The sequence below is a fragment of the Salvelinus fontinalis genome, chromosome 21 (assembly GCF_029448725.1).
Source record: "Salvelinus fontinalis isolate EN_2023a chromosome 21, ASM2944872v1, whole genome shotgun sequence".
NCBI classification, from domain to species: Eukaryota; Metazoa; Chordata; class Actinopteri; order Salmoniformes; family Salmonidae; genus Salvelinus; species Salvelinus fontinalis.
In genome coordinates this window covers 20,252,681-20,396,049 of record NC_074685.1, presented here as the reverse complement: position 1 = coordinate 20,396,049, position 143,369 = coordinate 20,252,681, and the positions used below count along the sequence as shown (strand labels likewise).

At 42.9% G+C, this 143,369-nt stretch overlaps 7 protein-coding genes and 1 pseudogene across 12 annotated transcripts; 5 read left to right on the top strand and 3 right to left on the bottom strand.

Annotated features, from left to right (window-relative positions):
- Positions 1 to 19,658: 19,658 nt before the first annotated feature.
- LOC129818394 (neurofilament medium polypeptide-like) lies at positions 19,659 to 25,046 on the top strand. Its single transcript, XM_055874236.1, has 3 exons — positions 19,659 to 20,817; positions 21,806 to 21,930; positions 22,123 to 25,046. The coding sequence occupies exons 1-3, from the start codon at positions 19,774 to 19,776 to the stop codon at positions 24,167 to 24,169; spliced, it is 3,216 nt and encodes a 1,071-aa protein (XP_055730211.1). The 5' UTR covers positions 19,659 to 19,773; the 3' UTR covers positions 24,170 to 25,046.
- A 7,985-nt stretch (positions 25,047 to 33,031) lies between these two features.
- Positions 33,032 to 36,033, bottom strand: LOC129818393 (neurofilament light polypeptide-like). Its single transcript, XM_055874235.1, has 4 exons — positions 34,841 to 36,033; positions 34,337 to 34,461; positions 33,784 to 34,193; positions 33,032 to 33,649 (listed from the first exon to the last, which is right to left on the bottom strand). Exons 1-4 carry the CDS (start codon positions 35,888 to 35,890, stop codon positions 33,330 to 33,332), a joined length of 1,905 nt encoding a protein of 634 aa, XP_055730210.1. The 5' UTR covers positions 35,891 to 36,033; the 3' UTR covers positions 33,032 to 33,329.
- Positions 36,034 to 47,906: 11,873 nt separating this feature from the next.
- On the top strand, positions 47,907 to 51,915 carry LOC129818392 (phosphoglycerate mutase 2-like). The gene is made up of 3 exons (XM_055874234.1): positions 47,907 to 48,406; positions 49,584 to 49,764; positions 51,380 to 51,915. The coding sequence occupies exons 1-3, from the start codon at positions 47,990 to 47,992 to the stop codon at positions 51,547 to 51,549; spliced, it is 768 nt and encodes a 255-aa protein (XP_055730209.1). The 5' UTR covers positions 47,907 to 47,989; the 3' UTR covers positions 51,550 to 51,915.
- A 14,751-nt stretch (positions 51,916 to 66,666) lies between these two features.
- On the top strand, positions 66,667 to 71,233 carry LOC129818390 (T-box-containing protein TBX6L-like). 2 transcript variants are annotated; one of them, XM_055874232.1, is made up of 9 exons: positions 66,667 to 66,940; positions 67,034 to 67,139; positions 67,444 to 67,546; positions 68,224 to 68,388; positions 69,081 to 69,227; positions 69,341 to 69,417; positions 69,503 to 69,582; positions 69,673 to 69,910; positions 70,247 to 71,233. In XM_055874232.1, exons 1-9 carry the CDS (start codon positions 66,925 to 66,927, stop codon positions 70,701 to 70,703), a joined length of 1,389 nt encoding a protein of 462 aa, XP_055730207.1. In that variant the 5' UTR covers positions 66,667 to 66,924; the 3' UTR covers positions 70,704 to 71,233. The 2 variants fall into 2 exon arrangements, with proteins under 2 accessions (XP_055730207.1, XP_055730206.1); XM_055874231.1 differs by having other exon boundaries at positions 66,667 to 67,139.
- Positions 71,234 to 75,831: 4,598 nt separating this feature from the next.
- LOC129818391 (crk-like protein) lies at positions 75,832 to 89,613 on the bottom strand. Its single transcript, XM_055874233.1, has 3 exons — positions 88,445 to 89,613; positions 85,016 to 85,484; positions 75,832 to 77,871 (listed from the first exon to the last, which is right to left on the bottom strand). Exons 1-3 carry the CDS (start codon positions 88,753 to 88,755, stop codon positions 77,737 to 77,739), a joined length of 915 nt encoding a protein of 304 aa, XP_055730208.1. The 5' UTR covers positions 88,756 to 89,613; the 3' UTR covers positions 75,832 to 77,736.
- A 9,389-nt stretch (positions 89,614 to 99,002) lies between these two features.
- On the top strand, positions 99,003 to 100,130 carry LOC129819184 (putative nuclease HARBI1; annotated as a pseudogene).
- Positions 100,131 to 101,813: 1,683 nt separating this feature from the next.
- Positions 101,814 to 125,760, top strand: LOC129818388 (mediator of RNA polymerase II transcription subunit 15-like). 3 transcript variants are annotated; one of them, XM_055874224.1, is made up of 18 exons: positions 101,814 to 101,963; positions 103,807 to 103,894; positions 104,038 to 104,089; positions 104,206 to 104,232; positions 104,352 to 104,498; positions 116,268 to 116,584; positions 116,773 to 117,042; positions 117,268 to 117,381; positions 119,791 to 119,901; positions 121,519 to 121,643; positions 121,780 to 121,907; positions 123,778 to 123,912; positions 123,997 to 124,060; positions 124,160 to 124,226; positions 124,355 to 124,515; positions 124,746 to 124,912; positions 125,184 to 125,282; positions 125,532 to 125,760. In XM_055874224.1, the coding sequence occupies exons 1-18, from the start codon at positions 101,896 to 101,898 to the stop codon at positions 125,666 to 125,668; spliced, it is 2,277 nt and encodes a 758-aa protein (XP_055730199.1). In that variant the 5' UTR covers positions 101,814 to 101,895; the 3' UTR covers positions 125,669 to 125,760. The 3 variants fall into 3 exon arrangements, with proteins under 3 accessions (XP_055730199.1, XP_055730201.1, XP_055730198.1); XM_055874226.1 differs by having other exon boundaries at positions 101,815 to 101,963; positions 116,271 to 116,584; positions 121,777 to 121,907; XM_055874223.1 differs by having other exon boundaries at positions 101,815 to 101,963; positions 121,777 to 121,907.
- A 304-nt stretch (positions 125,761 to 126,064) lies between these two features.
- Positions 126,065 to 132,687, bottom strand: si:ch211-222n4.2 (uncharacterized protein LOC101885505 homolog). Of its 3 annotated transcripts, none has more exons than XM_055874227.1 (7): positions 131,772 to 132,677; positions 130,962 to 131,009; positions 130,612 to 130,741; positions 130,310 to 130,526; positions 128,303 to 128,403; positions 128,147 to 128,197; positions 126,065 to 128,059 (listed from the first exon to the last, which is right to left on the bottom strand). In XM_055874227.1, exons 1-7 carry the CDS (start codon positions 132,055 to 132,057, stop codon positions 127,924 to 127,926), a joined length of 969 nt encoding a protein of 322 aa, XP_055730202.1. In that variant the 5' UTR covers positions 132,058 to 132,677; the 3' UTR covers positions 126,065 to 127,923. The 3 variants fall into 3 exon arrangements, with proteins under 3 accessions (XP_055730202.1, XP_055730203.1, XP_055730204.1); XM_055874228.1 differs by having other exon boundaries at positions 130,612 to 130,729; XM_055874229.1 differs by having other exon boundaries at positions 127,968 to 128,231; positions 131,772 to 132,687.
- Positions 132,688 to 143,369: the final 10,682 nt, after the last annotated feature.

The following is a 143,369-nucleotide window of genomic DNA, read 5'->3' as shown; positions in this document are numbered from 1 at the left end:
ATGAGGGATTGTTTTCTGTGTCTGGGACATTGCTACAGTAGGCGTGTCCCTGCTGAAAAAAAACAGCTTAGACCAGCATAGGCTGGTGACCAGCATTCATTGTATTTTCACTAATAACCAGCCTTCGTTGTGTTTTCACTAGTGACCAACCTTCATTGTGCTTTCGCTGGTGACCAGCTTTCACTGTGTTTTTGCTGGTGACCAGCTTTCACTGTGTTTTTGCTGGTGACCAGCCTTCGATGTGTTTTTGCTGGTGACCAGCCTTCGATGTGTTTTTGCTGGTGGCCAGCCTTCACTGTCTTTTGGACACACCTGCGTACCAGCATATGCTGGTCACCCACAAAACCAGCATCAAGTCACATTATGCTGGCTTGCAAAGTGATGTCTAATTCCTATAAGTGATGTTACGTTTGATACCAGAGCTCTGGAGAATGTGTGGAAATCGCAAATCGGTTTACTTAAAAGCAATGGGTCGATGCCTGTATCACTTTATCAGATGCACGTCCGAAGCTTCGTTTGATCATGTGCTTTTTCTAACCGTGTGTTGCAAAATGCAGTATCCCACTGATTTCGCCATGACCAGTAGCTTAGCAGGTAGAGTAGGGAACATTGGAACAGTGAGGGTATGGGGTTGAATCCTGGTAAAGGCACACTATTTTGACAATTGTTTTATGAGAAACCACACATTATTCGCATTGATGTTCAAATAATTAATTGAATTTAGTATAAGTTTCTGTCTTAATCATCCTAAATAATGCCATACAGTCACAGTTTTTGAAAAAGGGAAAAAAAGGGAAGCATTATGCAAACCTGGTATTCTAACTGATTGTAGGCTAATAACGCCAACAAACTAAATGCTGCACCATGGAGTTTTGAGGAAAACAGTGGGGAAAACATACAGTAACACCATCAAACGTTGATACTTATTGCTGACCGGCAGATGTCACTAATATACATTGTGAACCGATAATGAAGATCAGAGTAATGAACCGTTTTCGGGCACAATTTGGTGAACCCTCCAATGCCTTCAGAAAGCCTTAGTTTCCTATCGGTCTCCAGCCTGAGTGGGTATATCCAGCAATTTGAATTTATATTCACCCATAATGTGCATTCAGAATGACTGACAGGGTCAGAATGTTTTATGAATGAGACTATCTAAATAATTGAAACTGGAACAATCATTTCAGTAACGGGTGCAATAAATTCAACTACCAGATTGGATTAGTTTAGAAAATGTTTGTTATTTATCCTTGTGTAGCTTAAGATAAATTAATTGATTAATGAATCATGCAAGAACATAGATATTGAAACAAACAATTCTAAAAATCTAACCGCAAAAGAGCATGCTAGAAAATATGATAATGATGGGTGTGGTTTTGCAGACCAGCCTGACCAGCTAGCTCAGGGTTAGGCAACCCTGATCCTGGAGAGCCTCAGGCACTTCATGTTTTTGATTTAACCAACCTGGAAGACCAGGTGTGTTGAATTTATGCAATTTACTGAACTGATCAATTAGCTCAGTTGGTCAGGTGGGGTGCCTAGTTGGGGAAAAATACCCACGGCTCTCCAGGAACAGGGTTGCCTACCCCTTTGCTAGACCAGCATACGCTCTTAACAGAAAAAGGTTCTTAAGGGGTTCTTTGTCAGGGTTAGGAAGGGTTCTTTTCTGCTGTGATGGTTGTGAAGAACCATCCTGTTCTTTCCCTTTCCACCATGTTTTCCTTTTATGCCATGAAATGCTACTGTTAAAAAGTAACTGTTACAGTACACAACAGGCTACTGGTTGCAGTGAAAGTATGGTAAACAACAACCAGTTAATGTATTTTTACAGCTGAATTAAGGTGTTATTGCTGTAATGGAAGTTGGGATTTGAATTTACTTTATTGGTTGCTAAAGACCTGAATTTCCTGTTACACCACCAGGTCTGTGCGAATGACAGAGATTGGCTACAGATATAATGGAAAGAATAGTATCAGCAGTTTGCAAAATCTTTCCCAGAATCAAGTCAATAATAATTATTGCCAGATTATCTGACAACACTAACATACAAATAGCAGTGCTCAGGGACATTTTATGTAAAGTGTGCATAAATGCTTTGGTGATTTGAACTTAAACGTTTTTGGGTGGAAGTGCATTAATGTTTCAGGAGTGCCACTAGTTACATCTTTATTACCAAAAATATATATCCACACACTCTCAAAATTAGGGTACAAAAACGTTAAAGGTACACAAGGAACCTTCAGAGGTACAGCGAGATAGTCACATGATACTGGCCTGTTCCTTTTAGGATACCCAACAAACAGGTGTGATCATTCTACAGTGGTCCCTGCAGCGTACGCTCAAACCGGTGTGATTAGAACGCTTATTTAGTTTTGATTGATGCAACAGTCAGCATTTAAGATAGCCACACTGTTTCTTTCACAGAAACATTTTGCACAAACACAGTCCTTACAAAGTTATGTCCTGAATGTCCTAGCGCTAACTGATAAAAGATTGACATAACACAAGCTGTCATATTTAGAGAACTCTCAGCGGACAGAAACCACAATATGAATTAGCTAATAGCAGTTACTATTTATAAATCATCACATCACGGTTGAGCTCAACATTGATCGAAATAATTTAGTAAAACACTTTCTAGAAATCAAAAGTAATCCGATGATGATGAGTTTGTGCGTGCCGCCATATTTGTTTTTTCGGGTCTACCATAGATAATAAGAAAAGACAAGATAAGTTTGGTCTGTTCGCAGTATGCATGTTGAAGGGGGGGTGTCGTCTACGCAGTGGTGGGCCGTCAGGGCCTGCAAGGCCTTCTCTGCTGGCCTAAACATCATCAGAATATAATTATTTTTTAAATATATTTTCCCACAAATATGTATTAAATTATTCCCCAGAGTAAGAGTTATACTCTTCATTTCATAGCTTTCCTCTTGGTTGCACTGCTTCCAGCCCCAGGTTGAGATTTTGAGGGCTGGTCTTTATGTTAGATCTTTTATCCAATCATATTCAGCCATCATGTGTTGCCAGGGGTCTAAAATCTGCCCTCAGGCCTTCAGAATCAACAGTGCGGGCGCTTGTAGCTTATAGTGAATGGAAATGAAAATTTAGTGTCAACAAATCAGCTTTAGAGTTGGCTATTGTACGCCTTCTGGCTGGCTCCAGTGTTACACAGGAGCCAGCTAGCAGGCGTAGTGCGTGTACGTCTTTTGATTGGATTACCAATATTGAGAGGCAGGTCCTATGGAGATCTAGGAAACTGAATTTGATAAGCAAATTAATTCGCGTACTACTAAGCTGTTTTTTCAACCCACAATGGCGGAAGGAGGAGAAGATATCGATTTGGTCGAGGATATAATTATAACGCCATTCTCAAGACGAACTTTTCAAGAAAAGTTAGACATTGTAAGGAGAGGTCGCCCGACGCCACAAAGCCTGTCACAGGTGGGAAAGTGCTTCGTTCGCTCGCCACTTTCAAAGTTTCAACTACGAGCGCTGTCAATGGCTCACAGGCTCCGAGAAGCACTGCAAACTGTACTGCTGGGAATGCCTATTATTTGCAAGTGATCGATTTGGTGTTTGGAGCCACACTGGCTTTGCAAACTTGAGTTGTCTAACCAAGGCAGCAACGAGACACCAAAGTACGTCTGGGCACTAAAAAGCAATGGTGCTATTGAAAACTTTTGGGGACACCGGAGTGGATCTACAGCTCAAAGAACAAACGCGCAGGGCAACAGAGCTGCACAATGAAAAGGTGAAGGGAAATATTGAAAAGACTCATTGATTGTGTCATGTTTTTGGGTAAACACTGTTTACACAAAAATGTCAATTTGTCAATTTCAAGGTGACGCAACACCTGGTTATACTGCGTTTCTGTCTAAATGTATAGTTTCTAGAGCCATGGCATCATAATGAGGTGGATTAATTCGGGTGGGATTGTGTAGTACCTCACTGAAGGCCCAGGCCCCAGGCCCACGGCACGCCACTGCGTCTACGATCATTCACATCCCTTCATTCACTTCTGGAAGTTTACTCGAAAGATAAGTGAACCATTCCTTCACCTCATTATAACATCTTTGGTCTGACAGAAATTTACGTGACACCCAGAATGCATTGTATAATGTCAACAAACATGGCACCACACATAGCTGGCAAATAACTTAGCATTAGCTCATTGTAATCAATACAACAAAATACCCCAAAAGTATTTTACACACATCATAAGTGTCCATTACAATCTATGCAATAATCTGAATGCATTGCTTCTATAATCATAACAACCGTTTTCAGCTGTGCTAACATAATTGCGAAATGGTTTTCTAATGATCAATTAGACTTTTAAAATGATAAACTTGGGTTAGCTAACACAGCGTACCATTGGAACACAAGAGTGGTGGATGCTGATAATGGGCATCTGTACGCCTGTAGATATTCCACCAAAAAATCTGCCATTTCCAGCTACCATAGTCAATTACAACATTAACAATGTCTCCACTGTATTTCTGATCAATTTTATGTTATTTTAATGGACAAAGAAATTGCTTTTTTTTTCAAAAACAAGGACATTTCTAAGTGACCCCAAACTTTTGAACTGTAGTGTACATACATACATTCAGTGCCAGTCAGAAGTTTGGACACACCACTCATTCCAGGGTTTTCCGAATATTTTTACTATTTTCTACATTGTAGAATAATAGTGAAGACATCAAAACTATAAAATAACACAAATGGAAACATGTAGTAACCAAATAAGTGTTTAACAAATCAAAATAGATTTTATATTCTACAAAGTAGCCACCCTATGCCTTGATGACAGCTTTGCACACTCTTGGCATTCTTTCTCTTTGCTTATTTGCTCTTTGCTCTTCTGTATACCACCCTACCTTGTCACAACACAACTGATTGGCTCAAATGCATTAAGAAGGAAAGAAATTCCACAAATTAACTTTTAACAAGGCACACGTGTTAATTGAAATGCATTCCAGGTGACTACATTTGCATACCACACCAATAGATCCACAGACAATGCAATCGCCATCACACTGCACACTGCCCTATCCCATCTGGACAAGAGGAATACCTATGTAAGAATGCTGTTCATTGACTATAGCTCAACCTTCAACACCATAGTACCCTCCAAGCTTATTATTAAGCTCGGTGCCCTGGGTCTGAACCCCGCCCTCTGCAACTGGGTACTGGACTCCCTGACGGGCAGCCCCCAGGTGGTGAAGGCAGGAAACAACACCTCCACTACACTGATCCTCATTTTGGGGAGTTTCTCTCATTCTTCTCTGTAGATCCTTTCAAGCTCTTGTCAGGTTGGATAGGGAGCGTCGCTGCACATCTATTTTCAGGTCTCTCCAGAGATGTTAGATTGGGTTCAAGTTCGGGCTCTGGCTGGGCCACTCAAGGACATTCAGAGATTTGTCCAGAAGCCACTCCTGCATTGGCTTGGCTGTGTGCTTAGGGTCGTTGTCCTGTTAGAAGGTGAACCTTCACCCCAGTCTGAGGTCATGAGTGCTCTGGAGCAGGTTTTCATCAAGGATCTCTCTGTACTTAGCTCCGTTCATCTTTCCCTCGATCCTGACTAGTTTCCCAGTCCCTGCCGCTAAAAACATCCCCGCAGCATGATGCTGCCACCACCATGCTTCACCGTGGGGATGCTATTGGCCAGGTGATGAGCGGTGTCAGGTTTCCTCCAGACGTAACATTTGGCATTCAGTCCATAGGGTTCAATCTTGGTTTCATCAGACCAGAGAATCTTTTCTCATGGTCTGAGAGTCTTTTAGGTGCCTTTTGGCAAACTCCAAGCGGGCTGTCCTTTGCCTTTTACTAAGGAGTGGCTTCCATCTGGCCACTCTACTGTGTTGTTGGGGACCTTCAATGCTGCAGATATGTGTTGTTACTCTTCCCAGATCTGTGCCTCGCCACAACCCTGTCTCGGAGCTCTACGGACAATTCCTTTGACCTCATGGTGTGTTTTTTTCTCTGACCTGCACTGTCAACTGTGGGACCTTACATAGACAGGTGTGCTCCTTTCCAAATTGTGTCCAATCAGTTGAATTTACCACAGATGGACACCAATCAATTTGTAGAAACATATCAAGGATGTTCAATGGAAACAGGAATCACCTGAGCTCAATTTTAAGTCTCATAGCAAAGTGTCTGAATACTTATGTAAGTAAGGTATTTCTCTTTTTATTTTTTATAAATTAGCAAAAGTTTAAAAAAAACTGTTTTCGTTTTGTCATTGAGGGGTATTGTGTGTAGATTGAGGGTTGTTTTTTATTTAATCCATTTTAGAATAAGGCTGTAACGTAACAAAATGTGGAAAAAGTGAAGGGGTCTCAATACTTTCTAAATGCACTGTATAACATTCTATTGGTTGCAAGAATTCTGTATAATAAATTAAATTGAAAAACACTAAGTTTTGAATACAGCGTCGTTTTGTGTATCAGTTCATAAACCATGTGCCATGGAAACGGTAAATCGAAAATCTCTTCACAACTATTTTGCGATCTATATGGCACAGCTGTCAATTTTTTGGTACTCAAATGAAACTGGTATACTTTCTTATTTATCACAATTTTCCTTAACCAATTTAGTCTTTAATGTAGTGCCTACAGACAAGTTCTTTACTTTCTCCCCCTTCCACTTGCCTCTTCCATTTTTGCGGTAATACTGAAATTAGTTGGTTTTAATTTTGAAGAGGAGACATTTCCATATTGTTTTGTTTGCTGCATGTGTGACTCCACCAGTACTATTTATATAATTTACAAAAACTATACAATTATTATATTTGAGTTTAACTGTAGTATTTGTTCTGTCTTTTCTGGTGATTTAAACTGAAATTACAATGACCTTTCTATGGCTTGTTTTAAAAATAGCGATATTTTGGAGATGATTTCATTTTCAAATAACCGAAAGTGATAGTTGTAATTTGAATAAAGGGAAAAAGGCCATTCTTGAACATGGGGTGAGACATTCTTACTTGTCACGTTCCTGACCTTATTTGCCTTTGTTTTACTTTGTTTAGTTGGTCAGGACGTGAGCTGGGTGGGTAGTCTATGTTAGGTGTTTCTATGTTTAGGTTCATTGGTATTAGCCTTATATGGTTCTCAATCAGGGACAGGTGTTTGACGTTTCCTCTGATTGAGAACCATATAAAGGTAGGCTGTTCACATTGTTTGTTTCTGGGTGATTGTCTTCCGTGTTTGTGTCTGTGCACCACACGGGACTGTTTCGTCTGTTCGTTCGTTTTGTGTAGTCTGTACCTGTTCATGTGTTCTTCGTGTATATTTAAGTTCTCAAGTTCAGGTCTGTCTACGTTCGTTTTGTTGTTTTGTATTTTCTGAGTGTTTTCCGTATTCGTTTTTTTCCTTAATAAATATTCATCATGTCTGCATACAACGCTGCATTTTGGTCCGACCCTTACTCCTTCTCCTCATCCGAGGAGGAGGAATTAGACAGTCGTTACATTACTAATCTGCTAGAGAACCAGTTCGGATTTAAGTATATATTTTGTATGACTGAAGCCTTTAGTGAGAGATCTAATGCTTTAATATTGAATCATTTCTGCCCTCTGAATTCATATTCACTATGATATATTGTTTGTTTTACTGTTATACAGTATCTGTGTTGTTGCATGTACAATGATTGTTTAACACAACTCAGGATAAGACCCAGATGCAGACAGTTCAAATCTACAATGTTTATTACAAAACAGGGGCAGGCAAAAGGCAGGCAGGGGTCGGTGATCGAAACAGGGGGCAGGCAAGAGGCAGGCAGGGGTCGGCGGTGATCGAAACAGCATTAAAAAGGAGCAGAACAGCAGGCAGGCTCAGGGCAGGCTGAATGGTCGGAACCGGGAGGACTAGAACACAGATACTGGAAAATTGGAAAACACGCTGGTAAGACTTGACAAGACGAACTGGCAACAGACCAACAGAAAACAGAGGTATAAGTACACAGGGGATAATGGGGGGGAATGGGAGACACGTGGAGGGGGGTGGAGACAAGCACAAGAAAGGTGAAACAGATCAGGGTGTGACATTGGTTGATTATTTGTATGCTACACATAGATAAATAGCATACACTTTTCTTAACTTCTTAGAGCTAGGGTCTATTTTCCTGAATTTCTGCCTGACTGACGTGCCCAAAGTAAACTGCCTGTTACTCAGGCCCAGAAGCCAGGATATGCTTGTAAATGTTGACATAACAAAATATGCTAGTCAAGGCGGTATCTTTTTGTGTCTGTAAAATTAATAATGCGAGAAATGTTGGTGGACACGTTTTTATGCGCATATATTGATATAATAACCATCAAATCGAAGTAAACATGGAGTCAACTGATGACATGTTGTGTGGTACTCCCTCTACGACTCGTCGGTAAAGCATGCAGTTTATTAGGCTACAGATTAAATCAATTATGATGAACTTCACATGAAAGCCAGTTGCCAAATGAGGATTATACTTTTATATTCGTCGCTACATCCATCGTAACAAATGTAATATTGATGAGCAATTCCCCCTAACCACAACTTCTCACCTGAATAAATGTTTTCAGAATTTGAAGGGGTTGGGCAAAGGCTGAAATTGGGGTTGAGAGTTACGCTTTATATCTCCTTCCCTCTCTTTCATCTCTTGTTAACGAATCCCCTCCCTCCAGAGTTGGGCTTCATGGCTTGCGCGCACACCCACACACACAAAACACACACACACAATAAGGGAAAAAACCACACCCTTAGCTACCTGCAGTCTTACAGTGTCCCAGGCTGGCTCACACACACACACAGGGGCGTGTTACATCTGGAAGAGATCATTACCCACCAAAATATACTCACACTGAGCAATGCCAGCACACATCACACAGCTTTTCCAGCAGAAAATAAAAACACAGACGAAGCACATGCTGACACAGACAGATGCATGTCCACAGAATAGTCACATAAATACAGAAAGAGAGATGCACACACATACAGACAGAAAGACACTCAGATGTAATGAACTCCTAAAGAGCTGTATCTTTGTGTGCTACTATTGACTCATTCAGAGTCTGGTTTAGAGTCAGCACAACTAGAGGAAATATGGACAGATAGAGCATATGGGTTTGTCTCATGCTAGTGTTGACCCAGAGTGTCTGACACCAGACTGTAAGAAGGTTATGACAAAGTCAAATCGCTTTTGATCATCAATTGCTGGGCCTTAAATTAAAGTTGTCTCTGTCCTGTAGATCTAGAATGTAGAGTACAGACACAAACCTGGCAGGAGAGAGGGAGAGGGAAAGAGGTGCAGGGGAGGGGGAATGCAGAGGAGAGTCGGGGGATGGGTGACTCTGCAGAAAAATCTGTGTGTCAGTTTACTGATCTCCAGCAAATTGCCAGAAATAACAGAGCAATATAGATGTAGAGGGAAGAGTGACATGAAGAAGAGGAGAAATGGAGGCGAATGGAGAGGCCGGAAGATGAGGAGTGGAAGATGGATAGAGAGGGAGGGAGAGGAGGAGATACACCCACACAGAGTATGAGTGAGGGAGACAGAGGGTTAGATTAAATGGAAAAAATATGCAAGAGTTGGGGAGATGTAAATGATAATATGTGAATGCATTATAGCCATATTCTATTCTAGTCACACACACTGTAGGGTTAATCTTTTCACTCTGCTGGTGGTTGGGCAGCCATTCACATCCTCCCCTGATGAAAAATACAGCTGACATCAGCACACAATGCTTTTAGCCTCAGCATCAGGGCAAGACCTTGTCAGTTTGAAAGTGTGTGTGTGTGTGTGTGTGCGTGTGCGTGTGCGTGTGTGTGTGTGTGTGTGTGTGTGTGTGTGTGTGTGTGTGTGTGTGTGTGTGTGTGTGTGTGTGTGTGTGTGTGTGTGTGTGTGTGTGTGTGTGTGTGTGTGTGTGTGTGTGTGTGTGTGTGTGTGCGTGTGTGTGTGTTAGAGCAGGTGCGTGCTTGTAGCTCAATATGTTTCTCTGTTTCCTCAGTAACCATGACTTTCAGGTTGATACAGACTCCTTGCAGCATAGGCAGCTAAAAGGATAGCCCCATCAAAGATCCCATAAAGCCCCTTTCGGCACTTCACATGGTGGGCTACGACTACAAACAAGGGGTCTCAATGCCAGGGTTCCATAGATAAATGGGGCGTTACTGTAGTAGTGTACAGACAAATACATCTAAAGTGAGTTGGATAAATAATCTGTAGAATGGCTAGGCGTAATGACCTGGAGTGTCATTCCCATGTCCTTATGGGTGTTGGAGGCTTCCATTGTCAGCGATTGGGTTCAGAGATGTAGCGGAGTCAGGCGCAGGACACAGGTTTGAGCAAAACAACTGAGTTTACTCACAAAAAGGCAACCAATATTCCAATAAGGAAAATACAGACAGAATAACAAAACACACGAACCACTACGACACCAACAATCATGGACAGGACAGAAAGGTATGCCAGAGGGTTAAATAAGGAACATGATATGGGAATTGAAACCAGGTGTGTGTAATACAGACAAAACAAAACGAAAATGAAACATGGATCGGTGGTGACTAGAAAGCCGGTGACGTCGACCGCCGAACACCACCCGACTTCGGCGGAAGTCGTGACATCCATGCCATCTCTGTTCCCAGGACAAAGAACCATACCACAGCTCCTTCAAAGGGGGTCAATGAGGCGGCTTCAATATGGCTTCCATGCTGAGTGTCTCATAAAGATATTATTTAGGGTCATAATAATCTCTGTGGATATGATATGGGTGGTTGGCTGAAGGGCTCCATCTCTATCACATGCAGGGATATGGATGTTGTTGGGATGGAAACGTTCACAATGACACAAGGTTGTCGTCGCTGGATGGATGTGCCTATAAGTGGTTATTGCAGTCTAAATACAACATACTATTTTACTGCTAGCTAAGTGAAGCAACACTTCAAGAGTTTCTCCGTTTTGAAAAGTCCTCCCCTGGGATGGGAACTAGGCAACGGTTTCATTTGTGTGGTTAAATCCTTAGAGGACCATCTAGAGTATAACGTCAACGTGCTGCATCGGCCTTATGCTACTCACACATTCAGAGAGGGAGGGAGAGAGAGCTGCTGATGCATTGCAGATAAACTGCAGATCCTGGATAACCCCTCCCCTCTCATTTCCCATGGACCCTTCCGCCCAAATGCTCGATATGGCATCATCACTGCCTCCCCACCCTCACCCTGCATACAGCTCAGCTCCCCAGAGCTTCTGACTCTCCAACCACCCCCACCCCTCCTCCTCCCCAACACACACACCCCATTCCAGTACAGTATGGTGCTGCCTCACGCCTTATCCCAGGTTACGTCCCCCTCTCCCCATACTAGTAAGCAATAACCAGCCACGCCTATCTATGATATTCACTACGACATTCAGCTCACAGCTCTGCTCAGAGATTTGCTCACAACTCACATCAATTATTTAAGTTGGATATGTTCCTCAGAGATGTACTACATATTTATGTTGATTTATCAAACTAGGACATTTACCTTTACAATGATGCCAATACCTGCATCACAAAACTGGGTGGTTGGGATATTAGAATTGGGATGATATTTGAGGTTTATTTCAGAACATGACCATCCAGTCCTGAAGTGCAACAGGACATACCAACCTACTGGGGTAATATTGATGGAGTTTATATACCAAATCCAATGAAGGAAACCTTTATGGCAACAAAGCTGCTCACTAAGGGTAAGTATGCCCAGGCAAACAGATGGATACACATGTCTGAGTTGACAGACAAGCAACTATGTTATCATTGTGAACAACAGAGGACAAAGGATGGCGACTGAGAGCAAGATAGCTGGTAAGCGTGACAGGGATAGAGGGAGATAAAGGTGGGGTTTGGTGGAGAAGGAGAAAGGGATATAAATTAGAGAGAGCGATGCGGAGATGGAGACAGAGACAGACCGAGAAAGAGACACAGACAGAGCGAGAGAGAGGACAAAGGGGGCGATGCTCCAGCTGGTATTTTTGAACAACCTGTATGGCTGGCTCTGGCTGTGATGGTCTGTCCACCTATCAGACCGTGTCTGTCCTCTAACTCAGTCCACCCCTGCAGCGCACGTACACATACATATAACACACACACACTCAATATAATTTCCAATTACACGTAGTCTCACTTCCCTATTCACCTATGAACATTCCTTACACCGTACCAACACACAAACATTGACTGATTGATCGCTAACTCCCTATTCATAAAACATCTGTCTCTATATGGGAGCACTGACAAAGGAAGTCATTTTTCTCTTTATGCTAATACAGTACCTTTTAATTTATCAAATTGATAGGCTCTTTAAAGAAAAAGTCTGAAATGGATACTCGTAAAAAAAAATAGATTAATTAAAGATATAGACAGCTACATGTACATTAGAAGCCAAGGCAAAATAAACTGCTCTTTTCCACTTTTAAACCCATCAATTGTGTGTACATTCCATACGGGACCAGAGATGGGTGTGATTAGAACTTTTCTCTGTCCTCATATCGGTACCCTGTTGGTATGTTGCTGACTTCATACACACACACAGTCTACTGGGCTTTGAAAAGGTATAGGCTATGCATCACTGCTGTACATCTCTATAAGTATCTCTCTCTCTCTCTCTCCCTCCTCTCTCTCTCTTCCTCCTTCTCTCTCTCTCTCCCTCCCTTCCACTTCGCTCTCTCCCTCCCTTCCGCTCTGTCTCTCATAGGCTACGTTTATACAGGCATCCCAATTTGGATCTCTTTCAACTTATTGGTCTTTTAACAATAATTGGGCTGGCTGTGTAAATGCAGCCTATCTCTCCCTCACCTCTCTGCATGTGCCATAGTCTCTCTGTGTACATGAATAAAACATGAAGTGTAGAGTAACTCCCACCCTGGGAGTTCTGTAGATCTCTGTCCCTCTGCCACGCCCTATTAGCTCTTCAGGGGTTTCTCCGTTTTGAAACGCAGATCAATCACCCCAATACTTCTATTGATTACCTATATATCCAATGCCCTCTCTTCTGCTTACCTTTCCCCTCCTAACCAGAGGGATTCAGATACTCTCATAGTGCTTTTGCTGTGCTATATTTGAATGAATGTAGTCACTCATGCATCAAATATGATAAAGGACTGTGCAGAGACATGCATAATGGAATATGAGGGTGCACTGAGTTTGTGAGATCTTGTTCGGCTACAAGATGCTTCGTAACATACCTTTATTGATAGGAACAGATTAATTCATACGATAAGTGATGATAGCAGATAAGACTTGAATCTAAGTGGATCTATATCAGGTCTCCTCCCTGTCTGAAGCTGAGTCTGCAGGGATGGTGGCCAGCGGAAAGTAGGGGGATGCGAAGAGGAGAGCTCTGCAGGCTGGGCTGGGCAGCTTGCACTCTGTTCACAGCCTGCTTCTGCTGCAGTGCCACTTAAAAGTGCTCCAAGCCTTCTGCAGTGCGTGTGAGCCCCAGACTGAATTTAAACAACAACCCTTTCTCTAGCCCCTCCATGCATCACATCACACCACCCCTAGCTGTGCCAGACAAAAGCACCTTGAAGGTTGAGTGGCTGGCCAATTGTACCTGTGTGGTGATCAGTGGCAACCCATCATTCAGAGCAGATGGGGCAGAGCCTCACCTGTTTTGAGCCCTACATTTTTAGCTAATGGCTTGCCTGTTATGCATGTTATTTTGGCATTAATAAATCAAATCAAATCAAATGAAAGTTTATTTGTCACGTGTGCCGAATACAACAGGTGTAGACCTTACAGTGAAATGCTTAATTACAGGCTCTAACCAATAGTGCAAAAAAGGTATTCGGTGAACAACAGGTAAGTAAAGAAATAAAACGACAGAAAAAGACAGGCGATATACAGTAGCGAGGGTACATACAGACACTGATTAGTCAGGCTGATTGAGGTAGTATGTACATGTAGATATGGTTTAAGTGACTATGCATATATGATGAACGGAGAGTAGCAGTAGCGTAAAAGAGGGGTTGGCGGGGGGCACACAATGCAAATAGTCCGGGTAGCCATTTGATTACCTGTTCAGGAGTCTTATGGCTTGGGGGTAAAAACTGTTGAGAAGCCTTTTTGTCCTAGACTTGGCACTCCGGTACCGCTTTCCATGCGGTAGTAAAGAGAACAGTCTATGACTGAGGTGGCTGGGGTCTTTGACAATTTTTAGGGCCTTCCTCTGACACCGCCTGGTGTAGAGGTCCTGGATGGCAGGAAGCTTAGCCTCAGTGATGTACTGGGCCGTACACATTTCCCTCTGTAGTGCCTTGCGGTCGGAGGCCGAGCAATTGCCGTACCAGACAGTGATGCAACCAGTCAGGATGCTCTCGATGTTGCAGCTGTAGAACATTTTGAGGATCTGTTTCCTGAGGGGGAATAGGCTTTGTCATGCCCTCTTCAAGACTAATACGTGTCACATATCAGTTTGCAAACAATGTAAAAAATATATATACTGTAAATTTGAGTTAATAAAGCCGCATAATGTAGGTATTCACAGTGCTTTCTGTGGTGGTGGGGCAGCCAGAGGAAAATAAGGAAAATAAGGAGCGTACTGTAGGTGTTGGGAATATTCTCTAGTTGCGCTGTGATTGGCTCAGTGTTCTGTCACTCATGAGGACACTACGTCACTGCAGAGTCTAAGGGTAGAACTCAAAAATTCAAGCCCCTTGGTTGCTGCCATAGAGTTACATTAGTGTCCATCCAAGAAGGCTCAAGGTCATTGGCCACAGATAAAATTATGTCAAATCACGTTATATCTACAGTAGCTTTGACTGGACTGATCATACTTTCAAAATCTTAGCTAGCAGTCATCATCATGAATCAAGTCGTCAATCTACTGGCAAATCCTTTTCAATCCTTGTCATATGAAGAGAAATAATGAAGAGAAATTATAGATAAAACATATCGGTGATCATCGGCCATTGGACATAAACATTACACAGCAAGTTGGAGTTGGAGTAGTGGATGCGACCACCCAGGCACTTGGAGTCAAGGAGGGCTTGGATGGAATAAGCCGGTGCACCGTCTACGTCAAACGGGGGGGGGGGGGTGCCGAGGTGCGCCACAGGAAGATGGAGAGGGCTGTACCTCACAGGCTTGAGGAGGGACACATGGGAGGATGAGGAGATCCGGTAATTGCGGGGCAACTGGAGACGGCAGGTGACAGGATTGATGCGGTGTGACCAATGAACTGGGGACTAAACTTTTTGCAGGGGTCACGAAGCCGGATGTCCCGGGTAGAGAGCCATAGACGTTGCCCAGGGTGGAAGAGTGGAGTAGGTCGGTGACACCGGTCAGCGAACCGTTTCTGGCAGATGTATGCCTGATGGAGGTGTCGATGTGCGGTCTCCCAAACCTGCTCGCTCCGTCGAATCCACTCATCGACGGCAGGCACAGTTCGGCTCGGTCTCCCATGGGAATCCGAGAAAACACTGAAAAGAAGTAAGATGGAGTGAGGAATGCACCAGGGAGTTCTGTGCGTATTCAGCCCAGGCTAGATAGCGACTCCACTCGTGTGGTTGGTGAGTGCAGTGTTTCTTCCCTATTTCCTGATTCAGGTGTTCCGTTTGCCCGTTGGTTTGGGGATGGTATCCGGAGGATAGGCTGATGGAGACCCCCGGTCGCAGAAGGCTCGCCACACCCTGGAGACGAACTGGGGTCCCCAATCCGAAACGATGTCTTCTGGGATCCCAAACAGATAAAACACCCGGTGGACCGTGCACTCGGCCATTTCCATGGTATTAGGTAGATGCGGAAAGGGGATGAGTTGGCACATCTTCGAGAACCAGTCCACTACAACTAAATAGTCATGAAGCCCGAAGAGTCTGGCAGATCCGGAAGTAAACCAATGGCGATGTGAGAACATGGTCTGTGTGGTGTAGGTAAAGGCTTGAGCTTACCGACAGGTAGTTGGCGAGGGCTCTTTGCCCATGCACAGATGGGACAGGAGAGAATGTAATCTTGGATGTCTGCTGTTTGGGATGACCACCAGAACTTGCGTGTCAGTAGCTCTGTGGTCCGGGTGATTCCGGGATGGCCAGAACTCAGCGAGGTATGGCACCACTGCATTAGTTTTGGTCTGACGGACGCCGGAACGTAGGTCTTGCCTGCAGGGGTGTTGAGAGGTGCTGGGTCGTGGCGTAGGGCCTCTTGGACGACTGATTGGATTTCCCACTGTATAGTTCCCACGACGCAAGACGGAGGCAGGATGGGCTCGGGAGCTGGATTAGAGGAAGGGGAGTCAAATAGACGGGACAAGGAATCAGCCTCACATTTTTCTTGCCGGGCAGATAGGTGACGGTGAAGTTTAAGCAGGTGAAGAAGAGTGCCCAGAGAGCGTATCTGGGGTTGAGCCTCTTAGCACTTCTTAAGTACTCCAAATTGCGGTGGTCGGTAAGGACAAGTAATGGGTGATGAGCTCCCAGCTTCATGGCGAGAAGCTCTCGGTTCCTGACATCATAGTTCCTCTCAACGGGTGACAGTTTCTTGGGAAAAAAGCCACATAGATGTAATTTGGGAGGTGTCCCGACCCGCTGAGAGAGAACCGCTCCTACGCGGACCTCGGAAGCATCCACCTCCAGAACAAAAGGAAGGATGCCTAAGGATGGGTGCAGAGGTGAAGAGGCGTTTTAAGGTCTCAAATGTAAGGGCGGTGTCGGTCCATTGGAGGGTACGGGTTGGTGAGAGCTGAGAGAGGAGCGGTTGTGCTGCTGCAGTTTCGGATGAACCGGTGGTAGTAGTTGGAGAACCCTAGGAACCATTGTAGTTCCTTTACGGTGGTAAGTTTGGGCCAGTTGAGCCCGGCCGTAACTTTGCCTTCATCCATGTGGCCCCTCCTGGTGTCTGCATGAACCATAGGAAGGTTACTGTAGTAACGTGAAAGGCAATCTTCTCAGCCTTGACATAAAGATGGTGGTCCTGTAGTCATTTGAGGACCTGTTGCACATTCTGTACATGTGCTGCAAGGGATTGAGAGTAGATCAAGATAGTTATACTAGCTCGCTCATGTCTTAATCGAAATTACGGATTGCTTCTTATCCGCTTGTCGTCCCCTTCTGCCGTAGTTTATACATCTAAATTGTCATTAGAAACCATATTTCTTTAAGCAAGTCAGCCATATAAACTATTTTTTTTAAGCAGTAAATGAGGCTGAATGAACTGTTTCGCTGCCAGACAAGGCTCCGTTGATAGCCAGGTGTAGCAGTGGTACGATGTTGGGACTGCTGTTGGGACAGCTTTATATAGGCCCTAACAGTTTGTGGGCACCGTTTGTCACCGTTATAGTGCAATTAATGTATTGTTTAGTGTTGTGTTATGTTTTACCCCACCAAGACTCACATGCTAAAATTGCCACTGGTGGTGATGTACATGTTTAAAAGGCTGAGACCAGCAGGAGAGCAGAGAGAGAAAGAGGCAACAGAGGCCAGGTGTCCTCTAGGTCACAAGGATCAGCCAGGAGAACGTGAGTATAGGGTTGTATACATCGCTTAAGTTAACTCAGCCACAACAACACACATTCACACACATTCAGTTAGGATGAGAGAATCACTTGTATGTAGTGGGGCATGGTAACTATCTCTCCCTCTCTTTCTCTCTCTCTCTCTCTCTCTGAGATAAACACAATCTGAAATTGTCTGAGCTCTCAAACGCGTTAGGGCTCACTCCACAGAGCTAACTGTTGCGATGGGAAAACAATGAGTGAGATAACAGAATACAGATGGGTGATAAGTGACAAGTGTCTAATTAAATCTCAGAGATGGGAATAACTTATTCTTCCCTTTTAACTGTGGTATAAAACAAGGGTTTTTAAAGGCGACTGGAGAATCTGAATCAATTCTGACAAACAATTTAAATCTTATTGTGGGTAATAATGTTCTGGGAGGCAAAAATAGCCTTGCCGTTTGCCAAAAATAGTCTTGCTGGTTTTCATAGGATGAGAAAAAAGAAGAAACCCGCACACTGCTCTTGCTAGTGTCACTGCTCTTTATTAAGTGATACTAGCAAGAGCAGTGTGCAGGTTTCTTATTTTTTCTCATGTTATTCAATTCTTACCATGTGCCTGCAACAAAGATAGCTCAGATGTGCAAGTGCCTTTTGAATTTTTTTTCACTGGTTTTCATAGGCTGAAATACTGTTGGCCAAAACCAGAGGCAGCCATTTTGTTGCATTACCTGCATCAGTTGCAGGGTTTGCAATGACCTCAGTTACCTCTGAAATGGGTAGAGCAGGACTGAATGGGAATCAATAAGACTGACAACAGACTGCAGCCAATCAGATCTGTCAACCAACACTGCAGCTTCACTCCTTAGAGAAGGCATCTCAATGCAGGGAGGAGATAGCAGTCTCTCTATCCCATGTGCTCTCATCCGCAACCCAAAGACTGTAACTTATGCATTGTATTCTGTATCTTTTTGTGAAACCATATTAATCAAAGTGTTTCCCATCATTGTTAGAGTTGGACAGATAGAGTTACAAAGCCATTCTGAGGAATGTAATTATAGAAGAAAACGAAGTTGCCGTTTGGATGCCTCTTCATCACTACAGAAATGCTTAGGTTTGAAATGGCTTAAAATAAAAGGGCAAATTTGTCCATAACATATTATGATATGCATTATGAAGGTGATATATACTATTGAATGGGGTAAATTACTTGCATATAAGCACAGGCTGATCATAACTGTAATCTATACCAATAGCTGTCAATAACTACAACTATGATTAATGTTTCAACATTTCCTGAAAGTAGCAAGTGGTCACATAAATGCATCATATTGATTGAACAAACCCCCTCATGGTAGTCTCACTTTATACTTCATCGGTAGGTCACTGATGGTAATCCCTTTGATCTTGGGAGGTTTCCTGTCAAGAAGTAATCAATCACCTATTATTGAAGACTTAGTACAAGCAAAACATCAATATAGGATATTGGTTCGGCTTTGCACATGTTCATAGGCAAATATACATTATTAATTCAATTAATTTAATGATCAATCATTCTGTTCAATTTGAGAGAAACATTTTCAACACTTTTCAAACACTTGAAAAGGACGGTAATGGTGTTTTGCTGCATTAAGACGCTGTCCATGGCGCTGATATTGGATTCTGGCGAACTGGTGCTGTCCATGGTGCCGATCTTGTTATCGCTCTAAATTGCATCGGTAAAATGATCATTTCTGGTATAACCTTTTTTGCTAACTAATAATAGGGGAAATAATAATTAACATGGGTCATTGAACTGCTCCATAAGTTATATTTCCATGCATAGTAATGCTGCACGTTGGCTGGTTGAATTAGCAAATGCAGAGATGCATGTATAATTTTCTCTCTTATTCTAATGTTCAATATTTGGAGGAACCTCTATATTCCCTCTGTGACAAGAGACAAATGATAAACACATTAACGTCAAGGACACATAGGCTATCCCAAACATCCTAATGATAATCACCCCGTTTCCTTTTTTCTCCCTATGTGTGATCATTCCTCTGCTTTTCAAACGGCCACCCACGAACCCTCACACACTCAAGTAGTTTCACTTACATAGAGTATGAAGGGTTGAGACATGGCCCTCCCCCTTCGTTCGATCAATGGGCCAGTAAAAACAGCCTCTGCCTTGTTAGCGATAAGCTTCTCCTATATAAAGGACAGCCGGTGAGACTAAGAATGTTGTGAGCGCCATCCACCCCGCACCTGCAAACACATACTCGCCATACTCCTCCACCTCGCACACCTTCCCTTCCATCTGCACACGCAACCCCTGGTCTGGCCGGATGAGTTACCACCCGGTGGACACGATAGGGAGTCCATTCAGGAGAAGTATGGATAGTAGGACCACCTACGGCCGCTCCACTGGCACCCCCTCCAGCGGGTTCCGTTCTCAGTCCTGGTCCCGGGCAAGCCCAGGCTCCACGATGACCTCCTCCTACAAGAGGACCGTCAATATGCCGGTAGCCAGAGCGTACAGCTCCACACTCCTCAGCTCCGCCGACAGCGTTGATTTCAATCAAACGAACGGAGACTACAAGCGCTCCAACGAGAAAGAGCAGCTCCAGGGGCTCAACGACCGCTTCGCCGGTTACATCGACAAGGTGCACTACCTGGAGCAGCAGAACAGCCAGATCGAAGAGGAGATCCAGACGCTGCGGCAGAAGCAGGTGTCGCAATCCCAGCTAGGGGATTTATACGACCAGGAACTCCAGGAGCTGCGCTCCATGCTGGAGCAGATTCACCACGATAAAGCGCAGATCCAGCTCGACACGGACCACGTCGAGGATGACATCCAGAGAATTAGGGACCGCTTAGATGAGGAAGCCCGCATCAGGGATGAGACGGAAGGCATCATCCGGGCGTTGAAAAAAGATATGACCGACTCTGATTTGGTGAAGTCAGAGTTGGAGAAGAAAGTTCAGTCACTGCATGACGAGATTGCCTTTATCCGCAACAACCACGAGGAAGAGGTGAGCGACCTGTTCGCCCAGGTGCAGGCGTCGCAGGTGACCATGGAGAGGAAAGACATCCAGAAGACGGACATCACCGAGGCGCTCCGGGAGATCCGCACCCAGCTCGAGGGCCACTCCAACCAGAACCTGCAGCAGGTGGAGAACTGGTTCATGTGCCGCTATTCCAAGCTCACTGATGCTGCGGAACAAAACAAAGATGCAATCAAGTCCGCCCGTGATGAGATAGCAGACTACCGCCGCCAGCTTCAGTCCAAGACCGTGGAGTTAGAGTCCGTCCGTGGAACCAGGGAGTCACTGGAGAGGCAGTTGAATGACATCGAGGACCGACACAACAGCGACTTGTCCAGCCTGCAGGTAATGATGAGACCCGCTCTAGGCATTATTTTCATACAGAAACCCCCAGCCACAGGCTTAATGGTGAAGTATTCTATAAAGTTGTATTCTTTGTGTAAAGAGAAGCAATGTAGTGGAGAGAATAAATTAAATAATAAGATATGTTTTTCGTTGATTTTAAATTGAGAATATTATCACGACACCTTTGAGGTTTTTATTCTTATTTTAAATGTAGGTCTACTTATAAGGAGAGTCCCCTACTTTGATAGAGAGAAAGACACACTCTTGCATTGTGTCCCCACATATTGTATTAGTTTGATTTTGAACGAACTAAATGTTTTATTATGTGGGCCCTAAATGCATGTGTTTTAACTAGGCTATAAACTCTGCACAATGGTGGTGTCTGCGCTTTTGCTTTAGATAGCCTAAATGGCACAATGCTGACATCTTATGGACACAGATTTAACATCTCCAAATGTTGGAGCATTAGGCTACGCATAAGCTGCGACACTTGGTGCACGTCAGGACATTATAGGGTTGGGAAGACATAATGCAGCAGACTGTTTTTGTAAATGATTTTTTCGTTGCTGAGCCAGAGACTCCGGGCCCTTGAAACACAGTGCTGTTCACTGCGTCAGAATACATTATTTAACACAACAACAGTCCAACCTATCCAATTATTTGCACTTTCACTTTTCATAAATGAGACAGGAGGACTTCACAATTTCAATTGTTATTGCAATTATATTTTATTGGAATCTCAAAGTGCTGTTTCAAATGTAGGCCTATACAAGTTTAAATGTGCTTGTGAAGTAATTACCAGGATCACAAAATATGACATTGTATTTTTGATAGTTTTCTTATGATGTTTAGAAAGCAGTGTCCTTATGGAGAAATGTGTCCTCCCTACACCAAAAATAAATAGCCAAGTATTATTTCAGAGTTCCATATAGGCATAAGAAATAATAGCTCTTAACCAGCTTGTGTCTCTCGGTCTTGTTCTCTGCAGGAGACCATCCACCAGCTGGATAATGAGCTCAAGGGCACGAAGTGGGAGATGGCGCGCCATCTGCGTGAGTACCAGGACCTGCTCAATGTCAAGATGGCCCTCGACATTGAGATTGCTGCATACAGGTACACTGCGACGACAGAGCGCTAATTAGGCCTAACATTGGAAAAACTTTTTTTAAAATATATGTTTACTCATTTCAAAACAAAATAGCTAATTCAGCATGTTTAATAAACACATAAAGATCTAATTTATATATAGAAACTACATTTTTATATTAGGCCTAAACTATATCTCATGTTCTACTGTTCTTGCAGGAAACTCCTAGAAGGTGAAGAGACCCACTTTAGCACTTTCCCTTACCGCCACACCGTCACCTCCTCTAAGAAGTCCAAGTATGAGCCTCCCAAACTGAAAGTTCAGCATAAGTTTGTAGAGGAGATCATCGAGGAGACCAGGGTAGAGGATGAGAAGGATGAGATGGACCAGGCCCTGGATAAGATAGCCCAGGAGTTTTCTGCTTCTCTGGAGGCAGAGGCAACAGATGACGGAGAGGATGAGGGAGAAGAGGGAGGAGAAGAAGCAGAGGGAGAAGAGGGAGAAGGGGGAGAGGGTGAATCAGAAGAGGTTGTAGCCTCCACTGAAGCCCAAGTTAGCTCCAGCACACCTGCAGGGGAGGAAGAGGAGGACAAAGAAGGTGGCGATGAAGAGGAAATGGGAGAAAAAGAAGAAGAGGGTGAGAAAGGAGAAGAGGGTGAGGATGAGGGTGAGAAGGGAGATGATACAGAAGGTGGTGATGAGGGAGAAGGAGAGGGGGAATTAGAGGAGACAGTCCTGTGCTCTAAAGCCCCAGAATCAAAGGCCTCTCCTGACAAAGAGAAGGCTGGAGAGAAGGAGGGAAGCGGAGGAGAAGAGGAGACAGGAGAGGGAGAGGGAGAAGTGAAGGGTGATGATCAAGATGAAGATGCAGGTAGTGACAAAGGATCCAAAGATGGAGATGATAAGGATGAGGAAGATGAGAAGAAAGGAAAGGATGAGAAAGAAGACGAAACAGATGAGAAGGCAGCTGTAGCCAAGACAGAGTCTCCCAAAACAGAATCCCCCAAGAGTGAGGCCCCAAAAGTTGAGGTCCAGAAATCTGAGGCCCCAAAGCCCTCCAAGCCAGACTCCCTAAAAGCTGAATCCCCAAAGGCTGGGTCTCCCAAGTCTGAGTCACCAAAAGCTGGATCCCCCAAAAATGAATCCCCCAAAGCTGTAACCCCCAAATCTGAATCTCCAAAACCTGGCTCCCCCAAATCTGAATCGCCAAAACCTGCTGGATCCCCCAAATCTGAATCCCCAAAACCTGCTGGATCCCCTAAATCTGAATCACCAAAACCTTCTGGATCCCCTAAATCTGAATCCCCAAAACCTGCTGGATCCCCTAAATCTGAATCCCCAAAACTTGCTGGATCCCCTAAATCTGAATCCCCAAAACCTGCTGGATCCCCTAAATCTGAATCTCCAAAACCTGCTGGATCCCCTAAATCTGAATCCCCAAAACCTGCTGTATCCCCTACTTCTGAATCCCCAAAACCTGCTGGATCCCCTAAATCTGAATCCCCAAAACCTGCTGGATCCCCTACTTCTGAATCTCCAAAACCTGCTGGATCCCCTAAATCTGAATCCCCAAAACCTGCTGGATCCCCTACTTCTGAATCCCCAAAACCTGCTGGATCCCCTAAATCTGAATCCCCAAAACCTGCTGGCTCCCCCAAATCTGAATCCCCAAAACCTGCTGGCTCCCCCAAATCGGAATCCCCAAAACCTGCTGGCTCCCCCAAATCTGAATCCCCAAAACCTGCTGGCTCCCCCAAATCGGAATCCCCCAAATTAGGATCCCCCAAGGCAGAGTCCCCTAAGGGTGAGGCCCCCAAACCAGAAGCTCCAAAGTCAGAGGCCCCCAAGGCTGCAGAAGAGAAAGTAGACAAAAAGAGTGATTCAGAGGAAGAGAAAAAGATAGAAAAGAAAGACGCAGCCATGAACGGAGATGTGGAGAAGACTGCCCCAGAGGACAAGGACAAGAAGGATGAGGGTGGGAAAGAGGCAGAGGAGAAGGATGTTATCTCAAATGGAGTGGACGAGAGCCCCACTAAAGATGACCCCGACCAGAAAGATGATCCAAAGGACCAGAAGGTGGTCATCACCAAAACAGTGGAGACCATCACCACTGGAGAGGACGGGGCCAAGCATGTCACCAAATCGGTCACTGTCACCGAGACTGTGAAGGAGTCTGAGGATGTGATGCAGGAGAAGACAGTCTCCAGCAAGAAGATGGAGAAACACTCTTCCCAGTCCGTCAAGGTGGTGACTGAAACTGAGTAACTGCGCCCCATCCAACCCACTCAGGAGGAACAAAGACGACACGACAACAAGCAATCAACCCAGAACTAACATAACAAAGAAATCATAGAGCTAGAGCGATGTAATAAAGATAACCACTCTCAAACATACAGAAAAGCAACGAGAGAAGCCATATGATGTGACAAAGCTAAAGTTTAAAAAATGCATGTTGAGAGAAAGCTTTAAATGGGTTTTGCTGCAGATTATATCAGGAAAATGTGGTAGTGGGACAGATTATTAATTGTCTTTATTTTCCCCTGCAGTTCACGGGAGGGCTCACGGGTGGGAGCGTCTGCATGCTAGCTCAGGGAGGGAGTCCCCTCCGCTCTAACCTGTATGTATGGATGGAAGGGTTACAGTTTAGATGCATACTGTATGTGGGTGGGAGAGTGATAGAAATGTATGTTAATTCAAATGTTAATTCAAAAGGGGTGCCTGGGTTGGTGGGTCCACTTTAGAGATACATGTTCAAAAGGACTAGCCTTTTTATGTGAAGATACCAACTGAGCCAAAAATACAATCGTCTACAACACAATATAGTGAAGAATAAGAAAGTCGATGGTGCAATGTACTGATGATCATAAACATACAGTACCCGAAGCAACTAAAGCATAAAGAACCTTGAAGAAACTCTGAGCCTTAAACATGCGTTTTATCAGTATCTATTATGTTTACCTAATGAGTGCAATTCAAAATAAATATGTAAATGCGCACACATACATTCTTGTATGCATAGGATGGACTTGAATTTAAATAGCGAACATAAATGAGGTGCTACAGTTTGCAATCCCATGTCTTTACTCATCATGAACTATTTCCCAGCAGCATTTGCTCAATAAATGTCATACTGAAATACAAATATGGTCTCTTGTTCCTTTATGCAATTGTCCTGTCATGTCCTTTCACTTGTTCATTTACAGTAGCTGTCTCACCCCAACATGCACACTATTCTATTTCTTCACCTGCTTTCATAGGGGTGGGACTGCATGCTTCATGATCTTTTGTAGCCTAGAAATTATACAAAACCACATCACCATCCAGAGGCTGTCCTCTACAGATATTTAAACTTACACTGTAATATGTGCATACCATCAAAGAATGAGCCACCAACCATAATATAAACGATGCACCCATGGCATTTTCATGCAAATAGCATTTTATTATAGCACTTGATTTATCAAATCAAACTTTATTTACATAGCACATTTCTTACCAAAAACAATGCAATTCAAAGTTCAATTCAATTCACTTACATAAATAAAATAATACAAAGATAAAAACAATACATTTCTAGACAAATATAAAATTAAGATAAACAAATATAAAATTAAGATAAACAAATATAAAATTAAGATAGATAAATATCAAATGAAGATAGACAAATGTAAATTTAAGATAGATAAATTAGGATAGTAAAACAATATGGAATAAATTAGGATAGTAAAACAATATGAAATAAATTAGGATAGTAAAATAATATTAAAACAACAGTGAACATGAGAGAGTAATATGAGATACTGTATTTTGATTGAGAAATGTTTATGCAGTGTTTCAGCAAATAGCTACATTATTTGAGAACAACATCAACTACATTGTTAAACATGATTTTAAACTATACACATTTCATTCAAAGTATTTTACATGACAAGTTAAACAATTGAGTGATAGGTCCTTCGGAGATTTAGCAACATTAAAGCAGACAGCAACCCGATTGTAACTTGGAATTCAGCACCACCGGAAAATGGACAGCGACCATCTCAGGAAAATTCCATGAAGAGGTTTCTTTGAAATGTAGCCTATCACTCACTCACAGTGAATGAATCCACATTATAATGCTAGAGGGATAGTTGGTCTGATTCTATCCCACAAAGCACGAAAACACCTGGGGTGTTACATATTATTTTTTGTTCCTAAAACTTTCATAACAAAATATTCTATCTAACATTAAAAAAAGATTATGACATACAGTGCCTTCGGAAAATATTCAGACCCCATTACTTTTTTCACAATTTATTACGTTACAGACTCATTAAAAAAATTGATTAAATAAAAAAAATCCTTAGCAATCTACACACAATACCCCATAATGACAAAGCGAAAACATGTTTTTAGAAATGTTTGCAAATGTATTGAAAATAAAAAACAGAAAACATTATTTACTTAGGTATTCAGACCCTTTGCTATGAGACTCAAAATTGAGCTCAGGTGCATCCTGTTTCCATTGATCATCATTGAGATGTTTCTACAACTTGGAGTCCACCTGTTGTAAATTCAATTGATTGGACATGATGTGGAAAGGCACACAACTGTCTATATAAGGTCCCACAGTTGACAGTGCATGTCATAGCAAAAACCAAGACATGAGGTCGAAGGAATTGTCCGTAGAGCTCTGAGCCAGGATTGTGTCGAGGCACAGATCTGGGGAAGGGTACCAAAACTTTTCTGCAGCATAGAAGGTCCCGAAGAACACAGCGGCCTCCATCATTCTTAAATGTTTATTTTTTTTATGTTTATTTTTTTTTTTACCGTTATTTTACCAGGTAAGTTGACTGAGAACACGTTCTCATTTGCAGCAACGACCTGGGGAATAGTTACAGGGGAGAGGAGGGGGATGAATGAGCCAATTGTAAACTGGGGATTATTAGGTGACCATGATGGTTTGAGGGCCAGATTGGGAATTTAGCCAGGACACCGGGGTTAACACCCCTACTCTTACAATAAGTGCCATGGGATCTTTAATGACCTCAGAGAGTCAGGACACCCGTTTTACGTCCCATCCGAAAGATGGCACCCTACACAGGGCAGTGTCCCCAATCACTGCCCTGGGGCATTGGGGTATTTTTTAGACCAGAGGAAAGAGTGCCTCCTACTGGCCCTCCAACACCACTTCCAGCAGCATCTGGTCTCCCATCCAGGGACTGACTAGGACCAACCCTGCTTAGCTTCAGAAGCAATCCAGCAGTGGTATGCAGGGTGGTATGCTGCTGGCCGCAGCAGCATACCACCCTGGAAGAAGTTTGGAACCACCAAGAGCTGGCCGCCCGAACAAACTGAGCAATCGGTGGAGAATGGTCTTGGTCAGGGAGGTGACCAAGAACCCGATGGTCACTCTGACAGAGCTCCACAGTTCCTCTGTATTTTTTTATTTACCTCGGAACCGGAATCCCCCAATATAAGCTAGCCAGCTCACTAGCTACTAGCTAGTAGTCAGCTAACCTTTAGCTCGGAAAGCTCTCACCAGTTTGTACAACGCGACTCAAACCGGACCTATTTTCTCTCCATACCCTCGGATTCTTACCGCAAGCTCTGAACCTTTCACCTGGAACATCGCAGCTAGCTAGCTGCAATCCGAGTGACTACTCCTGGCTAACGTCTGTCCCAAAGCAAGCCCCAATTAGCCTGGAGCTAGCCCATGCTAGGCCCATTCTCCCGGCTAGCTGAAGAGGCCCATCAGCCACTCCTGGGCTTCAATACCCGGACCCGTTCTACTGCCGGTACGGGGCCCGCTAGCTGTCTAGAGCATATTGGACTGTTAGCTGAATAGATCCATCGGCCAATTTCTTGGGCCACTATACCTATTTTGCCTATTGGACTTGGACCCCTCTGCTACTCGGAACCCTACTAATCCATCATGACTGTTCTATCGACGTCACCGCACGCAGAGGCTAAATCATAATTTCCTCCGTCGAGACGTCCCTCTAAGAACCTTCTGCTATTTTGCTAGCCCCGGCCTGCTAGCTGTCTGAATCACTGTGTCTCCAGCCAGCCCAACCACTCACTGGACCCCTATGATCACTCGGCTACGCATGCCTCTCCCTAATATCAATTTGCCTTTTCCATTACTGTCCTGGTTAGTGATTATTGTCTTATTTCCCTGTGGAGCCTATAGCCCGGCTCAATATGCCTTAACCTACCATTTAGTTCCACCCTCATAGATATCATCCTAACCAACTTGCCCTCCAAATACACCTCTGCTGTTTTCAACCAAGATCTCAGCGATCACTGCCTCATTACCTGCATCCATAATGGGTATGAGGTCAAACGACCACCTCTCATCACTGTCAAACGCTCCCTAAAACACTTCAGCGAGCAGGCCTTTCTAATCGACCTGGCCAGGGTATCCTGGAAGGATATTGACCTCATCCCGTCAGTAGAGGATGCCTGGTTATTCTTTAAAAGTGCCTTCCTCATCATCTTAAATAAGCATGCCCCATTATATATTTTTTTAACCAGGAACAGATATAGCCCTTGGTTCTCTCCAGACCTGACTGTCCTTGACCAGCACAAAAACATCCTGTGGCGTTCTGCATTAGCATCGAATAGCCGACGTGATATGCAACTTTTCAGGGAAGTTAGGAACCAATATACACAGGCAGTTAGGAAAGCTAAGGCTAGCTTTTTCAAGCGGAAATTTCCATCCTGTAGTACAAACTCAAAAAAGTTCTGGGACGCTGTAAAGTCCATGGAGAATAAGAGCACCTCCCCCCAGCTGCCCACTGCACTGAGGCTAGGAATCACTGTCACCACCGATAAATCCACTATAATTGAGAATTTCAATAAGCATTTTCCTACGGCTGGCCATGCTTACCACCTGGCTACCCCTACCCCGCTCAACAGCCCTGCACCCCCCACAGAATCTCGCCCAAGCCTCCCCCATTCTCCTTCACCCAAATCCAGATAGCTGATGTTTTGAAAGAGCTGCAAAATCTGGACACCTACAAATCAGCCAGGCTAGACAATCTGGAACCTCTCTTTCTAAAATGATCTGCTGAAATTGTTGCAAACCCTATTACTAGCCTGTTCAACCTCTCTTTCATATCATCTGAGAAACCCAAAGATTGGAAAGCTGCCGCGGTCATCCTCCTCTTCAAAAGGGGAGACACTCTAGACCCAAACTGCAGCAGACCTATATCTATCCTACCCTGCCTTTCTAAGATCTTCGAAAGCCAAGTTAACAAACAGATTTCCGACCATTTCGAATCCCACCGTACCTTCTCCGCTATGCAATCTGGTTTCAGAGCTAGTCATGGGTGCTCCTCAGCCACGCTCAAGGTCCTAAACGATATCATAACCGCCATCGATAAGAGACATTACTGTGCAGCCGTATTCATCGACCTGGCCAAGGCTTTCGACTCTGTCAATCACCACATTCTTATCGGCAGACTCAACAGCCTTGGTTTCTCAAGTGATTGCCTCGCCTGGTTCACCAACTACTTCTCTGATAGAGCTCTGTGTGTCATATCGGAGGGCCTGTTGTCCGAACCTCTGGCAGTCTCTATGGGGGTGCCACAGGGTTCAATTCCTTGGCCGACTCTCTTCTCTGTATACATCAATGATGTCGCTCTTGCTGTTGGTCCACTTCTACGCAGACGACACCAATCTGTATACCTCTGGCCCTTCTTTGGACACTGTGTTAACTAACCTCCAGACGAGCTTCAATGCCATAAAACTCTCCTTCCATGGCCTCCAACTGCTCTTAAATGCAAGTAAAACTTAATGCATGCTCTTCAACCGATTGCTGCCAGCACCTGCCTGCCCATCCAGCATCACTACTCTGGACGGTTCTGACTTAGATTATGTGGACAACTTCAAATACCTAGGTGTCTGGCTACACTGTAAACTCTCCTTCCAGACTCACATTAAGCATCTCCAATCCAAATGTAATTTAATAAGCATCCTTCATGCATGCTGCCAAACATACCCTCGTAAAACTGACCATCCTACCGATCCTTGACTTCGGCGATGTCATTTACAAAATAGCCTCCAACACTCTACTCAACAAATTGGATGCAGTCTATCATAGTGCCATCCGTTTTGTCACCAAAGCCCCATATACTACCGTTCACTGTGACCTGTACGCTCTCGTTGGCTGGCCCTCGCTTCATACTCGTCGCCAAACCCACTGGCTCCAGGTCATCTACGTCTTTGCTAGGTAAAGCCCCGCCTTATCTCAGCTCACTGGTCACCATAGCGCACCCACCCGTAGCACGTGCTCCAGCAGGTATATCTCACTGGTCACCCCCAAAGCCAATTCCTCCTTTGGCCGCCTTTCCTTCCAGTTCTCTGCTGCCAATGACTGGAACGAACTGCAAAAATCACTGAAGCTGGAGACTCATATCTCCCTCACTAGCTTTAAGCACCAGCTGTCAGAGCAGCTCACAGATAACTGGGCCTGTACATAGCCCATCCAACTACCTCATCCCCATACTGTATTTATTTATTTGTCTTGCTACTTTGCACCCCAGTATCTCTACTTGCATATTCATCTTCTGCACATCTACCATTCCAGTGTTTAATTGCTATATTGTAATTACTTCGCCACCATGGCCTATTTATAGCCTTACCTCCCTTATCCTACCTCATTGGCACACACTGTATATAGACTTTTTCTATTGTATTATTGACTGTATGTTTGTTTATTCCATGTGTAACTATGTGTTGCTGTATGTGTCGAACTGCTTTGCTTTATCTTGGCCAGGTTGCAGTTGTAAATGAGAACTTGTTCTCAACTACCCTACCTGGTTCAATAAATGTGAAATAAAATATTGAAGATTGAACTCTTTGGATTGAACTCTTTGGCCTGAATTTCAAGTGTCACGTCTGGAGGAAACCTGGCACCATCACTACGGTGAAGCATGGTGGTGGCAGCATCATGCTGTGAGGATGTTTTTCAGTGGCAGGGACTGTGAGACTAGTCAGGATTGAGGCAAAGGTGAATGGGGTAAAGTACAGAGAGATCATTAAGGAAAACCTGCTCCAGGGCGCTCAGGACCTCAGACTGGGGCGAGGGTTCACCTTCCAATAGGACAACGACCCTAAGCACACAGCCAAAACAATGCAGGAGCGGCTTCAGGACAAGTCTCTGAATGTCCTTGAGTGTCCCAGCCAGAGACAGAACCTGATCAAACATCTCTGGAGAGACCTGAAAATAGCTGTGCATCAAACTCTCCACATCCAACCTGACAGATCTTAAGAGGATCTGCAGAGAAGAATGGGAGAAACTCCCCAAATACAGATGTGCCAAGCTTGTAACATCATACCCAAGAAGTCTTGAGGTTGTAATTGCTGCCAAAGGTGCTTCAACAAAGTACTTAGTAAAGGGTCTGAATACTTATGGAAATGTGATTTTTCAGTTTATTTGTATTTTTGTGGCAAAAATGTCTAAAAACCTGTTTTTCCTTGTCATTATGGGGTGTTGTGTGTAGATTGATGAGGGGGATTTAAAAAAATACATTTTAGAATAAGGCTGTAACCTAACAAAATCAAGGGGTCTGAATACTTTCCGAAGGCACTCTATATCAAAATAAGAACATCTTAGAAATGTCGGCCTGTAGGCTACGACTGCAAAGGAACTATATGAGCTGCACTTCCATTGCTGGTCCTCACATTGCATGTCCTCACATGACCCAGACTGTACTGCACCTGCGGACTCGCTTGTTGGTGACAATGCTTTGCTACCTCAGAGCAATTTCAACCCCTTTCATCAGTGGACATTGCCAAATAGCATGAATAAAAACAGACTAAAGTAGCCATAGAAGCAGTGGGATATCAAATGTGGCTCTTTCTAATGTCAATGTCACGTACAGCTTCCACCCTAGTAGCTTAGAATTTTTACAACTGATATATCCACACCTCTGCAATGCAGGTGTTGGTTAATACTACCTAGTTTATTCTTTAGTGCTGTCTCTGGATGACTCTACTGATTGCTGTACCTCTTCCACTCAGGATTTTAGCCAGCCCTCACGTAATGTGCTTATGGAAGCAACTAAATTGCCAAGAGTCATAAAATTAGCACCACAGTACTTCAATGTCTTAAAAGCAATAAAAACCTCAGATGTTATCGTTCTCAGCCCCTAATAACAATGCCATCACTGTCTGAAGATCATCCCGTTCCTCAGCATCTGTTTCTCAGACACACTGGACCTGAGCTGCGTAGCTGATGAAGCATCTGATGTAGACCATGCCAGATTAGTGCAACAGCACAAAAAAATGTCAGGCCCCTGCTAGTGCATCGTGATGCGTCGTGACAGAGAGATGAATGGTTGTGTTCATAAGATGGCTTTGCACCAGTGGCATTCAAAGTCTGGGTCGCGACCCCTAGTGGTGTCGTGGGGTAACTGCACTGGGGTCGCCAAAACGTTTCAACAATTTTTTTTGAGGAACAAAATATTAAAACTGCAGATTATTGGATGGGACAATATACAAAACAAATGTGAAAGATAGTTTCAAAGATATAGTTTTAAAAAGTAAATGTATTTATTTATTAGAGATTCAAATGCATTGAATTTAAGCTTATTTGTTGATGTAAAAATCGAAACTTACCGATTTTAAGGTTGTGTCATTAGATTTGGGATGTGGTGGGGTCGCAATGAATTATTGGGGGAAAAATGGGGTCCCCAGAAATTCTGGCTGAAAAAATGGGGCCCCTGCTGAAAAGTTTGAGTACCGCTGCACTCTACACGGTCTAAAGGAGATCTGACAGGCTATTGAGCATAGTAAACCATCATGTTAATGTCTTCTTACAAACAGCTTATATTTAATAGATAGTTTGTTCAACATTTGTAAACAGTTTGTAAATCATGACAACTAACCTGTTAATGGATTGATTGATTAATTAATTAATTGAGGCTGGACCTGCTGTAAGCAGGCCATTACATGCACTCAATTTGTGGTTAACTATGTGATCATGTTTTTAAGCACACCTTCAATTAAAGGTTTATATATTCAATATATTCAACAACTCATCCTTGTTGTTGAGTTGAAGAGATCTGACATAGAAATGATACATATTGTTAATTGAGTTATTATTTAGCATGAAGCACAAAAACAATAAATTACACACTCTTCATTTGAATAGTATTTATTCAGTCATCCGAAACCACACTCTCGCAGACTTGCACACAGGCACAGCACACACATTCTTACACACACACACTCAAGGAATTGTGTGACCAGACTTTAATTGACTTTTTATGATCTTTGCAAGCAGTGATTTTATGCAGTAGTGCACTAAAATATGTATTGTATTGAGCACCTTGTTAACAAGCACACTGAAGTCATTAATGTTGTGTATTTCTGCTGTTTGTCGAGCTGGGTTTTTTATTAGACTGTCTTCTGGCTTGTGGAGTCTTGGGCCACAAACTTACTTTTTAGCCTTTGGTTTTTCAGATTGGTCTTTCTTTTCTTCGGCAGGTTGTTCACTCTTTCCCACGGTCTTGGATATCTCTGGTTCATCTTTCTCTTCTTTGGTGTCTGCTTTGTCATCTTTTTTCTCCTCACTTTTAGCTTCAGCTTGATCCTCTTCCTCTTTATCACCCCCTTCTTTATCATCTCCCCCCTCTTTCTTTCCCACCTCCTCTTCCTCGCCTTCCTTTCCCTCCTGCTCCCCACCCTTGTCCTTATCTTCCTTTTTCTCTCCGTCCTCCTTTGCAGTTTCTTCCTTCTCTTCCACCTCATCCCCAGCTATGACCAAAACATTTTATAATTGTGAATAGTGGAATAATTGTGTCAGTAGACTGCATTGTAAAAATGTTAACATCTAAGCAATGCACGACAACAATAGAAAATATTCTTTGAGGGATAATACTAATACTAACCTTCTTCTCCGTCCTTAGCATCCTCCCCATCTTCCTTCTCCACCTCGCCTCCCTCATCTCCATCTTCCTCCTTCTCCTCTCCCTTTTCCTCCTTCTCCTCTCCACCCTCTTCCTCCTTCTCCTCTTCCTTCTCTTCCTCCTCCTCTTCCTCCTCCTCCTTCTCCTCCTGTGGTAGGCTGGCAGAGTCCTGCTGGGCCAGGCTGGCAGAGATGACGTCATCTCCAGAGGTGAATGAGGAGCTGAGGAAGCGTGAAGTCGTCAGGTAGGGGGCGCCAGAGCTTAGGCTGGCCTGCATGGAGAACATAGAGCGGCCAAAGGAGGGTGTGGCCGACAGGGTGTGGCCGTAGACACTGGACATACCCCCGGACACGCCCACACTGAAACGAGACTCCTCCCCCTCCAGCAGCTTCCTGGAGAAGTAAAGTATCATGGGGCATATATACTTTCTGAGTTAAAGGACAAAAGGTTTTCCTTGACCTGGACTTGCATTAGTATTATTACGTTATATTTATTTAAGTTGAACCTCTGGTCAATGCTCCTCATAGCATCCTACCTGTAGGCAGCGATCTCAATGTCAAGGGCCATCTTAACATTCAGCAGGTCCTGGTAATCCTTCAGGTAGCGAGCCATCTCCTGCTTTGTGGCTCCCAGCTCATTCTCCAGCTGGCCAATAGTATCCTACAGGAAAAGTTTAGAGGTAATGTGGTGGATAATTCTTACATAGTTCTTACAGCAGGTTACAAGTTCAGGTAAACTGCCCAAAATTTTGAGTGTGACTATTAAAATGCACATTTGATGCAATATAATATTTTTTCCCCTTCTACATTACTAAATCAGTTCCACTTTGCACAAATTATTCAAAACATTATTGGTGTCTTGTATTCTGATGAAGTAATTTATCTATTGATAAACAGTTTCTAAACATGCAATTAAGAAACACATTCACTATTAGATTGCATTCCTTCTGAGGTATTTGCTTGAATATAGATATAAATTCGTCCTGCAGTACCACTCCCACAGTACCAGTATAAATCCGTCCTGCAGTACCACTACTGACCTGCATGCCATTGATCTCAGCACTCTGCTTGTCCTCCATGTCATGCAACTGTTTCTCCAGAGACTCATTGAGACCCCTGCAGGCATCGATCTCCAGCAGGCGGGACTGGAGCTGCCGGCGGTACTCCCCAGCCTCGTCCCTGGAGCTCCTCACTGCATCGCTGTGCTGGGCCACGCTCTCCGTCAGGGAGCCCACCTTCCCACGGAACCACTCCTCAGCAGACTGCATGTTCTTGGCTGCCAGCCTCTCGTACTGGGCTCGGATGTCCCTCAGAGCCCCGGACAGGTCCGGCGTGGTTGCCTCCATCTCCACAGCCACCTGGGCCCCCAGCTGGGCCTGGGCCTGGAGCTCCACCACCTCCCCCTCGTGGAGCCTCTTGAGGAAAGCCAGCTCGTCCAGCAGGGTCTCCACCCTCTTCTCCAGCTCGGTCCTGGCCAGGGTGGCCTGGTCGGCACCACGCCGCGCATCCAGCAGCCTTCCCTCCGCGTCCTCGCGGGCCACCACCTCCTCCTCGTAGCGGGCCTGCAGGGCACTCAGGGCTTGCCCCAGACGTTCCCTCTGCCCCAGGGCGGCCTGCTGCTCCCCACGCGCCTCCTCCACGGCAGCCCTCAGAGCCCGCGCCTCCTGCTCATACAGGGCCCTCAGACGGGAAGGCTCCCCATGCCTCTGCCTCAGCAGCATCAGCTCAGCCTCTAGCGCACGGTTCTGCTGCTCTAGCTCCCGCACTCGGTCGATGAAGCCGGCGAAGCGGTCATTGAGCTCCTGCATCTGAGCCCTCTCCTGGGTCCTTACCGTGCGGAACTCAGAGCTCACCTGGGCCGCCTGGCTCAGCTCCAGTTCCACGGAGGAGGAGGAAGCCGGGGATGAATGCAGAGCCCGTCCAGGAGAGGAGTACTGCAAACGGGAGCTCACAGAGGACAGGGGAGAGGTGTGGATTGAGTAGGCCGAGCGTGACCTCCCCCTGGTCACCACCCCTCGGGGGGCTCCCTCCACATACCAGCGGCGGTAGGAGGAGGAGGAGTAGTACGGGTCAAAGCCGAGGGTACTCATGGCTGTGCTGGGAGGACAGGCTGCTTTGTCTGGCTCTGTGTGAATATGTCTGTAGGGCTCCGGTGAAGAACCCAGACTGATGCTGCTGCAGTGGCTCCAGCTTTTATAGCAAAAGGGAGAGCTCTGACGCAAGCAGTTTCCCAAACTCTGACTACGCGGGATCGAAAGACTAACACTGCAACGGAGAGAGAGGGAGAGTGAGAGAAAGAAAAGAAGGAAGGAGAGAGAGGGGGAGGGAAGGAAGGAGATATAGAGATGGCGAGAGATGGAGAGGGAAAGAGAGAGGGGGCAGATGAAAGAGAGATGTTTGTGTTTTTGCGGGTAGAACAGAGGTTAACATGTTTTTAGTTGCTCTACAGTGTTTCTGTCATACACAGTAACCTTGACTACTAATATTCACAAGTTAATCTACAGAAAAGTAGAGTCAGATAGCTAAAGCCTCTGGCTAGTGAAGTACAGTATATTATCTGCACTGTACCTGCACCGATAGAAAAAATGAATAGTCGCATGAGATGACTTGAGTTTGTACTCATTTGAATGTAGGTCCTGCAGTCCTCTCTGCAGGGGAAGAGAATGGGCTGTCCTGATTCTACAGCAGCTTTTGTGTTCCTATTATACACAACTTGTAATCATACAGTGACACAGCACCTCCCCTGCTGGCCAATAGGAGAAATACACCCATGACCTCTGAAAACCTGCAATGACAAACACAGAACACACAGTAGGATTGTATTTGGTCAAATACATGGTCAAATATGCGATGAATCTCAGAGTGCTTATTTACTTATACGTCATAGCTGGTAAGCTACTTTTTGGTGCCTGTGGATACTTCTTCTGTAGGGGAGAGTGGGGTAAGTCATGCTAAAGGGTTAGCTGAGCCACCCTTTGTTTCTAGGAAACCATACACAAAATGAATAATGTGACCAAATATTTAGGAAGAGGTCATAATTTCATGGAGTCTGTGAAGGAAGAAACCACATGTAAGAAGTGGTAAGCAAGTTAGCTACAAAAAACGGATTTTCACAAAGTCAAATAAATGTATTGCGTTATATGTTTCATGATGCTTGTATCTAACCCAAAGTAGATTGTTCTAAGACTGTTTTATACATCAGTTGGGTCTCTATAAGCTTCAATATGAGATCTTGAACCTAGCATGAAAGTGCATTATTGTAGCTGTGTGAGCTAACATAGCAGAAATGTTTGCTTTGGGGTAAGTTGTGCCATTTGGCCAGTGGAAAATTGAGCCAATGGCTCCACATACCCTATACAAATGATGATCACATTTTGTCAGTTTTATGCAAAGCATTTTTGCAATTTGTCATGCACATTTTATTTGTACAGAGCAGACATCATCATGCCCCGTGTATACAAATGTAAAAGAAGCAGGGGTCTAGCCCCCACTTAAAGTTCTTGAAAGAACAGCCAATGAAGTTAGAGCCCTTTCGAGCAGCAGCAAGGGATGAAAAAATTGACCGAATGACACTGAAGAGGTACATTAACAAAAAATAAAACATTTACTTGTGTGGAAGAAAGCCTTTGATAGAGTAGCACAGGCACACAGGGCTTGTTCGACATTGCAGCCGACTGATCTACAAATCACCTTGCATCGTAAATAACTACTCATTATTATTTGTAGATCAGTCATGGATTTGATTATCTCATGGAGTCTGAGCTTGCTAAACTGATTATTTCCAAGGATACACAACATCCTGAAATATACAGTGGGTCTCATAAGTATTCAACCCCATTTTATTGCGTTACAAAGTGGGATTTAAAAATATTTTATTATGAGTTTTTTGTCATTTATCTACATAAAATACTACATAATGTCAAAGTAAAAATACAATTTGACATCTTTACAAATTAATAAAAATATAGTCGTTGGATAAGTATTCACTCCCTTTGTTCAGACAAGCCTACATTTGTTTAGGAGTACATTTTGACTTTACAAATCACATAATAAGTCCTTCTGGTCCTTCTGAACTGAGCTGCAGGAAGAAACTGCTCAGAGATGTCACCATGAGGACATTGGTGATTTTAAAACAGCTACTGAGGATGGAAAACTGAGGATGGATCAACAACATTGTAGTAACTCCGCAATAATGACCTAAATGACAAAGTGAAAAGAATTTTAAAAATACACAGAATAAATGCAAAACTTTATTTGGGGGGCAAATCCAACACAACACATCACTGAATAACTGACTCTTATTTTCAAGCATTGTGGTGGCTGTATCATGGTATGTGTATGCTTGACATCAGCAATGACTGAGTCGTTCTTCTGTATAAAAATTAAAAGAATGGAGCAAAATCCATGAGGAAAACCTGACTTAGTCTGCTTTACACCAGACACTGGGAGAGAAATCCACCTTTCAGCCGGACAATAACCTGAAACACAAGGCCAAATCTACACTGGAATTACTTAACAAGAAGACAGTAAATGTTCCTGAGTGGTCAAGTTACAGTTTTGACTTAAATCTGCTAGAAAATCTATGGTAAGACTTAAAAATTGCTGTCTAGCCATGATCCCCAACACCTTGACAGAGCTTGAAGAATTTTGAAAAGAATAATGGGCAAATATTGAACAATCCAGGTGTGCAAAGCTCTTAGAGACTTACCCAAGAAGACTCCCTGCTGTAATCACTGCCAAAAGTGTTCCTGCCATGTATTGACAGAGCGGTGAATACTTATCTAATCATGGTTTATTAGTGTCTTATTTTAATATTATCTTAAAATAATATTGGAATTTTTCTTCTACTTTGACATTACAGAGTATTTTGTTTAGATTGTTGGAAAAAAATTAAATTGAATCCACTTTGTAACACAATAAAATGTAAAGAAATCCAATAGGACTGAATACTTATGATACGCACTGTATGTAGAAATATTTTGTTAAAAAGAATACTAGATACTAAATGTAAAAAATGGCTCAACATACCCCACTCTCCCCTATCAGGTGCTGTAATGCTAATGTGTTTAAATTATGTCTGTGAAGATGTGTTTCTATTTTTGTAATGATAATGTATTGGTTTGATTATTATACGGAATGGGTTATATTCATTCAAATAGATTTTCATGATCACTTTTGCTGGAAGGGACATAGAGGGCTTTGAAGTTAAACTTCATGTTAATTCCCTAACAAGAAAAACAGTTTCATCTTTCAGCTGAAGCGTGAAGAGGGAACCATGACTGGTCAAAAAAACTGCTGCCTGCATGCCCCCCTGCCTGCTTGACTGCTGACACACACTTCCTCCTATTCCTCCTCCTCTTCCTCCTGAGGTGGAAGGGAGGGGAGGGGGGAGGGGACACCTTTGATACTGTCCAAGACGGTTGACTGACAGACTGGATAGCAGAGTGACCAGTAGTTTACAGTATGCGGATCTGGTCAAAGAGCAGGCTGGTATGAGTCTGTGTTTGGATGCAGTATACTGTGTATTTTGGCTGTACTTATTGAGATGAGTGTATGAATTTGAGTGTGTTTGTATGTATTTTGCTGACAATGCAATGACAATGTTTAGTGTAGGTGTGGGGTACTGCCGCAAGCTGACTCATCAGTACAGTCGTGCTCACCCAGGACCCCCCCATCCCCTCCACACCACCCTCCTCTCCTCTCTCACTCCCCTCTCTTTCAACTGCACAATTATTCTGTCCTACTATATTCACCTACTTTCTCTTTCTTGCTCTTTCTTATTCTCTCTCTCTCTCTCTCTCTTTCACTGCAGCATCCTCAGTCTTTATCTCTCTTTGTGATTTGTCAATCTCTCTGCCCTTTTTTGTGATATATGATACACAGTTTGGCTTCATGCCTAGAGTTCCATTAATTTTGTATGTGGTGATATTGTATTTCTCTCTATTCTCAATGTGGCTCATATTTTCGATTGGTAGCAGCGGGCATTGATTTAGCCCTAAAGTTTGGCCTCAGTCAGTTTAATGCAGAATCAGTATTTTAACCTGAACTGGTCCCAGAGTTAAGAATTTCTCTAGGGTAGGGGGCAGCATTCGGAATTTTGGATGAAATGCATGCCCAAATTAAACTGCCTGCTTCTCGGGTCCAGAAGATATGATATGCATATAACTGGTAGATTTGGATAGAAAACACTCCAAGGTTTCCAAAACTGTTAAAATAGTGTCTGTGAGTATAACAGAACTGATTCGGCAGGCAAAAACCTGAGAAAAATCCATTCAGGAAGTCGTTTTTTGGGGGGTTTTGTAGTTTTCTATTCAATGCCATTACAGTATCCATTGACTTAGGTAAGAGCAGTCTGAATGAGTGGACCCTAAAGTGTCAGAGAGCTTTTTCATGCGCGAGACCGAGAGAGTGCGTTTCTTGTTTACCTTTTAAATTGACAACGTTATTGTCCGGTTGAAATATGATCTATTATTTAGGCTAAAAACAACCTGAGGATTGAATATAAACATCGTTTCTATGAACTTTAAGGATATAATTTGGATTTTTTTGTCTTCCTGTTTTGACTGCGTTTGAGCCTGTGGATTACTGAAGAAAATGCGCAAACAAAACGGAGGTTTTTGGATATAAAGAAACTTTATCGAACAAAAGGAACATTTATTGAGTAAATGAATGTCTGCTGAGTGCAACCATATGAAGATCATCAAAGGTAAGGGATTAATTTTATCTCTATTTCTGACTTGTGTAACTGTTCTACTTGGCTGGTTACTGTTTGTAATGATTTGTCTAGTGGGCTATGTTCTCAAATAATCGTAAGGTATGCTTTCGCCGTAAAGCATTTTTTAAAATCTGACACCGTGGTTGGATTCACAAGAAGTTAATCTTTAAACCTATGTAAAATATGTTTTGTTTTCTGAATTTTTATGAGTATTTCTGTATTTGAATTTGGCGCCCAGCAGTTTCACTGGCTGTTGAAGAGGTGGGACGCTAACGTCTCACGTACCCAAGAGAGGTTAAGTGGATGGTAGGATTGGTTTGAAACCTTGCTGCATTTCTACATGAATTGAATTTCAAACATCCCAAATAAGTATTTTCCAACTGTACTTACTATAACTATGATTCAGGGGTGGCAGGTAGCCTAGTGGAGCATTGGGCCAGTAACTGAAAGGTTGTTGGATCGAATCCCAATGTTGACAATGTAAAAATCTGTCGTTCTGCCCCTGAACAAGGCAGTTAACCCATTGTTCCCCGGTAGGCTGTCATTGTAAATAAGAATTTGTTCTTAACTGACTTGCCTAGATAAATAAAGGTCACATTTAAAAACATATTGTGGAGGACTACAGTTGTCCTGTGAAGATCAAACAGTGGTTGTACTGGGATGACACAACAGTGGTACTGTAGGCCTGATTACCAACAATGATAAGTCAGCCTACAGGGAGATGAGGGCCCTGACGGAGTGGTGCCAGGAAAATAACCTCTCCCTCGACATCAACAAAACAAAGGAGCTGATTGTGGACTTCAGGAGACAGCAGAGGGAGCATGCCCCCATCCCCATCGAGGGGGCTGCAGTGGAGAAGGTGAAAAGCTTCAAGTTCCTCTGCGTACACATCACTGACAATCTGAAATGTCCACAACCCCAGGGCTCTCCAGAGGATTGTGTGGTCTGGCCAACTCATCACTGGGGCCCACCCTGCCTGCTCTTCAGGACATCTACAGCACCCGGTGTCACAGGAAGGCCAGGAAGATCCTCAAGGACCTCAGCCAGCCAAGCCAAGGCCTGTCACCATCCAGAAGGCGAGGTCAGTACAGGTGCATCAAAGCTGGGACCAAGAGACTGGAAAACAGCTTCTATCTCAAGGCCATCAGACTGTTAAATAGTCACCACTAACCGGCCTACACCCAGTACTCTGCACTGAACTTTAGTTACTGTCACTAGCCGGCTACCTGCCCCGATGTGCAGTACATGGTCATGGAACACTGGTCACTTTAATAATGTTAACATACTGTTTTACACACTTCATATGTATGTAATGTATTCTAGTCAAGGCCATCCTATTTAACTAATATACTATTCTTCAGATATACTAAATATTCTACCCATATACTGTCCACATTTTCTATGTATCCCATCACATATATATATATTTATATGGAAATATTAGGATGTCCAGAGTATATATACAGTATATATATACAGTATATATATATATATATATATATACAGTATATATATATATATATATATATATATATATATATATATATATATACTGTATATATATATATATATATATATATATATATATATATATATATATACTGTATATATATATATATATATATATATATATATATATATATATATATATACAGTACCAGTCAAAAGTTTGGACACACCTACTCATTCAAGAGGTTTTCTTTATTTTTTACATTGTTCTACATTGTAGAATAATAGTGAAAACATCAAAACTACGAAAGAACACATATTGAATCATGTACAGTAGTAACCAAAAAAGTGTTCTACAAATCAAAATATATTTTATATTTGAAATTCTTCAAAGTAGTCACCCTTTGCCTTGATGACAGCTTTGCACACTCTTGGCATTCTCTTAACCAGGTTCATGAGGCAGTCACTTGGAATACAGTTCAATTAACAGGTGTGCCTTGTTAAAAGTTAATTTGTGGAATTTCTTTCCTTCTTAATGCGTTTCAGCCAATCAGTTGTGTTGTGACAAGGTAGGGGTGGTATACAGAAGATATACCTATTTGGTAAAAGACCAAGAACCAAGATAGCCCATGTAATGCTTTGTAGGTTAGCAGTAAAACCTTGAAATCAGCCCTTGCCTTAACAGGAAGCCATTGTAGGGTGGCTAGCACTGGAGTAATATGATCAAATTTTGGGGTTCTAGTCAGGATTCTAGCAGCCGTATTTAGCACTAACTGAAGTTTATTTACTACTTTATCCGGGTAGCCGGAAAGTAGAGCATTGCAGTAGTCTAACCTAGAAGTGACAAAAGCATGGATACATTTTTCAGCATAATTTTTGGACAGAAAATTTCAGATTTTTGCAATGTTACGTAGATGGAAAAAAGCTGTCCTTGAAACAGTCTTGATATGTTCGTCAAAAGAGAGATCAGGGTCCAGAGTAACGCCAAGGTCCTTCACAGTTTTATTTGAGACGACTGTACAACCGTCAAGATTAATTGTAAGATTCAACAGAAGATCTCTTTGTTTCTTGGGACCTAGAACAAGCATCTCTGTTTTGTCCGAGTTTAAAAGTAGAAAGTTTGCAGCCATCTACTTCCTTATGTCTGAAACACAGGCCTCCAGTGAGGGCAATTTTGGGGCTTCACCATGTTTGATTGAAATGTACAGCTGTGTGTCATCCGCATAGCAGTGAAAGTTAACATTATGTTTTCGAATTGCATCCCCAAGAGGTAAAATATATAGTGAAAACATTAGTGTTCCTTGAGGAACACCGAAATTTACAGTTGATTTGTCAGAGGACAAACCATCTTTCCGATTTGGTCCTGCCGTACATACCTACACGTACGCACGCTACGGTCACAAGACGCAGGTCCCCTAATTGTCCCTAGAATTTCTAAGCAAACAGCTGGAGGCAGGGCTTTCTCCTATAGAGCTCCATTTTTATGGAATGGTCTGCCTACCCATGTGAGAGACACAGACTCAACCTTTAAGTGTTTATTGAAGACTCGCCTCTTTAGTAGGTCCTATGATTGAATGTAGTCTGGCCCAGGAGTGTGAAGGTGAACGGAAAGGCACTGGAGCAACGAACCACCCTTGCTGTCTCTGCCTGGCCGGTTCCCCGCTCTCCACTGGGATTCTCTGCCTCTAACCCTATTACAGGGGCTGAGTCACTGGCTTACTGGTGCTCTTCCATGCCATCCCTAGGAGGGGTGCGTCACTTGAGTGGGTTGGCGCCCCCCCTTGGGTTGTGCCGTGGCGGAGATCTTTGTGGGCTATACTCGGCCTTGTCTCAGGATGGTAAGTTGGTGGTTGAAGATATTCCTCTAGTGGTGTGGGGGCTGTGCTTTGGCAAAGTGGGTGGGGTTATATCCTGCCTGTTTGGCCCTGTCTGGGGGTATCATCGGATGGGGCCACAGTGACCCGTTCTGTCTCAACCTCCAGTATTTATGCTGCAGTAGTTTATGTGTCGGGTGGCTATGATCAGTCTATTATATCTGGAGTACTTCTCCTGTCTTATCCGGTGTCCTGTGTGGATTTAAGTATGCTCTCTCTAATTCTCTCTTTCTCTCTTTCTTTCTTTCTCTCTCTCGGAGGACCTGAACTCTAGGACCATGCCTCAGGACTACCTGGCATGATGACTCCTTGCTGTCCCCAGTCCACCTGGCCATGCTGCTGCTCCAGTTTCAACTGTTCTGCCTGCGGCTATGGAACCCTGACCTGTTCACCGGATGTGCTACCTGTCCCAGACCTGCTGTTTTCAACTCTCTAGAGACAGCAGGAGAGGTAGAGATACTCTCAATGATCGGCTATGAAAAGCCAACTGACATTTACTCCTGAGGTGCTGACCTGTTGCATCCTCGACAACTATTATGATTATTATTATTTGACCATGCTGGTCATTTATGAACATTTGAAGATCTTGGCCATGTTCTGTTATAATCTCCATGTTCTGTTATAATCTGGCACAGCCAGAAGAGGACTGGCCACCCCTCATAGCCTGGTTCCTCTCTAGGTTTCTTCCTAGGTTCTGGCCTTTCTAGGGAGTTTCTCCTAGCCACCGTGCTTCTACACCTGCATTGCTTGCTGTTTGGGGTTTTAGGCTGGGTTTCTGTACAGCACTTTGAGATATCAGCTGATATAAGAAGGGCTATATAAATACATTTGATCTGATTTGATTTTAAACGACAGTCCGTCAATATTTTAAGATATGAAGGTTAGTCAATCGGGAACATTTCAAGAACTTTGAAAGTTTCTTCAAGTGCAGTCGCAAAAACCATCAAGCGCTATGATGAAACTGGCTCTCATGAGGACCACATCAGGAAAGACAGACCCAGAGTTATTTATTTATTTAAGCTTTATTTAACTAGGCAAGTCAGTTAAGAACAAATTCTTATGAACAATGATGGCTTACCAAAAGGCAAAAGGCCTCCTGCAGGGACGGGGGCTGGGATTAAAAAAAAAAAAAAAATATAGGACAAAACACACATCACGACAAGAGAGTCACCACAACACTACATAAAGAGACCTCTGCTGCAGAGGATAAGTTCATTAGAGTACCCAGCCTCAGAAATTGCAGCCCAAATAAATGTTTCACAGAGTTCAAGTTACAGACACATCTCTACATCAACTGTTCAGAGGAGACTGCGTGAATCAGACCTTCATGATCGAAATTCTGCAAAGAAACCACTACTAAGGGATAAAGGATAACAAGAAGAAGAGACTTGCTTGGGCCAAGAAACACAAGCAATGGACATTAAAAAATTGACATTAAACCGGTGGAAATCTGTCCTTTGGTCTGAAGAATCCAAATGTGAGATTTTTGGTTCCAACCGCCGTGTCTTTGTGAGACGCAGAGCTGGTGAACGGATGATCTCTGCATGTGTGTTTCCCACCGTGACGCATGGAGGGGGAGGTGTGATGGTGTGGGGGTGTGGGGGTGCTTTTCTGGTGACACTGTCATGATTTATTCAAGGCACGCTTAACCCTTATGGCTACCACAGCATTCTGCAAGTGATACGCCATCCCATCTGGTTTGCCCTTAGTGGGACTATCATTTGGTTTTTCAACACGACAATGACACAACAGGGCTATAAGGGTTATTTGACCAAGAAGGAGGGTGATGGAGTGCTGCATCAGATGACCTGGCCTCCACAATCACCCGACCTCAACCCAATTGAAACGGTTGGGATGAGTCAGACCACAGAGTGAAGGAAAGGAAGCCAACAAGAGCTCAGCATATGTGGGAACTCCTTCAAGACTGTTGGAAAAGCATTCCAGGAGAAAATGGTTGAGAGAATGCCAAGAGTGTGCAAAGTTGTCATCAAGGCAAAGCGTAGCTACTTAGAAGAATCTACAATCTCAAATATATTTTCAATTTGTTTAACACGTTTTTGGTTACTACATGATTCCATATGTGCTATTTCATAGTTTTGATGTCTTCACTATTATTCTACAATTAGTCAAAATAACAAAACTCTGGGTAGGTGTGTCCAAACTTTTGACTGGTACTGTATATATATATTTATACTCCGGACATCCTAATATTTCTATATATCTTAATTCCAATATTTTACTTTTTAGATGTGTCTGTATTGTTGTGTATTGTTAGATATTACTGCACTGTTGGAGTTAACAACACAAGCATTTCACTACACCTGCATGTACACTACACTACACCTGCTATGTGTATGTGACCAATAATAAGTACAGTTTTGATTAAGTGTTCTTTGGAGTATGTACAGTTCTGTAGTGTGTGATGTGTCATGCCCTCAGTGGTATTCAAGCCCTATAGCTGCCCCCAATGTCACCCCATGTTTTTTTTAAACTTTATTTAACCTCACTAGGGTAGGGGGCAGCATTCGGGAAATTTGGATTAAAAGTGTGCCCAAAGTAAACTGCCTGCTACTCAGGTCCAGAAGCTAGGATATGCATATAATAGATTTGGATAGAAAACACTCTAAAGTTTCCAAAACTGTTAAAATAATGTCTGTGAGTATAACAGAACTGATATGGCAGGCAAAAACCTGAGGAAAATTCATCCAGGAAGTGCTATTATTTTGAAATGTCTCTTTTCCATTGAAAGCCTATCCACCATACAAATACTTATGACGCAGTTCACGATCTCTATGGCTTCCACAACATGTGGCCAGTCTCATGTGGCCAGCCTTTAGGCATTGTTTCTTTCTTTCGCCTTTCTTGTTTCTCCTTTTCTATTGATGAAGCTTTTGTCCGGTTGAAATATGATCGATTATTAATGACAAAAACAGGATTGATTATAAACATCGTTTGACATGTTTCTATGAACTTTTATGGTACTTTTTAGATTTTTCGTCTGTCTGTCTGTGACCGCGCTTTGTTCCAATGGATTACTGAACAAAACGCACCAACAAAACTGAGGTTTTTGAATATAAAGAGGGACTTTATCGAACAAAATGAACATTTATTGTGTAACATGGAGTCTTCGGAGTGCAACCACATGAAGATCATCAAAGGTAAGTGATACATTTTAACGCTCTTTCTGACTTTTGTTACTCCTCTTCTTGGCTGCGAACTGTTTGTAATGATTTGTCTGCTGGGGGCTGTTCTCAGATAATCGCATGGTTTGCTTTCGCTGTAAAGCCTTTTTGAAATCTGACACCGTGGTTGGATTAACAAGAAGTTATATGTATAACATTTTTATGAGTTTTTCTGTTTTTGAATTTGGCGCTCTGCAATTTCACTGGAGGTTGGCCAGGTGGGACGGTAGCATCCCACACCCCCTAGGGAGGTTAACTAGGCAAGTCAGTTAAGAACAAATTCTTATTTACAATGACGGCCTACCCCGGCCAAACTCAGACAATGCTGGGGCAATTGTACACCGATCTATGGGACTCCCAATCACAGCTGGTTGTGATATAGCCTGGATTTGAACCAGAGTGTCTGTAGTGACACCTCTAGCACTGAGGTGCAGTGCCTTAGACTCCTGCACCACTCGGGAGTCCAGAATGCTTTAGTCTGTTTTTCCCTAGTCACTACTACCTCATTGCATGGTATAGTTGTATCAGTAATGGTTTTGGATAAAGATATAAAGTGCAAGGCCAGAGTTAGATAACTAACTTTCATTGATGTGGCTGTTCCTCTCAGACACTCTACAGACTCTTTACAATGCCTCAGGAGCAGCAGCTTACTCTGATCTTTACACTTTTATTCCACAGAGTTTAAAAGTCATGTTGCTATTTTGGCTCAATCCCTGACCTCTGCCCTTCCCAGCTGGGACATGTCCCTCTAGCCCACGGGAGGCCCTGCCCTATTGGCTGAGCCTGGCTGCCAATCAGAAAGTGATGTGCCCTCATTGGTGGGGAACAGTGGAAAACCGGCAGCTACACAGGGCCACATTCCAGGGTGCTATAAAAGGTGTGGTAAGAGTCGCTTGGGGCTGTTGGTCTCAGAGTCTGTGTACTATAAGGGAGGGCTGTGTTTCCTGTGTTTGGTAAAGGAACTTAAACATGACTACCGCCCATAAGTTGGTGATCGTCCGTCATGGCGAGAGTGAGTGGAACCAGTACAACAAATTCTGTGGATGGTTTGATGCCGACCTTAGCGAGAAGGGCCTGGAGGAGGCCAAGAGTGGTGCTAAGGCCATCAAGGAGGCTGGCATGAAGTTTGACATCTGTCACACCTCTGTGTTGAAGCGCGCCGTCAAGACCCTGTGGACCATCCTGGAAGGCACAGACCAGATGTGGCTGCCCGTGTGCCGCACATGGCGCCTGAACGAGCGCCACTACGGCGGCCTGACAGGTCTTAACAAGGCAGAGACAGCCGAGAAGCATGGAGAGGAGCAGGTCAAGATCTGGCGTCGCTCCTTCGACACCCCCCCTCCCCCAATGGAACACAACCACGCCTACCACAAGATCATCAGTGAGGTAGGAGGACTGGTGGTGGAGTATTGGTGGTGCTAGTACTACACAAAACACACCTGTGATTCAAGTTTTAAGTGTGTGATTGATGATATAGAATAATAACTTTGAAAAGTAAAACGCCCCTAGAATATGCACAAGTTTTACAAGGAAACGGGATAACATCAGGATATCTATGACTTGCTCAGGAGAACCTACAAGACTAAGACCTGCAGGTCTCATTTGAAGTAAAACACCATTGACTGATTGGAACAGCATTGAATTAAATTCTGACTTCTCATGTATAACTACTTGTATGAGCCTAAACATGGACTGTACAACTGCAACATGTAACACTTGAGTTACTAAGTAAGCTCTGCCAGGTTTAATTTGCAGACCTCTAGTATGTTACATCACACTTGTCAGCACCTGCTGTTGTGAAGATACATTTGAGCGGTGTAACCCAACATGATGATACATTTGAGCAGTGTAACCCAACATGATAATACATTTGAGCAGTGTAACCCAACATGATAATACATTTGAGCAGTGTAACTCAACATGATAATACATTTGAGCAGTGTAAACCAACATGATAATACATTTGAGCAGTGTAACCCAACATGATAATACATTTGAGCAGTGTAACCCAACATGATAATACATTTGAGTAGTGTAACCCAACATGATGATACATTTGAGCAGTGTAACCCAACATGATAATACATTTGAGCAGTGTAACCCAACATGATAATACATTTGAGCAGTGTAACCCAACATGATAATACATTTGAGCAGTGTAACCCAACATGATGATACATTTGAGCAGTGTAACCCAACATGATAATACATTTGAGCAGTGTAACTCAACATGATGATACATTTGAGCAGTGTAACCCAACATGATAATACATTTGAGCAGTGTAACTCAACATGATGATACATATGAGCAGTGTAACTCAACATGATAATACATTTGAGCAGTGTGACTCAACATGATAATACATGTGAGCAGTGTAACCCAACATGATAATACATTTGAGCAGTGTAACCCAACATGATAATACATGTGAGCAGTGTACCCCAACATGATGATACATGTGAGCGGTGTAAGCCAACATGATAATACATGTGAGCGGTGTAACCCAACATGATGATACATTTGAGCGGTGTAACCCAACATGCTGTTCTGTCCTCCCACCAGTCAAGGCGCTACAAGGGCTTGAAGCCTGGTGAGCTGCCCACATGTGAGTCCCTGAAGGACACCATTGCCCGCGCCCTGCCCTACTGGAACGATGTCATCGCACCTGAGATCATAGCCGGCAAGAACGTCATCATCGCTGCCCACGGCAACAGCCTCCGCGGAATTGTCAAGCACTTAGAGGGTGAGTATTATGGGCTGCTGTGTTAGCTGGACACAGACAGAGAGCGAGGGTGGGGGGGAGGGGGGAAAGGAGAGGGGAGGACATGGAGAAAGAGTGGTACAACTAACATAGGAGATGAAAAAACACAAGGCAGGAGGGAACATGGAATCGCTTGGAAATGAGAGGCAGTACTTGAGGGGAAAGGTTAGAGATAATGTTTCACAAGGCATGTCCAGTATGGCATGGAGTCAAACATCACTCACAACACAGATCTAACAGATGCATAGCCACTGCACAGATTGAAGCAGGGATCTAGCCTGCCTTGAGGTTCTTGAGAGAGCAGCCAAGGAAGTGAATAAAGAGAAGAAGTCCATTTGAGCAGCAGCAAGAGATTTTAAAAACATTGACTGAATGACACTGAAGAGGTACATTGACAAAAAATGAAAACGAACATGCACCTGTGTAAAAGAGAGGCTATAATAGAGTAGCAGAGGCACACGAGGTCTTATCTGATGACCTGGAGTCTGCCTGAGCTTGCTAAGCATGTCGAGAATCTCGTTGACCAGTTTCATGGGCTTAGTAGCCTCAAATGCAGAGAACTTGCCTATGAATGTGTACATCGAAACAATATTCCTGTCCCAGACAACTGGTCAAGAAATGGAAGGGTAAGTGATATTGAACAGAGATCTACTGTATATGTTAAGACATACAATATACCACACCCCCATTCCATGAATTAAACTTTGACCTACCAGCACCATCACCCACTGTCACAGGACATCATCACCTAGCGTCACAGGACACCTTCACCCATTTACCACAAGGCGGCTCAACTTACCACATACCCTGCACAAGCTGTTTTCAAAACTGTTATGTTTACATGAATTCTGATTCCACACAACATCCTGAAATATATGTAGATATCTTTGTTAGAAATAATATTATGTTTCCCTTGACATAGTGATGCTGAATGTAAAAATGGCTCAATTTACCCCACTCTCCCCTACACTGATGTAGGGGCTGGCTGTACACAGTAAATTCCTAATAGGCTGTTGATTGTTTGTGGGTCACTGAGAATGTAACAGCTGGACCCATAGGCATGGTACATCACAAGCACCCAGTCACATACATAGAGTACACACACACATTCCCAGATTACCAGCAATCTATAAATAACTGTCTCTCTCCCTGGAGCTCAGACCAACACAGTGGAAAAGGCCATGGGTGCGGTCCCGTTACGGGCACGACCTTTCTGCAGAAAGGTTTTGCATTCTCTAGGAGTGGTGGGACCAGGGTAATGCAGACAGGGTTTCAGAGGGAGAGGGAGAGACACGAGGGCAGAGGGAAGGCTCAGGGAAAGGGCAGAGGGAACAAGCTACTTATTTCCCCCTGAAAGAGGAGTGTGGATGACCTCACCTGTTTTATTTTGTAAAGAGAGATGTGTAGTGGGTACTAGCTAAGAAATATACCAGCCTTCAAGGATCTGTACTTAACATCCATAGAAAGGATTTCCCATCCACTGGGAATACACGTCAAATACAGTGCCTAATGTGAATTTCCTTGTACATGAATGATCAGTCTGGATTTCCCACCCTATCCTCTGTTCATTCCTAACACATCTGTCTGTCTGTCTCAGGCATGTCCGACGCTGCCATCATGGAGTTGAACCTGCCAACAGGTATACCCATCGTGTATGAGCTGGACGTGAATCTGAAGCCGGTCAAACCCATGGCTTTCCTGGGAGATGCCGAGACTGTGAAGAAGGCCATGGAGGCTGTGGCTGCCCAGGGCAAGGCTAAGAAGTAAGCTAGCCTGGACACGTCAAGAGGAGGGAGAGAAAGTGACTGTCCCCCCCATCCCTTACTATCATCCACCCCCTCCATCTCCCCATTCACCTGCAGTCCATTCCATCCTGGGATAAATGCTCTCTTTGGTTGTGGAAATATGCCCTGTGTAGCCCCCTGTATCTGAGAGTGAACATCATAAAACCCAAATATGGTGTGATTGTTCCATAGATCAGTGTAGGTGGTACCGGTACTGCACAAGTCTTGTCCACTCACACAAACACATAGACTCTTGTGGAGTGTCACATTCCCACTGTAGGATTGGTGAAGCCGTGTGTTAAGGCACCACAATCTGACACAACAAATAAAGAAACCACCTTTTTGTCTACACCGGTTTCTGCTTTTATCTTTCTTCCCCTGGGTTCTGATGTTTTTCCTCCTATTAAATTTGGGCCTAATCTTTTTCAGTCTCTTCCTCTCTCACTTCCCCTTTTCTCTTCTCTTCTACTCCTCCATTACCTGCTCTTCCTCCTCTCCCTCCATGGGTAATTCAGTGGTATCATGACGGCAGCGGCGGGGCTGTGTAATCTTATCCAGGGGGCAGAGCGGAGTGTGGCAGGGAGGAGAGAGGAGGGTCACTGAGTTTGTTTTGGCAGCATTCCCATGGTGCAGGAGCACTTCATCTGACTCTGTCCCTCTCCTCAGTACAGACAGAGTATGCTGGCTCAGGGCCAGGGCCACTTTTAGCAGGGGGTAGGGGAGAAGGTGTGGGTGAGGTTGGGTGTGGGTGGATGGGTGTGTGAAGGGGTTTAGGGGTGAGCTACTAAGTCAGTGTGTGTGTGTGAAGGGGTTTAGGGGTGAGCTACTAAGTCAGTGTGTGTAAAGGGGTTTAGGGGTGAGCTACTAAGTCAGTGTGTGTGTAGAGGATAGGGGAGAGGGTGTGGGTGAGGTTGGGTGTGGGTGGATGGGTGTGTAAAGGGGTTTAGGGGTAAGCTACTAAGTCAGTGTGTGTGCGAAGGGGTTTAGGGGTGAGCTCCTAAGTCAGTGTGTGTGTAAAGGGGTTTAGGGGTGAGCCACTAAGTCAGTGTGTGTGTTAAGGGGTTTAGGGAGTTTAGGGAGGGGCCACTTTTAGCAGGGGGTAGGGGAGAGGGTGTGGGTGAGGTTGGGTGTGGGTGGATGGGTGTGTAAAGGGATTTAGGGGTGAGCTACTAAGTCAGTGTGTGTGAAGGGGTTTAGGGAGTGAGCTACTAAGTCAGTGTGTGTGTGTTTAAAGGGGTTTAGGGGTGAGCTACTAAGTCAGTGTGTGTAAAGGGGTTTAGAGGTGAGCTACTAAGTCAGTGTGTGTGTAGGGGATAGGGGAGAGGGTGTGGGTGAGGTTGGGTGTGGGTGGATGGGTGTGTAAAGGGGTTTAGGGGTAAGCTACTAAGTCAGTGTGTGTGCGAAGGGGTTTAGGGGTGAGCTCCTAAGTCAGTGTGTGTGTAAAGGGGTTTAGGGGTGAGCTACTAAGTCAGTGTGTGTGTAGAGGATAGGGGAGAGGGTGTGGGTGAGGTTGGGTGTGGGTGGATGGGTGTGTAAAGGGGTTTAGGGGTAAGCTACTAAGTCAGTGTGTGTGCGAAGGGGTTTAGGGGTGAGCTCCTAAGTCAGTGTGTGTGTAAAGGGGTTTAGGGGTGAGCCACTAAGTCAGTGTGTGTGTTAAGGGGTTTAGGGAGTTTAGGGAGGGGCCACTTTTAGCAGGGGGTAGGGGAGAGGGTGTGGGTGAGGTTGGGTGTGGGTGGATGGGTGTGTAAAGGGATTTAGGGGTGAGCTACTAAGTCAGTGTGTGTGAAGGGGTTTAGGGAGTGAGCTACTAAGTCAGTGTGTGTGTGTTTAAAGGGGTTTAGGGGTGAGCTACTAAGTCAGTGTGTGTAAAGGGGTTTAGAGGTGAGCTACTAAGTCAGTGTGTGTGTAGGGGATAGGGGAGAGGGTGTGGGTGAGGTTGGGTGTGTAAAGGGGTTTAGGGGTAAGCTACTAAGTCAGTGTGTGTGCGAAGGGGTTTAGGGGTGAGCTCCTAAGTCAGTGTGTGTGTAAAGGGGTTTAGGGGTGAGCCACTAAGTCAGTGTGTGTGTTAAGGGGTTTATGGAGTTTAGGGAGGGGCCACTTTTAGCAGGGGGTAGGGGAGAGGGTGTGGGTGAGGTTGGGTGTGTAAAGGGATTTAGGGGTGAGCTACTAAGTCAGTGTGTGTGAAGGGGTTTAGGGAGTGAGCTACTAAGTCAGTGTGTGTGTGTTTAAAGGGGTTTAGGGGTGAGCTACTAAGTCAGTGTGTGTGTAAAGGGGTTTAGGGGTGAGCTACTAAGTCAGTGTGTGTGAAGGGGTTTAGATGTGAGCTACTAAGTCAGTGTGTGTGTGTGTGTGTGTGTGTAAAGGGGTTTAGGGGTGAGCTACTAAGTCAGTGGGTGTGAAGGGGTTTAGATGTGAGCTACTAAATCAGTGTGTGTGTAAAGGGGTTTAGGGGTGAGCTACTAAGTCAGTGTGTGTGTGAAGGGGTTTAGGGGTGAGCAACTAAGTCAGTGTGTGTGTAAAGGGGTTTAGGGGTGAGCCACTAAGTCAGTGTGTGTGAAGGGGTTTAGATGTGAGCTACTAAGTCAGTGTGTGTGTGTGTAAAGGGGTTTAGGGGTGAGCTACTAAGTCAGTGGGTGTGAAGGGGTTTAGATGTGAGCTACTAAATCAGTGTGTGTGTAAAGGGGTTTAGGGGTGAGCTACTAAGTCAGTGTGTGTGTGAAGGGGTTTAGGGGTGAGCAACTAAGTCAGTGTGTGTGTAAAGGGGTTTAGGGGTGAGCCACTAAGTCAGTGTGTGTGAAGGGGTTTAGGGAGTGAGCTACTAAGTCAGTGTGTGTGTGTGTTTAAAGGGGTTTAGGGGTGAGCCACTAAGTCAGTGTGTGTGAAGGGGTTTAGATGTGAGCTACTAAGTCAGTGTGTGTGTGTGTAAAGGGGTTTAGGGGTGAGCTACTAAGTCAGTGTGTGTGAAGGGGTTTAGATGTGAGCTACTAAATCAGTGTGTGTGTAAAGGGGTTTAGGGGTGAGCTACTAAGTCAGTGTGTGTGCGAAGGGGTTTAGGGGTGAGCTCCTAAGTCAGTGTGTGTGTAAAGGGGTTTAGGGGTGAGCCACTAAGTCAGTGTGTGTGTTAAGGGGTTTAGGGAGTTTAGGGAGGGGCCACTTTTAGCAGGGGGTAGGGGAGAGGGTGTGGGTGAGGTTGGGTGTGGGTGGATGGGTGTGTAAAGGGATTTAGGGGTGAGCTACTAAGTCAGTGTGTGTGAAGGGGTTTAGGGAGTGAGCTACTAAGTCAGTGTGTGTGTGTTTAAAGGGGTTTAGGGGTGAGCTACTAAGTCAGTGTGTGTAAAGGGGTTTAGAGGTGAGCTACTAAGTCAGTGTGTGTGTAGGGGATAGGGGAGAGGGTGTGGGTGAGGTTGGGTGTGTAAAGGGGTTTAGGGGTAAGCTACTAAGTCAGTGTGTGTGCGAAGGGGTTTAGGGGTGAGCTCCTAAGTCAGTGTGTGTGTAAAGGGGTTTAGGGGTGAGCCACTAAGTCAGTGTGTGTGTTAAGGGGTTTATGGAGTTTAGGGAGGGGCCACTTTTAGCAGGGGGTAGGGGAGAGGGTGTGGGTGAGGTTGGGTGTGTAAAGGGATTTAGGGGTGAGCTACTAAGTCAGTGTGTGTGAAGGGGTTTAGGGAGTGAGCTACTAAGTCAGTGTGTGTGTGTTTAAAGGGGTTTAGGGGTGAGCTACTAAGTCAGTGTGTGTGTAAAGGGGTTTAGGGGTGAGCTACTAAGTCAGTGTGTGTGAAGGGGTTTAGATGTGAGCTACTAAGTCAGTGTGTGTGTGTGTGTGTGTGTGTAAAGGGGTTTAGGGGTGAGCTACTAAGTCAGTGGGTGTGAAGGGGTTTAGATGTGAGCTACTAAGTCAGTGTGTGTGTGTGTAAAGGGGTTTAGGGGTGAGCTACTAAGTCAGTGGGTGTGAAGGGGTTTAGATGTGAGCTACTAAATCAGTGTGTGTGTAAAGGGGTTTAGGGGTGAGCTACTAAGTCAGTGTGTGTGTGAAGGGGTTTAGGGGTGAGCAACTAAGTCAGTGTGTGTGTAAAGGGGTTTAGGGGTGAGCCACTAAGTCAGTGTGTGTGAAGGGGTTTAGGGAGTGAGCTACTAAGTCAGTGTGTGTGTGTGTTTAAAGGGGTTTAGGGGTGAGCCACTAAGTCAGTGTGTGTGAAGGGGTTTAGATGTGAGCTACTAAGTCAGTGTGTGTGTGTGTAAAGGGGTTTAGGGGTGAGCTACTAAGTCAGTGTGTGTGAAGGGGTTTAGATGTGAGCTACTAAATCAGTGTGTGTGTAAAGGGGTTTAGGGGTGAGCTACTAAGTCAGTGTGTGTGTGAAGGGGTTTAGGGGTGAGCAACTAAGTCAGTGTGTGTGTAAAGGGGTTTAGGGGTGAGCCACTAAGTCAGTGTGTGTGAAGGGGTTTAGTGAGTGAGCTACTAAGTCAGTGTGTGTGTGTTTAAAGGGGTTTAGGGGTGAGCCACTAAGTCAGTGTGTGTGAAGGGGTTTAGATGTGAGCTACTAAGTCAGTGTGTGTGTGTGTAAAGGGGTTTAGGGGTGAGCTACTAAGTCAGTGTGTGTGAAGGGGTTTAGATGTGAGCTACTAAATCAGTGTGTGTGTAAAGGGGTTTAGGGGTGAGCTACTAAGTCAGTGTGTGTGTGAAGGGGTTTAGGGGTGAGCTACTAAGTCAGTGTGTGTGTGAAGGGGTTTAGGGGTGAGCTACTAAGTCAGTGTGTGTGAAGGAGTTTAGGGGTGAGCTACTAAATCAGTGTGTGTGAAGGGGTTTAGGGGTGAGCCACTAAGTCAGTGTGTGTGTTAAGGGGTTTAGGGAGTGATCAACTAAGTCAGTGTGTGTGTGTGTGTGTGTGTGTGTGTGTGTGTGTGTGTGTGTGTGTGTGTGTGTGTGTGTGTGTGTGTGTGTGTGTGTGTGTGTGTGTGTGTGTGTGTGTGTGTGTGTGTGTGTGTGTGTTTAAAGGGGTTTAGGGGTGAGCTACTAAGTCAGTGTGTGTGAAGGGGTTTAGGGAGTGAGCTACTAAGTCACAGTGTGTGTTTGTAAAGGGGTTTAGGGGTGAGCTACTAAGTCAGTGTGTGTGAAGGGGTTTAGATGTGAGCTACTAAGTCAGTGTGTGTGTAAAGGGGTTTAGGGGTGAGCTACTAAGTCAGTGTGTGTGTGTGAAGGGGTTTAGGGGTGAGCTACTAAGTCAGTGTGTGTGAAGGAGTTTAGGGGTGAGCTACTAAGTCAGTGTGTGTGTGAAGGGGTTTAGGGAGTGAGCTACTAAGTCAGTGTGTGTGTGTTTAAAGGGGTTTAGGGGTGAGCTACTAAGTCAGTGTGTGTGTGAAGGGGTTTAGGGGTGAGCTACTAAGTCAGTGTGTGTGTAAAGGGGTTTAGGGGTGAGCTACTAAGTCAGTGTGTGAAGGGGTTTAGGGATTAGCTACTAAGTCAGTGTGTGTGTAAAGGGGTTTAGGGGTGAGCTACTAAGTCAGTGTGTGTGAAGGGGTTTAGGGGTGAGCTACTAAGTCAGTGTGTGTAAAGGGGTTTAGGGGTGAGCCACTAAGTCAGTGTGTGTGTGTAAAGGGGTTTAGGGGTGAGCTACTAAGTCAGTGTGTGCGAAGGGGTTTAGGGGTGAGCTACTAAGTCAGTGTGTGTGAAGGGGTTTAGGGGTGAGCTACTAAGTCAGTGTGTGTGAAGGGGTTTAGGGGTGAGCTACTAAGTCAGTGTGTGCGAAGGGGTTTAGGGGTGAGCTACTAAGTCATTGTGGGTGTAAAGGGGTTTAGGGGTGAGCTACTAAGTCAGTGTGTGTGAAGGGGTTTATGAGTGAACTACTAAGTCAGTGTGTGTGAAGGGGTTTAGGGGTGAGCTACTAAGTCAGTGTGTTTGGTACTTTCATTATGCGTTTACAATAGTTCTAATTCTAGGCCATCAATAATTACCAAACCCAGACCTTAATGTAATCAGCAACATTAATGGACAAATCAACTACCACCTGTACTGAGATTTCATTACTGGGTCAGAGAAGGGGGCACTAAAAGGAATTGCCTTTAGGTTAGATTGAACACAAATTCTATCAAACCAAGAGCGGGGAAAGCAGTAAGATAACATTTTACACGAACTAGTCTGGATCCCAAACACAAGGTTGGTCTAAAGTGGCTAAATCAAATTATAATCTTCAATTAGAAAATATTTTATTAAATTCCCAACTACAACTAACTGGTTATAAGACAATGTGTTGTTGTAAGGCATACAGATGTTCTATTTCAATGTCTATAATGTAAGGTATCTACATGTCTAAATGAAGCTTTTCCAATCAATCTTGCTTCAAAAATAGGTATTTATATCTAGTCTAATTGCATTGAATAAAATCCTTAATTTAAAGTGAAAATTATTTAGTCCAATAATCATATATCAAGCCACAGGATGGTCTTTTCTCACATTTTAAAGATTAAACAATGTCATAATGTTGAATGTGTTAGAGTAGGCAAAAGCTAAGTGCTACTAACAGTCAAATACAGAGACTGATATTGAAGTAAATACCACTGACCAGAAGAGGCTGGTAGGGGGAGCTATAGGAGGACAGGCTTATTGTAATGTATGGAATGGAATTCCTGGAACGGAGTGAAATGTGGTTTCCATATGTTTGATGTGTTTGATACCATTCCATAAATGCCATTCCAGTCATTACAATGAGCCTGTCTTCCTATAGCTCCTCCCACCAGCCTCTGTCACAGACATTCTATTTATAATCTATAGGAGAGATGAGGCTACCCTCTAGTGGTAAGAATCAATCTTACATCTCAACAGAAGGAGAGTACACAAGTGTTGCCATTTCATGAAATTTCACAGCAATGTCCCGAAACCAAATCCAGTAGAGATGGCATTTACCAATATACATGTTGCACACTGACCTTTGTCTTGACCTATGTTCAAGCCACCATCTGATCTTTATCTAATTGAATAAGCCAAGATCGGATGGTAAAGGCTTCAGTGAATAAAGGACAGAGTAGCCTATTTTACTGTAACCACTTACTGCACTGTGACTGCAATCTTTATTTCGTATCACAATTTATTTTTATGAGGGACAACCTGCAGACGGCTACGACACAGAGAAACATTTCCAAAAGGCCAGGGGTTGGTTGCACCAGATGAAAGTCAAGTTGCAATTTACCCTTTTCCATGACCATTTCCATGTTGTTTAGGTTTCCACATGTTTTGGTTCAACATGTTCCCATATGATTTATTTTGATTAGAAAATAAACATCATAGTTCCCATATGATTAGAAATGTCTGTGTGGGGACCAAGAGGCAGCAGAGCCCATAGAGATCCTATAAAAGTACTCATTCCTAATTCAATGGCTGAGCCCAACAGGTTGCCATGCAACCAGCATCCACCAGTGGGAGCTATTCCCACAGTGATGCTCACTGCGGCAGAGAAAATGCAGCTGAAGAGACCAGTCTGTTAATGCTCCAATGATCTCAGTGTAGATCTCATCAAATCTAATAGAACCGATTTAAAATGGTCTTCTTATTAAGACAGTGTCAGACAGTGCTGTTACTATTTTGGTTGCAGATACTATTCGTGTGGAAACACTGTAGGTTGTCTAAATTCTTTGACATGAATAAATGCTCCCATCCCTAAAGGTATGCAAATCTAACCATTTTTGCCATGCATACTGTAACATAGTTGCAAAGGTCATAGGGAAAACCTATGGTTCAGACACAGACAGATTCCACCTTCCTGAGGTGGATTTAAGCGGTAGGGATGTGTCTCTACATGCCTGTCTGTAAGGCAGATGGGGCTGACAGAACACTCCAATGCTTCAACTTCTCATAGGCTACTGTACAACAGACATGCACACGCACATGCACACACACACACCTTGGTTTTACCTGAATATTTAGGCCTGCCTGAGTCATCCTAGTTGTCCCATCTGGAACATTCTTAAAGCTGGAGGTGCAAAGTGAAACAGCGATACTAAACCTTCTGCAACAATGAGTTGAACACTGACACACTGGCATGAGTCATGCATTCTTTCTACATCCTCTGTTTTATCCCTATGGGAGGTCCATATAGCACTGTGTGTATTGAATTCTATCCCTCCCTGCACTCACTCTTGAGACAATAGTCACCAAACGTACCACATACAAAGGCCTCAACCCTCTGCCCTTCTGCTATTAAAATGTAGCATACAATGGTGATACACAGACATAGTAACCTATTCAGAATAAAAACAATGTTTATTCAAAGCACTTTCTTACCAACCCGGGCCATTTCATGTGCTCCAAAACAGTGTAGTAATAGTGTATCACAGAATAATGAACACAAACAGAATATACACAACAGAGACTGAAATAACTTCTGGAGTCGTCTACAACATCAATGATAGTGTGTCTAAACGACAGAGAGGATTGTGTGAACATCCCTCTGTCACTGCTCTCTGTGTGTGTTTAGCATGTGTATGGACCTCAGCCGGGGTTCGGGAGGGTGTTCCAGCTCCAGACAGGAGCCGCATGGGATCAGAACAGCTAGGATGGAGGGCCCTGAGGTGGGGGTATCACACATCAGAACCCTGGAGCCTCCATCCCACCATCCCCTCCCTCTGCCCATCACGGCTAACAGTCCGCTAAATGCCAAACCTCATTAGGACCCATAGGGGCCCTCTCCAGGTCTGTGGGGGCCAACGGCCACATAGGATTAGCCAGAGCTGCCTGCCATTGTCAAGGGCAGACATAACTCAACCCCCCCCCCCCCCCCCCCCCCCCCACTCCCCCATTTAATACACAACTACAGTCATCAGGAAGGAAAGGACAAAGGCTGGATTATACCCCTTGAGACCTCTACCTCTAAACAGCATTGGTGAGGGGCGAGAGCATGAGTAAGAAAGTCTATTGTGAGTGGACATTGGACTTGTCCTATAATAAACCACACAATACCAAAAACTTCAAAGTCAAACAGTCAAACGTTTAATAACACCTACTCATTCAAGGGTTTTTCTTTATTTTAACTATTTTCTACAATGTAGAATAATAGTGAAGACATCAAAACTATGAAATAACACATATGGACTATGAAATAACACATGGAATCATGTAGTAACCAAAAAAGTGCTAAACAAATCAAAATATATGTTATATTTGAGATTCTTCAAATAGCCACCCTTTGCCTTGATGACAGCTTTGCACACTCTTGGCATTCTCTCAACCAGCTTCATGAGGTAGTCACCTGGAATGCATTTCAATTAACAGGTGTGCCTTGTTAAAAGTTAAATTGTGGAATTTCTTTCCTTCTTGATGCATTTGAGCCAATCAGTTGTGTTGTGACAGGGTAGGGGTGGTATACAGAAGATAGCCCTATTTGGTAAAAGACCAAGTCCATATTATGACATGAAAAGCTCAAATAAGCAAAGAGAAATGACAGTCCATCATTACTTTAAGACATGTAGGTCAGTCAATACAGACCATTTCAAGAACTTTGAAAGTTTCTTCAAGTGCAGTTGCAAAAACCATCAAGCGCTAAGATGAAACTGGCCCTCATGAGGACCGCCACAGGAATGGAAGACCCAGAGTTACCTCTGCTGCAGAGAATAAGTTCATTAGAGTTACCAGCCTCAGAAATTGCAGCCCAAATAAATGCTTCACAGAGTTCAAGTAACAGATACATTTAAACATCAACTGTTCAGAGGAGACTGTGTCAATCAGGCCTTCATGGTCGAATTGCTGCAAAGAAACCAGTACTAAAGAACACCAATAAGAAGAAGAGTCTTGCTTGGGCCAAGAAACACGAGCAATTGACATTAGACCGGTGGAAATTTGTCCTTTGGTCTGGAGTCCAAATCTGAGATTTTTGGTTCCAACCGCCGTGTCTTTGTGAGACGCCGTTTGGGTAAACGGGTGATCTCCGCATGTGTGGTTCCCACCGGAAAGCAAGGAGGAGGAGGTGTTATGGTGCAGGGGTGCTTTGCTGGTGACACTGTCTGTGATTTATTTAGAATTCAAGGCACACTTAACTAGCACTGCTACCACAGCATTCTGCAGTGATAAGCCATCCCATCTGCTTTGTGCTTAGTGGGTCTATCATTTGTTTTTCAACAGGACAATGACCCAACAAACCAACAGGTTGTGTAATGGCTATGTTACCAAGAAGGAAAGTGATGGAGTGCTGCATCAGATGATCTGGCCTCCAAAATCCCCCGACCAACCAAATTGAGATGGTTTGGACCGCAGAGTCGAACCGCAAAGTGAATGAAAAGAAACCAACAAGTGCTCAGCATGTGTGGGAACTCCTTCAAGACTGTTGGAAAAGCATTCCAGGTGAAGCTGGTTGAGAATGATAAGAATGTGCAAAGATGTCATCAAGGCAAAGGGTGGCTACTTTGAAGAATCTCAAATATAAAATATATTTTGATTTGTTTAGCACTTTTTTGGTTACTACATGATTCCATATGTGTTATTTCATAGTTTTGATGTCTTCACTATTATTATGCAATGTAGAAAATAGTCAAAATAAAGAAAAACCCTTGAATGAATAGGTGTTCTAAAAATGTTGACTGATAGTATATATCAGCTGTACTAGGCTACATACGCTTCCCTCCATATTTATTTGGACAGTGAAGTTAAAATGTCTACATTTATTTATTTTATATTTAACCTATACTGCAGCATTTTGGATTTGAGATTAAATGTTTCATGTGAGGCAACAGAACAGAATGTCACCTTTTATTTGAGGGTATTTTCATATACAATGCCTTCGGAAAGGATTCAGACCCCTTGACTTTTTCCACATTTTGGTAGGTTACAGTCTTATTCTAAAATGTATAAAATAGTTTTTCCCCCTCATCAATCTATACACAATAACCCATAATGACAAAGCAAAAATAAAAGTTTGCTAATTTATTTGAAATAAAACTGAAATATAACATTTACATAAGTATTCAGACCCTTTTCTCTCAGTACTTTGTTGAAGCACCTTTGGCGTGATTACAGCCTCAAGTCTTCTTTGGTATGACGCTACAAGCATGGCACACCTGTATTTGGGGAGTTTGTCCCATTCTTCTCTGCAAATATTCTCAAGCTCTGTCAGGTTGGATGGGGAGTATTGCTGTACAGCTATTTTCAGGTCTCTCCAGGGATGTTCGATCAAGTTCAAGTCCGGGCTCCGGCTGGATCACTCAAGGACATTCAGAGACTTGTCCCAAAGCCACTCCTGCGTTGTCTTGGCCGTGTGCTTAGGGTCGTTGTCCTGTTGGAAGGTGAACATTCTCCCCAGTCTGAGATCCTGAGCGCTCTGGAGCAGGTTTTCATCAAGGATCTCGCCGTACTTTGCTCCGTTCATCTTTCATCTTTCATCTGGAATGAACTGCAAAAATCTCTGAAGCTGGAGACTTATATCTCCCTCTCTAACTTTAAGCATCAGCTGCCAGAGCAGCTTACCGATCACTGTACCTGTACACAGCCAATCTGTAAATACCCCACCCAACTACCTCCTCCCCATATTGTTATTTATCTTCTTGCTCTTTTGCACCCCAGTATTTCTACTTGCACATCATGATCTGCACATCTATCACTCCAGTGTTAATGATAAATTGTAGTTATTTCATCTCTATGGCCTATTTATTGCCTTACCTCCCTAATCTTCTACATTTTCAAACACTAAATAGATTTTTTTATTGTGTTACTGACTGTACATTTGTTTATGTGTAACTCTGTGTTGTTGTTTTTGTCGCACTGCTTTGCTTTATCTTGGCCAGGTCGCAGTTGTAAATGAGAACTTGTTCTCAACTGGCCTACCTGGTTAAAAAAAGGTGAAATAAAATAAAAAAAATAAAAAAATCTTTGCCTCGATCCTGAATAGTCTCCCAGTTTCTGCAGCTGACAAACATCCCCACAGCATGATGCTGTCACATCTGCTCCCCCTCTTCCCCCCTCTGGCGCTTGAGGCTGCCAGGCTGCCCTGCATCACTCACTCCTATCATCTATTACGCACAACTGCCTTCCCTCGTCACGCGCATCAGCGATATTGGACTCACCTGGACTCACTCATCATCTGTTCATTACCTCCCCTATATTTGTAAGTTCCCTGCTCTGTTCCCCGCTGCTGCATTAATTGTCTTTTGTCCGTGTTACCTGTTGACGCTGTTACTGTCTCGTTCCATATTAAATGTTTTACTCCCCGTACCTGCTTCGACTCTCCAGCGTCAACTCATGTGACAGATGCTGCCACCACCATGCTTCACCGTCGGGATGGTGCCAGGTTTCCTCCAGAAGTGATGCTTGGCATTCAGGCCAAAGAGTTGAATCTTGGTTTCATCAGACCAGAAACTCTTGCTTCTCATGGTCTGAGAGTCTTTAGGTGCCTTTTGGCAAACTCCAAGTGGGCTGTCATGTGCCATTTTCTGAGGAGTGGCTTCTGTCTGGCCACTCTACCATAAAGGCCTGATTGGTGGAGTGCTGCAGAGATGGTTGTCCTTCTGGAAGGTTCTCCCATCTCCACAGAGGAACTCTAGAGCTCAGTCAGAGTGACCATCGGTTTCTTGGTCACCTTCCTGACCAAGGCCCTTTTCCAGGACCGCCGAGTGCTGAAGTGCATAGCGTGTAACCATCTGTCCTCGGTTGCAACACTCACTACCGAGTTCCAAACTGCCTCTGGAAGCAACATCAGCACAAGAACTGTTAGTCGGGAGCTTCATGAAATGGGTTTCCACAGCCGAGCAGCCCTAAGATCACCATGCGCATTGCCAAGCGTTGGCTGGAGTGGAGTAAAGCTTACCGCCATAAAGTTTAGTGGAGGAGGAATAATGGTCTGGGGCTGTTGTTCATGGTTCGGGCTTGGCCCCTTAGTTCCAGTGAAGGGAAATTTTAATGCTACAACATACAATTACATTTTAGACGATTCTGTGCTTCCAACTTTGTGGCAACAGTTTGGGGAAGGCCATTTCTTGTTTCAGCATGACAATGCACCCATGCACAAAGCGAGGTCCATACAAAAATGGTTTGTTGAGATCGGTGTGGAAGAACTTGACTGGCCTGCACAGAGCCCTGACCTCAGCCCCATCAAACACCTTTGGAACATAGACTGTGACCCAGGTCTAATCGCCCAACATCACTGCCGACCTCACTAATGTTCTTGTGGCTGAATGGAAGCAAGTCCCCACAGCAGTATTCCAACATCTAGTGGAAAGCCTTCCCAGAAGAGTGGAGGCTGTTAAAGCAGCAAAGGGGGGGACCAGCTCCATATTAATGCACATGATTTTGGAATGAGATGTTCGACCAACATCCAGTACCAGTCAAAAGTTTGGACACACCTACTCATTGAAATGTATGTTTTTATGTGTACTATTTTCTACATTGTAGAATAATAGTGAAGACATCAAAACTATGAAATAACACATATGGAATCATGCAGTAACCAAAAAAGTGTTAAACAAATCAAAATATATTTGAGATTTGAGATTTTTCAAAGTAGCCACCCTTAGCATTGATGACAATTTTGCACACTCTTGGCATTCTCTCAACCAGCTTCATGAGGAATGCTTTTCCAACAGTCTTGAAGGAGTTCCCACATATGCTGAGCACTTGTTGGTTGCTTTTCCTTCACTCTGCTGTCCAACTCATCCCAAACCATCTCAATTGGGTTGTGGTCGGGTGATTGAGGAGGCCAGGTCATCTGACACAGCACTCCATCATTCTCCTTCTTGGTCAAATAGCTCTTACACAGCCTGGATGCGTGTTGGGTCATTGTCCTGTTGAAAAACAAATGATAGTCCCACTAAGCCCAAAACAGATGGGATGGCGTATCACTGCAGAATGCTGTGGTAGCCATGCTGGTTAAGTGCACCTTGAATTCTAAATAAATCACAGACAGTCACCGGCAAAGCACCCCCACACCTCCTCCTCCATGCTTCACAGTGGGAACCACACATGCAGAGATCATCCGTTCATCTACTCCGTGTCTCACAAGACACAGCGGTTGGAACCAAAAATCTCAAATCAGAACAAAGGACAGATTTCCACCGGTCTAATGTCAATTGCTTGTGTTTCTTGGCCCAAGCAAGTTTATTTTTATTGCTGTCCTTCAGTAGTGGTTAATTTGCAGCAATTTGACCATGAAAGCCAGATTCACACAGTCTCCTCTGAACAGTTGATGTTGAGATGTGTCTGTTACTTGAACTCTGTGAAGCATTTATTTGGGCTGCAATCTAAGGTGCAGTTAATTGCCTTCAAGTCTCAGAACAAGCATAGACTGATGAGTTTCAGAAGAAATTCTTTGTTTCTAGCCATTTTGAGCCTGTAATCGAACCCACAAATGCTGATGCTCCAGATACTCAACTAGTCTAAAGAAGGCCAGTTTTATTGCCTCTTTAATCAGCACAACAATTTTCAGCTGTGCTAACATAATTGCAAAAGGGTTTTCGAATGGTCAATTATTATTTTAAAAGTATAAACTTGGATTAGCTAACACAACGTGCCATTGGAACACAGGTGTGATGGTTGCTGATAATGGGCCTCTGCACGCCTATGTAGATATTCCATAAACAAATTCCCGTTTCCAGCTACAATAGTCATTTACCACATTAACGATGTCTATACTGTATTTCTGATCAATTTGATGTTATTTTAATGGACAAAAAATGTGCTTTTCTTTCAAAAACAAGGACATTTCTAAGTGACCCCAAACTTTTGAACAGTAGTGTGTTTTACCATTTAGAAATGAAAGTACTTCATGTATCTAGTCCCCCCATTTGAATAAGTCATAAGTATTTGAACCAATTCACCTATAGTGCAATAAAGTAGTCAAATGTTTAGTATTTTGTCCAATTTCTTAGCATGCAATGACTACATTAAGCTTGTGACTACAAACGTGTTGGCTGCGTTTGCAGTTTAAATAAAAAAAGGAATAGCCCTTTCTCGAAACAAAAGGTCATGTTCGGGCAGCTATCTCTGCACAACACCACAGTATGCCCACCCCCTCCCTGCCCACCCCCTCGCCTGATGGGACACTTCAAAGATTAGAAAACAGGCAAAGGCCCCCCACACCACTCTGTTGTAACCCCACCTACTTTATCCTCACAGGCCCTTCCCCTTCTGGGCTCACTAATGAACTCCAGAGGTCAGTCACACTAACTCCACAAGCTGAGGATACAGATAGGAAAGTTTTGAGATCGATATTACTAAGAAGAAGAGATTGATACTACGCTTTGCATAATCTAAGGGCCATCACTAAATCCACAGCCCCTCTCATAGTATTATCACAGTGATGTTGGTCTGATTCTAGCAAGATCAGCACACAGATTCGGATAAGGAATTTGATCTTGATTTTCACTTTGACCATTGTAGTGGACTCTGCAGGCAATGCAGCATGTATCTGGTAAGCATATATTTTTCAACCTTTACTAGATTAGTGAGTCAGTGGTCTGGCAAGAGAGCAACAGCAACATGATGACCCCGTCCCCCCTTACAGCTGACCCCTACCACCAGGGAAACGTCAGGATGACCCTGGAGAAGTCTAACCTCTGGAAGTCCTTCCACAACCTAGCGACTGAGATGATAATCACCAAACATGGCCGGTAAGATACTGTTGTTGTCAAATCAATCATCATCATCATGGCTGGTGCCATCTCCAAACAAGCCATTGACTGAGCACATCCCATGTCTCCCGTATTCCATTCAATTCGGATATGTAAATCGACAAAACATAATTGAGGTGTGTGCAATGAGGAGTACATTTCTTGCTATTCTGTAGCTTTAGCAATGTAGTGAAACTGTCTCTGCTGCTAGTATGCTTTTTTCCTTGTGTAAGAATGAGAGAGCACAGCGTTGTGGTCAGGAATTGAGAATATAATACCATTTGCGTGGGATTGTGTGTATCAGGAGAATGTTTCCCCACTGCAATGTCAGTCTATCTGGACTCCAACCCTATGCCAACTATGTCCTCATGGTGGATATGGTTCCTGTGGACAACTTCAGATACAGGGTAAGAACATGTCCACCTTCCTTCTATAATGCATCATATATCATGTCTTATATACACATTACAATACATTCCTATTGGGAAAGGTCTATTGATAAGCCAAACGTGTCACAATTTGGAATATAGTCAGGCATTGTTTTAAAAGGAAACAACGAGATTAAGTAGAAGACAAGCTTGCATATCAACCCCAGCAGTCAGTCTGCATACAGTCCAGACGGTGACACACTAACACCCAGCCAATCACCACACACACTGCATATCAAAGACCATTACTACTTCCTGTTTTTCTACCCCCGGCTGGAGGTCCAGCCATTTAGCACCCCACCTCCAATTCTCCCCGGTCTAATCAAAGTGAATGGGGCGCAATCACCCCTCCATGCATCCACTGGTCCTCCCCTCAGCACACTGTTGCTTTTAACCAAATGGCTCCACCGAGAGAGAGTTTTCCTTTGTTATAGCAGTTGAAGTATATATGTTGGTAGATTATATGCAATGATGTACATACCTACATGATACTACTCAAGCATGCAGTGATATGCACCACAGATTCCTTACATATCTCACTGTAGAGACTGAGGGTATGTGAGTTTTTGTGGTGTCTAAATGTCCAGTCTTGTCTTGGAGTTTGTTTCACACCTGGGTAAACCACATCCCCTCCCCCCTGCTCTCTGTCTCTGTAGTGGAATAAGGGCCAGTGGGACATGGCTGGGAAAGCCGAGCCCCAACTCCCATGTCGGACATATGTACATCCGGACTCCCCCGCCCCGGGCTCCTACTGGATGAAGCAATCTGTGTCCTTCCTCAAGCTCAAACTCACCAACAATACTCTGGACCAGCACGGCCATGTAAGTAAACCCATCTCCTTCTCTATTGGATCCCCAGCCCACAACGCCTCATAGTCTGAGAGTATACAGTTGTACTATCGACAAACAATGCTGTTAGTTTTTTAATGTTTTTTATATATATTTTTATGGGACATATAAAGGAAATACAAATTACAAATTGAACAGATACATCATTTTATCCCTCTATACTTATTGAACTACCTCCCTTTAACAACAAAAGCAGCATACAAAAATAAAATACATTTACGATTGGAAATAATAATATTTAAATATGCACACAAGTACACATACACAAAAATAAAAAATATCACAACTCACGATCCCTTCCTTCCCACACCCTATCCTGTTGGCCAAAATTCTTACTCCTGAACAATAGAAGGCAACTGTTTAAAAAAGGAAATGAAAGGCTGCCGTCTCAAGAAAAGGTTATCAGTACATCCTCTCAGAGTGTATTTCATTTTTTCTATGTGTAGAAAAGACATTAGATATTTCAACCAGGATGATGCAGTGGGAGGTTTGAAGGATTCCCAGTTAAGACAGATCTGCCGGCGGGCTATAAGGGAGGCAAACGCTACAATGTCCGCTATCCTTTTAGTGAGACTAGGCAACAAAGATGGAACTCCAAATATAGCTATTAGAGGAAACAATGCTGTTAGTTCACTCAACCTGTGTTGTATCTGTTCTGTCCCCAGATCATCCTGCACTCTATGCATCACTACATCCCACGCTTCTCTGTGGTCCAGGCTGACAGTCTGTACAGTGTACGCTGGGGACACTTCCATTCCTTCTCCTTCCCTGAGACCTCCTTCACTGCAGTCACCGCCTACCAGAACACTAAGGTCCATCTACAAACTCACGTGTTAAGAACATACAAATGGAACACCCACATAATTCACTTTTCGGGAATGAGTGTAACCTAATCTGATGTCTTCATCTCTACTCCTGCTTTCAGATCGCTAAACTGAAGATTGACCACAACCCCTTTGCTAAGGGATTCAAGGGGGAAAACACCCGTACTCATAGCAAGAGGTAGGTATTATTAGAACTATAACACTTGGTGCATGTGAGAATACAAGCGATAGCATATTTATTTACATATAATTTTTCCCCATAGGTGTCGATCCAACAAGAGTCCTGGGAATGCTACAAAGAAAGCCAAAGAAGACAAAGATCCAGGAAACAAAAGTTCTCCAGGTACCAATCAACAATATATGACACTGTTATAATGTAATTGGTTGCCAGCCTATTGGCAGTCTCGTTGATGCAAAACCTTTTCCCCTACAGACCTCCAGAGGCCAAAATTAAACTGTGAGCCAGAAGAACAGAGGATGACCCGAGGAGCCACAGAGAACGGGGTTTCGGGTAAGGAGGATCTCTTGTCCCCCTGGGCCTTGAAACAGGACCCGTCCCAGAACCACAGCCTGCACACTGAAATACTGGAGCTCCACGACCACAGACAGGAATACAGCACTGAGGAGCAGATGGTGCCTGGCCCTGCATCTATGTCCTACCAACCATACAGGTACTGTACAACCACCAGAAACACACACACACACACACACACAGGCACACACTCACACGTTGTAAATTACATCTTGACCTCCATTGTTTTGAAAGAAACCCAAAGCTGACACACCACACTCATTTAGAGAATTACTCTAACAGCCTGCACACCCACATGAGAACTAACATATGCAGAAACAGCACCCGCTATGCCAATAGAACATTCAGTGACTCATGGCTATACTTAACAGGCCATCTACGATGCAGGAAGTGGACACCTCCATACTGTGCATGATGGCAACAACAACTAACAGTTCATATCAGTAACCCACTCCATATTTCTCATTGTCTCCAGATCGGTTGAGAATGGCAGACTTCCCTCTCCCTCCTCTATAGTGGAGGATGGTGAATGCAGGCGCAGCTATGAGTCTCACGTCCCAGATGTAGCCACTGTCCCTGTACACAAGACTACCAGACCTGGCCTTGTCAGGGACATGGGTCACCACCACCACACCTTGGCTCCAGCCATGCCCCAGGACTACAGAGTGTCCCCGGTCCATCTGCCCATGTCCTCCAAAACCTACCCTGGGCATATGGGTTACAGTTACCCCCTCTATGGCCACTACTCCACTGACCAGGGTATGGGTCAGTGGGCTGAGTGTGGTACTGGACCGTACTTTCCTCACCACCTGCCCTTCCTCACCAGTCAAACGCTGACCTCAGACCAGGGCACCCTCCCAACGCAGTTTTTATCATCATGGCAACATAGCGGCAGAGTGGAGCTGGAGCCAGAACTTGAGTTTGGACAATGAGGCTGATCTGACAAACAGATCAGAATAGCTGACTCAGACTCACAAAGCGAAGGAGCGGGCTTTCACATTGTGAAGAAAGATACTTGGGACATTTCAGAAAAGTTTCAGAGGGGAAAAGTTGGTGATATTTGTGCATGAGGTCCAAACAAAGATATCTTAATGTGTGTTCTTTGAACTTGTTCTCTGCTACGTGTGTATGATAACTGAGATCAGAATATAACCAAATCCACTGGGTACAGACGTTAGTTCAATATCTAGTTCAATATCTAGTTTTGATTTGTTTGAGTTGTCAACGAAAGTGAATTCAATGTGAAATAAACACAATATGTCACTGGATTTAGGTTAAAGAAATGCAAAATTCCCTTATGTTGATGACTTTCCCCCAAATCCAACCCGTTTTCCACGTTGATTCAACGTCATCACATTGAATTTTTGGTTGAAATTATGTGGGAACAATGTTGATTCAACCAGTTTTTGCCCAGTGGGAAAGGATGTCATGATATTCCAAAATAAATATAATTCAGAATCAACTCATATTCCCATATAGAAACATTTATCTGTATCATACATGCTGTGAATATTACAACTCTTTTCACACAAGCCATAAGTGATCCAAGGGAAGTCAATGTTTCCCAGGAGACACTGCAGAAAGAAGAGATACAGAGGGACACAGAGGTCAGTCCTTCACTCCCACAGAAGGACAGCGCAGGCACACATGTAAGTCTGTCATTGTCATAGGATGGTTGGCAACGCAGGGTACAGACGGACATAGAAGGGCACCAAGATTAGTCTTCACCTCTGTAAAACCTAGACCTGACGAAAGAGAGCGAGGGGGAGAGAAATGATAATAAGGCTAGCCAGGTTTTTAGGTCTGCCGTAAATATTTAACAGAGAGAGAGAGAGAAACCGTCAGCAACTAGCCGATAGGGCTTCTGGGAGCACGCTCTACACAAGGCCAGGGTCAGTGGGCTTATCACAAAGCTCCACGTCTCCTCGTCCTCCTATATACTGTGGAAATGGTTGCAATTATACCTGAGAGAAGATGAGTAAGATAGTGTTAGTTCATTCAGAAAATCAAAGTGGACATGGAGTTTATGGAAATAGTCCAAAAATGGAAATTGATCCCAACTCTCAAAAAGTGGTCAGATCTATTTTGTAATGTAAAGAGCTGCAATGCAATAAATACAATGTATTTCTATCCAAACACTTAAATTATATATTCATGAACCATTTGGAAGTTATTGTATTATATATTAGCCTAAGCTAAATTGCACAAAAGTCCTGAAAAAATATTCACAGAAGATAAACTGGGTAGAAAAGTATTATTGCCCAATTGAGAGCATCCTGTCGGGCTGTATCACCGCCTGGTACGGAAACTGCACCGCCCACAACTGCAGGGGTCTCCAGAGGGTGGTGCGGTCTGCACAACGCATCACCGGGGGCAAACTACTTGCCCTCCAGGACACCTACAGCGCCCGATGTCACAGGAAGGCCAAAAAGATAATCAAGGACAACAACCACCAGAGCCACTGCCTGTTCACATCGCTACCATCCAGAAGGTGAGGTCAGTACAGGTGCATCAAAGCTGGGACAGAGAGACTGAAAAACAGCTTCTATCTCAAGGCCATCAGACTGTTAAACAGCCACCACTAGCAGAGTGGCTGCTGCCTACATACAGACTTGAAATCATTAGCCACTTTAATAAATGAAACACTAGTCACTTTAAAAATGACACTTTAATAATGTTTACATACAGTATCTTGCATTACTCATCTCATATGTATATACTATATTCTATACTATCTATTGCATCTTAGCCTATGCCGCTCTGACATTGCTCATCCGTAGAATTTCTATATTCTTATTCCTTTACTTAGATTTGTGTGTATTAGGTATTTGTTGTGGAATTGTTAGATATTACTTGTTAGATATTGCTGTACTGTCAGAACTAGAAGCACAAGCATTTCGCTACACTCGCAATAACATCTGCTAACCATGTGTACTGTATGTGACCAATAAAAATTGATATGATTTGATTTATTGGACTGAAGCCCATGCGAAGACTGTGAGTGACAGCTGCCTGATTACAGACAATGATTGTGATTGTCCAGGACCATTTCCAGGTCTCATTGTGTCAATAAAACAATCTGTTTTAGCTGTACCTAGCCTGACAATAGCCTGAGCGGTTCAGCTCTCTGTGCGTAATCAAAACTGGCAAAAAATAGACCCCATCATTCCTTCTGTGCTTTCTGCTGCATTTGATCAAGTCAACCAAGTAGAAAATTGGATTCCCCTCCCTGGACAGGACAAATGGATGGACCAGAGTGGAGATGAGGCGACTGCTGTCCCCACTGGCTTCAAGATGTCCACCATTGTTCCTGTGCCCAAGAAAGAAATGGTAACTGAACTAAATTACTCTTGCCCCATAGCACTCACTTCTGTCATCATGAAGTGCTTTGAGAGGCTAGTTAAGGATCATATCACCTCCATCTTACCTGACACCCTAGACCCACTTACATTTGCATACCGCCCCAATAGATCCACAGACGGTCACTCTGAAAGAGCTCCAGAATTCCTCTGTGGAGATGGGAGACCTTCCAGAAGGACAACAATCTCTTCAGCATTCCACCAATCAGGCCTTTATGGTAAAGTGCCAGACTGAAGCCACTCCTCAGTAAAAGGCACAAGACAGCCCGCTTGAAGTTTGCCAAAAGGCACCTAAAGGACTCTCAGTCCATGAGAAACAAGATTCTCTGGTCTGATGAAACCAAGATTGAACTCTTTGGCCTGAATGCCAAGGGTCACGTCTGGAGGAAACCTGGAACCATCCCTATGGTTAAGTATGGTGGTGGCAGCATCATACTGTGCGGATGTTGTTCAGCGGCAGGGACTGGGAGACTAGTCAGGATTGAGGAAAAGATGAACGGAGCAAAGTACAGAGAGATCATTGAGGAAAACCTGCTCCAGAGCGCTCAGAACCTCAGACTGGGGCGAAGGTTCACCTTCCAACAGGACAAACCCAAGAAGAGTCAAGGCTGTAATCGCTGCCAAAGGTACTTTAACAAAGTATTTAGTAAAGGGTGCGAATACTAATGTTTTTTTTATACGTTTGCGAAAAATTCTAAAAACTTGTTTTTGCTTTGTCAATATGGGGTATTGTGTGTAGATTGATGAGGGGAAAAAATGTCATCCATTTTAGAATAAGGCTGAAACTTAACAAAATGTGGAAAAAGTCCAGGGGTTTGAATACTTTCTGAATACACTGTATCTAGCCTCGTTATTGTTATTTTATTGTGATTTTACAGACTGTAAAATACCCATCACTAGCAGCCCTTCACCCGTACCCTGCCCTGAACTGTCAACATGATATTCGAAACTGAGCATGTGCAGACCGCAAAGAAAACAAACAGTAAACAGGATAAGCTTTTGACATGCCACAATACCCATTCTAAGATCAGCATATCCCAGACATCTTATCCAGGTTTCTCATAACTGGGATGCAAGCTTTTACGTGTTATTGTAAACAGGATATGATGTTTATATGCCTCAATTCAAAAACAGATGACCTGAGTATCCCGAATAATAAGGAGATATTGGTGTGCATGTAGATGTGATCATTGATGCTGAACAGGTCAATGATGCAGGTTGGCGTAGACTGCAGTGGACTGTTTCAGCTTCTTGGTGGCAACGGCGAGAATGTGGAGCAGTCTACATGCACCTGCTTGGCTGGGGAGGGACAGCGGGTAGAGACCCATACAAATAAATGGGGGCCCATTCCTGTAAAAGGAAGGTGCAAAAGGGGAGGATGGGGGAGAGGCACACAGCTGCTTCGAATTTGGCGTAAAACAACACCCTCTTGTGGGTAATCACTTTTCCTGTGGTCCTGAGGTACGTGTATGCAGTTGTTAAATCTAGAACATAGTAGGCTACTGTACCATTTGTTTCAGAAGCATATGGGCCCAGAGACAGTTACGTAATGGCCTTATTTATATTGCCGCCAGTGCAGTGACACTTTGTCCGCGAGACACCCGGCGGCAGTGGTAACCCCAGAGTTGGCCGCAGTCTAGCGCTCATATGCACCTGTTCTTGTGTATCATTGTGAGCATCTGTAGCCCCCCAGTCTGCCAGGCGGCAGTGTCTGGAGTTGTCATACGCCGAGCTCAAAGAGTAGACAATATCGCTTACTACCTAGGCTGCTAGAAGCAGAGGCTCTTCAATGTAGTATGGGTTTCTAGTTCAAGGAGTCAGCCACAGATAGAGAGATACCGGAAGAGTAGACAGATGCAAATGTCACCTGCAGTTGTATAATGTAATCTCCAAAGACCACACAATATGTATTTATTAAGGATCCCCATTACTCTTCCTGCGGTCCAGCAAAATTAAGGCAGTTAAACAATTCGGATGGCATGTGACTTGTTGGACATTCTTCCCAAATAGCCTGGTCGAGGCTGGATGCCATCTGGTTTGCATACCAACAGGTCAGAGAACTCAAGCATTGCCCTCCATCCCATCTCCTTTCCCCTCCTCCAGCACAGACCACACTCTCTTCTTACTCACCAAGAAGACCTCACAAATACCTGTCAAATTAGTTTGGAGACCGTAAAATTAAGCTGGTATTAAATCAACTGAGCATTGCTTTCCCAAAGTGTACCCTATTCAACTGAAACCTTAGATGGTTACATTTTATGTAGTAGACCTGCATGCACGTATTAAATATACGCCTAGTTTCCTGAAACCAGTCACAAGTCAAAAAAAGACTTTATCCCAATAAAACAGAGGGATACCTCATCATATGAGAAGAGATTTAGAATAAACCCTGCCCTTGAAAAGTTTCTCTCTCTCTCTAGGTCAGCTCTGCGTGTGCAAGCTTTCTTTTATTAGCACTTCATTAACATTCATTAATTGCTTCCGTTCTCCTGGGCACAGCCCCAATCAAAACTGGAACTGATAGAAATGAAGCGGAGATGGAGAGCAAATGTACCCTGCTCCAGATACAGTCAGTCCTGCTGCAAAATATCCCATCCACCTGCTCCCCTTTACCAAACACATTTCCCCCTGTCTGTTCTGAGCAGAAGAAGAGACTTATTTGGGGAACTCATTACCCTCATAGTAAAGAGGTCAGAGCAACTTAAGTAGACATACATTTTATTTACTTGTTCTGTACATAAAGGGCCATACCAGGACAGGTGTTAACCATGGGAAATATTAACACGTGTTAATGGTATAAGAAAATAAAAAGGCACAATTTTTTATTTTGAATTAAGACGACAACACGGAGGCACTCTAAAACATGAGGGAAAAAACAGTAATACTGTTAATGGCTTTACAAAGCACGTTGATAAAAATATGTTTACCCAACTAAAACGTAAATTAAAATTGGTGTATTGCTTAATCAGAGGGTTTAATATGGAGGTTGCACAAGGAAAACCAAACTACATTTGAATGGATTGATTCCACAGATGCCATAAAAACAAGTCAATTCATATTTTAATGAGAAAATTTTCAATGAGACAAAGCAGCATTTGACCTGGGAGGCCAAGAGGTCATGCACAGAGGCCACCAGCAGGCATTTTTTTCCCTTTAAAAAAAGTAACCTTCAGTCTAATTGTTTACAAGGTTATTAAAACAAATATTAAATGCTCAACTCAACAGTTGGCTAACAAAAAACACTACAGTCAGGACATGATTGATAGTTGTACAATGGTATTACTCTACCCAATGAAAAAGCTCAGGGGGATTGATGGGCAAGCACTAGGGGAAGGGGAAGTCTTCTTTACAGCAGAGATCTAATGAAGCTCTTTATCAGCACACTCACACCAAGACCAGAGAGCAGGACAGCTCTGGCATCACAATGTCAGTCAGACATAACCAAAGACAACCAAGTTCTCTTCTCATGTCCTGTGCTTGACAGTCAACACTGGCTAGAGATGAGAGTCAGGGGTGTAACCAATCACCACCTTAGGGAACCTGGGGAGGAAACAGGGAAGGATTGCTTGTACTAAAGTTGCATTTTTCAGTGAAAGGCATTGATGGGGTGTCATTGGCTGGCTGCAACCTTTGCCCACCTCCTGTGACCCATATCATTGGATGCATGAGGCATCCGTCTCATAGAAAAGCCCTTACCCCTCAACAGCATTTATAAGTCCTCTTACAACATTGGCTATAGCCTGGTCACAGTCATGCACCTATACTACGACAAACGCCTCGCTCAGCACTCCTGAATTTATGGCACAAATAAAACAAAATATGTCTTCACATTTGGCCATTTCACATGTAGTCTGGGGAAATCATAAATAACGAAACTGTCAACTAGGTCTGTGTCACTGAGGCTATGGGCTATTCCACAAGGCAGAATCCATGTGAGCTTGAACTCCCCTGTCAGCCTCTGCCTTGTCCTCCTGCCCAAGTCAGCTCAGCTTGTGTCAGTCAAGAGACTGATCCACAAAACACACACACAAGTAATGGTCAATCTGTGTGTGTGTGTACGTGGCTAAGGTACCAACAGTGAATGATTGTTTGGAGAGAGACACAGTTAACTGTCTGGTTCTATCCTCAGGCCCCACTTGGAGCCCTTTATGACTTTGCTCTCAGTCAGTCAATGTGATGTTCAGTCACCTCTCTTCTTTTTCACATTAACCTCCTCCCATCCACAACACACAGTCCAAGCAAGCTCTCAAAAAATCCCTAAGTATTCAAATGTAACCAAGATCAAATAAAAAATGACCAGGTAAGACATGGCGTCATGGGAGCCATGGCAACAAACACAACCAACCGATGGTCTGAAAATGAAAAGACATAAAGGCAAAAAACACTGACGAGCCTGTAACCAGGTAGGGGATGGGGGAGTTCAGTTGAGTCTAGAGCTGTAAACAGTCAGAAAGCCGCACAATGGTTGGAGTGACGATAACAGAGAACGCTGTGGCACAGCCCCAAGCAGGCAAGCACATAATCGTGGTGACACTGGCAGGCGGGGTGGAGACAGCCAGCAGGTTTGAGTGTCACTGTGGGGAGGGAGGGTTGGTTGGGGTCCAGGTCATTCACTCTCATCCGGATTCTGGGGGTCCATTATTTTGACATGGGTGAAGGGGAAGAGACCCCTCCGGCCATTCACCTCTCCCTCCCACTGACCGCTGATGTTCATCCTCGTCACTTTGACTATATCACCCACCTGAGGAGAAATGAAGGACGGTTGGAGTTAAGTTTTCCTTAATTCCACAGACAAATGAGGTGGACAATTTAAGATAAGTGCTCAGAGCCTCCATCACACAATAAAGTACTGACTGAGACTCCATGTATTTGACACTGTAATATGGTTGTGACAGGCCGAGCAGAAAGCCATAACTTTGGTGCTTTGCGACACTGTGCGTGACCCCTATCTGCATATGCTATTCACTCAGGATTAAATGTGGGAAATTGCCATTGTTAAGAGGAAGATTAAAACCTGAACGTGGAGGGCAGGCTCTAGATGTAGCAGAATGTATGGATCAGAATGAGGCTTCAAGGACACTGAAGTCATATAGATGTGCCATCCATAATCATAATCCTCACCTCGCATAGTGAAAGAACATTGATGTACTTAACATTTAATAGAACTAATCGGACTACTTCGAAAGGATGACAAAGGTCCTGAAATAACCTCTCGGTAAAATCCAATGTACATTGAGTATAAAAAAAATTAGGAGCACCTGCTCTTTCCATGACAGATTGACCAGGTGAATACAGGTGAAAGCTATGATCTCTTATTGATGTCACTTGCTAAATCCACTTCAATAACAAAGGGGAGGAGAAAGGTTAAAGAAGGATTTTTAAGCCTTGACACAATTGAGACATGGATTGTGTATGTGGCATTCAGAGGGTGAATGGGCAAGACAAAATATTTAAGTATATTTGAACAGGGTATGGTAGTAGGTGCCAGGCCCACCGGTTTGAGTGTGTCAAGACCTGCAAAGCTGCTGGGTTTTTCACACTCAACAGTTTCCCTTGTGTATCAAGAATGGTCCAACACCCAAAGGACATTGAGCCAACTTGACACAACTGTGGGAAGCATTGGAGCCAACAAGGGCCAGCATCCCTGTGGAACACTTGACAACTGGTAGAGTCCATGCCCAGACGAATTGAGACTGTTCTGAGGGCAAAAGGGGGTGCAGGTCAACATTAGGAAGGTGATCGTACACTGTGTGTATAGGCTACTTGCACCTTCTTTATATAAGAAATGATCCTGTTGTGTGGTGACACAATATTCTAAACTGGACATCTTGTGAGAACAGTCCTTGCAAATGTTCATATATTTTCAATAATCAAACATTACGCTGGTAATAACTAGATTTCAGTAGCCGTCTCGGTTATGAAGGGGCTGGGTGGTGCGGTATAGCACAGGGTATATTGGGGGAGGCAGGTAGCCTAGTGGTTAGAGTGTTGAGTCAGTAACCGAAAGGTTGCTGGATCGAATCCCTGAGCTGACAAGGTACAAATCTGTCATTCTGCCCCTGAACGAGGCAGTTAACCCACTGTTCCCCGGTAGCCTGTTGTAAATAATAATTTGTTCTTAACTGATTTGCCTAGTTAAATAAAGGTTAAATAAAAATATAAATAAAAAATATTCTCCTTTCAGATGAAATTATATATAATGACTCAGGTTCCATTCCTGAAACAGATGTTCCCAAAATAGCCTGCAAAATTGTACGTTTTTGCTGTTGGCCATGACCTACTCTGAGTGACAGAGATAATTTTAGAGTGAATCCATTTGAATCACTTTTTGACAGCACCCCTTTTGAATATGAACAAAACCTTCCATACATATTTGCCCATTGTAGAAGTGCTCAGAAAATGACCATTTGGACCTGAATGAGAAAAATAATTAAGGAGATAAATGTGATCAAAGTTGAACCATTTTGCATATCCCACCATACCATGAGACATTCATGTCTTCATTACTGGAAAATATAAAAACGGTTGAGCTAGATGTAATTTAAAAGCTTACAAACAGGCTTGTTAAATTGTATTTAAAAAAAAATTTTTTTACCTTTAACGTCAATGACTTAAAAACGCTTCAACTCAGATTTTTTTCATATTATTGTATGTTGTAGCTTAGACCCTATATTACGTCATCTAAGGTTGTGTTGTGGACGCCATCGGTTGAGATACAGCATACTCTTGTACACAGGGTGTGTGTCATGTTTTGTCTGTGTACTAAAATAGACATTTTAACTCTCAAATAGTACTACAAAGAACGTTGGAGTCCACACATCAGAGAATGTTGACTTGAATGGGAATGTGTTGTTTTAAATTATACTGTCAATCCTCCACAGGGAACCTATTGACAACATAGAAACATAAATAATAGAATAGACATAATCATTTAAGTTGACATTCGAATGTGGGTGGACCGGCGGTCATCTTTGTGGTAGTAATTAGAAGTTAACTTCAATTTAAAATTTCAATGGTGTAGCAGCTAAATTGTAGTGGTATGAAGGGATACGTCCATTCTATTAATTGTATTTCTATGATTGAAATTATACCCACCCTCTATTCAAGAGCATGTCATGTCTCAACCGATGGCAGGCCCAACACAAAAACCTCAGATGCGAAATAGGGTCTAAGCTATAAACACACGCAAATATGAAAACAAATTCTGTTGAGAATTGTTGTTAAACTTAAAACAATTGTTTGACACTGTTCGACACCTTTTTCTCAATTACATTTGCTCACCTCCTGCGTCCCCTCACCTCCACCCTCTCTCACCTACTTTGAAAAAAGGTCAAAGGTAATCGAGGAGAGGTGGCGAGGAAAGGGAACGTGGACGAAAACGTGCTTGTATGAAATGAGACCCTCCTCCACTCACATGTCATCAGGCAAATTACGTTTACAGGGGTGTAACCCAAAATAAATGTAAAGTGATAAAAACAAATTAAGTTAGTTGTGCAAGACATTTTATAGATAAAACAATAAGTAGCGTATTGTATATAGATTGTGTTGGCCTGTCTCACACATGAATCTTCTTTGTGCCAGACTGGGTTCAATTTGAATTTTTCTGTATTTATAAATATTGTTTTGGATAACCTTATTTACTATTTATTATGTATTGATTAAAAAAAGAAGAATTTAATCGATGCACACTGCAGAGAACACCGGAAGAAGAATTATCACTGAATTATTGTAATGTTTGTTCATGTGTCAATTAATCCCATAAGGGATGGGTTGCCAACTGGCGATTTGACACAAAAATGTAATTTCATTCATTCATTCTATTGTTTTTAAACGTGTGCATGGTTTTCTAATGGGGGACTGATTCAAAGGGGGTGTTGCAGATATAAAAACTCTTCCGTGGTAGGATACACTTGTGCTTCCTCACCAGAATTATGCTATCGAGGAGGGGAGGACCGTCTTCGTTCGCCTACTAACGAATCAACACACTCCACCACTTGGTCACTTGTCGGGTTCCAGGTCACAGAGGAGAGAGGACACTAAAGGGCTCCGATTTAAGCAGTGGATCGGCCGCTGAACTCTCTAGTCTTTGTGGGTCAAAAGGTCAAAGTACTTCTGGGACACTACGACAGTTCATATAAATCAGACCTCCAAAGAACAACTTTCGATAGAGTGCCAGCAACTCCATGAAAACGTGTCAGAGATATATTGCTAGTAGTGCTATTAGCCTTGGCTGAAGGCAAGTCTCTGCTAGACTAATAGGTGGCCTACATATCCATGTCTACAAAGCTTTTAAGTGAGTAGGTGAATGACCATGAAGGAGCACATGACTACAGAAGATCTAGAGGGCTAGTTCTTCTCAAAGCTTAGTCAGGCTTGAGGAGTGGGTGTATGAAGAGTGGGAGTAACTTTGCAGCAACAGCATGGGGAAGTCCCTAACATACTTTTACCCACCAGAAGCCTGCTGTAGAAACAGATGCACCATTGACTAGAATCTCTAACTGAAGCCTTGTTCACACTGCAGGCCTTAATTCTCAAATCGGCTTTGTTTTTCAAATCCGTTTTGGAATACTGACTGTCCAAACAGCAAGTTACAAGTAATCAACTAGGATTTGTGTGTGTTCAGACAGCAGTTATTTGCTGACATTGCTATGCTAGTTGTCATAGTAATGACGGGTGTGTGCGCAGTGGTGTAAGCTGATGGTGGTGGTGGTGGTGCCTGTGCTTCCCATCACTCAGAAAGCAAACTAAGGTGACAATGCCCGCCATGGACGTTTCCCAGTTGCTTTGAATGTTCAAAATCATAGTGTAAGAACACTTAAAGCATCAAAGGACAAAATTATTTGATTTGATCCAACTTTCAAAACAAGTCATTTTTGGCTAACCACATCAGTCAACTAGCTAGCCATTTAGCATTCTAGCACATTCACTAATAAATAATAAGCTACTCAGTTCTGACTAGAACATATGGTAGCTGAGTAGCTAGCAAGCAATAACAGTCTAAAAACCACCTGCGGGCAAATAAATCAGATTTGACCAGAAAGACAAGTCACATGCCCAGGAATCAGATTTGTATCTAGTTTCAAACCACCAGCAAAAGGTGGTTTGAAATGTGGCTTAAAATATCTGAATCAATGTGCTTTTTGGCTGTTCAAAAAGAACAAATTCCAATCAGATATGCATTTTTTGTTGATCATTTTAAACTGCCAATGTGAACAATGCTTAAATGAGAGACGGTTTACAATAGTGTGGGGGTCTAGTACTCTGAAGCCCCTCCCCCCAGTTTCCATGATTAAGTCAGATTTGACTTAAACCAAGGTGGTGAAGGCTACAGTAATATTAACTGACAAAAATGTGGCTGTGTTCTGGGGTATGCTGGTAGTCCAAGGCATTAGTCAGCCTTGCTCTAGTTTGTGAAAGAGGTGGTGCTATTCACACAACCCCAGACTTTCTTTCTGACAGATTGAAATCTGAAGTGCTAAGCTGCCGTCTGCTCTGGTGGATACATGATAAGAACAAACTGATCTGATGCACAAAACACGTCCCCTCTGATCAATGAATAATCTCAGGATTTCTCTCTTGCACCCGCTCTCTAGTCTCGAAAACCCGACCCTCGGCAACACAGTTACTGGTTTCAATGATGGACTCTTTTGGCATAGAGGAATTACATCACTGCCTACGTTGATAAGGGAAACAGATTGAGGCAGACATGTAAGAACGTCACGATTCAAAATCAAAGTTCGCTGGCAAAACCTTGCAGTGGTTTTAGTTAAGGTAGTTGATGCAAACTAGCCACTTGCAAAATACACTCATTAAAAATAACCTCCGTGATCTCCAGCTTGTTAGCTACTATTCTGTATTTATTCAAAACGGACAAAGTAGTGAAGTAGGCAGTGACGTAGTTCCTCTATGTCAGCGGCCATCAACTAGGCTCAGCTGCGGGCAATTTTTTTGTTGTTGAGAGGATGGTCGGAGGGATAGAACATAAGTATATATCATTTGTACTCAAGAATCACAAACAGATAGGGTATTTGCGAAAAACATAATCATTGCAAACCTTGATTAAATTGGTACACAATGACATATGTCTATTTATGAGTGGAAATACTTTGAGATGAATTCCTAATGATTTTACAGTCTTATGTCCAAAAATCTCAATACAAAAAACCTTTGGGAGCCCAAATAAAAATTGCTTGCGGGCCGCCAGTTGACAATCCCTGCCCCAATGCCAAAAGAGTCCATCATTGAAACCAGACCATAGGGTCAGGTTTTCGATACTACCCTCTGAGCGAGAGGTCTACAGAGAATAAAGCCTGAATTACTTCAATGCTTAAACCACTGACCAAAGGTGAAGCTCTTGTAGTGTTGTTTGATACCCACTTGGCACGTCATCAACCCTAGCTCCCCGTGGGGTGCCTGTCCTTCAGGGGTGATCTTTGGGACAGCGGGAGCCACTGGACGCTGAGCTTAACAAATAGAGATGAGTCCAGAGAGCTGAGACACCTGCCGCCACTGATTACTCAGCATTTCTACTCCACAGAAAGCTGAGTACTTTGCACTTCCTCAAGAAAAATCAACACAGACTGATACCACTGGCCAGGGCAGGAAAAGGCGAGGAGGAGGAGAAAAGACTAGCTATTTATTTAACTAGGCAAGTCAGTTAAGAACAAATTCTTATTTACAATGACGGCCTACCCCGACCAAACCCAGACCTCGCTGGGCCAATTGTGTGCCACCCTATGGGACTCCCAATCACGCCGGTTGTGATTCAGCTTGGAATCAAACCAGGGTCTGTAGTGATGCCACTAGCACTGAGATGCTGTGCCTTAGACCGCTGCGCCACTTGGGAGCCCAAAAGCTAAATATGAGGAATGCAAGACAGTTCTGATGCAGCAAGCATATTCTGTCGTCATCTCAACTGTCTTTAAATGACTTGATCCATAATATTTGGCACAATGGCTGCGTTTACACAGGCAGCCCAATTCTTATCTTTTTTTATGTAATTGGTCTTTTGACCAATCAGATCAGCTCTGAAAAAGATTTGATGTGAAAAGATTTGATGCGATTCGTCAAAAGACCAATTTGTGGAATAAATATCAGAATTGGGCTGCCTGTGTAGACTTACCGCATTCAGACCCTAACTGCTTTAGCGCCTATTGACGATAGTATCTTCTTGCTTGCTTTAAACATTAACACGCATCGCTTGCGGTACGGTTTTGGAAACATAAAGAATGTATCTTTCATATCATAAAAAAATGATAAATTACTACACACCTTTAAAGGGTTAGGGTTCCCATATTACAGCGCTTGTTTGTGTAAAACAGATGGGAGACAGAGTGGACTACCTGCGCTAATTAGCTATCTGCGTCTAAGAACACCTGTGTGTAAATGGAAGATGGCCGCCTTAAACGAGTTGTCACTGAAAAATACTGTTGGCTGCAACTGTGTTAAAATGGGTTAAAACAGTGTACAGTTAGTGTGTATTTTACATTTGTGAAACTATTTTGATGTGATATGAAAGTAGAGGGATTTATGTTTCTAGAACCGTACCACAATTAAAAATTGATTCACGTTTAGATGGAGTATTTGGTTGTTTTGGTATCCATAGCAAATCACCTTCAAACAGAACATGTAAGGTCTTTGGACTATAAGGAGTAACATTAGGCTCCTTTAGTCCATTATTGGGCCTAGCGTAGCTAATGGGTACTGTGTCTGCAGGCTTAAGTTCCTGACAAACTACAATGCAGCTTTCACATGACCAGCTCATTAAATCTAATGAAATGTACACAATCTAGTGAACTACGAGCATAGAGGACAACTAGGAGCATTTAGGCATTGAGGTCTCCCTTCACAAAGCCATGCTGGGACAAAAAGTGAGGGACTCCTACCTCTAGAGCCAGGGCCGTCTTGTCATAGGCACAGGGCACTCGTTTCTGGATGGCCTTAGCCATGACTGGCCCGTTCTGCATGGAGGGCAGGGGGGTGATGACCGCTCCGGGGGTGCCAGGAGGAAGGGGCGAGGGGGTCTGAGGCTGAGCGTAAGCGTGGGCCGGCTCGGGGATGCCATAGCTGTTGGAGTTGCGGGAGCCGTGAGGAGGCTGGCCAGGATGAGGGGAGGGTCGCACCAGCTTCTCCACATAGGGCACAGGGATCATGCCCATGCGGCCCTCCTTGCTCTTGGCACTCCACCACTGCTCCTCAGGCTTCTCCAGGATGATCAGGATCTCCCCCTTCTTAAAGGGCAGGTCCTCAGCATCGCTGCCCGTGAAGTCGTACAGAGTCCGCACATACTCCAGGTTGTCTTCTGGGCCGCCCATCGTCTGAATGGGGCTGGTGCCTATAGCTGTGTTTGGGTACCTGGGTAGGAAGAGGGCCGGAGGAGGGGGAGCATAAAAAAATAGATCAACATGTACACTGAATTAAAATATAAATGCAACATCTAAAGTGTTGGTCCCATGTTTCATGAGCTGGAATAAAAAAATCCCAGAAATGTTCCATATGTACAAAAAGCTCATCTCTAAAATGTTGTGCACAAATTTGTTTACATCCTTGTTAGTGAGAATCTCTTTTGCCAAGATAATCCATCCACCTGACAGGTGTGGCATATCAAAAAGTTCATTTAACAGCATGATCATTACACATGTGCACCTTGTGCTGGGGACAATAAAAGGCCACTAAAATGTGCACACAACACAATGCCACAGATGTCTCAAGTTGAGGGAGCATGCAAATTATATGCTGACTGCAGGAATGTCCACCAGAACTGTTGCCAGAGAATTTAATGTTCCTTTCTCTACCATAAGCCACCTACAAAGTTGTTTTAGAGGATTTGGCAGCACGTCCAACCGGCGGCACACCCGCAGACCAAGTGAATGGTGTCGTGAGGGCGAGCGTTTTGCTGATGTCAACGTAGTGAACACAGTGCCCCATGGTGGCGGTGGGGTTATGGTATGGGTAGGCATAAACTACAGACAACGAACACAATTGCATTTTATTGATGGCAATTTGACTGCACAGAGATACCGTGACGAGATCCTGAGGTCCATTGTCGTGCCATTCATCCGCCGCCATCATCTCATGTTTTAGCATGATAATACACGGCCCCATATCTCACGGATCTGTACACAATTCCTGGAAGCTGAACATTTCACAGTTCTTCCATGGCCTGCATACTCACCAGACATGTCAACCATTGAGCATGTTTGGGATGCTGGATCGACGTGTACGACATCATGTTCCAGTTCCCACCAATATGCAGCAACTTAGCACAGCCATTGAAGAGGAGTGGGACAACATTCCAGAGGCCACAATCAACAGCCTGATGCAAAGGAGATGTGTCGCACTACATGAGGAAAATGGTGGTCACACCAGATACTAACTGGTTTTCTGATCCACGCCCCTAACTTTGTTTTAAGGTATTTGTGACCAACAGATGCATATCTGTTTTTCCAGTCAATAGATTAGGGCCTAATTTATTTCAATTCACTGATTTCCTTATACAAACTAACTCACTAAAATATTTTTTTATTGTTTCTTGTTGCATTTATACACTACATATACAAAAGTTTGTGGACACCCCTTCAAATTAGTGGATTTGGCTATCTCAGCCACACCAGTTGTGGACAGGTAAATAAAATAAAAAAATAAAAAAAATCGGTAAATACCACCTTTCGAACAAGTCTGTTCGACAAATTTCTGCCCTTCTAGAGCTGCCCCGTTCAACTGTAAGTGCTGTTATTGTAAAGTAGAATATCTAGGATCAACAATGGCTCAGACACAAAGTGGTAGGCCACACAAGCTCACAGAACAGGACCACTGAGTGCTGAAGCGCGTAGCGTATAAAAATCTTCTGTCCTCGGTTGCAACACTCACTACCGAGTTCCAAACTGTCTCTGGAAGCAACGTCAGCACAAGAACTGTTCGTCTGGAGCTTCATGAAATGGGTTTCCATGGCCGAGCAGCCCCACAACGCGTAAAGCCAAGCGACGACTGGAGTGGTGCAAAGATCGCCACCATTGGACTCTGGAGCAGTGGAAACACGTTCTCTGGAGTGATGACCCACGCTTCACCGACAGGCGAATCTGGGTTTGGCGGATGCCAGGAGAACCCTACCTGCCCGGATGCATAGTGCTAACTGTAAAGTTTGGTGGAGGGGGAATAATGGTCTGGGGGCTGTTTTCATGGTTCGGGCTAGGTCCCTTAGTTCCAGTGAAGGGAAATCTTAACATTACAGCATACAATTACATTCTAGACGATTCTGTGCTTTCAACTATATGGAAGGCCCTTTCCTGTTTCGGCATGAAATTGCCCAAATGCACAAAGCGAAGTCCATACAGAAATGGTTTTTCGAGATCGGTGTGTAAGAACATGACTGGCCTGGACAGAGCATTGATCTCAACCCCATCGAACACCTTTGGGATGAATTGGAATGCGGACTGCGAGAAAGGCCTAATCGCCCAACATCAGTGCCCGACCTCACTTATGCTCGTGGTTGAATGGAATCAAGTGCCTACAGCAATATTCAAACATCTAGTGGAAAGCCTTCCCAGAAGAATGGAGGCTGTTATAGAAGCAAAGGTTGACCAACTTCATATTAATGCCGATGATTTTGAAATAAGATGTTCGACTAGAAGCAGGTGTCCACATACTTTGTCATGAAGTGTATTTTTGTTCAGTATTGATTATCACACGACTGTTTCAATATAATATGAACACAAGTTTTACTGCTGAAATAATGAAATCTGACTAGATCGGTATTTCCCAGTATTTTGTTTTTTGCCTTAGCACTACACAGCTGATTCAAATAATTAACTCATCATCAAACTTTGATTATTTGAATCAGCTGTGTAGTGCTAGGGCAAAAAAATGAACCGAGCACCCCTTGGGGTCCACAGGACAGAGTTTGGGAAACGCTGGACTACATCAAAGTATATACATTCCTCTCCCCAAATGTCACTACTGTTTTGTATCACACCCCCTTTGTGAACATACCACACCAGTCAAGGTTCAAATTGTTATGAAACATATAAATAACTCAAACTGGTGGAAGACAGTAGCCCGAGCCGGACAGGAACTATGCAAGTCATTGTTAAACCTGTCATTACATGCAGTCACTACTCAATAAGTACAATACGTTTATGATTGACATGGGATACAACCCTCAGGCTCAGTTTCTGAGAGGTCCATCACATAGCAGGTAATGTGTCAAATCATTGGAATTTTAAAGATCTTGAAAACCTGCGGCCTAAATAAGAGCTTTTAACTTATTTCCATTGAGTGGTATGTGGCCGCAGGCGCAGCCTCTGGCAGTTCCTTACCTGGGGGCAGGTTCTATCAGTGTAGTCGTATCCAGGTAGTGGATTTTGTAGAACTCCAAAAGTGCTGGGAGGTGATCGAATTCTTGATCGCCGATTTTGAACCTCATGCATGGCAAGGAGTTGATGATATAGTGGGACACTTTGGAATTTTCAGATACTGACAGCACATAGTCGCCAGGGCAGGTCGAGGAATCCCGAACCAAAAACATGCCATGCCTCTGTCCTTGTAATCTATTCTGCGCCTCCTGTCTTGACACCGGCCCAAAATACCAACTGGACCGGTCCGATGGATCGAACCGTGCAGATGACATATTTGATAAAAATGTACTTCTATAAACAAAATAACAAATATTAGTTTAAAACAATAAATAAACAAAAACACAGAACTAAATAAGCTAGATAACGATTTTGACAACTTGATTTTGAAGATCCAGGGAAGGGTAATCAGCCGCCCAAATTGATTTTCAAGTCGAAGCCTGCAGGCTTCAGTTAGTTAAATCCAATACAAACGTAACCTGACGTTTCAGAGACAGGCTGCGAATAGCTTGAAACAACTCTGAAGCGTAACGGTTATTCATTTATTGTCAATGACAAATGCCAGTTCTCAATGTCTAAAAGTAGAAGCTATACATATACAGAATGCCTCACTGCAACAAGGATCAATCAAGGTTCCTCTTTAAGTTCCGTCTTCTGAAAAAGCAAACATACATCTATCTCATGAAACAATATAGTGCATCTCCAGTCCCTGTCAGTAAATGAGAACGGAAAAGGTCGCCTCACTACTTGATTAAACGAGTCTCCATGTCGATACAATGTTGCAAATAGCTGTGCGCCGGAGCCCAAATTGTTACTTTGTATCTTCTTGGTCTAACTGTAAGGCACGAAATATATATGTTCGATCTTTTTCTTGACTTTTGAGGCAGTAACAAAAATGGCGGCCTGCAACACGTCTCCACACAAAATGAAATCACAAGAGTGTCTCGGTTCCCCTGCATGCATATAGAGTCCCAAAACAGTAGAATTTCTTGAGTATATTTCTGTCCTCTGATTTGTTTCAATAATAAGGTCTCACTAGTATTTTTCTTTCCCTTGTTTATACTCGGCTCCACACCTCCAGCCTGATTGAGTCCGAGACAAAAAAAAATGGCGGATAGAGGGCGGGTCTGCGCGCTCCCAGTCTATCTGCACGTCACTGTCGCCTCGAGCGAGTGCTCCACCCCAGCACGACAAAAAAATACATTGTGGGTTCTGAGAAGAAAAAAATCACTATAGCTGTCTATATGAAATAGATGTCTATCTGAAACGACACAGTGGATTTTATTATTAGTTGGCCGAGGCTTATCTAATTGTTTGAAAAATAGGTAAAAACAGGTTCTTAGCCTGCATCCAATCATGTGGACAACATAGGAGGACATCATGTCCAGATCATAGGAAGACCTTGATGGTGGACCTTTGTACAAATGTATAGTTTTCAAATAGGCTTTGATTCAGAAGGCAACTTGTGGTTCTACTCAACATTTCTAGGCATAGGGGCATAGTAGCGGGAAGTAGAGGTGCTGAGGGTGCTGTAGCACCCGTGAAAAAATCCCAATTATAAAAAATGTAAAAAATATTATTTGCTAAAAAGTAGTACACTGGGCCTTTACTTTTTAAAGTAAAGGCTTTTTTGTGTTATTTAATCTTTATTTAACTAGGCAAACCAGATAAGAAAACATTTGAATTTACAATGAAGGCCTACCAAAAGGCCAAAGGCCTCCTGCAGGGACTGGGCCTGTGATAAAAAAAGAAATATTAAAAAAAAATAGGACAAAACACGCATCACATCAAGAGAGACAAAACAACACTACATGAAGAGAGACATAAGACAACAACATAGCAAGGCAGCAACACATGAAAACACAGCATGGTAGCAACACAACATGACAACAACATGGTAGCAACACAACATGGCAGCAGCACAACACATGGTACAAACATTATTGGGCACAGACAACAGCACAAAGGGCAAGAAGGTGGAGACAGCAATACATCACGCCTGTATTACTTCTATTAGCAGACCGATATAGATGTCTGTAGCTCGGGCAAAAACTTTTTTTCAGCATATCTGCTTTGGCAAAAAGGTACAATAGTTGTATAATTAAGAACAGTATCTTGCAGGATTCAATAGTTGGAATTTTAAGCCCTGTCCCTTTCTCTGCAATTTTAATTCTAATGGAATCCTGAAATAATCAACCATGTCCTCAAACATTGACATCAAACGGTTCAAAGTTATGGGCAAAGACAAAAAACATCCACATGAAATTAGATATTTTTCTTGATCAAATAACACGGAAAACAAACACGTTTTGTGCAGTATTCATTTACCATCCTTACAAACCACTTAATGTAAATATACATTACTGGATCTTACATAGCCTGGTCATCTAGATTTGTACCATTAGACTTTCCATCACCACGAAGAAAAACTATGCACAATACAGTAATTGAGTACATTGAGACGTCTAGTCGTTTGTGGCAATGTGATGTGATGATGTGGCTCAGTTTGTAAAGCATGGCGCTTACAATACTAGGGTTGTGGGTTTAAGTCCCACGGGGGACCAGTATGAAATTGTATGCACTCACTAGTAAGTTGCTTTGGATAAGAGTGTCTACTTAAAAGGAATGAATAGACCATTTCAGTTTTCACTTAGAAATAAGTTGCATTTGCAAAGTGTTTCAAGAAACTGGACAAGATATATCAAGCAAGTATTTTTTATTCCACAAGTATTATCAGATTAACTGCTTTGTACAGATAATTATCAGACTCAAGTTACAAATGCTGGTAAACATTCAAATACATTTAATGTTTTATTTTGTATACTTAAGTAGTGCACTGGGCCTTTACTAGTCCTGCATTAGTGGACCGATTTAGACATCTTCAGCGCAGGCAACTGTTAAATTGACAGTAGATTATTAGCCTAGTGTATGCTATTCACTTTTCAGTCCACACATGAATAGATGTCCCCAGCAGCATATTTCCCTATTTTCAATTCCTGTTGATCCTCAACTTCCCCTCCATTCAAGCTTCTCTGAAGTGTCATCTGGCACAGAACCGTGACAGATCAACTTGGGCCTCCCCACATTCTAGAAAAGGACAGGCTGCATTTGAATGCAGGAAACATTGCCACCCAAGACCCCTCCGAAAACCATAATGCAAATGAGTTCATGCAATGGTATTAGGACTAATATTAGCATGAGATGTTGTTTTGTAGACTTTGTGAGGCAACCACATTGGACAGAGCATAAAGTATAACATTGGGCCACATTGAGGTTGTATCTTCCTCTCTTAGTTTGGAAATAGAAGAGTTGTCATGGTCCATACCTCTTGAGACTGCAGCTGGTTTGGTCTCATCACTGCAACACAGTCTGAATGTTAATAGATTTGCACCCAATGGTTCTTGCTAATGCCTGCCAATTCCCACATTCCCGCAAAGGCTCACTGGTGCAACAAATTGGATGAAAACAATCTGGAGTTTTTATGGTAATGTATAATAGCTGCTGATTTCACCATAGTTGGCTGGTCTGAGGAGCTATAGGAGGACAGGCTCATTTTAATGGATGGAATGGAATAGATGGAATGGAATCAAACACGTTGTTTCCATGTGTTTGATGTGTTTGGTACCATTCCATTGATTCCATTCCAGCCATTATAATGAGCCCGTCCTCCTATATCTTCTCCTATAGCTCCTCCCACCAGCCTTCTCTGGATTACAGGTATAGGCCTAGGATGCTTTATACAAATTGCACATTGCATGTGTTCTCTTCACTGACCAAGATGGAAAATACCATTAAGAAGGATTTACAGAATTTCTGCGAAACTACGGATTTATTTTTAGTGTTTTTATGTATAATTTCTGCATTATGGTTCCTTGAAAAATGCCTTCTAAGTTATTTGTTTCATTTTAATTTCCAATTGAGGAAGAATGTTTAGTGTGTCTGTTTTTTATGATTGTGTTTTGCTTTCGTGTATTGTTTTGTATAATAAAGTGCATTTTAATGTGTATGGATGTGAAATTTGATGTGTATATTGCATTTTGATGTGTAATGTTATGCTAAACAGGGCTCATCTGGAAAAGAGACATTGGTCTCAGCATTGACTCCCTATCAAAAAATAAAAAATTGCAGGAATGACCAACGATTCTGTAAAAACAATAAAACACACACACAAAAACAACTACAACGGCAGTCATAAGTGTTGGTAAGGACAGACAAAAATGTATATACTGTAGACCTAGGCATATCAGAATCAGACCTGTTTCTTTGTCCCTTTGAAATACACTTCCCCTTTCCAAATAACAAATCACCCATGCAACATACTGTGTAATTTATGTTAAAAATGGTAACGCCAAAATGTATTCATTTAGGCTATTTGAGAGATGCAATCTTTGTGTTTGTGTGACTCTGCTGGAATGCAGGACACCTGGTTTCCTCGATTTCAACACCCTCTAGTGGGTAATGGAAACCACCATGAACCTTCATTTATTTATTTAGAACTTTCATTATTTCCACAGTGAGGTCACATGATGCTGAAATAGATTCTGAATAGACTGAGGTCCCTGGAGGAGAGACTTGGATGAACATGGGCGAATATTAACATGAGTGAACATTTAAATCATATATCACATTAACCCTATATATAGATTCCTCTCGCTTCTTATTTCTCGTGTTTTATTTATATATACACTGATTGTACAAAACATTAGGAACACCTGCTCTTTCCATGACAGACTGACCAGGTGAATCCAGGTGAAAGTTATGATCCCTTATTTACGTAACCTGTTAAATCCACTTCAATCGGTGTAGGTGAAGGGGAGGAGACATGTTAAAGATGGATATTTAATCCTTGAGAAATGGATTGTGTATGTGTGACGCTCAGAGGGTGAATGGGCAAGACAAAATAATTAAGTGCCTTTGAAAAAGGTATGGTAGTAGGTGGCAGGCACACTGGTTTGAGTGTGTCAAAAACTGCAACGCTGCTGGGTTTTTCATGCTCAACAGTTTACAGTGTGAATCAAGAATGGTCCACCACCCAAAACATATCCAGCCAACTTGACACAACTGTTGGAAACAGTGGCGTCCACGTGGTCCAGCATCCCCGTGGAATGCTTTCGACACCTTGTAGAGTCCATGCCTTGACAAATTGAGGCTATACTGAGGGCAAAAGGGAGTGCAACTTAATATTAGGAATAATGACCTGTAATGACCTGACTAGATCATAAAAGAACAACTGTCCAGACAGAGGATTGAGTTTACGAATGGACGGTTTATTAAACCAACTTTACACAGGCTACTGTTTGGCCGTAGCCCACGCCAAATAAATGAAAGATAGCCCACAAGCCAATCGTGACCTTCTCTTGTGAAGCCCAGACGTAAGAGAGAGAACAAAGGCAAAACCTGGTCTTAACTTCCAATGCTCCATCCCCCTGCCCAACCCCCCTCCACGCCACTCCGCCAACCACCAGGATGCCCGGCATCAGAACATTCCAGGCATTCCCGTGATTGGCAGATAGCAGGTTGACTGACATGTCGGACCCCGCGAACACAACCACCTACTAGCCTAACACATAACACACAGCAGTCTGTGCGGGTCGCTACAATATCCAGCCAACTTGACACAACTGTTGGAAACAGTGGCGTCCACGTGGTCCAGCATCCCCGTGGAATGCTTTCGACACCTTGTAGAGTCCATGCCTTGACAAATTGAGGCTATACTGAGGGCAAAAGGGAGTGCAACTTAATATTAGGAAGGCGTTCCTAATTTTCTATACAATCTGTGTGTGTGTGTGTGTGTGTGTGTGTGTGTGTGTGTGTGTGTGTGTGTGTGTGTGTGTGTGTGTGTGTGTGTGTGTTTGTGTGTGTGTGTGTGTGTGTGTGTGTGTGTGTGTGTGTGTGTGTGTGTGTGTGTGTGTGTGTGTGTGTGTGTGTGTGTGTGTGTGTGTATACAGTTGAAGTTGGAAGTTTACATACACCTTAGCCAGATACATTTAACTTAAACTCAGTTTTTCACAATTCCTGACATTTAATCCTTGTAAAAAATGCCCTGTCTTAGGTCAGGAGGATCACCACTTTATTTTAAGAATGTGAAATGTCAGAATAATAGTAGAGAGAATGATTTATTTCAGCTTTTATTTATTTCATCACATTCCCAGTGGGTCAGAAGTTTACATTCACTCAATTAGTATCGATACAAGTGTTAAACAAACCAAAATATATATTATATTTGAGATGCTTCAAAGTAGCCACCATTTACTTTAATGACACCTTTGCACACTCTTGGCATTCTCTCAACCAACTTCACCTGGAATGATTTTACAACAGTCTTGAAGGAGTTCCCACATATGCTGAGCACTTGTTGAATGCTTTTCCTTCGCTCTGCAGTCCAACTCATCCCAAACCATCTCAATTAGGACTATAATTTGAGGTCAGGTGATTGTGGAGGCCAGGTCATTTGATGCAGCACTCCATCACTATCCATCTTGGTCAAATAGCCCTTACACAGACTGGAGGTGTGTTGGGTCATTGTCCTGTTGAAAAACAAATGATAGTCCCACTAAGTGTAAACCAGATGGGATGGTGTATCGCTGCAGAATGCTGTGGTAGCCATGCTGGTTAAGTGTGCCTTGAATTCTTAATAAATCACAGACAGTGTCACCAGCAAAGCATCCCCACATCATCACACTTCCTCCTCCATGCTTCATGGTGTGAACCACGCATGCAGAGATCATCCGTTCACCTACTCTGCATCTCACAAAGACACAGCGGTGAGAACCAAAAATCTTACATTTGGACTCATCAGACCAAAACACAGATCTCCACCTGTCTATTGTCCATTGCTCGTGTTTCTTACCCCAAGCAAGGTTCTTCTTTTTATTGGTGTCCTTTAGCAGTGGTTATTTGCAGCAATTCGACAATGAAGGCCTGATTCACTAAGTATTCTCTGAATAGTTGATGTTGAGATGTGTCTGTTACTTGAACTCTGTGAAGCATTTATTTGGGCTGCAATCTGAGGTGCAGTTAAGTATAATGAACTTATCCTCTACACCAGAGGTAACTCTAGGTCTTCCATTCCTGTGGTGGTCCTCATGAGAGCCAGTTTCATCATAGTGCTTGATGGTTTTTGAGATTGCACTTGAAGAAACTTTCAAAGTTCTTGACATTTTCCGGATGTACTGTCATTTCTCTTTGCTTATTTGAGATGTTCTTGTCATAATATGGACTTGGTCTTTTACCAAATAGGTATATCTTCTGTATACCACCCCTACCATGGCACAACACAACAGATTGGCTCAAACGCATCAAGAAGGAAAGAAATTCCACAAATTAACTTTTAACAAGGCACACCTGGTAATTGAAATGCATTCCAGGTGACTACCACATGAAGCTGGTTGAGAGAATGCCAAGAGTGTGCAAAGCTGTCATCAAGGCAAAGGGTGGCTACTTTGAAGAATCTCAAATCTCAAATATATTTTAATTTGTTTAACACTCTTTTGGTTACTACATGATTCCATATGTGCTATTTCATAGCTTGATGTCTTCACTATTATTCTACAATGTAGAAAATTGTAAAAATTAATAAAAACCCTTGAATGAGTCGGTATGTCCAAACTTTTGACTGGTACTACATATATATATATATATATATATTTATATTTATAGTTGTACTATGTTGATGTTGATTTCTGGACTGTTCGGTAGAGCTTGCGAGTTAAGCATTTCACTGACAATAAAACTTCAACATAAACTATAGCTACTATTACAGATATTTCAGCATATAGTCTCATTCCAATTACATGGTGATGCTTTGAAGCTGGTACTGATAACCTGTAAAAAAAAACATGGCACCTGGTGTATGTTTGTAAAACAATGCACATCTAATTCCTTGTCTCACAGTTACATCCTTAGAATAGAAGGCTTTGTAGACCCATGAAAATCATAGGCCAAGGCCAAAATGTAATCATTGAAGGGATTTGCCTGCCTACTGATTTAGATTGCCTTGATTTGAACCATTTCTATTTTGAGTACAAAAGTGCATCACTTCCCGTCAAGGATATGCTGATCACTACTACAATCAACTTAATCAGAAATGTCTTCGAAAGTTACAGTTACATTGTTGCATCTATTGAATGGATGGAAAACTTTAACAGTAAATAAGTCTGTTATTCTGCGGTAGGGTTTAATGGTGGTTGGCATCCAATATGTTGCATTACCGTTCCTAACTGCAATTTAGTATAAATAAAAACACCCTTTCAATTAACCCTACACTCAATAAAAACCCACTATCCCATTCCACTACTTTGACCCTATCTGCTCCTGCACCATGCCAACGGCCTGGGAGGACAGGACACCACCAGTCAACACACCCTGTAACTCTTCTGAAGTTAAATCTCGTATACCCAAGTACTTATCTGCAGCTGACACCACAACATCTATTGTCTGTGATATACGTTCAATTGCTATGAATGTTAAGAAGCCAACATTACTGATGCATATACCACTTGTTGTCGTATCCGTCTGTGCTGGCACAGATCTACTAATGCCTCAGCATACAACACCTTCTGCACTACTCTGACTCTGGCCACCTCAAACTGCTTCTCTCACACCAGACACTTCCGATCTCCAGCACCATGTCCACCCATACAATTAGCACATACCACTAATTTCCCCAATACTACACATTCCTTTGTCTCATAATTTTCTGCACACTTCTCACACTTAAGAACTTCCCGCATACACACTGCTGCCACATGCCCATAAGCTTGACACCTGTAACAACGTAATGGGTTTGGCACAAAAACTCCTATTAGATAACTGAAATATCTAAACATCACTTTGTCAGTCAAAGAATCAACATCAAAACTCAAAACAACAGCCAACAACTCTTCTGTCTCACCACACGCGCCACCCTGCCTACGTTGCACCAACCGAGTATCACAAACACCGGGAATCTTCCCATTCAGCTAGTCCACCTTCACATTTACTGCTATCCCAATAATCACTCCTTTCAATGGTGCCCTGTTCCTAAGAGCAAAGCATTAACCCGATATTGCCCTGAGTTGCGTGACAAGGAGCACTTGCTCCCTCTGGTTGGAAGAAACACACACAAATATCACAAACCATCTACGTGTTACTTTCACCGACTCAACTCCTTTTCCATCAACCCTGAAACCACAAATGGATCCGCCAAAAGGCAAGGATCCACTTTCTCCAAAAATCTCACTCCTACTAGACCAGATTCTACTTTATCATGTCCATTGATGCCAGTTTTGGGCTCCGACCTATTCATCACACCTTCCACTTCACTTATCTTGCCATCACTCACTTCCATTTCACCTCCAGCACTCAACTTGGCATACTGCTCACTCTGTACTTGACACCAGTCTTCTTCACCCCCATCTCCCTTTCTTCCGCAATCTTCATCAAATTCAACCTCAGCTTTCCTCATTCTTTTCGACGCCTTCTTCCTCTTTTTCATCTTCCATTCCTCACAGCTAAAAACAGAAGACTGTCTCATGCAGCTTAGGTAGAGGCAGTAAATCCCCACACTCATAACAGAAGTTCCTGTCATTCCCGCTTGTCTCTGTTGCCATTTTCCGCTCTACTGTCCCCACAAAATCCATGCTCTTGGATCTGCCCCTGCTATGTAGTTAGCTAACGTTAGTTAATGTTAGTTAGCAAGATGTTAGCTACAACACAGACCCCAGGGACATTCCTTCTTGGCCTCACTTGGAATAAAATGCACTTTATCTGCCAGGAATATAACTAATATCATTGGCATGTGTTGCTAGGAAAATACAGCAGGCAAAATATGAATCGCTTCCTCTTTTTTAGTGAGTAGGAGATGAGAAAGGCTTGGACTGCCCACACGAAGTCCAGCAATGATATGGAGAATCATGTTTATGTCATAGCCAAATCTAGTGTAAGTGAACGTTTTAAATTACACACACACCTAGCAATCTCATCATGGATCATCAGACTACTCTGTAACATTGTATATGAGTAACTGAAATTATTGGTAAATAATGATGACCATCTCTCATCTAATAAGTATGTTATCGTTCACTTCTGAAAAGGAAGAATACTTGTTCCTGGTAGCAAGGTTGATCATTCACTTAAGGGACATTCGTACGTACCCCACATACTTTTTCTATCTGCTAGTTCTGGTTCACATTCAGATTTTAGAGACAGCTATTCTGTCAAGTCGAGTTACGTAATGGACTGTGTTTTGTTTCGCAGATAAAAAGGCGCAAGTAGGAGGTACTGGGGCCTGTTTCAGAAAGCGGGTTTAGAGTTAGTTGACTCAGAGTTTAAGGAAACTTTGGGTTTTCGGTTTCACAAAGCCAGTTCAGCTTAACTCTGAGTCAGTTTCTATGGCAACATACTCTATGAAGCTAACCTGCTCACTGGCAGGTTTTCTTCAACTAACCCTGAGTTTCTCCTCCTCTTTAGCTGAAGCCTGCAGACTGAAGGAGGTGTCAGACAGGAGGTGTCATCTACTGAAGAAGGTGTCGTCTACTCAGACATGGCGTGTCCTTTTCTTGAAGAACCAGTTGATATTGAAGCACAAATACTCAGCAGAAATCTCAGTTGGGAGAGGGTGATCAGACCCCGCTTGGATGTTGTATCATTCCCTGATGATTATCTGTTTGAGCGTTTTCGTTTTTCTGCACAATTGATCATTCATCTGAACAATTTTCTCAGGCCTCATATCGTTCATATAACACATCGTGGTCATGCTCTCAGTTCAGAAAACAAATTCTTTGTGTTGCACTTCGTTTTTTTGCCAACGGGAGTTTTCTATAGAACCTCGTGACGCTGAGCATATTTCCAATGCAACCGTCTGTCGGGCTGTCCGAAATGTGACTCTTACACTGAAATGTTTACTGTACACTTTTGTGGTGTTCCCAAGTCACAGACCCACAAGACTCAAAGAATTCCACAGAATTGCAGATATCAGTCTAAGCAATAATTAATTCATTTAGTATGAAGCTTTGAGACTTGAAGCACTAATCAGTTAATTTGATATATTTTAAGATTTCCAGGTGTGATTGGCTGCATAGATGGCATTCATATTCCTATCACAGCTCCTTCAGTAAATGAAGTAGAATATGTGAATAGGAAGTCTTTCCACAGCATTAATGTGCAGGTAGGCCTAAATAGTAGCCTTTGGTATTCCAAATGAAAGTTACATCAGAATACAGCTACTGCAGCTAATTACTGTTCTGCACTGTGAAGATCATATGTGATGCAGCCCACATCAGCCACGTGGAAGCAAAGTGGCCTGGGTCTGTGCATGACTCGCACATTTGTGTGTATACACTGAGCGCTAGATTTGCCCGTGGTGAGTTATATATATATATATATATATATATATATATATATATATATATATATATATATATAGCTATATCCAATTGTTTCCTCCTATTGCAACTGAAAATGTCAACTGTATCCTCGTATTATCATAGGAGAGTTCGATGGTTACCTGCTCGGTGACAGAGGGTACCCCTGCCAGCCCTATTTGTTGAACCCTTACCCTGATCCTGAGCCCGGCTCTCAGCAACGTTATAACTTGGCTCACTGCAGGACACGAGCCAGGGTAGAGATGACCATTGGGATGCTCAAGGCCCAGTTCCAGTGCCAAATTTGAACATGTCCAGTGAGCACACATTTGGAGACTTGTATGTACAAAGGCATTTAAGTGTTACTTTCAAATAGACAATATTAAATACTGGCAGTGTTGGGATGGCTGAAAACGCAACTTTTTTTTTGCTTTGAAAATTTCCCTAACTACTTAAATATCACATGTTGAATGTAGCCACTGAATGATGTTTAATTAGATAGGGTAGGCTAAACAACATCACAATTGCGTGTAATGAAATTATACCTCACCTGTTTGGAGTATATTTTTATATTTCATCTTCAGTTACTGCCAAGTACGTTTCGTGCTTGTTGGGTTGCACCTGCATAAATATTAAAACACACACACACTATATAAATGTTGAATAAGTGGAACACTCAAGATAAATGCATTTTTTTTGCCACGCCAGCTCACTTTCTTTTGCAGCTGCTACTGTATTGCCTTTTTTCTTAAATATATACTCATATTCTGCATACACATTCATTAATATTTCTAACTCAACTGGGGTGAAGTAGGAGGTTTGAGACCTTTTTTCTCCTGTTGCCATGATTAATTATGTTATTTAATTAATTTCCCAAATGCCACTTTACCACTCTATATTACTATAGAATGTTCACAAATGTCTTACTATATGTCATTCACAAACATTCTATGAATTTATGAAAATGTGGACAGGGCACCGCTCAAAGGGGTGTTCAGTGGGGTAGCGTTGAGTGTAGAGGTGGCTCAAAGGAAAAATAACATTCCTGGTGTTTGTGACGCCCACCGTTTGGTGATCCATAGACAGTGGCAATGGCGAGACTGAGAATAAACTGTCTGTTTTGTAGATCTTTGACACAGAGTTTCTATCTGTTGAGGTCAGGTTAGGTTGTACTGCTATGAAACCTCTACGGTGCTTTAGGTGTCAAGGATTCGGACATGTTGCAGTAATGTGTAGAAGGGAGACCCCAAGATGTGAGAGATGTGCAGGAGGAGTGTACAGTTGAGATAGAGAAAGCACTGTGTGTCAACTGTGGGTGCACCCATGCAGCTGGGGATCCGAAGTGCCCTATGAGAGAGAGAGACAGGTTGATATTGCCAGAGTTCGAGTGTGGCAGTAAGTTTCCTATGCTGAGGCAGTGAAGAGAGTAGAGGATAGCCCAAGTGTGAGTGATTAGACTGGGAGTCCCCCCAGTGAATAGGCCTGAAGAGAGAGTTTTAGTAAGGTTGGATTTCTTGTGTTTATAGCCATAGTGATCAACTGCACTGTACTGATGGAGTGGGAATCACAGGAGATAGCTGTGGTAATTGCAGCAGCATAGTTTTTTCCCTAATGGTCTTCCCTATGCCCTGTATGAACTTGTTCATTCCCTTTGTTATTATTCTGAAGAAGGCCATTGAAGGCTGAAACGTCAGTCTTTTAAACTTGTCTAATAAAACGATGTATTTTTATGGTGAGCAAGCGTTGCGCCTTTTCCTCTCCAAGGTTGCAGCAGCAGATACATAATTTGGGTGTGAGACGTTTTAGTGCATAAGATCTACAGGAAGTTGAGAGAAGGTGTTCCATCCTCCCAGGTCGACAGCCTGGCATGACCATTTAGGGCCAAGTAGTGGGATAGGGTGGTGGGTTTTTGGGATAGTGTATAGGTGCAGGGTTAGATGGTAGAGCAATTTAAGATTTCCCCATTCCCCTGTGACCAAAATGTGCAAACCGCACTCCGACCTGCGAAAGGCAGCAATACGCAACACAGCGTCTAGTCTGCCGGAAAAATACACGAAGAAGAAGACGTCTGCAATGGAGGTCCCAGGACCAGATAGCGACTGGAGAAGCCCTGCATTCCGACAGAAAGTTGTTGCACAAATGTGAGACACTTGTGTTTTATTAATACTGTTTGTAAACGTTGTGATTTTTTAGTTACTCCGCTATTATCACTACAGTGGCTAGCTAGCTCACCACAACTTCAGTCAGCGCTAACGAGTTAGCAGCTAGCCGGGGCAGCCGCTAGTTGGCTTTATGGATCAGCCCATTAGCGGCAGCTCTGGTTACTAGCCAGCTAGCTATGAAACATGCTTGTTATGAGGCCGTAAACCAACCTTAATCGGGGTTGATGTAGTTAGCTACATGTGTCCATATTTGCCATAAAGACGTAGCTAATTAGAGTTTTTTCCCGAGAAGTTTTCAGACGTTTAGCTGTTTGGGTTTTCAGCTAATGGTTAGTTAAACTAGCTAGTCACTATAGCCTTCGCTGTCTTTGCTTCGCGTGCTATGTAACGTTAACTTCTTCGGAGAGGTTTAACGGCGGTTGACATCCAATTTATGTTGCATTACCGCCACCAACTAGATTGGGATAAATCCATTATAATTTGATACACACAAGGGGGGAAAAATTAAAACCTACACGCATTAAAACCCACCACCCTATTACACGAGTTAACCCTCTCTGGCCCTACCCCAGGACAATGGCCTGCGAGGACAGGACCTCAACACACCCTATAACTCTCCTGAAGTCAAATCTCGTATTCACACATACTTCTCTGCTGTACAGTTGGTAACCATAGCTATGAACGCTAAGAATCCAAGCTTACTGAAGCATGTCACTCATTGACCTATCCCTCTGTGCTGGCACAGATCTACTATTATTAATTAGCAGGGATTGTCTCAGTATCCCTCACCCTGGATCCATCTTCCTCTACATTTTTCACTGCCTCAGCATACGACACCCTCTGCACTACTCTAACCCTGGTAACCTCAACCCGCCTCTCTTGCACCGGACACTTCTGATCTCCAGCACCATGTCCACTCTTACAATTAGCACATACCGATTATTTCCCCAATACTACACATTCCTTTGTATCATGATTTTCTGCACACTTCTCACACCTAGGAACTAACCTCATACACACTGCTGCCACGTGCCCATAAGCTTGACACCTGTAACAATATAGTTGCGTGACGCATAGTGCCTGCTCTCTCTGGTTGGAAGAAACGCTCACAAATGTCTCAAGCCCACTATGTGTTACCTTCACTGACTCAACTCATTTCCCACCCAACCTGAAACCACAAATGGATCCACCAAAAGGCAAAATTTCACTCCTACTGGACCAGATCATTCATTTTCATGTCCATCGATGCAGACCTCGGGCTCCGACCACTACACCACACCATCTACTTCACTTAATTCGCCATCGCTCACTTCCATTTCACCTCCAGCACTTGACTTGGCATACTGCTCACTCTGTTTGTACTTGACACCAGTCTTCTAAACTCCCTATCTCCTTTTCTGTCGCCATCTTCATCAAATTCAACCTTTGCTTTCCTCATTCTTTTGAACACCTTCCTCTTTTTCCTCTTCCATTCCTCACAGCTAAAAACAGAAGACTGTCTCTTGCAGCTTAGGTAGCGACAGTAAATCCTCACACTCATAACAGAAGTTCCTGTTGTTCCCGCTTGTCTCTGTAGCCATTTTCCGCTCTACTGTCCCCACAAAATCCATGCTCCTGGATCCGCCCCTGCTATGTAGTTAGCTAACGTTAGTTAATGTTAGTTAGCAAGATGCTAGCTACAACACAGACCCCAGGGACATTCCTGCTTGGCCTCACTTGGAATAAAATGCACTTTATCTGCCAGGAATTTAGATAATATAATTGGCATGTGTGCTAGCAAAATACAGCAGGCAAACTATCTGAATCGCTTCTTCTTTTTCAGTGAAGAGGCGATGAGAAAGGCTGGGACTGCACACACAAAGTCCAGCAATGATATGGAGAACCATGTCTATGTCAAAGCCAAATCTAGAGTAAGTGAACGGTTTAATTTACACACACCTAGTAACCTCATCATGGATCATCAAACTCTTTAACATTGTAAATGAGTGACTGGAATTATTGGTAAATAATGGCCATCTCTCATTGAAGTATGTTATTGTTTACTTCTGAACAGGAAGAATACTTGTCCCTGGTAGCAAGGTTGATCATTCATTTCAGAGACATTCGTACGTACCCCACATACTTTCTCTATCTACTATGTATGTCTAGCGCACATTCATATTTTTCGAGACAGCTATTCTGTCAAGTCGAGTTACGTAATGGACTTTGTTTTGTTTTGCAGATAAAAAGGCGCAAGGAGGTGGTCCTGGTGTGTTGTTATTTTGCAAAACATGTTCTCCGTTACTAAAATACATTCAGAAGAATATATACATAGCTACACATGCCACTGCACATGTGTAAATGTACACATTGCCTCCCCTCTTCCAGATCCCATGAATGCCCTGACAAATCTCCCAGGTGTTCCAGGGGTTCCCGGGGGCATCGGTATGGGGCCTCGGCCACCTGGTGCGCCCATGGGTGGCATGGGGCAGATGCAAATGGGTCAGCATGCCGTGGCTGGAAATCCTCAATCGAGTGAGTGTATCTCTGAAGCTATTTAATTTTCTCACTGTATTTCATGTTTATACCATGGCGTTGTTGAATACTCGTTTCTGATTGGCTTGAAGGGCAGTCTAGAGCCTTCATTATTTCACTATAACGCACAGTAGAATTCACATGTTCTATGTTTGAGCTGCTTTTGAAAGCAAAGGTTGAATTTAAAATATTGTTATTATTGAGTTAGATTTTCATAATAGCAGGCTAGGACTGATGGTTTGGTTAGCTAAACTAGCACATCTGTTTGGCAAGGCAACTACTGTAGCTATCTAGTAAACTTGCTAGCTACTTCAGTGGATGTTGAACACATTTCTACCTGCAAATGAACACATTTCTTTCAGCAAATGTGTTAAAGTGGAACTGACAGCATTTTAACTATGTTTCTTCCATATCTGCAAAGTATAATCAGTCAATAAAATTCCCAGTTCATGCTTCAAAACCAACTTTTGAGTTTTTAAAAATAGGTTATATTTGACAAATAATTCCATGACACAGTAAGGCATTGTTGGCAGAATAGATGGATGCAGTTCAATACATTATTAATATAATTCACCAATACTTGGTAGTCCAAAAAATATTGCTATCAGGTGGCCTGGTACAGTGTTTGCTGCCTCCACCCAATCGGGGTGCACCGTTTGTTTCAATGACTCAATATTTTGAATGTAACTACAATCAAACTAGCAAGGGCAATGATCACAAGTCAGTCATAACGTGGATAATAGGTTAGTGCACACATGTAACAAACAAAGCCCGTGGGCCGACTTGGGCACACAAGCGAGTATAAAGAAGGCAACAGTTGAGTCATCTACTTTATGAAACTACAGGCTGATGCGCTTGCATCGTTGAATTCAACTTCAACTGCGCTGCTTTCGTGTGTCCCATTTAGAGCTTACAGCGCAGGGAAACTGTAGACAGACAGACACATGACACAGTCTTAGCTAGGCTGCTAAAATGTTGCATTCTGGCTTTGGTTTTTAAAGCTGGACAATGACCAAAAACTAAACCTGCAACAAAACACCCTGCAAAGAAGAAATATGTAGGCCTATTACAGCAACATATTAAGCAGTAGCCTGGCTGGCTACTCAACTACAATACATTTTAAGTGCACCATACAGCAATGCTGCCTTCAACCGCACCGGGGATTCATGCAGTACAAGAAAATTGAACTACATGTTAAGTTTAAATGTTACAACAACTTATAGATACGTTTTTGTTATTTGGAGTAAATAAATACTTTTTGATTAGGGTCACAACATTATGCACACCTGCAGGCATAGCAGCAAAGCTGGACAAATATTATTTATCTTTTGTTTAAGTCAAAATGCTATATACGGCATCCTTGGTACATAAGTGGACGTTATAAAGGGCCATATTTTGGCCAGTTTGGGTTGAAGTTGCATGTAAAAAATACATGAAGAGGCCATGTCTAGCCCACAAATTCATTGTTTTTTTAATATGGCCCATTCGCTGATGGAGTTTGACACCCCTGGCCTAGCATATTTATTTATGTAGCTAGCTAAAATCACAAAGCCTAACATTACTAGTTTCTAGGAGGATGTCATGTCATTGGAGGAGTGGGTGAGTGACCTTCAATGTTTTTGGGTAGCTACAGCTAGAGATGCAGGTGGCCTTTGGTTAGCTAGCAAGAAATGTGAATCGCTTTGCTAGCTATCTAGTTAAGCTGAACTTAGAACGACTTATCCAGTGTCACGAACTGGCTCAAACCACGTAACAAACAAGGAGACAACGTGGAGATGGGGAATAACAAAATATATGTATTTAACTAAAGTAAACTAAATATAATGAACAATGGTGTGTGTAGTCAGTAATCAGTAGTGTGAGTGGTTGCGTGCATAAATGTGATAATGAGGGGTGTTGAAAGGTGCCAACGCAAACACTAAAAAGAGCCACAAAAATGCCACAACCAAAATTTGTGTCTGCATGGCGAGAGTCTCCTCAATGAATGGGGAAGAGGTGCATTTTTCCTGGGACACACCCGAGCCCAGGTGTGTCCCATTTCGCTGACGACCCTCCCGACCTTGCCCACCGACATCCTATTAAGGTAAACAAAAGCAAAGAGAATTCGACAGACAGTGGGTTGTCACCCCCCCCATAAAACCAGGGACCAACAAAGACCCCGGAACACCATTCTAGTCGCAGAACAAATTAATCCAGCCTTTGCGTCCCCTTGCCCCAGCCAACCTCGTCCTCCCCAGACCTCAGCAACCTTTGGACAGGAAGCAACCTTTAAGAAGAAAGAAAACGAGACCAGCAGGGAACAGACAGGAGCGACAGAACAGGACAATACCAGACAAAATAAAACACTGTAAAGGGAGCAACCACAGTAGAGAAGTTCCTACAAAAACTACGGTAATAACCAATCATTCCCAAGAAACGCATCAGTTCCTTTTTAGTAGTTGGTGGTGGAAAAACATCAATAGCTACCACTTTAGCCCAAACAGGACGAACTTCACCCTGCCCACCCACCTTCCCAGGGTATGTAACGGTCGCCTGAGCAAACTCACATTTAGCCAGATTGATCGGGAGGCGACCCGTAGCTTGGCGGTCGAACAAGGCTTGAATACGGGACAGATGTTCCTCCCAAGTATCTGCATATATCACTACATCGTCCAGATAAACAGCGCACCCGGCCAGACCGGAGACAACCCTGTTCATAAGTTGCTGAAAAGTGGCAGGTGCATTACACAGACCGAAACTCATAACTGAATACAAGTACAGACCAGAGGGTGTAATAAAGGCAGAGATTTCACGTGCCCTACTTATCAGTGGCACCTGCCAATAGCCCTTTAACAGGTCAAATTTGCTCAAACTTAGCTGCGCCAACTTGATCAACGCAGTCCTCCATCCGAGGAAGAGGAAATTAACCTGGTTTAGTGACACTTTACCTTACGGTAGTCCGTACAAAATCGGTTTGTTCCATCCGGTTTACTGACCAAGATAGAGGGAGAAGCCCAACTGGAGAAAGAAGGCTCTGCCATCTTACTCTCCAGCATGTACCTGACCTCAGCATCCAGACAACGCAGTTTCTCTGAAGAAACTCTATAGAACCGCTGTTGAATGGGGTCAGTATCTCCAATGTCAATATCATGTTCTATTAAGTTTGTATGGGTAGGTGTATCAGAAAACAAACATGGAAATCTCCGAATCAGACCAACCATCACTTTCCGCCCAACAGGTAGATGAGAGAGAAGGCTGTCTAAAATATCCAGTGTCTCTGAATTTTTCAATCCACAATCGTCGGGACCAGGAACATCTTCCTCCTCATGCACGATCCTAGCACGACAAGAACCCAGGGAAATAACGGTATCGGCCAAAAGAACAGGTTTACCGTCCTCTGTAGACTCCCACTGTTCAGTCTCAGAGGAACACGCATAATATGGTTAACAAATTTACATGGCACAGTTGGTGTGCTTTTCTCCGTTCTGGAGTGGCAACTAGATAGTTTTGCTCAGTGTACTGGCGCACCACTGTATATGGATCTTGAAACTTGGATTGAAAAGGAGAACCAACGCTTGGCAGCAAAGCAAGAACCTGGTCACCTGGACTAAAGTGACAAGGCTCAGTTCGCAGATCAAATATGCCCTTCATCCTCTCCTGTGAAGATGATAGCTTCTCTTTAGTCATTTCACCAGCGGCGTACAGGCGTCGCCGGAAATCACACACATATGATAAACTGGAACTGAGGGGGCATCCAGTCATCCTGGAGAACAGAGAAGTCCACGCACCTTATGTCCAAACACAAGGTAATTTGGACTGAAACCCGTGCTCTCCTGTGAAACCTCCCTAGCGGCTAACAGTAACCAAGGCAACCCCTCCTCCCAATCCATCTCAGTACAATAAGCTCTCAAAGACTTAAGTGTTTGATGGAAATGTTCCAGTGCTCCTTGACTTTGTGCGTGATAGGCGCTAGACAAATTGTGTTCAATATGGAGCTGATGGAGAACCTGACCAAACAGATTGGAGGTGAATTAGATCCTTGATCACTCTGAATGACCATAGGGATTCCAAACAGTGAGAGAAACTGAGTCAAAGCTTTTAACACAGACTTAGTCGTGATAGACCGGAGAGGATAGGCAGCAGAAAACCTAGTAGTCTGACATTACAGTGAACAACTACCCTTTTTATAACAAGGCAGAGGAGCAACAGTCAATAATCAGATACTCAAAAGGTTGGCTGAGTACAGGAATAGGAAACAGTGGTACCGGCTTAATAGCTTGATTAGGTTTACCAGTTAATTGACAGGTGTGACAAGTTTTAATGAACTCATAAACATCCCTCTTTAACCTAGGCCAAAAAATGTCTTAACTTCTTGACGCACGGATCCCTTTAGCGGGATCATTTTCGTAAACAACCGCTGAATTGCAGAGCGCCAAATTTAAAAAAAAATTGCTAAAAATATTTATATTCATGAAATCACAAGTGCAATATAGCAAAACACAGCTTAGCTTGTTGTTAATCCACCTGTCGTGTCAGATTTTGAAAATATGCTTTACAGCAAAAGCAATCCAAGCGTTTGTGTGTTTATCAATCACTAAAAAAAACATTAAGAACATCTAGCAGCAATGTATATTGGTCACGAAAGCCAGAAAAGCAATAAAATTAGTCGCTTACCTTTGATGATCTTCGGATGTTTGCACTCACGAGACTCCCAGTTACACAATAAATGCTCCTTTTGTTCGATAAAGATTATTTTTATATAAAAAAAACTCTATTTGTTTGGCGCGTTATGTTCAGTATTCCACAGCCTTATGCAGGTCATCAAGGCTTGACGAAAATTCCAAAAAGTATCCGTAAAGTTCGTAGAAACATGTCAAACGTTTTTAATAATCAATCCTCAAATTGTTTTTAACATCAATAATCGATAATATTTCAACCGGACTGTAAACTATTCAATACTGGAGAGAAAGAAAATGTCAAGCAACCAGTGTCGAGCTCATGAACTAATGTAAGGACCTCCGTCTATCCACTGACGCGTTTTTGATAAATCTCGCTAATTTTTCAGAATAAAAGCTTGAAACTATGTCTAAAGACTTTTCACACCCTGAGGAAGCCATTGGAAAAGGAATCTGGTTGATATCCCTTTAAATGGACGAAAGGCAGGCAAAGTGATTTTTTTCAAAATAAGAGTCACTTCCAGGTTGGATTTCCTGCAAAATCAGTTCTGTTATACTCAGACAATATTTTGACAGTTTTGGGAACTTTAGAGTGTTTTCTATCCTACTCTGTCAATTATATGCATATTCTAGTATCTGGACCTGAGAAATAGGCAGCTTACATTGGGAACGTTATTTTTCCAAACATAAAAATTTTGCCCCTGGCTTCAAGAGGTTGCGATTGTAGGTTTTCCTCACACCCATATGTCCAGCAACGTCGTTGTGGGAAGTCATCAACACCAACTCACAAAGCTTAACTGGTACAACAACCTGACTAATCGCCTCCCCCAGAAAACAACTACCATGAGACACCCACTTTCTCATCAGAACGTCCTCTTGGAGAAAATAGCCATGGGCGACATCTCCCAACTGTTCCACAGGCACAATTTGGTCACGCAACTCTTCTAATGTGGGGTCAGTCCGTTGCGCATTGATTAGATCGGAGCGGGATACAGAACTGGATAACTGGGAAAGCAGTGACAGACTTCTTTGTAGTATTCTCGTTAGCCGACGCAGTGACCAGGTCGCGACGGCTCATAGAACGCGTCACTGCACACGCAGAGAACACCTCTGAGGAAACTCTGCGCACTCATCAGGAATCCCTACAAATGACGGCTTAGTGGAAACCACTAGAGATGGAAACGCGACAGGCCATACATGTTCACCAGCCAAGTTATTCCCAAGGATAACGTCGAGACCCTCAATAGGCAACGAAGGACGCACCCCCCACAACAACCTCACCTTTCACCAGTCCACAATCCAACATCAGTTTATGCAATGGAACTGACAGTGTTCAAAACTATTCCCCTAATTAGAACACTATTCCCCGAATCAGTCTCAGCAGAGAAGGGTAACACAGATTCCAACACAAACGATTGAGGCACCTGTGTCTCAGGATCTTCACTGGCACTAGGTTCTTACTTCCTGACAGACACAAACCCCTCCCATAATGAAATGTAAATAGTCTTGGTCAATATGGACTTTCACATGCCCCTGTGCATGAAACAAGGTGTCAGGAGTGAACTGATGTGGAACAGGCGCAGCTAACGCCGTAGGCTTAGATTTAACGTAAGCACATGTACTGAATTTACCCCAAGCCCTGAGAACCGGACATTCGTTTTTCCAATGACCTGAACCTTGACAGTAGTGACACTCTTGACCAAAGTCAGCTTTACCACGGGAGTCAGGCTCAACCCTAGTTGAATGACACTCTGCCCGTGAACCAAAGTATCTCGGTGAGCGAGGCCCAAATTTCTCCAAACGCCCCCACTCACTCCAAATACGTGGCTCTGCAAAGACATTTGTGAGTCAAAACATACTCGTCCGCCAAAACCGCAGCTTCAGCGACAGTCTTTACTTTTCGTTCGTTAATGTACGTGGCTATACGATCAGTGATTGTGTCCTTTTTAATTGCTCTAACATAATCAGATCACACAGCCCTTGGAAAGTCATAACTGCAGAGGTGGAACACCAGCGATTAAACAGTGAAGATAATACTCGCGCAAACTCAACATGAGTGTTTATCATCCCTTTTTAAAGTTCTAAATCGTTGGCGGTAAGCCTCAAGAACCAATTCGTAAATCTGTAACAGCCGTTTTAACCTTTATAACTGACACTGTCGGCAACACTAAGAGCTGAATATGCTTCCTGCGCTTTACCAGTCAGCACACACTGCAACATTAAAGTGCGGTCAGAATCAGGCCAACTCCTAGCGTCAGCAGCATGCTCAAACAACGAAAATAATGTCTCAGGGTCCTTTTCATTAAATTGAGGCAACAACCGTAAGTTCCCAACAAAATCAAATGTGTCCGGGGCACGACCAATAGAGGAACGACCCCTAGGAAAATCTGGGTCACCTTCCCAGATCAAACTCTCCCCTGAGAGCTTTCCTTCCCTAACCAACTCTAACCGCTCTTGTTGCAGCTTGATTTTAGCACGCTCCAAATCCTGTTTAAATGCCAATTCCTTTTCATACTTTACACAATCATGCTCAAGCTTTTCACGATCATGCTCTAAATGTAACAAAAGCAGTTCAAAAAGAAGACTACTAGACTAACCGATGGAGCGGTCATTAACGATACTGGGAGACGGTGAGTCCTCAGCAGAGTGGTAACTTCAAGAATTCCACTCCATCAGATTGGCCTTCAATATCAACCTAATAGAATTTTATAGACGTTTATCACTAATTTCAACCTTGTAGTGTTCAGCAACCTTCAACAGCTGTTCTTTAGTACATAATTCTAACAGTTCCTCTGATGGAGAATGCCAAGAGTGTGCAAAGCTGTCATCAGGGTAAAGGGTGACTACTTTGAAGAATCTAAAATCTATTTTGATTTAACACTTTTTTTGGTTACTATATGAATACATATGTGTTATTTCATAGTTTTGATGCCTTCACTATTATTCTACAATGTAGAAAATAGTAAAAATTAAAAATACAACTTGAATGAGTAGGTGTACTGTATATCCACTAGGCTAATACATTATCACATTTTTCCTTTGGATTATTTAATGAACCTATTACATGTTATTTCAAGTTATCCCTTTGGAGCACATGCAAAAGCGATTTGGAGTTGTTGAACGGGAGTGACAAAATGTATTACAATTGAATTTTAATGAGCTGATTGATGAGGATGATGAAGTGTTTGAATTCAGAACAATAGTGTAAGAATTGCTCTTCCCCTGTCCCACGCGCGCACAATTATAATCCCCCCCCCCCCTACTTTGTCAGAAAAAGCTGTAACTAGACCGTAGCTTATTACTTACTAAAACTGTTGTTACACTGTACGTTTTTTATTCTAATAGAAACTAAAATGGTCTTATATTCTTAAAATATGTGGTTACTGAATATACGCAAGTGATGTCTGCTAAATTAACAAGTTGATGGCGAAAACCAGAGCTATTTAATGTAGGTGTTATATTTATTACATTTACTTGTGGAATGTTACCGAATAGATAACAACAATAGAAAGAATATTCTGGTGGCATTGGTAGAGAGTCAGGTGGAGAATGACGTGAAAGTGCACTGTACTGTAAGTACGCAATAACGCTGTGGGCCAGGTGTAAATGGTTTAGCAGCCTTTCCAATAAATTGGAATACATAAGAAGGCATCCACCCTTGATGGGCTATCAGCAGGACAATACTCTTGCCGAGTTTAGGGATTTTAAATGTATTAATGGATGTTTGCGAGGCATGTCACTTCACCCATCTCTTTGCATAGCCCACCACATCCACTGTTTTCTAACCACATCTGGATGAATCCATAACGGATTACTATGGGAATAAATCACTGAATGACAGAAATAGTGGAATAAAGTAGGCTAATGCAATTGAAGACAACAAATTGTTGCATACTGAAACACCCAAAGTCATCCAACTGTTATTATAGGATTTGAAGCAATAGCCTACTCACGTGTGGTCAACTATTTCCGCACTGTTTCGCGCTGCTTTTAGACATGCATGGGGACTGGTCTTGATAGATCAATCATATCTCCGTTTGGATATTTGTTAGCCTACAATTAGGCTGTGGAAATGTTAGGATTATTTTGCTCTTCTCTTGCAGTCACTTAGTAGCCTAGGCCTACTCGCGACCGGTCACATTGTACAGCGCCATATTTTCCTAACGGAAACCCTGAGGCCTACATAGGCTAATGTAAAATGCATTTTCGTTTTTCTTGGAATAGAAACACCATAATATTAAAACCCCTTATGGCTGCAATACCGTTAGCGGGATGATATAACAACAGCCAGTGAAAGTGCAGGGTGCCAAATTCAAACAACAGAAATCTCATAATTAAAATTCCTCAAACATACATGTATCTTATACCATTTTAAAGGTAATCTTGTTGTTAATCCCACAAGTGTCTGATTTCAAATAGGCTTTTCAGCGAAAGCACCACAAACGATTGTTAGGTCACCGCAAAATCACAGACAGTCATTTTTCCAGCCAAAGACAGGAGTCACAAAAAGCAGAAATAGAGATAAAAATGAATAACTAACCTTTGATGATCTTCATCAGATGACACTCATTAGACTTCATGTTACACAATACATATGTTTTGTTCGATAAAGTTCATATTTATATCCAAAAACCTCAGTTTACATTGGCGCCATGTTCAGAAATGCCTCCAAAATATCCAGAGAAATTGCAGAGCCACATCAAATAACATAAATACTCATCATGAACTTTGATGAAAGATACATGTTTTACATAGAATTAAAGATACACTTGTTCTTAATGCAACCGATGTGTCAGATTTCAAAAAGCTTTATGGCAAAAGCACAATATTCAATAATCTGAACAGCGTTCAGCCACAAAAGGAAGCCATACAGTTACCCGCCAAATTGTGCAGTCAACAAAACTCATAAATAGTATTATAAATCTTCACTTACCTTTGCTGATCTTCGTCGGAATGCACTCCCAGGACTCCCACTTCCACAAGAAATGTTTGTTTTGTTCGGTAATGTCCATCATTTATGTCCAAATAGCTATTTTTGTTAGCGTGTTTGGTAAACAAATCCAAAGTCAGGAAGCGCGTTCACTAAAAGCAGATGAAATGTCAAAAAGTTCCTTAACAGTCAGTAGAAACATGTCAAACGATGTTTTGAATCAATCTTTAGAATGTTTTTAACATATCTTCAATAACGTTCCAACCGGAGAATTCCATTGACTTCAAGATGTGCGATGGAACAGAGCTCCCTCTCATGTGAACTCGCATGGTCAGCTCATGGTAGACCTGACTCATTCCTGTCTCCTTTGGCCCCACTTCACAGTAGAGGCATCAGACAAGGTTCTACAGACTGTTGACATCTAGTGGAAGCCGTAGGAAGTGCAAACAGATCCATATCCCACTGTGTATTCAATAGGGGCTGGGTTGAAAATCGACCAACCTCAGAATTCCCACTTCCTGTTTGGATTTTTTCTCAGGTTTTTGCCAACCATATGAGTTCTGCTATACTCAGAGATATCATTCAAACAGTTTTAGAAACTTTAGAGTGTTTTCTATCCAATACGAATATTAATATGCATATATTAGCAACTGGGACTGAGGAGCAGGCAGTTTGCTATGGGCACCTCTGGGCACCTTTCATACAAGCTACTCAATACTGCCCCTGCAGCCATGAGAAGTTAATCAATTTAATTAAGCTACATTTCTAACAGTATAAACACCACAACAAATACAATAATACTTTACAACCAAATTATAATCAATCCCATATAGTTAAAAATGTTTTGAAGTCTCTAGTATAGCCAATATTAAAAACAGTCAAATGCAATCGTGAATTCAATCGCTTTAGCCACATGTTGCGATTTATTAATTGTTTAAATATTCAAGGGTCCCTTAGTTATTTAAGTACATGGATGACTTGTATGCTGTGTGATGACATGCAGGAATGATTGATGTACTGTACATTGAAGTAGGCCTTTATGCCAATAAGTAAGTTACGCTAAAACAGTTACAGTAAACATGACTCTTCGGCTTACAGCTCCATGTCATTTCAATAACTTAATTTCATTAAAAACCTTTAACCCACCTGCCCCTGAATTTACTGAAATATGTGTATTTTACACTCAAGCAGTAGGCCTACATTAAGTTAAATATCATAAAAGACAAATTACTGAGCATTCAAAGCGCCATGAAGGTCTGCTGTGCGCTATGCATATTAACAGTAGAATATCCAAGACTCAACAAGTAGCCTACCAATAGCTGCCAGTCTATAAATACATTTAATCTACACAATCACAAAGAAATCCATTAATATTTTAAGGTCATTCAAAAAAACATAATACTAAGACAATTTATTTAAAAAGAACAGAATAGCATGTATTTCTCTGTGCTATAGTAGCTGAGGCTATGGTTGCTTCATTTAAACAAAATTCATTACCTTTTTATGCTCTTTCAGATAGGGTATAGCAATCAAAACGTCTGGCCTGCATGGACCTCTGTAGGATTATTTAGGAAAGTAAGCAAGCGCCAACAAGCTTCATGAAGATGCCCTCAAAGATGCCCTCTGGTGGCTTCAACAAGCATTAAGGGCATTAACGGCAACAATGGCTGACAGTAAAATACTACGACGTCATGCACTGTAACATGCTGTACCAGACCGCAGCATCCTGCAAGCGGTGCTGCAGTATGATCCAACTTTTAAATGAGGAACACACCTTCCACATCATTCAATATTTTCCATAGAACGCATAGCGCCTCGTTGATTATCCCTTACTTATTTGAATTCTGTCTGTTAGCCCACAGAAACAATTGGATCAGTAGCTTACCAGTCATGACATTTTGATTTTGTATCAGGGACCTCCAAACTCATATTTCTGTGTCCTCCGTGAGGCTCAGAGCATGTGAGCGGAGATGAGTGGGAGCTAAGCGGGCACAGTTTGACTGGAGCGCGGGAAAAGACGTGGAGCGCTCTGTGAGATGAGCAGGGTGTTCAACTGCCCAACTCTGCTAACATGCACTGCTCCAGACTCTTATTTCTATGTGCTCAGGTGTAGGACTTTTCCTCCAGGGCTTTCCCCAAGTTTTCAGCTGGAGGATGTCTGTTTTGTCCACATCCTCCCTGTAGTAGGAGGTCCAGGGCAGATGCAGATGCAGCAGATTGCCCAGCAGCAGGCCCAGCAGCAGGCCCAGCAGCAGTCCATCCAGTTCCAGCAGTTCCAGGCACAGCAGCAACAGACAGCCATGCAACAACAGCAACAGACGGCCATGCAGCAGCAGACAGCAATGCAACAACAGACAGCCATACAGCAGCAGCAGTTTCAGGTCCAGCAGCAGATGAAGCTGCAACAATTACAGCAGCAACACCATCAGAACCAACAGCTCCAACAGCAGCACCAAAACCAGCAGCAACAGCAGGCCCAAAACCAGCAACAACAGAACCAGGTATAAGCGTAAAAGCCCTGCCATGATAGCCTGCCTAGATGTACAATTAAAAGCAAACAGAGACATGCAAGAAGGCAGTGAATTGGTTTATCTTTTGGTAAACAAGTTTGACATGAGAATAAAATATTTTTTGGGTTTCAAATAATGGGCATCTTAAGTATTTACACACCCTCCACATCTGTCTTCAGATGCACCCATCAAGGCACCAGCAACAGCAGATTCAGTTACAACTCCAACAGCAGCATGCACAGTCCATCCAGCACATGGTCCAGCAACAACAGCAGCAACAGGTTCAGTCTCAGCCCCAGCCGACCCAGCTGCCCCCCCACTCCCAGCAGCAGCAGGGCATGGTGCCCCAGTCTCTGGCTGGGCAGATGGCCCCCACACAGCATGTGCCCATCAGCTCGCTCAGTCAGCAGCAGCAGCAACAGCAGCAGCTCAAGATCCAAGCCTTGCAGGTAAAGCAGAGGTGGTGTAATTGAAAAAGATTAACTTAAAGTTTAGTTCAATCTCTGTAGAATAGTGGTGACCTTTTGTTGTCCACTCTAAATTCATAATCTATAGTATCTGGGATAACACACATTCCAGTAACTTGTTTACACACCCCTCTGCTTGCTTGCTTCCCTATGTGTGTGTATGTGCCGTGTGTTTTTTGTATGTGTGTGTGCTTTGTGTGTGGCCAGGCTAGAGCATTGCAGCAACAGCAGCAGCAGCAAGTCCAGCAGGCCCAGCAGGCAGCGCAGCAAGCCCAACAGGCGGCGGCTCAGGCCCAGCTAGCGGCAGCTGTACCTGGCCAGGTAAGAGCACTGCAAGCTGATGTGGTGGGACTGATTGACTGCCACTGGTCACTGAGCCTGGCCTGGAGTGAGTGCATGCTTTCAGATTTACCCGTTTGGAATGACGACAGGGTTGATTGAATTTTGGGTCGCAAGCTCTATGCTGCCCTACCAAGCAAAAAGGCAGTAACTGCTCATAGCGTGGAACTGAGAAAAATGGCTTTTATTTACCTTGGTTTCACAGTGGGTTTATGCAGTTACTGCTAACATGACCCCCATTGTTTTCTCAAACACAATACAATAGAGGCGGGATACTTGTCCACATGATTAAGCATTTAATGTAGCAAAAATGACATTAACACATTTTCGACTAAATGAGCAGTTACTGCCGTTTTGCTTGATTATGGCAGTACATATTTAGTTTTCTGTGTTGCCTTTTGCCATACTAAAGCTGATGCCATAGCCAGAAGGTAGTAGTGGTTGTTATATCACATAGCATTAGCTAGAGAGACTTAAGTTTGCATCGATTCATATAATGGCAACTTTGCTGCTTAATGGCTCAGGTTTGGTTTGAACAGAATGATGAATCTCCTACATAACCCAGGGAATCAATTTAGTTGGTTTTCATTTGCATGTACAGTGCCTTCAAAGGATTCACACCCCTTGTCTTTTCCACATTTTATTTTGGAACGGCTTGAATTTAAAATTGAATACATTTATATTTTTATCACTGGCCTACCCCATAATGTCAAACGAATTATGTTTATTGACATTTTTACGAATTAATAGAAAATGAAAAGCTGTAATGTCTTGAGTCAAGTATACAACCCCTTTGTTATGGCAAGCCTAAATACGAGTAAAAATTTGCTTAACAAGTCACATAATAAGTTGCATGGACTCATTCTGTGTGCAATAATATTCTTTAACATGATTTCTGAATGACTACCTCATCTCCACCCCACCACACATTATCTGTATGTGTGGGGTAGTCAAGCAGTGAATTTCAAACACAGATTCAACCACAAAGGCCAGGGAGGTTTTCCAATGCCTCACAAAGAAGGGCACCTATCGGTAATTGGGTAAAAATATAAAATGCATTGAATATCCTTTGAGCATGGTGAATTTATTCATTACACTTTAGATGGTGGATGAATGTTCCTGAGTGTCCGAGTTACATTTTTCACTCACAGCTGTAATTTCTGCCAAAGCTGCTTATAAAAAGTATTGACTCGGGTGTGATTTATTTATGTAAATTAGATATGTCTGTATAAAATGTTCAATACATTCGCTAAAATGTCTAAACATGTTTTCACTTTGTCATTATTGTGTGTAGAGGGTTGAGCAATATATTTAATCTATTTAGAATTCAGGCTGTAATGCAACAAAATGTTGAATAAGGGGCATGAATACTTTCTGAAGGCACTGTACGGTGCTTTTTGAGAATTCCCTGATAGGCTTGGTACTCATCTTATCGCTTCCTGGCAAAAGAGTGATAGAGCTAGGATTAATTTCCACAAGACACTTCCCCATCCCTTCTTTCTCTACCAAACTAGAATTAATGGAGACCTCTTCACCCCAACACTAATTCTCCTCCCTATTGAAGATTTCTCAGAATGAAACCCACAGGTGGGCTGCTGAGAGAAATTAAATTCTCTCCCAGAGGATGTCTCTTTATTATACCTCAGACCTACTTTAGAATGTCTTGTTCCCCCTTCGTGCATGTGTGCTGTTCGTGCAATGAATGCTGTAACTGCATGCCTCCTCTGTCCTGCAAACCAAATATATCCTTTAACTCAGCTGCTACATCTACTAGCGCTACTCTTAGATGCAAAGACATGGCATCATCAATTATTGAAGGACACCCACCATCTCATCCAATTGACCAATAGACACTGTTGGGAAATCACTGCCAAGCCTCTTACTGGGGGAAACAATGGGGTTCCACCATTGGCGGCCATTTTAAAATACTTAAAGCTAGACATACTAGATTACCAAAAATGATTCTGTTATTTGTAGTCAGTTGACAGATGTTTACCTTCTGTACTTCGTTAATCCATTTAAATAATTGTCATACACACTGCATAGTTTGGCCTTGTGAATATAGAGGGAGCATGTTCCCACTGGCTGCGGCAGGCCTCATCACTGTTGTCATGGTAACACTGCCTGGCTGTGTCTCACACCAGGGTTAAAGATATGACTAACTGTGTGATATGTGTCAATGAGTGTGCGTGCATGTGTGTCAATGAGTGTGTGTGTGTGCGCGTGCATATGTTTGTTCTTGTGTACCTTACAAGTGTTGTTCCTGGGAGCTTGCTTGCATATGCGTGTGCAACTGCATTGTTGTGCATGCATGCGCCTCATCTCCGCTGATGCACTGCATTTCTTGTTTTGCTTGTGACATGTCTGTTGTCCCCTCTGTCCTCCTCCAAGATGATGATGCCCCGCATTGGGATGCAAATTCCGCCCCGGTTGCCCCGCGCTGCCTCGAACCCCGCCATACCTCCAAACTCTGCTGCCGTGGGAGGACAGCAGTTACCACAGGTATTTCACCAGGGTAGAGTGACCAGGCAGTACTCTGACCCTTACCTCTATGGTGACCACCACCTCTCCTAAAACCATTCCCTCTGGTGTGCTTCCTTATGCGAACTCTTAACCCTCAGTGCAGCCCTCTAATCTCCTCCCCACTCTACCCAAACCACCTCTGCTGCTCCTTACACAGACCAGTGGAATTAGATCTGATAGTGAATGTCTGTTCTCATGCTCAGTATGTAGTTGATTCATGAAAGGAGAGTTGTACCTTCTACAAGCAGGTTCTGATTTGGAATCCATGAAGGGTAGGCCTTAGAGCGGGGACAATAAACCCAAAATTACCGACACCAACATTGCCTTCCTCTTACCGAAGCATTTTGTGTACGTCTGTAATTTTTTGTGATTTTGCTACACAACATTCCTGTAGATTGTTCTGAAACAATTTTTCCCCACAGTAATAGCCTATGCATTATCTGCTATGAAAGTATCTGCCTGTCCCTGTTTTGCTGTTGGCTGCTGTGTGAGTGAGCCACTCCCTCTCCCCACTGTGCACGGAGGAGGGAGAGATGCATTCTGAGAAGCACAAGTATATGACCGTTTCTCAAAATGCAATTGTGGGAAAAATACAGTTTTCAAAGCAACTACTGTTCCAGTTCCAGAGAGGAGTGTCACAGCTTTCTGTGAGTATATAATTTATTTCTCATCTCTTAATACTGAGTTCATGGCACCACTTTATAACCGGAGTAGGCTGTAAGCCTAGTATGGTTTCGATGCGCCCGAAGAGTGGAGCGCGCAATTTGCAGTGAATAGGCCTACATCAAGTAGCCTAGGCCTAGCGTGGGAAAGTTTTTGAAGGACATTAGCCTACATTTACTCATAGATTAATTACTTAGCCTGCATGGCTATATAGCAACAATATCATATTTAGCTTGTAGTCCGATGTGCACAAAGAGGCTAAATTAAATCTGATAGGCTAATCCTAGGCTGGATCCTATTTTCACTGGTTGCACATCAAAATAACAATCATGCATTCCCTGGAAATGTTAGATGAAATAGCTTACTTTTTTCATCATAAGCTACCATCTGTTGTCTTACTGGGCACTGGAAGAAATTTGTCTAGAGCCCTGCTGCTAATGTAAAGTAAATGTCCATGACATCTTTTTTTTAATAGTTGTATTTATTATTATCCAGCAAAATAGTTACATTTATCACAATGACTTTTTGTACATATCGCGCAACTCTAGCACCTCCCCACAAAATAATAATTTAGTAATGATTTATCAATATCGCAAACTGGTCAATTTATCGCAATATGGATTTTTGTCCATATCGCCCAGCTCTAGTAAGCCTATAGATTTTGTTGGAAATGTAGTGTATTATTTTGCTAAGTATTAGGACATCTGGCCAGTATTCATTGTTGTGTTTGGTAAGTACCAATAAGACACTCAATTATATTTTCTTCCCATCTTCCTCAGTAGGCACTCAGGCCCTGATCAGCGTAATGGCTTGAAGCAGTTTTTTCCCCCTGCTATTAAGGTTGGATGGTAATGTGAGGCAGCTTCCAACCAGCTGAACAGTTGCTTGGGTTCCTCTGATGTGAGCTCCCTTTTCTTTTCACCTCCTCCAAAGGTGCAGCAGCACCAGATGATGTCATCGCCCTCGCCGGTACAGGTGCAGACACCCCAGTCCATGCCCCCACCTCCCCAGCCACAGCCATCGCCACAGCCCCCATCTTCCCAGCCAAACTCAGTCAGGTGAGCAAAGTTGGCATGCTCACTCTCTTATTGACTAGAATATGGCATTTGAAAGTTTTATTTCAGGTGTAGTCTTGAAATGGAATGACATTCTCTGGTGTCAACTGTGACCCTGTATTGTGTTTCTTCACAGCAGTTCTGGTCCCACACCGTCGCCGGGGGGCTTCCAGCCTAGCCCGTCCCCCCAGCCCTCACATAGCCCAGCCACCGCACGCACCCCGCAGAACTATGGTGTCCCCTCCCCAGGACCTCTCAACACCCCAGGTACTGTCCCAGCTCCTCTCTGGAGCAGAGGTGTGGCTTTAAGCCCCTAAGCCTCACCTATGATTGTTTTCCTTACTAAAGTTGGCATTCTTAATTGTCTTTATGTAGGATGTTGATTTGTATGGAGCTTCTTTAGTTTCCCATTTGCCGGTTATGCCAAATATTGGAAGCCCAATCAAGCCCATTCTCAGTGCCCCTGTATACACATATTGAATGTACAGTTGAAGTCGGAAGTTTACATACACTTATGTTGGAGTCATTAACTCGTTTTTCAACCACTCCACAAATTTCTTGTTAACAAACTATAGTTTTGGCAAGTCGGTTAGGACATCTAATTTGTGCATGACACAAGTAATTTTTCCAACAATTGTTTACAGACAGATTATTTCACTTATAATTCACTGTATCACAATTCCAGTGGGTCAGAAGTTTACATACACTAAGTTGACTGTGCCTTTAAACAGCTTGGAATATTCCAGAAAATTATGTCATGGCTTTAGAAGCTTCTGATAGGCTAATTGACATCCTTTGAGTCAATTGGAAGTGTACCTGTGGATGTATTTCAAGGCCTACCTTCAAACTCAGTGCCTCTTTGCTTGACATCATGGGAAAATCAAAAAAATTGTAGACCTGGTTAATCCTTGGGAGCAATTTCCAAACGCCTGAAGGTACCATGTTCATCTGAACAAACAATAGTACGCAAGTATAAACACCATGGGACCACGCAGTCGTCATACCGCTCAGTAAGGAGACACGTCCTGTCTCCTAGAGATGAACGTACTTTGGTGCAAAAAGTGCAAATCAATCCCAGAACAATAGCAAAGGACCTTGTGAAGATGCTGGAGGAAACGGGTACAAAAGTATCTATATCCACAGTAAAACGAATCCTATATCAACATAACCTGAAAGGCCGCTCAGCAAGGAAGAAGCCACTGCTCCAAAACCGCCATAAAAAAGCCAGACTACGGTTTGCAACTGCACATGGGGACAAAGATTGTACTTTTTGGAGAAATGTCCTCTGGTCTGATGAAACAAAAATGGAACTGTTTGGCCATAAGGACCATCGTTATATTTGGAGGAAAAAGGGGGAGGCTTGCAAGCCAAAGAACACCATCCCAATCGTGAAGCACGGGGGTAGCAGCATCATGTTGTGGGGGGTGCTTTGCTGCAGGAGGGACTGGTTTAATTCACAAAATAGATGGCATCATGAGGACGGAAAATGATGTGGATATATTGAAGCAACATCTCAAGACATCAGTCAGGAAGTTAAAGCTTGGTCGCAAATGGGTCTTCCAAACAGACAATGACCCCAAGCATACTTCCAAAGTTGTGACAAAATGGCTTAAGGACAACAAAGTCAAGGTATTGGAGTGGCCATCACAAAGCCCTGACCTCGATCCTATAGAAAATGTGTGGGCAGAACTGAAAAAGCGTGTGCGAGCAAGGAGGCCTACAAACCTGACTCAGTTAAATCAGCTCAGTCAGGAGGAATGGGCTAAAATTCACCCAACTTATTGTGGGAAGCTTGTGGAGGGCTACCCGACACGTTTGACCCAAGTTAAACAATTTAAAGGCAATGCTACACTCAATTAGTATTTGGTATTTAAACTTCTGACCCACTGGGAATGTGATGAAAGAAATAAAAGCTGAAAAAAATTATTCTCTGCTATTATTCTGACATTTCACATTCTTAAAATAAAGTGGTTATCCTAACTGACCTAAGACAGGGAATTTTTACTAGGATTAAATGTCAGGAATTGTGGAAAAACTGAGTTTAAATGTATTTGGCTATGGTGTATGTTAACTTTGGACTTCAACTGTATATGAGTATTGTGATTGTTGTCCCATGTGGTTGTCTGGTGATGTGTAGGGAACCCCAGTTCAGTGATAAGTCCAGTCGGGGCCTCTCAACTGGAGGACCAACAGTACATGGAGAAACTCAAACAGCTTTCCAAATACATCGAGCCGCTGCGCAGGATGATCAACAAGATAGACAAAAACGAAGGTATACACTCACGCCATGCTTTCTTACTTTTATGTCTACTCTTGGCTGTTCCCACTCACTAAAGGGAGTTTGTGTTCTTAACAGATAGGAAAAAGGACCTGAGTAAGATGAAGAGCCTGCTAAACATTCTCACTGACCCCAGCACAAGGTAAAATAATACAAGTGTGTTGCTTATGAGTGTGTCAGTGCCCATCCATGTTGGTCTTAACAATGGTTATAGAACGTATCTCCTCTCCCTGACTTGCAGGTGTCCTCTCAGGACCTTACAGAAGTGTGAGATAGCACTGGAGAAACTGAAGAATGATATGGCTGTGGTAAGCGTGAGACCCGGTTTTTCAACCATGGTGAAAATCTTTGTGCTGTTATATTGCTCTTTGGCTCTCAAAATGTCTTTCTGTTGTGAGTTCATAAAGGTTAAGACTTTATTCTAAACTTGTTTTAGCCGACACCACCCCCTCCACCTGTGCCCTGCACCAAGCAGCAGTACCTATGCCAGCCCCTCTTGGATGCCGTCATGGCAAACATCCGCTCTCCTGTCTTCAACCATTCCCTGTACCGTACCTTTGCCCCAGCCATGACAGCCATCCACGGGCCGCCAATCACGTGAGTTTACCCTAATTACTCCATGTCCAGAAACCCTACAGGATGGACAGATTTCCGGCTGACATCTTGGAGCGACCTTGCTTTAGATCTGTCCATGTCTCTGTCATCGACACAAGACCATCCTCATTTCCTACAGTGCATTTAGAAAGTGTGTGAAAGAGTACAGTAGCAGTGGGATCAGGCCGTCATCTGACACCCATCTCTATTCTCTCCCACTCTCCACTCCACAGGGGCCCCACCATCGTGGCCCGGAAGAGGAAACACGAGGATGATGACCGCCAGACCATCCCCAACATCCTGCAGGGGGAGGTGGCCCGCCTCAATGCTAAGTTCCTGGTCAACCTGGACCCCTCATTCTGCAGTAACAACGGCACGGTGCATCTAATCTGTAAACTAGGTGAGTTTCGGGCAGAGGTAGGCAACTAGATCCAGCCACGGTTACATTGAGACACGATCACGTCTCCCTTTTTATTCGTGGGAACAGATTTCCTAAATGAAACTAATTTCTAGCTTAATTCCTGATTTTACAAAAACGAAAATCCTTACGGGCCGGTCTGTTGCCGACCCCTGGTTTAGGGCGTTAAGAGATGAAGGCTGGGGGAAATCACATTATCCTCCCTCAAAGATAAAATTGATGTCTGATGCTATTCTCTGCTTTTCTCTTCCAGACGACAAGAACCTGCCAAGTGTGCCACCTCTCCAGCTCAGCATCCCTGCAGACTACCCAGACCAAAGCCCTCAGTGGGCAGACGATGGGCAAGTGTATGGTAAGACACACTGGCTCTCTCTGTACCCATACTCAACTATGGAGCCTGTTTTAGTCAAATTGACTCTATTTTAACTTTGGTTGTAATGAAATGTTGCCCAATATTACCTAGTTTAAAATGTGTAACAAATTAAATGTTCAGCAAAATAACAATTATAATTTTTTAACCATACTGCCATGTCAGTAGCCAGTCTTTTAGGTTTCATACATTTTCTAGTTGATTAATGCATCACTTTGTCTTCCTCTCCAGGTGCCAACCCCTTCCTAAAGAACGTTCACAGAAATATGACCTCCAAACTCCTACAGCTCCCAGACAAGCACTCTGTGACTGCACTGCTCAATACCTGGGCCCAGAGTGTCAGACAAGCCTGTCTTTCTGCAGCGTAGATAAGAGGCTCACCTCTTCATCAAACCTCTGCTGGAGACAACATAACTTATCACAGACTGTGCAAACTGAAAGGGGTGGGCTAACTCACCCTGGAATGCCAGCTCTCCCCTACCACCACTAGGGTGTGCTGCTGAGGCTTCAACACGAAATGGTATTATGAGAAAGTCCATTTGGGGTGTGTTCTGTAAAGAATTCTAAGGTGAGAAAATGTATAACCAATAATTGAACACTTTGCTGTGTAAAGCTTTGAAGTGTGTATATGTTCTCGTAAGGGAATTTGTCTTTTTGTTATCAAGAATAAATACTTTTCTGCTCACCTGTTTTCATTAACCAGATCCATCCCCATCATCCTTTACCATAAGACGAAATTCAACTGACTTGACCAACCTACCAACAACGGAACACCGAAATAAGTTTAATAGGGAGAAATAAAAATGTATGTACATTGAAATATTAACTTTATATACAGTACCAGTCAAAAGCTGACACACCTACTCATTCCAGGGCTTTTCTTTATTTTTACTATTTTCTACATTGTAGAATAATAGTGAAGACATGAAATAATGTAGTAACAAAGTGTTAAACAAATCAAAATATATTTTATATTTGAGATTCTTCAAAGTAGCCACCCTTTGCCTTGATGACAGCTTTGCACTCTTGGCATTCTGTCAACCAGCTTCATTAGGAATTTAATTTATTTTTTATTTTACCTTTATTTAACTAGGCAAGTCAGTTAAGAACAAATTATTTTTTTCAATGACGGCCTAGGAACGGTAGGTGAACTGTCTTGGCCAGGAGCAGAACGACAGATTTCTTACCTTGTCAGCTCGGGGATTCGATCTTGCAACCTTTCGGTTACTAGTCCAACGCTCTAACTACTTGGCTACCTGCCGCCCCAATGCATTTACAACAGTCTTGAAGGCGTTCCCACGTATGCTGAGCACTTGTTGGTTGCTTTCCCTTCACTCTGCGGTCCAACTCATCCCAAACAATCTCAATTGGGTTGAGGTCGGGTGATTGCGGAGGCCAGGTCATCTGATGCAGCACCATCACTCTCCTTCTTTGTTCACCTACTCTATCTCACAAAGACATGGCGGTTAGAACCAAAAATCTCACATTTGGACTCATCAGACCAAAGGACAGATCTCCACCGGTCCAATGTCCATTGCTCGTGTTTCTTGGCCCAAGCAAGTGTCTTCTTTTTATTGGTGTCCTTTAGTAGTGGTTTCTTTGCAGTAATTCAACCAGTCTCCTCTGAACAGATGATGTTGATTTTTCTGTTACTTGAACTCTGAAGCTTTTATTTGGGCTGCAATCTGAGGTGCAGTTAACTCTAACTTATCCTCTGCCGCAGAGGTAATTCTGGGTCTTCCTTTCCTGTGGTGGTCATCATGAGAGCCAGTTTCATCATGGCGCTTGATGGTTTTAGTGACTGCACTTGAAGACAGTTTCAAAGTTCTTAATTTTCCAGATTGACTGACATTCATTTGTGCTGTTCTAGCCAAAATATGGACTTGGGTCTTTTACCAAATATATTCTGCATACCACCCCTACCTTGTGTTGTGACAACTGATTTGCTCAAACACATTAAGGAAAGAAATCCCATAAATTCACTTTTAACAAGGCACACCTGTTCATTGAAATGCATTCGAGGTGACTACCTCATGAAGCTGGTTAAGAGAATGCCAAAAGTGTGCAAAGCTGTCAAGACAAATGGCTATTTTGAAGAATCTCAAATAAAATATATTTAGATTTGTTTAACACTTTTTTTGGTTACTACCTGATTCCATATGCAGGTAGCCAAGTGGTTAGTGTTGGGCCAGTAACTGGAAAGTTGCTGGATTGAATCCCCGAGCTGACATGGTAAAAATCTGTCGTTCTGCCCGAGCAAGGCAGTAAACCCACTGTTCCCTGGGTGCCGAAGACGTGGATGTTGATTAAGGTAGCCCCCCGCTCCTCTGATTTAGAGGGGTTGGGTTAAATGCGGAAGACACATTTCAGTTGAATACATTTAGTTGGACAACTGACTACGTGTATCCCCTTTTCCCTTCACTATTTTCTAGAATGTAGAAAATAGTAAAAATAAAGAAAAACCCTGGAATTAGTAGGTGTCCAAACTTTTGACAGGTACTGTTAACATTCATTCAATGGTAATTGAAGTCCTTCAATGACCATAATAGGAGCTGGTCCTGATCTTATTTAAAGAGGCTTTGGTTCTGCGGTGCTGGCTGGCCTGCTGTACTGTTTGTCCCTCTCAATGCACTGTTCTCCTCAGCCTGCTCCTCTGTACAGCCTGGGTCCTTTTCTGCCTCTCTGCGATGCTGGAGCTCAGGTGCTGTTTGAGGGCTGGGAGGATCACCCTCTCTGTCACCCCTGCCTGGTTCCCAGACCTGGAAAGGGTACAAGGACATGGAGGATAGCTGTTCCACTACCAAGGTTATTGTTTCTGTATAAGAGATTAGGAAAGATTCACTTACATTCTCTTGGGAAGTGGTTGAAGTGCTAGTTGGGGAAACTTCTCTGCCTTGCTGAGAGGGAAATCAAATGTATTGTACAATTTACCTGTATTTAAAAAAAAAAAAATGTAAATGACTTAATCAGGTGAAAAAGATGCCTACTAAACTGCTGTTTACCTGGTGCTGTCAGCAAGGTAGGCGTTTGTCATGATGTAGTTCTCAGGAGTGATTTTCTTGTTGAACACAATGTCTCGGAGGACAGCCTTCACACGTATAATCTATATGAAACAAACCATCAGGGAGAGGGATACCTCACTGAAAAACACTGACAGTCAGTTCTCCATGTAAACTTTACATTGAGTTATGGAGAACATGGTCAGAAAACAACTAGCTATTGGGCAAATGACAAATCATGCATGCCCTTGTAAATGTAAGACATATTTATGTAGTTTATGGTTTTACAATGTGAATCTATTTTAATTGTCTGCTGCACGAAATGACCGGTTTTAGTAGAATCATTCTAAACCAGTGGTCGCCAACCGGTCGATCGCGATCTTCAAGGCATTCCTAGTCGATCACCAAATATTTCTGTAGAAAAGCCAACGAACAATAAAGGCTTGCGCTCCTTTAAAAAAAATTGTGTTGACCTGTTATTGGTAGGTGCACTTGATTCAAAATACCTGCGCACCAGGTAAGCAAAGTGTTCCCATGAGACAAACTCCAACCTGGCAGACTGGCAATTCTGTGACTAAATCGAGTGCACCTACTGCGCTGCCCAGTTGGATAGCTCAAATCACTGTGGTTACAGAGCTTCCATGACCCTGGCCACAGCCAAGTTAAATAGGCTACTAGCCTACATAAGATGTAATAACTTAGGGGCCTCCCGGTGGTCTAGGGCACTGCATCGCAGTGCTAACTGCGCCACCAGAGTCTCTGGGTTCGCCCGAGGTCCGTGGGGCAACGCACAATTGGGCTAGCGTCGTCCGGGTTAGGGAGGGTTTGGCCGGTAGGGATTTCCTTGTCTCATCGCGCTCCAGCGACTCCTGTGGCGGGCTGGGCGCAGTGCGCGCTAGCCAAGGGGGCCAGGTGCACGGTGTTTCCTCCGACACATTGGTGCGGCTGGCTTCCGGGTTGGAGGCGCGCTGTGTTAAAGAAGCAGTGCGGCTTGGTTGGGTTGTGCCTCGGAGGACGCATGGCTTTCGACCTTCGTCTCTCCCGAGCCCGTACGGGAGTTGTAGCGATGAGACAAGATAATTACTAGCGATTGGATACCACGAAAATTGGGGAGAAAAGGGGATAAAATGTATATAAAAAAAAAAAAGATGTAATAACTTTTTAAAACCATGACCACAGAGAGACTGTCAACAAATACAGCAAAAAGCTGCTGTTTTTGAGTGAATTCATGTTTAAGTTTATATTCAGCACTGTCACTGTTTTTATTCAACACTATTACAAAACACGCTTCTCTGTACTTTTGCTCAGGCTGCAACTGCAATGAATGAGTAGCCAAGTATCGATAGCCCTGCGTTTTATTATTTATTAGCAGCTCGACGTGTCGAATTTAATATCAAGGGATATTTCACTTTCTCTGGTCATAGGAACAACATGAATTTTCTGCATGAGGCAGATGCGGTGCGACTTGAGTTTCGACATCAGGTGGAAGACTGCCCCTCTCTGGTCAGTCTCACCGGAGGAAAGGAAGGAGAGAGCAGGGACTGTGAGAGGCAGTTGGGAAAAATAGTTTTGAACGGTCATCGTCCTGATTTGATCTCGTTGACCATCAGATGCAGGTACCATTAGCCCAGTAAAATAAAAAAGCTAATTATTTAAATTCATGCTCCACAGTGCCTCACAAGTGCTAAACCAACTGGTATATTTTGTTATCAAAGCTTGAGTTTTGAAATATAATATGGTCTGATTAACAATATTGGCAGGCCAATCATATAGCCAATATGCTGTGATAATGTATTAGGCTTACTGCCCAAACCTTATTCCTACAAAACTGTTTGTATGAGGTTAATGAAAAAAAAAAAAATCTGAGCAGTAGATCTCCACTTGCTTTTTGACTGCGAAAGTGATCTGAACTCGGAAAAGGTTGGTTACCACTGTTCTAAACCATAGCTATGTTGGCCAATGCTAAGGGACTGTGCAATAGCATCAATGTGTCAGAGGATGACATCTGACCTCCTGAGACTGCAGGTTGTTGGCTTTGTAGAGCTGCCGTATGATAACCTCACATTCCTGCAGGGTGGGGGGTCGGGGGGGATGGGATGGGCTGCTCTGGATCCGGAGTGGCTGTAGAGAGGTGATGAGGCCTCCCCTCAACTCTGACTCGTGTTCTTGCTTTGCCACTCCAGTGGTCTCAGTGTCGGCGTGAGCCACACAACCGTCCCCCGCTATACTGCTTCCGTGGGTGTCAAACAAGTGTTTTTAGACAAGACACTTTTGGAGAAGATGAACTAGGGGTTAGAGGTATGGATGCTTACCTGAGCCATGGGTCTTGAGATGGGCATGTGTCTTGTAAAGGTTGCTCCAGGTAGATCACTCTCTCTGTCTGGGCCTCACTGCCCTGTGTCGGTGGCATTGTGCTCCGGCGGCTTGATCCTAAAGAAATACCTTCCCCAATAGGTAGGCATATGCGCCACACAAGCTTACACAATCATTGTTCTGTTCATTGATTTCTATTATGGGAAACTTAAAGAGATGTTGTGAAAAGTAATATCTAACGACCACAGATCTGAAAGTCGAAGATCCAATGCTTTCTTGGTCCCAAGAGGATTATAGACCTAGACCACTTGTTCCAGCATAGAGGTTGTCAAAGATGATTGAAGCCTACCTTTTCTGCAAGACTTTGAAGGCTCCATGATCAGCTTATACTGCAGCTCTGTAACATCAAAGAGAGGTCATGTAGAAGACATGACACAGAACAGAAGTAAACATGACAGGTGGCAGCAACAGCATACCTCAACTGCCGTGCTGTTTATAAGCTCTTGTAACGAGGTCATTTGAGCAACCTTGGCACTAGCTGCTCTGACAGAGTGAAGACAGAGGACCCATGTGATTCTTTTTAACTGGATTGAAATATCTCTTTGTGGGGGGATAGGATGCGGAGGGGATATAGAGAAGCTTGTCTGTTCTGTAAAGTGATACTGCATTCCACCGCCTCCCACGGTCCCTCCTTTCATTTTCCTCATTAATTTTCCTCATTCAACTGTATCACTACGCAACCACTAGCGCTAGGTTATAGTGTGTCACCTCTGTCAGCAGTGCCTCATCCTCAGATCCCTGTGTGATTATCATGCTAAAAAGCGTGCAAACAAACATGTATTACAGATACAGATTCCCACTAAAAGAGAACTTTATCATATGCAAATTATTGCTGGCTAGTGGCTACCCATAAAATGTAGGCCTATTAGGCTGTATGGAAAGAAAAGCAGTAGTCTAGCTTAAATGGTGGCATTAGTATAGTTAAGGGGAAAGGCCATACATTGTATATGCTATTTTAACTCCGTAACGTGATGTATAACGTTACTGTGCAAAGATGAAAATTATGGCGCTCAAACCATGACAAACAAATCTGCTGCCTATGATGACGCTTTTGGAAATCAAAAACATCAGCAAAGACACGAGGACAGGTTTGACTCACCTTTATTTTCCCGTCTGAGGTCATCTATTTCACCGTGTAGCTTCTGAAGAGTGTCCTTGTGCTGTAGTTGCAGGAACTGAATATTCCTCTGAAGCGATGCAACGCGAGTATCCATGTCCCGGTGAGATGAGACCTCTCCCCCACTGTCCCCACGGGGTGATTCCGACAGCGGTTCAAGGTGGTTAAACGGGAAAGGACGTGGTTGTGGAAAGCAAGGCTTGTCAAGACATCCAACGCGGGACCAGTGGGGTAGATTTCGCACAGGCGGAAGACTGTTGCCTGACATAGCTAAGCTATACGGTTAGCTAGCAACACGACAGTTTTTTTTAACTGGCTAGCTAACTTAGCTACATAGTAGGTAGCTATACTAACAAGCAACAACAGGTCATTCTATCCGCATGAATAATCGTGCAGCCGTTACCTCTTATCGTACACGTTCCCGGTTAAATTGATTGTTCACCTCCACAATATGCAAAGTTTAGAAACAATTTAACGAGATAGCTAGGAAAAATTAAAATACACCGACAACGATTTATTTCCCTTTTCACTGTCCTTGGTGGACATGCACTACTCCCATACAACGTTGCCATGACAACCATAATGTGTAGCTCCGGTGGCGGGAAATAAAAACGTATCTGAACATTCTACCATTCGAACGCAGCATTGTGTCACTGTAAATGTCTGCCTCGTCTTTGCAAGGTCACATAGACAAGCATACAGAAACGATAGATGCAAATCATTTCATCTTCAATTCAATTTTCATTACTTTATTTCTTAGATGTTAAGTTCCCCATTTGGGGGACTTTGAGCGGGCCTGGACCGGTTCCGACTGACAATTTGGTGTACAAAGCACCCTGTGAATGCCATATGGTCCTATGTGTAGCAGAGTTTCCAAACCCAGAGTAGCAACATCGCGAGACTGGGGGTGCTGAAGATGGCGGCGAGTGCAGACGAGATTTCAGCTTACTCCGAGTAACCTTACATTTTAGTACGTTTGAGAGGGATAAACGTTAACAGAACTTGGCTTATAGTAAACACAATATAGAACAACGCTTAGATGACCTCTAATTTGATCTGAAACTTTGATAAATGGAAGAAAAAAATGTGCGAAAGAGCAAATGGAGGAGAATGCAGTTGCTAGCTGAGCACTCATACATTGGAGAAAAACCGCCACCTGACTCCTCGGGAGAAGAAATGGAGGTTTCTGGACATTCGGCTGATTCTGAAAATCCAGTCAATAGTCCTGCACCCAAAAAGACACAGAAAGAATTGTCTTTGCGCGAACTACAGGTCAACATAATCGATGCTGTCTCTGCAAAGATAAACGAAAGAGCCGATGGTCTGGAGAAAATGATACGCGAAAACACATAAAAAATAGTTGACCTCGAGACCTCTCTGAATCATGCATAGAAGAGTATCGAAGAGCTTAAACTTGCAAACACTGCTACTTATGAGACTTACGGCTTTACGGTGTCCCGGAGGACCAGGGTGAGAATGTGAAGTGCTTAGTAAGAGACAACTGTTACCGTGTGGCACCGGACTTCCCCGATGGATATATGGGTATGGCTGTGGATGTCTCTCATCGTATTGGGAAGAAAAAACCTCTGAAGAAATAGCACCATTTTTACTTGAAACCTTTAAAGAGGCTATAAAGAAGGGAGAACTACCTGCCTCTCTGAAGCAAGGGGTTATTAGTCTTATACCTAAACCACACAAGGATCTCTTAAAACTTCTTATGGCTGCAGTCCCGTTAACGGGATCGATATGACAACAGCCAGTCGAAGTGCAGGGCGCCAAATTCAAAAAACAGAAATCTCATAATTAAAATTCCTCAGACATTCATGTGTCTTATATCATTTTAGAGGTAATCTTGTTGTTAATCCCACCAAAGTGTCCGATTTCAAATAGGCTTTTCAGCGAAAGCACTACAAACGATTATGTTAGGTCAACCACAAAACCACAATAATCCCAGCCATTTTTTCCAGCTAAAGTTAGCTTCACAAAAACCAGTATAGAGATAAAATGAATCACTAACCTTCGATTATTTTCATCAGATGACACTCATAGGACTTCATGTTACACAATACATGCATGTTTTGTTTGATTAAATTCATATAAAAAAATCTGAGTTTACATTGAAGCGACTAGATTCACTAGTGGCAAAAACATCAAGTGACTTTGCATAGCCACATCGTTTCAACAGAAATACTCATAAATATAGATGATAATACAAGTTATACACATGGAATTATAGATATACCTCTCCTTAATGCAACCGCTGTGTCAGATTACAAAAAAACTTTACGGAAAAAGAAACCCACGCTAAAATCTGAGACGGCGCTCAAAAGTAAAACACCACAGCCGCAAAGATGGCGTCAACATAAACAAGAAAATATATGATAAATATTCCCTTACCTTTGATTATCTACATCAGAAAGCACACCAGGAATCCCAGGTCCACAATAAATGTTTGTCTTGTTCGAAAAAATCCGTTATTTATGTCCAAATACCTTCTTTTGTTAGCGCGTCTGGTTTACATATCCAAACGCTAATTCTGGTCAGCGTTATATCGGACAAAAACTTCAAAAAGTGATATTACTGGTCGAAGAAACATTTCAAACTAAGTACACAATCGATCATTAGGATGTTTTTAACATATAGCTTCAATAAAGTTCCAACCGGAGTATTCCTTCTTGTCTTCGTGAGCAATGGAACGTAAGTGACTTCGCATGATCAGAAAATGGCTGCTTGATGGACACCTGACTGATTCTGCTATCATTCTCTCCCACAACATCATAGAAGTCTCATTATAATTTCTATTGATGGTTGACATCTAGTGGAACCCCTAGGCAGTTCAACATCATTAATAGCTCAAGGGGATTTCATTAGGGACTGGTGAATACATACAAGCTCAGATTTCTGACTTCCTGTTTTGATTTCAACTCAGGATTTTGCCTGCCAGTATGAGTTCTGTTAATCTCACAGACATAATTCAAACAGTTTTAGAAACTTTAGAGTGTTTTCTATCCAATACTAATAATAATATGCAAATATTAGCAACTATGACTGAGGAGCAGGCCGTTTGATATGGGCACCTTTCATCCAAGCTACTCAATACTGCCCCTTCAGCCATAAGAAGTTAAATAATGATAATTAGCGTCCAATCACACTCCTAAATAACAACTACAAAATTATAGCCTTAATCTTTGCAAAAAGGTTAAAGTCTTGCTTGAATGATCTGATTGATGAATGTCAATCAGGGTTTATGAAAGGGCTCCATATATCTAATAATCTGAGGCTGATGTTAGACTTGGTTGAGTATTGTGATCTATTGAATGACTTCCCTGTTAGCCTATTTTTGGATTTTCAGAAAGCATTTGATACAGTAAGTCACAATTTTATATTTGATTGTCTTTAGCATTTGAAATTTGGTCATTTTTTTGTTGATGCTATTAGATCTCTATATAATGGTGGCAATAGCTGTATCAAACTCTGTCATGGAACATCCTCAAGGTTTAACATTTAGAAAGGAATACGAAAAGGTTGTCCAATTTCACCTTCTTTATTTCTGTTAATATCTCAAATTTTATGTTCATTAGTTCATTAAAGTCAATTTGAAGGCATTACATTCCAGGCCAGAGAGATCAAGATATCCCAACTGGCGGATGACACCATTTAATTATTATTATTTTTTTAAGTGTGTCACAAGCAAGATTAGCATTGGATATCGTGAAGCAGTTCTCCAAAATCTCAGCTTTGGCATTAAATCTTTCCAAATGTGAGATGTTTGTTTTTAAAGGAGCTGTCAATCCAGCAGATTGTAACATCTCTGAAAAAGATACTGTAACCTACCTCGGTGTAAAGATCATTCACAGCCTTAATATTTTTGGTGATCTTAATTTGAACCCTGTAACTGAATCTGTCAAAAGAAAATCTCCTCATGGTTAGGGAGTGATTTAAGTCTTCAAGGAAGGGTGCTTTTATCCAATGCTAAGGGGCTATATCGTGCATCCTATCTTTTTTCATCTATTCATCTATTTTTCATCCATTCCCAAATCCACTTGCTGTACCTTAGATAGGCTTTTGTATAACTTCATAAGGAAAAACAAGCCACATAAGAAACAAAAGAGATGTTATCACCAACAGGGTTTGTGATGGCGGTCTAAATGTCTTAGACTTCACTCTCTTCATTCAGATATCAAAGGTCAACTGGATTAAAAGGCACATAAAAAATCCTCATAGTTTCTGGAATATTATACCTCATTTTGTTTTCAGAAGTTCGGAGGGCTTATTATTTTACTACAATGTCCATATAATGTGGGTAAACTTCCTGTGAAACTGGCGGCTTTTCACAAGCAGGCTTTAATGTGCTGGGCATTGTTGTATAAACTCAGCTTTTCACCTCATAAATGTTTTATATGGAACAATGGGTCGATATTACATAGAAACAAGATGTTTTTTTACCGTAACTGGTTCTCGAAAAACATTGTCCTTGTCAGCCAATTAGTTAATATTAGTGGGAATCTGTTTACACAGAGAGAATTTATGGAAAGATACAACTTTGAGGTTTCAAGCAAGGAATATGACAGTTATTAAAGCTATACCTAGTGGGATAAAGACTTTACTTTAGAATAATGCATCTTTTGGAATATCTCCGATTGTAAGCGATATCCAGGTGAATGGCATTGGTCTACTAGATATGAAATTCAACAATAGTTTATGAAGGGATATTTTCTACAGGAAGTCTATTCCCTCTGCGATTTTTTGTTGGACTTCATCGTTTGATGTAAAGTGGCGCCATGCTTGGCTCACTCCACACAAATTTATGGTGACCAATAAAGTAAAGGAGATCTCCTTTAAGATTATCCATAGATTCTATCCGTGTAATAGCTTGATTTCTAAATATATACCTGATGTTACCAGGGAATGCAGTTTTTGTGAACTAGAAACTGAATCTATTGAACACTTATTTTGTCATCGTTTATATAGTGAAGTGTTCTGGACTGATGTAAAACTATCTTGGCCCCAAATTGCATACAACCTTTGAAATGTCAAAGTTTGACATTATTTTACTACACTTATTCCACAATTGAACGTAAGTATGTCATAACTCTCTTTATTTTGTTAGGAAAAAATGTCATACACAAATCAAAATTTATGAAGAAAAAGGCCCTTTTCTTAATTTTATCTGATTTGGGAAACTATTTAGAGTCGTTAAAACGTATACAAAACAAAATGTCAACATTTTTTATTCGCTACATGTCTGTATTTCAATTTATATAATGTGGATTAGTTTTATTTTTTTCTAATTTCTTTGTGGAATCCCTCTGGCTGTTATATTTTGCATGTTACTGTTAATAAAATGTAAAAAATAAAAACATTGCGAGACTTCCCGGCACGTTTTTCTCGGAAAGATGTGAGTGCTATTATATGATACAGTATCAGTACTTGTTGCATTTACACAGGGGTGGAAAAGTACCAAATTGTCGTACTTGAGTATAGGCAAAGATACCTTAATAGAAAGTGACTCAAGTAAAAGTGACAGTCACCCAGTAAAATACTATTGGAGTAAAAGTCGAAAACTAGTTGGTTTTAAATATACTTAAGTATCAAAAGTAAAAGTATAAATATTTTCTAATTCCTTATATTAGGCAAACCAGATGGCATGAATTTCTTGTTTTTTTTCTTCAAATTTATAGATAACCAGGGGCACACCCCAACACTCAGACATAATTGACAAATAAAGCATTTGGGTTTAGTGAGACCACCAGATCAGAGACAGTAGGGATGACCAGGGATGTTCTCTTGATAAGTGCAACATTTTTATAATGTTCTTGTCCTGCTAAGCATTCAAAATGTAACGAGGACTTTTGGGTGTCGTAGCAAGGCTATATAAAGGGTGCCGGTACCGAGTCAATGTATGGGGGCACAGGTTAATCATCCTCTGCCTGAATCCCTACCTGTAGCCTACCTGCCTCTGGTACAATGCATTTCCACCTCACTCTATTAGTCTTGATTGTCCATCTTCTGGAATTAAAATGAGATATTCAAACAGATCAATCTTGCTGGCAAAACGTCATTAAATCTTCGGTCATTTAGCTATAGTTATTGTGTATATGATGAGCACCCAGATGCTGTGTAGGCATCAGAATAATATCAAACGGAGACAAGTTGGCTCGGTGAAAAAATTTACGAGCCGACTTGGTGTTGGCTACTACACTGAACAAAAATATGAATGCAACATGCAACAATTTCAAAGATTTGACTGAGTTACAATTCATATAAGAAAATCAGTCAATTGAAATAAATTAATTTGGGCCTAATCTATGGATTTCACATGACTGGGAATGCAGACATGCATATGTTGGTCACAGATACCCTTAAAAAAAGTTTGGGGGGGGGGGGACAGTCAGTATCTGGTGTGACCACCATTTGCTTTAAGCAGATTGATCTCCTTCGCAAAAAGTTGATCAGGCTGTTGATTGTGGCCTGGGAAATGTTGTCCCACTCCTCTTCAATAGCTGTGCAACGATTCTGGATATAGGCGGGAACTGGAACACGCTGTCGTACACTTCAATCCAGAGCATCCAAAACATGCTCAATGGGTGACATGGCTGGTGAGTATGCAGGCCATGTGGTAGAATTGGGACATTTTCAGCTTCCAGGAATTGTGTACAGATCCTTGTGACATTGGGCTGTGCATTATCATGCTGAAACATGAGGTGATGGCGGCGGATAAATGTCACGACAATGGGCCTCATGATCTCGTCACGTGCATTCAAAATGCCATTGATAATATTGCCATTGTGTTCGTTGTCCGTAGCTTATATCTGCCCATACCGCCACCATGGGGCACTCTGTTCACAACGTTGACATCAGCAAACCATCTGCCATCAACTGCCATAGTTGAGACCAGGATTCATCCGTAGAGAGCACACTTCTCTAGAGGGCCAGTGGCCATGGAAGGTGAGCATTTGCCCACTGAAGTTGGGTACGACGCCGAACTGCAGTCAGGTCAAGACCCTGGTGCGGACGACGAGCACGCAGATGAGCTTCCCTGAGACGGCTTTTGACAGTTTGTGCGGAAATTCTTTGGTTGTTCAAACCCACAGTTTCATCAGCTGTCTGGGTGGCTGGACTCAGACGATCCCTCAGGGAAGAAGCCAGATTTGGAGGTCCTGGGTTGGTGTGGTTACACGTGGTCTGCGGTTGTGATGCCGGTTGGACGTACTGCCACGTTCTCTAAAACGACATTAGAGGCGGCTTACGGTAGAGAAATTAACATATTATCTGGCAAATATCTAGAGCATGGCATCATAAATAACTACATTATCATTTTTAGATCATTCAGTCACAATTTACTCATTATACATTACGGTATTGATCCTCTCGAAGACGGCCAGGGTATGAGTTGAGAAACCTGCCTATTTTCCTCAAAAGTATGCAATCTCACGATTTCAATGCTATACAATATTACAGAGAACAAGTTATCTATCTCACATTGCTGAAAATATTTGTAATGTTGTACTTGTTCACGTAATTCATGCTAATGTTGGGTTATTGAGCTAGCGTCCAATTGACTCGCATTCACTTCTTGAAGGAGTGAACTCCTTGTCCCAGAATCGCCCAGAATGAACCGCACGGCCCATTGACAACGCATGGGTAAGGTTCACAATGGCCGTTAATACGATTCCAATGGAGTTTCCCATCTCCTCAAAAGTATCTTTGGCCCAGGGAGACGGCATATGAATGATGACAGTCTAGCGAGTCCAGCCATTGTGGTTTCATCTCGCTGTGATATTCTTAGCTGGACTTAGAGCTCTCCACATTAACAAATACCAAATTATTTCATAGAATTGAAAGAAGACCAGTTTCTTTTTGGTCACAGACGGACAAAATCACTTCATGCTTAAAGAAAAGGTTCACCCATTTTGAACGTTAAATAGTTTTTGTGCATCTGAGTGATGTTCTATCGATTCCCTGGGTCATTTCATGTATTCATGTGTATCTGAGTTATTGGCGTTCAAGCATGCAGAAATGCTTGAGGGATCACGTTGATAAAGTCGGTCTCACTACACTGGAAGTTAATAGGAATACGACTTTTAGATTGCTAAAATGTCTATCATCAGTGGCGATTTTAGCATGTAAATCTTGGTGGGGCAAACCTAAAAAATAATCTATGCATGCCAGCAAAGCCACTACACAACAGAACACTAAACAATACATTCATTGCACTGTAATGGTTACAAACGGTGCCCACATACTGTTAGTCCCAACAGCAGTCCCAACACCTTACCACTACTACACCTGGCTATCAGCTGAGCCTTGACTGGTAGCAAAACTGTTCATTCAGCCTCATTTGCTGCCTTTAAAAAAAACATAGCTGACATGGCTGACTTGCTTAAACAAATGTGGTTTCTACTGTCAATTGAGATGTACAAACTATGGCATAAGGTAACGACGAGCGAATAAGAGGCAATCCGTAATTTCAATTAAGAAATTAAGGAGCGCGCTAGGACAGGCGTAGTCAATATAACTGTTTGTTCAGCACTTTTGAAATGTACAGCGACAGAATTCAGAACATGGGTCGTTCTTACAGTATTCTCCCTGTACACCAAGTTAGAACCGTAGGATAAATAAAAGGGGCATATAAGCAGACAATGAAAGCTCTTACAATATTAGAGAATTACATTTCTTAATAACAGGCTATAGGCTACATGTGTTCCACCAAGTCAGAACAGTAGGTTAAATTATGAGGGGAAAAGGGACCAAATTATAAGGGTGAGGCACATGGGCTACTACCAGCTTACTACACAACATACCCTTAGTATTGCTTTCTTAGCTACAGTATACATATCTCCCTGGCATATTACATAATTTATGCAGCAGCATACAAGACATGCTGTTCTGTGCTCACTTGAACAGGAAGGTGGCGCGGAACTCTGAAAAAACAAAGTCGAATCACGATGACGTCAGTGATCTTCAGGTCGGAGCTCTAGAAAGAGGCTGAGTTCCCGACTTGCAATTCCGAGTTGGATGACCGTTCAAAACGTATTTTCCCAGTCAGAGCAAATTTTTTTCCAGTTCCCAGTTGTCTTGAACTCACTGAAGTTTGAAATGTCCCAGTTCCGAGTTTCCAGTTGTTTTGAGCACGGCATAAGTCATGCTGGATTGACAGCAAGGCCAATGTCGAATGTTTATCCTTTTAAGCTTGGAAAGAGACCTTTAATCTCAGACTTGGACCACACACCCACTCCTCTGTATAGCAGGCTAGTGATTGCTTTGCAATGCTTGCAGTTAGCCACTGATTCCTTCCAAACCAGTCATTGTTGAATTTGCGATTTCCAACTTGTTGTGTAATGTTTATGTCCAATGGCTGATGAGCACGGATAAATTTGTATCTATAATTTCTCTTCATATGACAAGGATTGAAAAGGATTTGCCAGTAGATTGTTGACTTGATTCATGATGATGACTCCTAGCTAAGATTTGTAAAGTATGACGTTGACGCTGTCCAATCAAAGCTACTGTAGATGTAACGTGATTTGACGTCATTTTATCTGTTGCCAATGACCTTGAGCCTTCTTGGATGGGCACTCGTAATATGGCAGCACCCAGGGGGCTTGAATTTTCGAGCTCTACCCATAGATTCTGTGTTGACGTAGGGTCCCCATATGTGACAAAACACCAAGCCAGTCACGGAGCAACTAGAGAACATTACTAACCCCTACACTCCGTATTTTCCACTTGCTGCCCCACGACCACAGAAAGCACTGAGCTAGGCTGAGACACCTGCATTTTGGAGCTGCCTTACTCAAGAAAGCAAAAAAGAGACAAAGTTTGTATGCGACTTTATTAACTCAATGATATACAGTACCAGTCAGAAGTTTCGACACACCTGTTCATTCAAGGGTTCAACCACAAAAGTGTTAAACAAATCATATTCATATCAAATTAAAATATATTTTATATTTCAGATTCTTCAGAGTAGCCACCCTTTACCTTGATGATGCGGCAGGTAGCCTAGTGGTTAGAGCATTGGACTAGTAACTGAAAGGTTGCAAGTTCAAATCCCTGAGCTGACAAGGTACAAATCTCTCGTTCTGCCACTGAACAGGCAGTTAACCCACTGTTCCTAGGCCATCATTGAAAATAAGAATTTATTCTTAACTGACTTGCCTAGTTAAATAAAGTTAAAATAAAATGACAGCTTTGCACACACTTGGCATTCTCTCAACCAGCTTCATGAGCTATTCACCTGGAATGTATTTAAATTAACAGTTGTGCCTTGTTAAAAGTTTATGGAATTTCTTTCCTTAATGGCCATGCTGCTGCTCCAGTTTCAACTGTTCTGCCTGCAGCTATGGGACCCTGACCTGTTCACCGGACGTGCTACCTGTCCCAGACCTGCTGTTCTCAACTCTCTAAAGACAGCAGGAGCAGTAGAGATACTCTGAATGATCGGCTATGAAAAGCCAACTGACATTTACTCCTGAGGTGCTGACCTGTTGCACCCTCGACAAAAACTGTGATTATTATTATTTGACCCTACTGGTCATCTATGAACATTTGAACATCTTGGCCATGTTCTGTTATAATCGCCACCCGGCACAGCCAGAAGAGCCACCCCTCATAGCCTGGTTCCTCTCTAGGTTTCTTCCTAAGTTCTGGCCTTTATAGGGAGTTTTTCCTAGCCAATGTGCTTCTACACCTGCATTGCTTGCTGTTTTTTTTTTTTTTTACCTTTATTTAACTAGGCAAGTCAGTTAAGAACAAATTCTTATTTTCAATGACGGCCTAGGAACAGTGGGTTAACTGCCTGTTCAGGGGCAGAACGACAGATTTGTACCTTGTCAGCTCGGGGGGTTTAAGGCTGGGTTTCTGTACAGCACTTTATGACATCAGCTGATGTAAGAAGGGCTTTATCAATAAAATTGATTGATTGATTAATGTGTTTGAGCCAATCAGTTGTGTTGTTACTTGGTAGGGGTAGTATTCAGAAGATAGCCCTTTTTGCTAAAATACCAAGTCCATATTATGCCAAGAACAGCTCAAATAAGCAAAGAGAAATGACAGTCCATCATTACTTTAAGGAATGAAGGTCAGTCAATGTGGAAAATTTCAATAACTTTGAAAGTTTCTTCAAGTGCAGTTGATAAACCATCAAGCGCTATGATGAAACTGGCTCTCATGTGGACCGCCAAAGGAAAGGAAGACCCAAAGTTACAGTTGAAGTCGGAAGTTTACATACACTTAGATTGGAGTCATTAAAACTTGTTTTTCAACCACTCCACAAATTTCTTGTTAGCAAACTATAGTTTTGGCATGTCAGTTAGGACATATACTTTGTGCATGACACAAGTCATTTTTCCAACAATTGTTTACAGACAGATTATTTAAGTTATAATTCACTGTATCACAATTCCAGTCCGTCAGAAGTTAACATACACTAGTTAACTGTGCCTTTAAACAGCTTGGAATATTCCAGAAAATGATGTCATGGCTTTAGAAGCATCTGATTGGCTAATTGACATCATTTGAGTCAATTGGAGGTGTACCTGTGGATGTATTTCAAGGCCTACCTTCAAACTCAGTGCC

Excerpts from the sequence above, each read along its gene's own strand:
- LOC129818394 (XM_055874236.1), top strand. The coding sequence starts at position 19,774 with ATGAGTTACCACCCGGTGGACACGATAGGGAGTCCATTCAGGAGAAGT. Across the intron at positions 20,818-21,805 it reads GCGACTTGTCCAGCCTGCAG|GAGACCATCCACCAGCTGGA; the intron begins GTAATGATGAGA and ends TGTTCTCTGCAG. Across the intron at positions 21,931-22,122 it reads ATTGAGATTGCTGCATACAG|GAAACTCCTAGAAGGTGAAG; the intron begins GTACACTGCGAC and ends CTGTTCTTGCAG.
- LOC129818393 (XM_055874235.1), bottom strand. The coding sequence starts at position 35,890 with ATGAGTACCCTCGGCTTTGACCCGTACTACTCCTCCTCCTCCTACCGC. Across the intron at positions 34,462-34,840 it reads CTGAGATCAATGGCATGCAG|GATACTATTGGCCAGCTGGA; the intron begins GTCAGTAGTGGT and ends CTTTTCCTGTAG. Across the intron at positions 33,650-33,783 it reads TGCTAAGGACGGAGAAGAAG|CTGGGGATGAGGTGGAAGAG; the intron begins GTTAGTATTAGT and ends TTTTGGTCATAG.
- LOC129818392 (XM_055874234.1), top strand. The coding sequence starts at position 47,990 with ATGACTACCGCCCATAAGTTGGTGATCGTCCGTCATGGCGAGAGTGAG. Across the intron at positions 48,407-49,583 it reads ACCACAAGATCATCAGTGAG|TCAAGGCGCTACAAGGGCTT; the intron begins GTAGGAGGACTG and ends TCCTCCCACCAG. Across the intron at positions 49,765-51,379 it reads AATTGTCAAGCACTTAGAGG|GCATGTCCGACGCTGCCATC; the intron begins GTGAGTATTATG and ends TGTCTGTCTCAG.
- LOC129818390 (XM_055874231.1), top strand. The coding sequence starts at position 67,009 with ATGATGACCCCGTCCCCCCTTACAGCTGACCCCTACCACCAGGGAAAC. Across the intron at positions 69,418-69,502 it reads ACCCGTACTCATAGCAAGAG|GTGTCGATCCAACAAGAGTC; the intron begins GTAGGTATTATT and ends TTTTCCCCATAG. Across the intron at positions 69,911-70,246 it reads ATGTCCTACCAACCATACAG|ATCGGTTGAGAATGGCAGAC; the intron begins GTACTGTACAAC and ends CATTGTCTCCAG.
- LOC129818391 (XM_055874233.1), bottom strand. The coding sequence starts at position 88,755 with ATGTCATCTGCACGGTTCGATCCATCGGACCGGTCCAGTTGGTATTTT. Across the intron at positions 85,485-88,444 it reads CTGATAGAACCTGCCCCCAG|GTACCCAAACACAGCTATAG; the intron begins GTAAGGAACTGC and ends CTTCCTACCCAG. Across the intron at positions 77,872-85,015 it reads AGACGGCCCTGGCTCTAGAG|GTGGGTGATATAGTCAAAGT; the intron begins GTAGGAGTCCCT and ends ATTTCTCCTCAG.
- LOC129818388 (XM_055874223.1), top strand. The coding sequence starts at position 101,896 with ATGGAGGTCCCAGGACCAGATAGCGACTGGAGAAGCCCTGCATTCCGA. Across the intron at positions 124,061-124,159 it reads CTCACTGACCCCAGCACAAG|GTGTCCTCTCAGGACCTTAC; the intron begins GTAAAATAATAC and ends CCTGACTTGCAG. Across the intron at positions 125,283-125,531 it reads AGACGATGGGCAAGTGTATG|GTGCCAACCCCTTCCTAAAG; the intron begins GTAAGACACACT and ends CTTCCTCTCCAG.
- si:ch211-222n4.2 (XM_055874227.1), bottom strand. The coding sequence starts at position 132,057 with ATGTCAGGCAACAGTCTTCCGCCTGTGCGAAATCTACCCCACTGGTCC. Across the intron at positions 131,010-131,771 it reads CCTCAGACGGGAAAATAAAG|AGCTGCAGTATAAGCTGATC; the intron begins GTGAGTCAAACC and ends TTGATGTTACAG. Across the intron at positions 128,198-128,302 it reads TACCTTGCTGACAGCACCAG|CAAGGCAGAGAAGTTTCCCC; the intron begins GTAAACAGCAGT and ends TTTCCCTCTCAG.